General features: G+C 49.2%; 2 protein-coding genes, 1 non-coding gene and 1 pseudogene across 3 annotated transcripts; all 4 read left to right on the top strand.

The window, feature by feature from the left end:
• Window positions 1–13,938: 13,938 nt before the first annotated feature.
• LOC149325012 (uncharacterized) lies at window positions 13,939–21,895 on the top strand. The gene is made up of 3 exons (XM_089564163.1): window positions 13,939–15,187; window positions 21,508–21,693; window positions 21,858–21,895. The coding sequence occupies exons 1-3, from the start codon at window positions 13,939–13,941 to the stop codon at window positions 21,893–21,895; spliced, it is 1,473 nt and encodes a 490-aa protein (XP_089420289.1).
• Window positions 21,896–37,454: 15,559 nt separating this feature from the next.
• On the top strand, window positions 37,455–131,282 carry LOC149325010 (protein 5NUC-like). The gene is made up of 4 exons (XM_089564162.1): window positions 37,455–37,551; window positions 103,252–103,536; window positions 126,145–126,315; window positions 131,236–131,282. The coding sequence occupies exons 1-4, from the start codon at window positions 37,455–37,457 to the stop codon at window positions 131,280–131,282; spliced, it is 600 nt and encodes a 199-aa protein (XP_089420288.1).
• TRNAS-CGA (transfer RNA serine (anticodon CGA)) lies at window positions 81,500–81,571 on the top strand. Its single transcript has one exon. It is a non-coding gene; the product is annotated as a tRNA-Ser (tRNA).
• Window positions 131,283–135,226: 3,944 nt separating the features above from the next.
• Window positions 135,227–136,975, top strand: LOC149325009 (uncharacterized; annotated as a pseudogene).
• Window positions 136,976–144,179: the final 7,204 nt, after the last annotated feature.

Below are 144,179 nucleotides of genomic sequence, written 5' to 3'. Positions count from 1 at the left end.
AGATCTATGTCGCAAGTATGAGGAAATCAGCATATGGGCTATGCCTCTAATACCGTAGTGGTCTAATTTTTTAAGCAGCACAGAGTGATTAACAAGGTGAAACGCCTTTGAAAAATCTAAAAATAAACCAAGTACCATGTTTTTGGCTTCAAAATGTTTTAGTATGAATTCTTTCTGAGCAAGGCGAGCTAACTCAGTCGATCTATTTTTACGAAACCCATATTGAGCGGTAGTGATAATGTTACATCTTTCAGTGAAGGAGGATAGCCGTTTAAGAATAACTTTTTCGAGGCCTTTGGAAAACACAGGTAAGATTGATATCGGGCCATAGTTTCCCATTTCATTTTTGTTTCCTTTTTTATACACTACTGTGACTTTTGCCCTTTGCATAAAACGCGGAAAAACACCGGAAACTTAGGATAGGTTGAAGATATGGGCGAGGGAAGGTGCAAGAATGTCGATAGTAAATTTTATGGGCTGTATCTGAAAACCTGATGCATCTGTAGCTTTACTATTATTAAGCGCTAAAAATTCTGTAATTACTTCATTTACTGTAACCGGTGTTAAAAATATTGTTTCACTATTTCTGGCACTCATATAGGAAAGATTTACGTCGCCGCTTGATGTGTCAGCAAAGGAAAGAAAGTAGTCATTAAAGGCATCTGCTAGATCAGAACCTTTTAATTCAATGCCTTCATGATAAATTTTTGTGGTCAGTTCGGAAGAATTGCTGAAGATAGATTTTAAAACCTTCCAAACTTTTTCAGATTGTCCACCAGTTGAATTAAATCGGTTATAAATATATTGCTTTTTAGCGACGCGAAGTTGCTTTGTGACGAAGTTCCTAAATTTTTTTAATGTTTTCAGCGCTTCAGGACATCTACTTTGTAAAAACACTCTGTAAAGTTTATCGCGTTTTCTTATCAACTGCAACATGTCTTTGTCGACCCATGGTTTCTTACTTTTCTTTTACTGGGAGAATTTCTTAAGTGGAAAGGAAGCAGTATAAATGTCAGTAACAATCTCTAAAAATTTTTCGTATGCTTCATCAAGGTCGCTTTCCTCAAAAACATGTTCCCAGTTAACAATAGATAAGCGTTCCTTGAACTCGCATAACGTGTGATGATTTATAACTCGATAAAATGACATTTGGTCGGGTTGTCGTTGAGACATCGGTGCAAGATTGACAGATATGAATATTGGCATGTGATCACTCAGAGCATAAGCAATGGTGCCTGATTTCAAGCTTTCTGTTTTGGAGTTTGTTATGAAAAGATCTAAAAGTGTTTCTGATTCTGTCGTAATCCGTGTAGGTGACATGATGACATTTTCACAGGAGTGGACGTTAAGTAAAGTATTGAACTCGATTGTTGTGTTATTGTTGGCCAGCATGTCAATGTTAAAATCGCCACCTAAAATTAACTGATATTGGTTCATGTTAACAAATTCTAGGAATGAATCAAGAAATAAAAAGAAGTTTGGAGGAAAGGCCGGGACTTGAGGAAGGAACCCAGAGCCAGACCAAAGAGCCAGGAAGATAAGTGGGAAGTAGTGCAGAGGGATCACGGGTGCTTTTCTGCTGCTGCTGGGAGTGTGAAGTGAAAGACCGGGCAAGCTGGCGGCATTCTTCGGCATAAGTGGCGGCTTGAGAAGGAGTCGTAAATTCAGAAGCATCAGGGCGGTAAGGGAGAATGGTGTCCATTGTGCAAGAAGGCTCACGGCCATAGAGGAGGAAGTATGGAGAGAATCCGGTGGTGGCTTGAGTAGCGGAGTTATAAGCATTGGTGATGAAAGGTAGAACGCGGTCCCAGTTACAGTGATCGGAAGCCACATACATGACCAGCATGTCGCCAAGAGTGCGGTTAAAACGCTCAACCAGGACATTTGTCTGCGGATGGTAGGCAGAGGTGGTGCGGTGAACGATGTTGCGTTCCCGAAGGAGAGCTTCGACAACTTCAGACAGGAAGGCTGGACCTCGATCACTCAGCAACTCTTTGGGAGCACCATGGCGAAGAACGATGCGATGGAGGATGAAGGATGCAATGTCGTGGGCTGTACCAGATGGCAAAGGCGACGTTTCGGCGTACCGGGTAAGGTGATCGATGGCGACGATGATCCAGCGGTTGCCGGCTGATGTGGTGGGAAGAGGGCCGTAGAGGTCGATGCCAACACGCTCGAAGAGCTGCGCTGGGCAAGGCAGCGGTTGCAAAGGAGCGGCAGGTTGGCGAGGTGGGTTTTTTCGGCGCTGGCATGCGGGGCACGACTGGCCGAACTTAAGCACATAACGGTACATCCCACGCCAGTAGTACCGATGTCGTAGGCGGGTGAAGGTCTTCAAGAAGCCGGCATGAGCACGCTGGGGATCATCGTGGTAGGAAGAGCAAATGAAGGAGCGCAGATGGGTCGGAATGACAAGCAGCCACTTGCGACCATCCGGAAGGTAGTTCCGACGGTAAAGAAGCTCGTCTCTGATGGCGAAATGGTGGGACTGACGACGCATAGCACGGGAAGGAGGTCGAGGCGATTGGCCAGATAAGAAATCCAAGAGGCAAGCGATCCATGGGTCTTTGCGTTGCTCGGACGCCATATCAGCGGGCTCAAACATCAGAGAATACAGGGCGCAGGTAGAAGACGCTGCCTCAGATGGCAGAGGGGAACGTGAGAGGGCATCAGCATCCGCATGTTTACGGCCGGAACGATAGACCACGCGGATGTCGTACTCTTGAAGCCGCAGAGCCCAGCGCGCCAGTCGACCAGAGGGATCTTTCAAAGACGACAACCAGCAGAGGGCGTGGTGGTCGGTGACAACGTCAAAAGGGCGCCCGTACAAGTAAGGGCGGAATTTGACTATCGCCCACAGGATAGCTGCACACTCCTTCTCAGTGACAGAATTGTTCGCTTCAGCTTTTGTGAGTGTCCGGCTGGCGTAAGCGACAACATATTCGTCAAAGCCAGACTTGCACTGCGCGAGGACTACACCGAGGCCGACGCCGCTGGCATCGGTGTGGAGTTCCTTCGGAGAACGAGGGTCTAAATGACGCAGAATTGGCGGAGTGGTCCAGAGGCAACGGAGTGTCGTAAAGGCTTCATCACAGGCTGGCGACCAGGCCGAAAGGTCGTGGCCCGAAAGGAGCTTGGTCAGAGGGTCGATGATAGTGGCGAAGTTGCGGACAAAGCGGCGGAAATAGGAGCAGAGGCCCACGAAGCTGCGGAGGTCTTTTACAGAAGTCGGTTTCGGAAAATCTGCTACAGCTCGCAACTTTGCCGGGTCCGGGAGAACGCCATCCTTGGACACATGTCCGAGAATGGTGAGCTGCCGAGCTCCGAAGCGGCACTTTATTTTTAAGGCGAAAGCCTTTAATGTCTCATCGTTGTAAGCAGCAGTTGTCGACAGAAATGTCACGCTTTTCAGTTGGTCGAAACGGTCGTGACGTCACAGTGCGCCAATTTCAAACGGGGCCAATTGTACTTTCGCTAGTAACCATTCGACCACTTAACGCGACCTCTTGCCAAGCTCTTCCCGGCGAATAAAATGTTTTACAATCAATCAATCTAGTAACCATGGAACCAATTGAAGGGATCATACAGTGATGTTCCAAGTAAGTGGGACTGAGCTTAGTGAATTGCTTAATTACCCAATTAGCCTAATTAACTTTTTAGTCAGACCATATAAATAAATAAAACCGAGTAGGAAATTGGTCGAGCTCGGGAATCAAACCCCGGTCTTCGGAGTGCGAGACGAGCATGCTATCCACTCCGCCATGCCAGCTCGATGGTTTGTAATGAACAAACGCGCGTCTAGTGAATACGGTGTCTTCGCTCACTTCCATCCTCCTCCCTTCCCTTCCGGCGAGGTTAAGGTGTCCAGCGAGATATGAGAGACAGATACATTTCCTTTCCTAAAAAACCAATTTACCGACGAGTGAGGCGTACAACCGAATGGGCGATGGCGTTCTATGGACTCCCTGGCAGCGTTGCAAGACGCTGTCGCGTTCCACTCTTAGAGGCGAAGCTTAACATCTTAACCACACTTCAGTGACCGCACTTTAGGTAAAAAAAGTGCACCCCCCCCCCCTAAATTTTGACGGGTGTCCACCGAGATATGTGAGACAGTTACTGCGTAATTTCCTTTCCTCAAACACAATTTTCATTTTCTTCATTACGGACCATCTTTGTCTTTCTTCTTTCACTCCCACTTCCTCTACGGTGCGGTTCAGGTGTCAACCGAGATGACACAGAATTACTGGGCCATTTCCTTTCCTCAAAAAGCGTTGCGTTCAAACGGCAAGGCATCGCGCCGAACGGGTGGTGGCGTTGTTGTTGTTGTTGTGACTGAGAGAAGGATGAAAAGGAAATTGCACGGGCCTGCTACTGGCTCGAGCCAAGCCACCACCGCTGCCACGTGCAGATAGAGGAGAGTTAAAAGATCAGTGGAAGGAGAGAGAGGAAAGGAAAGACGCGCGTCGCAGCAACAACTGCGTCCGCCGGAGCGGACGCTGCTCAAAAAACAGATAAGCGGCCGAAGCCGCGCTCGCCGAAGCGAGATCAGATACTCCGGGTGGTGGCGTTCCGTGGACTCCCTGGCAGCGCTACAACACGCTGTTAAGTTCCACTCCTAAAGGCGAAGCTTAAGCGTCATTAATTAGCATTTAATTCGTATTCAGGCATTAATCAGTAATTAGCCATTAATTAGTGATTTGTCATCACTTAGTAATTAGTACTGAATTACATGTGACGCCACCAGTGCCGCAGAAGCAGTCAAAGTGGTGCGGAAAACGCTTTCGCCTCTGCGCACTTTAGACAGTCAAAGTGCCCCTGAATTTTAAATTGAGTTGGAGGCCAGCGTCGGCCAGGCAGCGAAGAACAGTCCCAAGGCGCTGGAGGTGAGACGAAAGATCCGGCGAAAATATCACAACGTCATCTAAGTAAAAAAGGCATATATGCCACTTAAGCCCGCAGAGTAGGTTGTCCATCATGCGCTCGAATGTGGCGGGGGCATTGCAGAGGCCGAAGGGCATGAAATTAAATTCATATAGCCCGTCGGGTGGGACGAATGCAGTTTTTGGGCGATCGGCCTCTGCCATCGGCACCTACCAGTAACCAGAGCGCAAGTCCAATGAAGAGAAGAACTCAGCGCCCTGCAGGCAGTCGAGGGCGTCGTCGATACGAGGGAGAGGGAACCGAGCACCTCCACCAAGCTGTAGTGTAGTGTAGTCTTCGAAGGCGCTGCGTCGCGAACGGCTAGCGGTACGCCTCGGTTCAGTCCACAGGCAGCGACCAGTCCCAGCGGCAGCGATCAGCGTACACGCACGAGCACCGACGCCGCTGTCTTCGTCCTCTTCTTCCTTACGCCAGCCGCCCAAGGTTCGGGAGCCGAAGGCCTGTCTTACAAAGCTAATGTTCAACAGTCTCGCAAGGGAACAATGCTGAAAGTGGTAAGGAAATACGTCCATTTAGGGCAGGTATTGGTCGCTGATCCGGATCATCAAAGGGAAATAACTAGAAGAGCATGAATGGGGTGGAACGAATATGGCAGGTTCTCTCAGATAATGAATGGCAGTTTATCAGTGTTCCACAAAAGAAAGTATACAGCAGCTGTATCTTACCGGTACTCACCTGTGGGGCAGATACATGGAGGCTAACGAAAAGGGTTTAGCTTAAGTTAAGGACAACGCTGCGACCTATGGAAAGAAAAATGATAGGTGTAACATTAAGAGGCCGAAACCGGATGGAGTGGGGGAGGGGGAAAATGCGGGTGGATGACATACTTGTCCAAATTTGGAGGAAGAAATGGGCTTGGGCAGGGCATGCAATGTGAAGGCAAGAGAACCACTCGTACTTAAGGGTAACGGAGTGGATTCCAAGGGAAGTCAAACGTAGCAGGGGGCTGCAGAAAGTTAGGTGGGTGGTTAAGATTAAGAAGTTTCCGGGCATGCGGTGGCCGCTGCTGGCAAAGAATAGGATTGATTGGAGAGACAGCGAAAAGGCCTTTGCCCTTCTCTGGGCGAAGTCCCTCTGATTATCAAAAACCATGAAAAATCTGTAGATTTATTTCGGCCTACTTATCTAGCAGACATTTACAGCAAATGCGAATCTTGCTTTTCGTTTCTTCACCATTGTGTTATGTACATTTCTCGCGTGAACAGTGCATTCTTGAAAGAAAGGCTTGAAGTAACGGGATGGACATTTTATGTAGTGCACTCCCAGACGCCTCTTCAGGGTTCCGCAACCATTGTTAGAATGCGCCATCAGTCGTTCATTCAGACATAGGCCGGTTGGCCGAACGTAGGCCACACCAACTTTCCATGCAACAAATAGTTACTGGTGCTTGACTGTTGCAAATGGATTTGCCTGGCTAGTTGGTTCAGTTCTGAATTATCTGCAGTTAACTGAAGTTAATCTGAAGTTAACTGCGCGAAAGAGTTAGGACACCAGAGAGACACATTCACGACATATAGAAGCGCAGACTGACAACTTTAATTTTCAGTAAAACGCAAGCCGTATCTAAGCGCTCTCTGTGACAAGCCGGTACATTACACAAGATAAATTCGAGATTATATCTTGAAATTCAACACTAAAACATGGAAAACATAAGTGAAGCTACCACTGGGCCGGCCCTCCCTACCAGACAAGAAAATTTGCTCTGCAATGCATACATGGTTACTAAAAGTGATGCCAAGATACTGGAAACTCACGACGAGGTGAAGAATCGATTTTTGGACAAATGTCAGTGTTCTCTTTTCGGCACCCGACATACTGTCCAAGCTATGTTACACACCCAACGTCCCTGTAGCGTAAAAGCCAGCACCCAAAGGCGCTAACTTTAGCAATATCACTCCCAATGTCTTGTCCGTCTTTGCTTCTGTTCCTTGTGGCCTCAAGACCACGTGTGAGACGCCAACGGATGAGCACCTTGAATTTCTTGACCTCTCCTTGCATCTTACGGAAAAGAAGATAGGCTGGTGCTTCAAGCCTAGAACGTAAAAACGCGCTGCTTCCTTACAGCAGCGCCTTTTCAAAGTTAGTAAATAGAGGGATCAATTCTAAGTGCATTTCATCAGCCCTGAAAAAAGCATGCGAGTACCGAGCTATCTTTCAATGGCAGCTCCAGAAATTGCGCACAGCTGGGTACCCACCTGATGTCATTGCGAGCGTGTGTATGTATGATACAAAAACTATGTGTGTATGTTACAAAAACTAAAGAAATCCAACCAGAAGAAAGAACCAGCACGAAAGAAGAAAATAGTCCTCGTAATGCCCTACATCCACAGGCTGTCACATAGTGTGAAGAAAATTTCCAAGAAGTTTGAAGTCAGTGTAGTATTTTCAGCGCCATGGAAACTGTCAAAGGCGTGCTCAAATATGCAAGAAAGGAAAGAGAAGAGCCAATACGTTATCAACCACGAAAACAAGTATACTGATTGTGTATCAGGTGTGATTTATAGCATTCCGGTGAGTTGCGGTAAGGTATACGTACATTGGACACACTGGAAGATGTTTTAACGAAAGAGCGCAAGAGCACTACTGGCGGAACGTAAACAACAAAACAGATGGATTCCTGGCTGTACACTGCAAGAAACGCGAGCACCGTGCTATGAAAGGACAAAGTTTTTGGCTAGGGCAAAAGATAAATGGGAAGATTAGTTACAGAGGCCTTTTACATAGGCACATCAGAAACATTCTTCAGCAAGACGTCTATATCACTGACCTCGGAAGACCTCATTTTTGAATGGTTTTGTGTAGTTTGCCTGTCGGCAAGTCATTTGTCACTCTTTGTGAGGTTTGCCAGATTTTCAGCCCAGGAAGAAACTATGAGTAAGATTTTCCGGTTTGGTTCGGTTTTCTTTGAGGTTCTTTTCTTCCTATCTAGAAAGCGCTCTTTCTTTTCGTTCTGCCTTAGAAGGTTTTCAAAGTTTTCTAGTAGCTTTAGTTCAGTTTGGAGGTCCTTGGGTATATCAATGTGTATTTATTATTTACATTTTCTTCAGCTTTCTTCACCGTGTTTTTGACAAAGCCTTCTGAGATGAGGCACAAATGCTAGCTGTGGTTTTAGATCATGACGTAGTTTTGTTTGCAGTTTTTATTGTTTTGACGCCGCCTTCTTGTAAGGGTCGCAGAGGTGGTGCGTTCTTTTTGGTTTTGACCTGGCACTTTGTTGTTTTTCACGGTATTTTCGATTGACGCATTGTTCAAGTGCTGTAGAAGGATTTGTGCATTGTTGATTTTAGAAAAATGGATTCTTCATCTCGTCGTGAGTGGTTTTCTTTTTGTTGGTATCACTTTCAGTAGCCATGTATGCATTTGAGAGCATTTTTCACTTGTTTGATAGAGGGGGCGGGCAGAGTGATAGCTTCACTTACGTTTTTCATGTTTTAGTGCTGAATTCCAAGATATAACCTCGAATTTATCTTCTGCAATGTACCGGCTTTTCACACGGAGCGCTTAAATATGGCTTTCATTTTCCTGAAAAACAGTTGTCAGTCTGCACTTCTAAGTGTCGTGAATATGTCTCTCTGGTGTCCTAACCCATGAGCGCAGTTAAATCTTTATTTCGGCTTGTCTAAGTGCGCTACAGGGACGTTGGCTGTATAACACAGCTTGGACAGTATGTCGGGCGCCGGAAACAGAATACTGTCCATTGTCCTATCCTCGTGAGCCGGTGAGAAATAGTGTACCGCTAGGGTACAACAGCAGTTTTTTTTGTCTACAACAAAAGCCTCTCCTCTTCACGAGTCAGCCTGCAACCAAGATGAGCACGCGCTCCGGGAGCCCTGCTTGAGCAAGCGGAGAAATCTGCTCATTAAGGCTGCGTCCCATAGGATGCACTCAGACCTTTAACGCATTAGTGAAACAAAGGTTCAGTTTCTCCCGCTCTACAACTTTGACTGAACGGAACTGTAGTGGGACAGCGACTTGCCCTTTCTCTCATCAAACCGCCGACACAAGTGGCTCACTGCTAGTAGTAGTCTTAAATCGAGAAAGCGCAGAGTCCCACAGGTGTCTGGTGGATCAACACGAGATGCACTGCTGCAAGGTTTGCAGCACTTCAAGCGGTGCTTCTCGTGTCGACAGGTGAGACACTCGAGAGCTGGTCATGCGCTCCCTCTTCTCCTCTACGACTTAAAACGATGCAGTGGTGCCGGGGACGATTCACAGGTGGAGAGAGGAAAACGGCCCTACACGCGAACGAGCAAGTGGAGGAGGCTTCACAGAGATGCCGGCGTCGCCACCCATGCCACCGTGCAGTTTTCCCCTTCTTGGCCCTCCTAACGCTAGCGCACTGAACAATCATACCAAGGTTACGAGTTTCTAAATCAAATCATCGAGCTTAAGCTGGCTTGTGATTGCGTAGAAATAAGGTATAATTAAAGTTAGGGAGGTGCTAAGCAAGTAGGTGGGAGGTGGCTAGGTGGACGCAGAAGCTGACGCCCCAAAACGAGGAAAGTGCATAGGAGAGCACACGCTTTAAAACAAAGTACCGATAGATAAGCCAGACCTTCGTTTCGGCATGGATTTACTGAAGGCGGCTTTTCCTAGGGCACACGCAGTTCACCAACGACGTGGAGTGCGTGCGGCGCGAGGCCCAGCGGCTGAAGCGGCAGGGAGTAAACATCATCGTGGCGCTGGGCCATTCGAGCCTGGAAGAGGACAAACGCATCGCCTACCACGTGCCCCTTGTCGATGTCGTTGTGGGCGGTGGCTCGCACTACTTCATGTCCAGTGCCAGCCCCCTCCAGGACGCCCCCGAACCCGTATATGGGGCATACCCTGTCGCCGTCCAGCGGCCCGACGGCACCCAGGTGAACACAGATGCTTTGCAGCGTGCGCAGATGATTGGATTTCATTAGCATCTGCTTGTAAATCGGGACGGTACTTTACGCCACCCTTCCCCGTTACGTTTGAGCTTTGAAATAATTGATTTCGCAATTCCATGGATGCTTTAGTCGTACTCTTTTTTTCTGCCTACGTTGTCTATGTGAAGCTTACAGCATGCAGAAGCCTTTATACCCCCCCCCCCCCCCCTACTTCACAGACGGACTTCTTAGACTGGAACTCACAGGGAAGCAGAAATACGCTACGGTGAAACCGAATTCGAACTACAGCAAACTTCCCTCATGAAGAACCCTCTACACCCTACCTGCCTTTGCCACCTTCACCTTTCTGAAAAATGCTGTATAGGTGAGAAGCCTCGGGTAAGAGTAAGACCATTCATTAGAGCGAAAGCACCAAAGGTCAAATCTTACTGCTATATGAGCTTCCTCGAATCGAGTTTCACGATCATGAAGTACTTCTTTTCACATTCATGCGTGCGATATCTCCATAGGAATAATTGCAGCCAAATCCAACTGCTATCGGAGCTTCCTCGCATCGAGCTTCACGACCATGCGGTAGCTTTTTTTTTTTTTTTTTGCAGCGAGAGGTGTTAAGCTCCCGTTGCCGGGCTTCGCGCCTTAGTGGTATATTGTTGTCTTTCATTGTCGTAAGCGGTGGGGGTGTCACCATGGGAGCCACTCAGTAATCCACCGGGGAATGAATGTCGATGGGCTATCTTTTCGGGCCTCAAATTCAACACGAGCGGAGGAAGTCGCAATAGCTCTCGCTGCCGCCCATCCAAAATCGAGAACGGTTATCACAGACTGTCGCCGGGCCTGTGAACATTATCTCGCAGGGGAAATATCGCCTCTTGCCTCCCAAATTCTAAGACGCGCTCCCAACGATCCAACTCGCACAAAAGAGATCTGGGCTCCTGGCCACCAGGGTCTACGAGGCAATGTGGCCGCTGATGCGGGCGCCCGAGCGCTCATAAATCGGGCTCCTCATCCTAGCTCTCCTGGCTCAGAAGGTCCTAAGCCGCTTCTGCGGTTCCGCGAAATCCTAATTCATTATTGCGACAGCCACCGTCTCTACCCGGCACCTGCCAAGGGGCTGAGTAAGGCGGAGGAGCGAACTCTGCGGCGCCTGCAGACAGGAACTCTTCTCTGTCCTGCCATAGCAAAACACTTTGATCCGAGCACAGATGGGCGCTGCCCGCACTGTGGAGAGATCTGCGATATCTTTCACATGGTATGGACAGTTACTCAGAATCCTCACCTTCCCCCTTCCCCCACCCCCACCCGAGAGGCATGGGAGACTGCCCTCCTCAATTGCTCCACACTGGAGTCCCAAAGGGCTCTAGTAAAGCGGGCGCGAGATGGGACCTCGTCGTGCGGTGTCCCGGACTAAGGATACCGACCATGCAGCAGGGTTTTTTGACCCTCAGACTCTCTTTGAATATTAAAGTTTTTCACCACCACCACCACTCAGAGGGTATCACCGTGCAAAGGAGATGGTAGTACGGAAGCGTAGTGTAGCGCCACCGTTTTGGCACGCGGAAGAAGACGAAGCGGTGGGCACGCTGAGGAGAACGCTGGCTCGCGCAGAAAGGAATGCTCTGTACCTGGGTCTCGACCGGACGCTGCCGCCGCTGCTCTGCCGCTTTCCGTTCTCCGGCAGCCTTCAAGTAAACGTGGGCGCGGTCGCCTTCTGGGCGACCTCCACATCGACCTCTACAAGTGATGACCCGGAGAGCCGCGCCTTCTATCCCACCGGCATCCCATCATGGCAGGCTGGCAAGACCTATTTATTTATTTATTTATTTATTTATTTATTTATTTATTTATTTATTTATTTATTTATCTGATACCCACAGCGCCTTTCGGCATTACAGTGGGGGGGTTACAAACGCAAGAGTAAATAGCACAATGCAAACTGCAAAAAACACGTCACATACAAGTGATGAGAATAACACAAAAAGTATGCAGCATAATAAGAAAAAAAAGCAGACACGTGGTCATACAGACGAAAATGGGAACGTGCGCATGTGCTCACATACCAAGAGGGACAAGGCTGTCGACACATGTAATCGTGACGTATGCCAGGGAAGCCAAAGAAACTATGAAATGAGAACACACACGCATAGAAGCATAGTAAAATAGTTATCACATCCAGGTGCAACCAGCAAAACCGTATCTGCAGTGAAATGGATTAAAAAAAAAAGCAGAAATGAGTCATTTCAGGGCCGCTAAACCATTTAGTGCAGATGAAAATTCGTCACTGGCCGTGTACGCCATAACAGCCGAGGGCAAGCGGTTCCACTGTCGAATTGTTTTCGGGAAAAAAGAAGAACTGAAAGATTCAGTTTTGCGTTTGTATTTGCGCACTTTTTGTCTTGATCCTGACGTAAGGACACATAATGAGGTGAAAAGATGTAATTTTCAAGTGTGATACCTGTTCGGGAATGATAAATGTCATGAAAGAGCTTTAAGCGAAGCATGGCTCTGCGATGTTCTAGAGATTCCCAGCCTAATGCTTGATTAGAAAGCGTCGCACTAAATAACATATCTTTGTCTGACTTACCAAGAACGTAACGGGCAGATCTGTTTTGAACTTTCTGAAGCTTATCTTTATCGAGTGCAGTGGGAGGGTCCCATACCGCGCAGGCATACTCTAAAACAGAGCGCAGATTTGACTTAAATAAAATTGTTTTGGCCACTTGGGGAAAATTGCTAGTGTTCCTGCGTTAAAAGCCAAGGGATTTAGAGGCTTTAGCAACGATGTAGTCTGCATGCCGGTGCCAACTTAAAGATGGGGTCAGATAAACTCCTAGGTATTTATACTCGCGAACTACTTTTAAGGTTTTTTCGTTAATGGTATAGCGGAAATAATTTGTTTCCTTCTTTGTCGCGAATCTCATACACACAGTTTTTTCTAAGTTTAAGTTCATGTTCTATTTCTTGCACCATGCGTGTATTGAGTCCAGGTCGTTTTGAATTGCCTGGCAGTCGCCATCGCAGATAGTTTTTCTGTATAATATGCAGTCATCCGCGAATAGTCTCATGCATGACGTGACGTTGTCTGAAATATCATTTATGTACATTAAAAAGAGTAAGGGTCCTAAGACGGATCCTTGAGGGACGCCTGATGTAACATCAAGCACATTTGATGCCGCTCCATCTACTATAACAAACTGGCGTCGTGCGTGCAGGTATTCAGAAATCCAGGAAATAATTTTGAAGTTAATGTTATATTGCCACAATTTTTCTATTAATAGTTCATGGGAGACAACATCAAATGCCTTTCTAAAATCTAGAAAAATGCAGGCCACAGTTGCTTGATTGTCGAGTGCTTTGGATAAGTCGAAAGTAAATTCCAGTAGCTGTGTCACGCAGGAGAGTCCCTTTCGTAAGCCATGTTGGTAAGGGTTGAACAAGCCGTGAGTGTCTAGATGTTTTACTATGCACGTATATAATATATGCTCTATTCTTTTGCACCTGGAAGATATCAGCGATATTGGACGGTAGTTGGATACAGCGCTGCGCGAACCAGATTTATGAATAGGTACAACAGACGCAACCTTCCAGTCGTCAGGAAGACAGGAATGATTCAAAGAGTTATCAAAAAGAACTTTCAGGAATGGGGATACAGAGCATGCGGAAGCCTTCACCAAGGCGTTTGGAATACAGTCAGGACCAACAGCTTTTGAAATATTGCCACCTGGTGTTCTCAGGTGGCGCTGAAGTGTCTTCGAAGACGTTGAAGTGTCTCGCGCTGGCTGGCTGGCTGCTTGCTGTATTCTGCCGGTTAGCGACCTGTCGCCCTATTTTCCGTTACAATATCCTTCATTATCTGTTCAGAGTCAAGCAAGGGTTCCCTGCTTTTTATAGCGTCGACCCGTTTCCTTAATTCGGCTATGTCCTTATCTTGGCGGGTAATGTGCTGAAGAATTGTCATACTGATCTGACATTGTTTGCACCGACTGCTCAATGTTCTCCACCGTGCACTTCAATGTCATAAGCTGTTCCAGTTTGTCATTTGTGCTCATGAACAAGCTGACATAATCAGTTTCCTGCTCCGTGTTCGACCTGCCACTTTGGCTGCCCCTTGCGCCTGCATGGCGACATGATGCATGCCCAAGGCCTACCTCCCGAACACGGGCTTTTGGAGTCTGCCAGAGCACCCACCCATCGACCTGCCATGCCAGCTGCAGCCTACTACACCTTGCAGAATCCGCGACTGCCCAAACCATTCCACGGCAGTCAGCTCGAAGACGTAGAAGACTGGCTTCTCGAGTTTGAACGCGTGGCCTCATTCAACCAGTGGGACGACGCCGCCAAGCTTCCAAACGTCTTCTTTAGTCTCGAGGATGGTGCGCGTACCTGGTACGAAAACCGAGAAGACGCTCTAACACCATGGCACGAGTTCCGCCGACGCCTGCTGGAGACCTACACCAGCACGGATCGTCGAGAACGGGCTGAACGGGCTTTGCAGTCTCGCATTCAGATGCCGAATGAGACTGTAAGCATGTACGTGGAGGATATGACTCGGCTCTTCCGGCGAGCTGACCCGGCCATGCCCGAAGATAAAAAGGTGCGCCAACTCATGCGCGGCGTTAAGGAGCCACTTTTCGCTGGCCTCGTGCGCAGTCCACCTGGGACTGTTGCTGAGTTTCTCACGGAAGCGGTCACGATGGAGAAGATGCTCTTGCGGCGGTCTACCACCTACGACCGGCCGGTACTCGCAGCTTCACTTAAAGAGCCGCTTCCTGCCTTCGGGGCTAACCCTGGTCTTCTCTGCGACCTGATCCGCTCCGTTGTGCGCGAAGAGCTCCAGGCGCTTTTCGGTGCTCCCCTGCCGACGGCCGGCTCTCTCGCTAGCCTCGTCCGCGAAGAGGTTCAAGCCTTGAGACCTTCGTTCCCGTCCGTTGACCCGCCGCCTTTACCCACGGAGTGCCGTCGTCTAACGTATGCTGAAGCCTTGCAACGTCCTGCGCCCTCTTCGGCGCAGCTTCCTCCGTCCAATCAAGGCTCACTGTTTTCCGCACACCCCGACACGGACTACATCGACAATCGACGATCACCCCAGCGGAAGACGGACCTGTGGCGTGCTCCAGATCGGCGGCGTCTCTGCTTTCACTGCGGGGAACCCGGTCATCTGTATCGCCAGTGCCCGTATCGACAGCTTGGGCTGCACGGGTTCCCTATCGACATGCCCCGTCCACCAAGAGGTCAACGACCCCGGGAGATCGAGGAATACGTAGCCAAGCAGCGCATGGCGACAATTCCCCAGCGGCAGTCTCGGTCTCCATCACCACGCCGACCTTCGCCACAGCCCCAAAGCTCCTCCTGGATGGCGCAGAGACGGTCGCCAAGTCCCCGCCGGGAAAACTAAAGAGAGCGACCTCAGGGGGCGAGGCCGCTGGCAATCGATGCGAACAAGACCCCCCGACATCGCGAACAGCGACCGACCGCGATTTAAAGGCAACGACTGCAGTACCTGAACTCGGAGATCGATTCTCGTTGGATATACCCGTGCTTCTCGATGGCTATAAGGTTAGTGCTTTGGTGGACACTGGCGCTGATTTCTCGATTTTAAGCGGAAAGCTAGCGGCGCTTCTTAAAAAAGTAATGACGCCATGGTCCGGCACGCAGATTCGCACGGCTGGCGGACATGTCGTAACTCCGCTTGGCCTATGCACAGCAAGAGTCCAAATTCGCAGCTCCACATTTGTTGTCAGCTGCCTAGTTCAACCTGACTGCTCCCGTGACTGTATCCTTGGCGTTGATTTTCTCCGAGAGTATGGAGCTATTATTGACCTCCGAAAGCGCACTGTCACATTTTCTACCGAGAAAGCTGATGTTTACTCCGAGGACTGTCCACGCCGCGCCGCCCTTCGAATATCCGCCGAAAGCGTTTGGATTCCGCCACGCGCCAGTGTTTTTGTGAGTGTTCACTGCGACGGACTACGTGAAGGGACAGCGGTTGCAGAGGGCAACCTGTCCCTTTTGCTCACCCACGGCATCTGCTCAGCGCGAAGTCTCCTCCATCTCCGCGACGGCTGCTCTGGGCTGCTGGTGACTAACTTCTCTAACGAGCCCCGGCACCTTTTTCGTGCTACTGCCATCGCATTCGCCGACCCCTTAGCGGAGGTTTCTGAATGTTTCGCGTTCGAAGCTGTTAGACCTGTGCGCCCATCCCTTGACATCAGCCCGGACCTTTCGGTGACTCAACAGCGAGAACTGCGTGCCCTCCTACTCGAATACGCTACCTGTTTCGCTTCTTCGTCGAAAGTCCGGCAAACGGCTCTTCTCAAGCACCGCATCATTACGCCCGAGGATGCCCGCCCCATCCATCAGCAGCCGTACCGTATCTCACCGAAGGAGCGTGAGGCGATCCAAACGCAGGTGACGGAGATGCTTTCAGATGGAATCATTCAACCTTCCAGCAGCCCCTGGTCTTCACCTGTCGTGTTGGTGAAGAAAAAGGATGGGACACTCCGCTTCTGCGTGGATTATCGAAAACTGAACAACATCACTAAAAAAGACGTCTACCCGCTGCCTCGTATCGACGACTCGCTCGACAGACTTCGTCGCGCCCAGTACTTCTCCTCCATTGATTTAAAGAGTGGGTACTGGCAGATAGAGGTCGACGAGCGGGACCGCGAAAAAACGGCGTTCGTGACACCCGACGGACTGTACGAATTTAAAGTGCTACCTTTTGGGCTATGTTCAGCGCCGGCAACTTTCCAGCGGATGATGGATACCGTTCTCGCTGGACTAAAATGGCAAACTTGTTTGGTTTATCTCGATGATGTCGTCGTATTTTCCGAAACCTTTGCCGAACACCTTGAACGCCTGAGGACAGTATTAGATGCCCTCCGATCGGCCGACTTAACGCTAAAGCCAGAGAAGTGCCACTTTCGGTACAAAGAGTTGAAGTTTCTCGGTCACCTCGTGAGTGCCGATGGCGTTAAGCCCGACCCCGAGAAAACTGCTGCCGTCGCCAACTTTCCTGTTCCTGCAACAAGGAAAAGTGTGCGACGTTTTTTGGGTCTGTGCGCATATTACCGCCGCTTCATCGCCGACTTTTCAAAAATTGCCGCACCCCTGTACCACCTCACGCGCAATGATACACAGTTCGTGTGGGCTGCCGAGCAGCAGGAGGCTTTTGCCGAGCTGCGCAGACGACTGCTAACAACCCCTGTTCTTGCGCACTTTGATGAAGAGGCTGAAACCGAAGTCCACACCGACGCGAGTAACGTCGGCCTCGGCGCCATACTCGTCCAACGTCAAGGTGGCGTGGAAAGGGTCATCGCGTATGCAAGCCGCACGCTTTCTCGCGCTGAAACAAACTATTCGACCACAGAAAAAGAATGTCTTGCGGTTGTGTGGGCAACCATGAAATTTCGTCCGTACCCCTACGGCCGCCCGTTCAAAGTAGTTACCCACCACCATTCGTTGTGCTGGCTTGCCAATCTTCGCGACCCATCGGGGCGCCTAGCCCGACGGAGCCTCCGCCTCCAAGAATTCGACTACACCATTGTGCACAAATCTGGCCAGACGCACGAAGACGCTGACGCACTCTCTCGCGCGCCCGTCGGGCTAGCGGATGATAGCATAGAGGACGAGAGTGGTTTTATTGGAGTTGTCAGCGACTTAGACCTAATGACCCGACAGCGAGCTGACCCAGACCTGCGACCTATCATTGATTATCTGGAGGGCCGAGCTTCTGTCGTACCCCGACAATTTTCTAGAAACCTGCCGGCCTTCTGTCTCCGGAACGGCATTTTGTTTAAGAAAAACTCCAGCACTGTTGACCGAGCGCACCTCCTCGTCGTTCCGGCAGATCTCCGCGCCGATATCCTTCTTGCTTGTCACGATGAGCCGACCTCCGGCCACTTGGGCTTTGACCGCACACTTGCACGCGATCGCCAGGCGTATTATTGGCCCAAACTTTCTCACACCGTCCAGCGTTACGTCTGAGGCTGCCGCGATTGCCAACGTCATAAGGCGCCTCCTCTCAAGCCAGCGGGCTTGCTCCAACCTATTGAACCGCCTCGGACGCCTTTTGATCAAGTCGGCATCGATCTTCTGGGCCCATTCCCTGTGTCATCGGCCGGTCATAAATTGATCATAGTCGCGACCGACTATTTAACAAGGTATGCGGAAACTAAGGCGGTGCAGCGCGGTACGTCATCTGAGATCGCCCAGTTTTTTATGCAACAAATCATGCTGCGTCATGGCGCACCATCCCACGTAATCACTGATCGAGGTACGGCGTTTACGGCACAGCTCATGCGCGACGTGTTCGAGCTCAGTCACACGAACCATCGCAAAACCACTGCCTATCACCCACAGACGAACGGGCTCACAGAGAGACTCAACAGAACGATCGCCGACATGATCGCAATGTACATAGACTCGCATCACAAAACCTGAGACGAGATTCTACCGTACGTCACATACGCTTACAACACGGCCACCCAGGAGACTACCCGATTTACACCATTTCGTCTGGTCTACGGACGTGACATTCAGACGATGCTGGATGCAATGCTTCCATGCTGCACTGATGACCACCCACTCACGCCAGACGCCGAGCAGTTCGCTCGGCGCGCCGAGGAAGCACGTCAACTTGCTCTTATTCACATTCAGCGGCAGCAGAGCACGGATGCGCGCCGCTACAACCTCCGTGATCGGCACGTCGATTACCATCCGGGTGACCAAGTTTGGGTGTGGACCCCGGTACGCCGCCCAGGCTTGTCTGAAAAACTGATGTGCCGCTACTTTCGACCGTACCGAGTTTTGCACCGCGTCACCGAAGTGACCTACGAAGTTCTTCCTGACGGGACTGTGCAGCCTCAGCGTCGTCCACCCCGCTTTGAGGTTGTGCACGTTGTCCGCATGAAACCTAGTTTCCGCATGAAGCTAGTTTTCGCGTGGGACACCTTCGCCCACCTCCCTTGTACATTTTTATGTGCTTGTGCTGTTTTTTTTTCTCTTTCCACTGCCCGTACTGCAACCCCGCTTTTATGTTTGTTTTTTTTGGGGAGGGGGAGTAATGCCACCTGGTGTTCTCAGGTGGCGCAGAAGTGTCTTCGAAGACGTTGAAGTGTCTCGCGCTGGCTGGCTGGCTGCTTGCTGTATTCTGCCGGTTACCGACCTGTCGCCCTATTTTCCGTTACAATATCAATACGCTCAAGCAGCACCTGTATTCCGTGACAGTAAAAAACAACATTTTCCATGGGCGGTACATCAGCAAACATCCTTTCGAAACTGTCGTCACGTGCCACTGACCGAGTGAAAACAGATTTGAAATAGGCATTAAAATACTATGCTTTCGCCGCGGCATCTGTTATGACAGCTTCATCCTCTTCGAGCGGTGGAATAGATATGCTATCACTTTTATTTCTTTTTATGTATTTCCAAAATTCCTTCGGATTTAGTTTGATCCTTGAATCAAAAGTCTCCAAAAAAGTTAACTTGGCACTTTCTATTGCATCCTTCACGGTAGTGGTTATAGCTTTAAGTTCACTGAAATTCTTTGGTGTCTGATTATGTTTGAACCTACTATAAGCTTTCTGCCTCTTTTGTGTTAGTGTGCATAAACGCTTTGTGAACCATGGCTTGCTCCTATTCCGCCTGTTTGTTAAGGTCCAAAATGGGACAAAGCGATCGCGTAGTGCCAGCACTTTATTCTTGAAACAGTTCCAAAGCTCACTTGCAGAACAAGTTTCCGCCAGAGTTTTGAATACAGCAAATGATGAATCGAGTGCAGCATTAATCGCCGGCAGATTGGCTCTACCATAATTGTAAATACGTCGACTACTGTTTCCTATTTTCACATAATCAAGATTCATTTCACAGATAACAGTGTTATGATCACTTATACCGGGAAGAACGGAGGTGAAATGAACACGTTCCGGCTCATTTGTTAGCAAAAGATCCAGTATATGGCTTCCTCTCGTAGGCTGTGACACAGTCTGAGTAAGAGCGAGTGTATTAACAAAATTGGCCATCACATCATTGAGCCCATGACCCGTACTAGAAAAGCCCGCTTCTTGGTTCGGTTAAAGTCAGGGAGGTTGAAGTCCCCACCAATAATAATAAAATCGGACGTTATTGTACCGGGAATAGCCGTGAATTCTGAACATGTAGCCACTGAGCTGCCTGATGGCCAGTAGAAGGAACATACGGATAGCGTTTTACCATTCCGAAGGTGTAATTGACACCATACTGTTTCACACAAAGAGTCACCCACAAGAATTCTGTTTGAAGGAATACTTTCCTCGACCAAAATGAATACCCCTCCGCCATGGGTATTCCTGTCTTTCCTGTACGACCTGAAGTGATCCGGAAAGACTTCCCTATCTGCCACGTCACTGTCCAACCATGATTCCGTACCAATAACAACCGATGGTTTCACCATGTCAACTAGGCTACTGAAACTATCGACTTTATTTTTGATGATGCGGCAGTTTACGACAAGGAATGAAATATTCATAGGTGAATGATCACCGGGTCATTTTAGGGGAACTACTTGGTTGGCGCTATCATCAAAGATGTATTTGTTATCATCCAGATGCAGGACGTCGTATGTGATGGATACTTTTGAGCTATCGTTTTTACGAGCCTTAGCGAAATCCCAAAAATTCCGTCTTTTCTTTCGAATTGCCTCTAATAGTCTTGGGATATGCTGATTTCGGTGCCCTTTAACATTTTCGCGTTGTCCAAAATTGCTTCCTTTTCTTTGAAAGATGCAAAGTTAAAAATTATAGGCCTAGTGCCATCTTGCTTATATTTCCCAATTCTATGTGCTCTTTCTATTGTGGTAGGATTAATGTTGAACTTTGTTTGGCATGTTTCCTGTACAAGACTCTCAGACTCGGACCATGATTCGCGGTCACTAATATCCTTTATGCCGTAAAAAATAAGGTTGCAACGCCTGGCTCGGTTTTCAAGGTCATCGACTTTTGTAAGAAGAGGCTGCACGATAAGTTCCTGTTTACCATAGCTTTTAGTGTACTCAGTTACGTCGGCCTCTAACCGTGTGAGGGCTGATACACGTGTCTCCAAAGAAGAAATGCGGTCTGTTAAATCCTCAAGAACAGTCTTTTGCGCAATCTGGTTTGGTTTGGTTTGGTTTGGTTTATGGGGTTTAACGTCCCAAAGCGACTAAGGCTATGAGAGACGCCGTAGTGGAGGGCTCCGGAAATTTCGACCACCTGGGGTTCTTTAACGTGCACTGACATCGCACAGTACACGGGCCTCTAGAATTTCTCCTCCAAAGAAATTCGACCGCCGCGGCCGGGATCGAACCCGCGTCTTTCGGGGCAGCAGCCGAGCACCATAACCACTGAGCTACCGCGGCGGCTCAATCTGGTTTGTTTCAATAGTTTCGAGTTTAGTTTTGACGGCCTCTTGTCCATCTAAAATCATTTGCAAGGTTGAGGCGCTATCGGGACCGGATTTCAACCCCTACCTTTCAACCCCTACCCCAATGGATTTCAACACCTACCTAGATTTCAACCCCCGCTCCCAGCGTTCCGGCCTGGAGGAGACGGCGGGTGGTTGGCCCAACTGGAGGCTGTGATGTACTTGAACGGCATTACCATCCAGCCGTTTAAACACGCGGTCTTTTGCGCCATTCTCCCGCCCGACCTCCTCTGCCGACTCGCCTGCCCTGCCTCAGGATGTCGGCCCTACGACGAGTTGCGCGCTGCCGTCCTCACCTACTACGGCGCTCACTACTGCACGCTGCCGCTCTATGACAAGGTGGACCCGCTTTCGCCACAGCCAACGCCTGCGCCCGCACCAGCATCGCACTCATCTCAGGCTGCATCCTCGGGAAACAGCACGCCGCACCCGTCACTGGCAAGTACTCTGCCGCTCCAGTCCAGCGTCTCTGGCCCGGCTGCTTTAACACCAACCGCACCCTCGAATTCCTGCCTTCTCACCAAGGACCTGGCTCAAGACGAGTGGGAGACATCCGAAGCTTCACAACCCTTGGCTTCTGCGGCTGTGCCCATTCCGTCTGCACAGCCCCGTCGTTTGCTTTGTGCAAGTGGACACTCAGCTAAACGTGAACGGTGTCCGATCACAGATCTGGCGGTGCCTCCTCGTGAAGAGAGAGTTTCTCGCCGATCTATTTTCCAAGCTGGACTTTCCACCGCTGGGTGAACACCTTTACGACGACTTGAAGGACGCCTTCTTCAAGTTCTTGGCTCAAACCTTCCGCGCCCTACATGCCACACGGCACAACCTGCTTTGGCTACAGACGCCCATCCACCTGCGAGCTACCGTCCCACGGCTCCTCCAGCCCTGCCCTGCCCTGCCTAACAGCTGTGGCGCCTGCCCTTGGACCGTCACCGGAAGAGCTCCCTCTCAACACTTGTCCCATCTCTTTGGAGGGCTCTCTTACTTGCAGCGTAGCCCCGCTTCTCGTCACATGTTCGCTTGCCTCCTCATGCCCCTTCCCGGTGAGCCAATCTGTCATTCCTGTCGCGGGGCACACATGCAGGCCACACCAGGACCCTGTCGCTCTTAATACGCAACCTGCACCACTTATCACGGCTCCCTGGTCATCTGTCGGCTTCGCAAGGGACTCTGCCTCTTCGACAAACGAGACAGCCGCCGAAGGTGGTGGCATGCTTGCGACATGGACGCGTTTGGGTGGGCCCCATACAGCAGCACCTGTGGTCGGAGCACAAGAGCATGCCGTTCCATCCGACGCGCACGTGCCCGACTTGTGCCATTCTCCTCGACCCACAGCGGCCAGTACCGAAGCGACCACGGCTTTCCCATCAGATGAGATCCGCTCCGCCTTCGCCTGCCTTGCCGTTGTCTCGCCACTTCGAGCGCACGCGCCATCGCCTCCGCTACTACCGCTGCAGCTGCCACAGGCGACACCGTCTATCACACCCGTTGGAGCGACGCACTTCATACGCTCGCAAATCTGTACGTCGGTTTATCTCCACACACTGTCAGCACTGTCAGATTCCCTGAAGGCTGGTTTACAACCATCTCGTCGATGCTTCCTGGGTGACTTTTCATGTCTGCTGCCCCTGTCCTCACCTACCCCTTCCTGCTTTCCTCGCCCGTTGCGAAGCAGCCAGGCTCGACCGCCTGAGCTTGGTTCGACCGCCCGGCTGCATTCCTGGACTACCGACCTGAACTGATCGGCTTTTATTCCCTGTTTTTACTTTTCTGTTCGTTCAAAGTTATCTTTTAGAGTTTTCTGTGCTTTTCGCACAAACTGGTCGTTCGCGCTGGGTGGGGGTCTCTGTAGCGCCACCGTTTCGGCACGCGGAAGAAGACGAAGCGGTGGGCACGCGGAGGAGAACGCTGGCTCGCACAGAAGAGAACGCTCCGGAGGATGGGCCTCGGCCGGACGCTGCCGCCGCTGCTCTGCCGCTTTTACTTTTCTGTTCGTTCAAAGTTATCTTTTAGAGTTTTCTGTGCTTTTCGCACAAACTGGTCGTTCGCACTGGGTGGGGGTCTCTGTAGCGCCACCGTTTCGGCACGCGGAAGAAGACGAAGCGGTGGGCACGCGGAGGAGAACGCTGGCTCGCACAGAAGAGAACGCTCCGGAGGATGGGCCTCGGCCGGACGCTGCCGCCGCTGCTCTGCCGCTTTCAGTTCTCCGGCAGCCTTCAAATAAACGTGGCCGCAATCGGCTTCTGGGCGACCTCCACATGGACCTATACAGTAGCAACGCTTCACGGGTACGTGCTTACTTACCACAGGATTCACAAGAGGGTGGTTACCGTGAAAGCGGGAGGGTATGGCGAGAACTTAATAAACAGCAACCGGTCTGCAGTTGCCACGGAAGCAACCCGGCGGGTACTTACTCTGGAAGGACGAGGAGTGTTACCATGGAAGGAGGCTTTACAGCTAGAGCGTTGCGGTACGTGACCTGAAGATGGTGACATCGGTAACGGTCCGAAGGTGGTCACCGTGCAAGGAGAACCATGGGGTGAGAGTGGATAAATCCCGATCAATACCGTGGAAAGTTGATGGTATGGCGAGAGGCTGAGAAGGCGCAACTGGTACCTGCCCGCCATGTGAGGTTGCGTTGTGAGATGTGAGGTCGCTTTCATATTCTCTGCCAGAAAAAATTGTAAAGTACAAATACCTTAACAACTGTCGCTGAATCTCCCGTTAAGCAGTGGTAACCGTTCTGTCAGTTTTCTTTCTTTGCCATTCCAAGCTATATTAACGCTAGAGCGTTAAGGCTCCGGCTCTGCACAAAAGTCGATGTCGTCGTCGATGCCGAATTTGTCAGCGCAAAATAAAGTGGCCACTGACACCTATATCACCTCACCTTGTGACGTCATCGCAACCTGCCCACCCTATCTGGTTGCAGTTAAGTAAATCATTGGTCGCGAGACGTTGCTCGGAAGGAGCAGCCTGGGTCGCAGAAGTAGCCCCATCGGTGGCTGTGTCTGCAGCGGCCACCAGCTGGGACTTTGGCTCATCGCTTCACCGCTGCACCACTAAGCCAAGAATGGTATGAGGACTCTTCGCGATGTATGAACCTAAAGATCTAAATATCAACATGCTGAATATGGACGCGGCAAAGAGATATTTGGAATTTTTAATGAAATTCGACAATTTTTCTAATGCATTCGAGCTGCCTACGCGCATTACGGTTAGGTCAGTGTCATTACTTGACATCTTTATTACAGCAATCGATCGTAACATAGCGAAATCCACTGTCTTTGTAAGCGACATAAATGACCACATTTCTGTATCATTCTGCTTTAAAAAAAAAGAATGCTGACGATTGCGTTCCTTTCTAATGGGAAATTTCAGCGCAGCTCATCATCTATTTCAGCTTTTCGATAGATTCAGGCAAAGAATTCGAGCAAGACATATATGTACAATTATAGACAGCTTGTTATTTTTCGCACATATTCCTTCTTCAAGGAACACTCCAGTAACACTTCTTGATTGTCATGAAGGAAGCTTTGTGGACGGAGAAATAGCTGGATATATGGTCGACTTGCTGCACCAATGCCTGGATCTCAAAGGCGAGGTCTGCGGAAGTATTTCGCGAGGTTTTCGCAGTTTTGGGAGCCGTTACGAGCGACAGGAACGGGATGTTCTCCGGCATAAGTGGTAATAAATTTCCGCTTGTCTTCATATCTAAATTAATCTCCTCACCCACCCTGCCACCCTGGCAGATCGCAGCGTTTTTGGCACGAAATTATCAGTGCGCATGCAGCGTACATCTGAAACTACCACCGCGTAGCTTAAAGCATGGCTGAGGTGTCCACTGTTCCAGGAGGGCAGTTATGCACTTTCCCCCTGGTTCAGGTGTCCACTGAGATGAGTGAGACAGGTACTACCCATTTCCTTTCCACAAAAAAAATACCGAAGACACTTTCGAAATTCTAAAGTGTGCTTGGCGACAGCCTTGTGGCCCACCCACTGCCGCTTCCCCGAACCGCTTGGCGCGGAATCACTGGGCCGCATCGAAGCCATCCGTCTCAGTCGAATGCAACGAGACGTCTGGCGAAGGACCTGGGGTGTAGCATGGTGTAGCTGCCACCGCCGACGCGCGTGCTCATTTTACCGCTACTGTGTGACGTCACGGTTGCTGTGCACAGCTCCTGCCCCAGCGGCGCGCTGGTTGCTACAGAGGGGAGGAGGTTGCGCTTTTACTTTCTCCTTTCCAAGCTCCCGCTTCATTGCTTTCGCAGCTTAAAGAGTGTCCACTGGTGGTTACAACGGGCAACGGCGATGGCAACGCCGCGAAACGCAGAAACGGGTGCCTCAGAGCTGCGCTCTAAAACAATGCATGAAGCGCTACAGCCAAGCATACTCTTTCCATAAGTTAAGTTACCATACCTTATCAGTTGTGACTTTTAATGAGCGATCAAAACAATGCTTAGTACTGGTTATAGCACATTTTAAGCCCAATATACAGAGCTACTTCCTCTATGAAAACAGTGAAACGGAACTGGCTCTGTCACAACCCGTGGCTAACTCCGAAACATATTGCGAAGATAAGTTTAAAAACAAGATCCATCATATTTTTTTAAAGGAAGAGAATCCAGTGACTTTCTCATATTTAAGAATAACCCAAACCGTCGTAGCAAAGAACACATAAAGGTCGGAAATCAGTATCGTGCGATAGAATTTGGTTTAGCTATCGGCCGCTCAGGAATCATCTGGAATGTTGCAACTGTGACGACTGCCCCGCCGCGGTGGCTCAGTGGTTACGGCACTCGGCTGCTGACCCGGAAGATGCGTGTTCGATCCCAACCGCGTGGGCTGAATTTCCATGAAGGCGAAATTCTAGAGGCTCGTGTAATGTGCGATGTCAGCCCACGTTAAGAACCCAAGGTGGTCGAAATTTCTGGAGCCCTTCACTACGGCGTCCCTCATAGCCTTAGTTGCTTCAGGACGTTAAACCCCAATAAACCAAACCAAACCTAACCAGCAACTGTGACGACAAACGATCATGGTCCAGCAGAAAAAGCCCATTTCTTATCGGAATCATCGTGTTCTTACAGCCCACGGTAGCGTGTGATAATCACCTTATCAACGCGCAGGATTACTGGCACGGCGTCCGCTCGCTAGTTACTCCCACTATCACATCGCATCCACCCTTAGGGCAGTTTCCCATGCATGCGATTTTCGCCTGCGACACTGCGAATTTTGTCGGCCTCCGACAGCTGAGGGCCGTCGGTCTAGCCGCAGACCGCTTGCGATCGAGTTCCGTTCGGTTGGAATTCGTTCGCAGCGTCGGTTTGACTGCGCTGCGACTGACCAATGAGAAGCATCGTGACGTCATGTCATGTGCGGTCACGTGTAGCAGAAGCGGATGTAGCGGCAAACACAAAGCGTGTTTCGGTTGCTGCGCGCGCACGTGGGCACACGAGCATGTCGGCTCCTCGAGCTCTTGAAGGCACGCGCTCGTGTTTCAATGAGCTCCTTATCGATGAAGTGGAGAGGCAGCCACTTTTGTGGAATGCGAGATCGAACGAGTACGGGAAGAATATGAAAAAAACTGGACTGTCGGAAGAAGTCAGAGACGCAATGAGATAAATCGACCCCACCGGTGAGTACCACATTGTTTGGTCCATTTTCAGTTTAGTATGTTTTATTTCAGTAACGTCTAGTTGCAGCGATGGCGTATAGGTAGGGCATCCGCCTCGCGTGCAAGAAGACCGGGGTTTGAATCCTGGCGCCACGCGACTCTCCACCGGATTAAAAAAAAAACTCCGCGTGTCGATGGAATTGCATAACAAGGCTCGGAGTGCGGCCTGATTTCGGGGACCAGAACCGACAACGCACTTCCTCACCAGAACAGGATTTGACCACCCTGGTGTAGTACTTCGCTACAACCTTCTATGAACAAACCAATTAACCCTAGGCCCTCAGTCGCCAGCGGCTGCAGAGCAACTGACCACGGCGGCGGTCAGATCTGTGACGCAGCGGAGGGTGCTAAGAATCTGTGGCTCCGGACAGGCCGCCATTGGAAACTGAACCTGGCAACGTTTAACGCAAGAACCTTATCCAGTGAGGCTAGCTTAGCAGTGCTGTTGGAGGAATTAGCTGGTGTTAAATGGGACGTCAGAGGGCTTAGTGAGGTTAGGAGGACAGATGAGGCGTCCAAAGGGCGGGCATGTACTGTGCTATCGTGGATTAGCAGATAAGCGAGAACTAGGTGTGGGATTCCTCATAAATCCGAATATAGCTGGCAACATCGAGGAGTTTTACAGCATTAGCGAGAGAGTGGCAGCTGTCGTAATTAGGCTTAATAAGAGGTACAAGCTGAAGGTGGTGCAGGCCTACGCGCCTACATCAAGCCATGATGACCAGGTAGTTGAAAGCTTCTATGAGGATGTGGAATCGGTAATGACCAAAGTAAAATCACAGTACACTCTACTGATGGGCGACTTTAATGCAAAGGTATGTAAAAAGCAGGCTGGAGACAAGGCGGTAGGTGACTATGGCATAGGTTCTAGCAAGAGTAGGGGAGAGTTATTAGCAGAGTTCGCAGATTTAAATAATTTTCGGATTATGAATACCTTCTTCCGCAAACGAGCAAACAAGAAGTGGACGTGGAAGAGCCCCAGTGGTGAGACTAAAAATAAAATAGACTTCAAACTGTGTGCTCACCCTAGCATCGTAGAGGATGTGGAGGTCCTCGGTAAGGTCCGTTGTAGCGACCACAGAATAGTAAGGTCTCGTATTAGCTTAGATTTGATGAGGGAACGGAGGAAACTGGTGAAGCGAAAGGCTATTAACGAGTTAGCATTAAGAGGGAAGGTAGAGGAATTCAGAATGTCGCTGTCGAACAGATTTTCCGCTTTAACTGAAGAAGACGAACGTAGTGTTGAAACAATTAATGATAATCTCACAGCTATCGTTACAGAGTGCGCCGCAGAAGTGGGTGGTAGGATGGTTCGACAGGATACCAACAAGCTATCTCAGTAGACTAAAGATCTGATTAAGAAACGCCAAAGCATAAGGACGTCTAACTCCACAGACAGGATAGAACTAGCAGAGCTACCGGAGTTAATAAATAAGCGCAAGGTTGCCGACATAAGAAAGTTTAACATGGAGAAAATCGAGCATGCTCTAAGGAACGGAGGTTGCCTAAAATCAGTGAGGAGAAAGCTGGGCATAGGTAAAAACCAGATATATGCGCTAAAAGACAAACAGGGCAATGTCATCAGCAATATGGATAAGATAGTTGAATTAGCCCAAGAGTTCTACACAAATCTATACAGTAGCGAATGTAATCATCAAGTTACTGAGGGAGGCAGTCGAGCACAGCAATGGGACATCCCGCCAGTAACGAAGGAGGAAGTAAAGAAAGTCTTAGGAGCAATGCAAACAGGGAAGGCAGCTAGTGAGGATCAGGTAACAGCAGATTTGTTGAAGGACGGAGGAGAGATTGTGCTACAAAAACTAGCCACTCTGTATACGCAATGCCTTGTGACCTCGAGAGTACCAGAAGCTTGGAAGAACGCTAACATTATCTTAATTCATAAGAAAGGAGATGTGAAGGACTTGAAGAATTGCAGACCGATCAGCTTATTGTCCGTTGCCTACAAGGCATTTACTAAGGTAATCGCTAATAGAGTACGGACAACCTTGGAATTTAGTCAACCAAATGATCAGGTAGGCTTTCGTAAAGGATACTCGACAATGGACCACATTCACACTATCAATCAGATGATAGAGAAATGCGCAGAATATAACCAGCCCCTATATATAGCCTTCATTGATTAAGAGAAAGCATTTGACTCAGTGGAATCCTCAGCTGTCATGCAGGCATTGCGGGATCAGAGTGTGGAAGAGTGTTATGTGAAAATATTGGAAGATATTTATAACGATTGCACAGCTACTATAGTTCTCCATAAAGTTAGCAATAAAATTCCAATACGGAAAGGTGTCAGGCAGGGAGACACGAGCTCGCCAATGCTCTTCACTGCCTGCTTACAGGGGGTATACCGGGGACAGGAATGGGAACAGTTGGGAATAAGAGTTAATGGAGAATACCTGAGTAATTTGCGATTCGCTGATGACATTGCTTTGCTAAGTCACTCAGGACAAGAACTGCAAAGCATGATCAATCAGTTAGACAGGCAGAGCAGAACGGTGGGGCTAAGAATTAACATGCAGAAAACCAAAGTAATGTTCAACAGCCTAGCAAGGGAACAGCAGTTCGAAATTGGTAGCGAGGTTCTGGAAGTAGTAAGAGAATATGTCCACTTAGGGCAGGTAGTGACCGCAGATCCGGATCATGAGAGAGAAATAACTAGAAGAATAAGAATGGGGTGGAGCGCATATGGCTGGTTCTCTCAGATCATGAATGGTAGCTTACCAATATCCCTGAAGATAAAAGTATACAACAGCTGTATCCTACCGGTACTCGCCTATGGAGGCTAACGTGGAGGCTAACAACGTGGGGGATAACAAAGAGGGTTCAGCTTAAGTTAAGAACAACGCAGCGAGCTATGGAAAGGAAAATGATAGATGTAGCGTTAAGAGATGGGAAGAGGGCGGAGTGGGTGAGGGAACAAACGCGGGTTAATGACATCTTAGTTGAAATCAAGAGGAAGAAATGGGCTTTGGCAGGGCATGTAATGCGAAGGCAAGATAACCGCTGGTCCCTAATGGTAACGGAGTGGATTGCAAGAGAAGGCAAACGTAGCAGTGGGCAGCAGAAAGTTAGGTGGGCGGATGAGATTAAGAAGTTTGCGTCGATACGGTGGTCGGCACTGACAAAGGACAGGATTAATTGGAGAGACATGGGAGAGGTCTTTGCCCTGCAGTGGGTGTAGTCAGGCTGATGATGATGATGATGATATTTTTCTTAGCGCTGTTAATTGTTATGTCGATGTTCTGGTCATGAGTGATTATGCCGTCTCTCATTTGGCAATAAACGATAGCCGGCTCGGAAGGTCGACGCAGGCAACATGTTCAGTGCACGCTGTATATCTACGCAGCTGAATATGCGGATTCTCGGCGTTTTAAATAGTGGTACTCTGCACTACTTTGTTTAACGAGAACATAAAGACGCCAATAAACCATAGTGTACTGTGCTCTGCTCAGGAAAAAATTATCGAAAATGTCTTTTCCGCTCATATTTTTTCAGGGCTTATAATTGTTTACACACTGCGACGGCCAACAACGTGCACAATGTGGGCTGTCGTTTTTAGTAAATTTCTTTTCCTCAACCAAAAAACTGAAACTGTAAACTGAAACTGAAAACTGAAATGACGCCCACTCTTGTTCACGAATCGAGACTACACGCCTATGCCCGGTTAAGTACCGTAAATTTAGCCGCTCAGCGCAAGACAAATGCGTCCTAGTTAGTGTTAAGGTTCCCGGTGGCGGCGAAATGGAAAAATAGTCGCGTGCTGTGGACTGTCGGTTCGCTATAAAGGCACTCAAGTGACCAGAATCATTCTGGACCTTTGAATTTACTGCGGCAGCGCCGTTTTATTTGCTAACATTTGTGTGCTCAAATGTCAAAATAGCCTTATCCCGGCACCAACCTCGTCTTTGTTTTCTCTTGTGCTGTCACTGTTTTTGTGCTATGCATTTTCGCTCGCTGAAGTGAAGGCACGTTCAGGGGAATATGACTGAATATTCATTCAAAACATGAAGGAACCCAGCACTCGCCGAAAGTAAGAATAGATATGTGAATGTTTCTTAGTTATACTGGGCTCACTTTGCTGTTTTTAATGGAGTGTAGTTCTGTCAGTTTTGTTTTACACAAACAACTTCGGAACGCCCTAGACAATTGCTGGAGCGTGTTGAAAAGCGTTCATACTTCAATTCACATAATTAGTTTCATTTGTAGCTAACTCTCATACACTTTTCAGTTACAGATGAATGTGCTCAAAACACATGGCGGAATGTGAAGGACACATACCGACGAAAACTCAAGGACCTTGAAAGTGATTCACGGAGAGGCGCTGGAGCTTTAAAAAAGAGTAGGTGCTGGGTGCACCTAGAGAGAATGCGGTTTCTAAAAGACCAGATGGAAGTATGCCAGTAAGTATTACTGCAGTGCAACTTTCCGACCCCGATTTCATTTTACTTGTTTGCGTTAAGCAGAAACATTTAGGCATCATTTTGACAGTAAAAATGGATGGTGCATGTACCTCTTCTCAGGGTGTATTCTTCATCCACCACAATAACTGTTCACCGCGATGCCTCAATATAGTTTGTGGAGTTTCATTGCAGCTGTGATTTCAAAATGCCAGCGGTTGCGACAGAGTGATCAGTAGAGTCACAGGTGTATTCACAGTGCTGCTGTGAAAATCTATCACAACATTCTCTTAGAGATCAATGTTTACGTAATGTGACCATCCTGCAGAGGACACAGCAGCATGGAGGTGGTGGCCGTCCACGAAGGGCTTGACGACCACCCACGACCAGGGTCTCCAGCTACAGAGTCAGCATCAGCAGGCTCATTCGAGGATATTTTTTTGTGCCCCGAACTGCCGCAGACCAGCACCTCTCAGACTGTGGCTGTGGATGAAGATGAAGGCACGGCGAGCCAGTGTGCAGTGAATGGCCCACCGCAGCCCAAAAATCGGAGGAAAGCTCGAGAGGAACTGGATGCTCTAAATCCACAGCTTGCGTTTGTGCGAAGTGCATTACTGGCGCACAGGCCAACCGATGCTGATGAGCATTTCTTGCTCTCCCTGAAACCGTATGTGGCACTGTGTCAAGCAACGTGCGGCATCATATGCAGATGGAACTGCTTAACATTGTAGGGCAGTACAGCCAGGGTGTGTGTCCCACTCACCTTGTGATATCGCCAGAATAACAGAATATATAAGTGTGAAGAGATGCGGTATGTCTGGCATCACATTTATTTCACTGTACTGCAGTTGGGAAAAGAAAAGATGCCGCAAAGAAGCGATGGCAAGTTCTTACCTTGTAGGGCTCGTAGAACAATGTGCTTCACTCGATGCCCTGTGTTCAGGGCGAACAGCTGAAACAGGCTTAATTTTTTTCTTGCACACTATGCCTGTGCTGTCGCCTATTTCAAGACAACATTATCTGCATTGTTAAAAAGAGAAAAACAGATAGTAGCGCTTGCTCTTTTTGGTACAAAAGACGAATGAATGAGACCTGTTGACCACACGTGGCACACTGATGACAAAGGCGAGGAAAACTGAGCTACCAGGACGTTACAGTCACAAATATCTCGTTTCAGTTGCTTAAAAAGAGAAGAGACTGCCCACTGCATTTACGTAGCCTAGCCATGGGTTCTGAATATGCTATTGAGGAGCACAATGAGGTGTTGCTCACATTTAACTAGGTCGTGCTTTTCATCTGCCTGCAGCGCTAGGATTCAGGACATCATTGTTGGCTAGGCAGTGCTCATAACGAGCCCCTTTATGGTCTGCTGCCCAAGAGTGGTTTTGGGTTGTCGACGTGCGAGTTTTGTTAACACATTTACCTCATGGGCGGCTTGACAAGCTCGCATCTGCTTATAGACAGAGGCAATGACAGACTAAACACAAGTGGTACGGAAATACAAGGGATAGGCAAGCTCACAGCAACAAGACAATTAAAATCACTGGATGGATAATAGACACAACTCCGCAAATGTACTAGATATGCATACAAATATTCACAAAGCAAATAAGTAGTCGCTCCCTTCACACATGTAAGACAAATAATGCTAACATGCATAAGTAAACATTATATACACAAGCACATCTACCATACACACACGTAGGCAAAGATGCCAGACCAAGTGAACTACTTGACATGACACAGCCGCTCCAGACAAACTCTGACCCAACTCTGTCTGAGGTTTAAAGTCACAACATGTTTCAGCATCATGGCTAGTCACCTAGAGAATCTGTGAGGGCATATGTGACAGCGCTATGGAAGTTGCCTTTTAGCTGTAACTACTGCAGAAACTACTGCAGAAAACATGCTAGGAGGTATGTTTACAACTACGGCTGCTCCAACCAGTCTCTTGTTACCGCTAGATCTGATCCTCTGTGACAGGCTCCTGCCTGGCTACACAATAATAACCTCCAGCAGTGGCTCTTTGCAAAGCCTGTCTCAACATTTTCTAAGGTTATAGATTGTATTGCTCGCGTGGAAAGCGTTGCACAGCACTCACAGTGAATGAGTACTGAGCGTGCAGATAATAATAATAATAATAATAATAATAATAATAATAATAATAATAATAATAATAATAATAATAATAATAATAATAATCTTTATTCAGCATAATCTGAACATACAAAGAAACTGAAGCGCCGAAGCCACAAGTGGGCTTGTGCGGCGACAACCGGCAGCCGCGGCAATCTTCGCGCTACATCAGAGCGCCATCAGAGGCAAAAGAAAATTAAAAGACGTAAACATGAAGAACACAAAAATTTTGGCACGGAAAGAATGAAAAAGCACTGATAAGATTTTAGTACATGTTAAAGATTCTCTAACGCTTGAACAGCAACACGCAGTTTTTTGCGGGTGGTTAAAGAAAATAAATCATCCGGTAATTCGTTAAAGATAGCTGGCACGTAATATTTTCTAGTTGCTTTGCCGTAGTGAGTGCGCACTCTCGGTTTATGATAGCGCGGAACATGTCTCAACGGTACCGGTTTCGTACTTATGTGTCTGTATGCGCTATTCCAAAAATATTTCAGTACTACAATTTGTTTAAAAAGACTGTCAAAAGAAGGCAAACCGGCTGCGGTAAAGACACTGTTGGGCAGATTTTCCTGCGGCAAGTAGAGAACGCTTGTAGCAATGTTTTTCAAAATCCTATTAACACGACATTTCCATGTGAAAGAGCAGTTAAAAAAACAACACATACCGTATCTCAAGACACTATACCCCAGAGCCTGGGCGACTAATTTTCTCACAGATGTCTACAAAGAAACCAACACAGGTTTAACATGTGACCGCAGAACTCAGACAAAAAAATAGCCATGTTATTGGCATTGATCATAGCCACCGCTTAAAAACATGAAAGTTCCAGAAAGCACCATGGCATTGTTTAATTATTTATTTATTTCAATATCCTAAAGGCCCAATGCGGGCATTACGTAGGGAGGATTCATCAAAGAAACCCTAACAAATATACAACACAGAATACAAACGGCTGAAAAAGGAGTAAACAAGTTAAGAAGGCAGGTACAAGTTAATGAGGGAAAGAAAAAAAGCCTAGGAACAGGTATTTGAAAAGATGCACATGTAGCAAATCCCGCAAAAAAAATCAAGAAAAATCCCGCCTTCAAAAGTTACTAAACACAGCTTCTAACATTTTGCTCCTGATAAAAGGACCATATTGAGAAAGTGTACACCAGTGCTTCTTATTGCACTTGTACAGAGAGGTGATTGCTGTGATGAACTCTACACTTCACAGCGCAGACTGCCGCGGTGGCTCAGTGGTTACGGTGCTCGGCTGCTGACCCGAAAGACGCGGGTTCGATCCTGGCTGCGGCGGTCGAATTTCGATGAAGGCGAAATTCTAGAAGCCGTGTACTGTGCGATATTAGTGCACGTTAAAGAACTGCGGGTGGTCGAAATTTCCAGTGGCCTTCAGTACGCGTCCTTTATAGCCTTATGTTGCTTTGGGACGTTAAACACCACTTTGGCGCTTTTTTTTTAATTTAAGCCTTTTGCTTTTGTAGGTGATGCGACGACAGGAGTCCAATATCACCTACACTTCCTTAAATAATGTTTCTCGCCATATGCTCCTAGTTCCTCCGCCTCGAATTTCTATGCTGATATAGAATCTATTTCAAAGAGGCAATAAAATGCTGCCTGCCGTGTTTATGCCAAAGACTCATTGTCTTCGTAAAGTCTGATGCTTTATTTCAGCTCTGGCAACTAGTTTCTTACTGGCGATGGATGCTGGATGGTGCACTGGCCGTATGGAATACGTGTGAAGTAATAGTCATTGTTTTGGAGTATAAGACATGCGCGCTCCCTGTAACACAATGCTTTCTCCCCGCGTTGCCTTGCTATTTACATTTTTTTTTATTTCATACTGTGAGCCCCATCATGGATTATAGAGCAAGTGCAGTGAATTATACATACAATTCAGTGAATTGGGTGAGTTTAGACATTGATAAGTAAAACAACTTAAACAAGAATATACCCAAAAATGGTTACAAAATCGGTTAGGGAATTGAAGAACTACGTCAACTTTAAGGTACAAATAATAGGCTACAAACAATGTGACAAGGGTCCCAAAAAAGAAAATCGGCAGCACTCAGTGCTGCAATTTCAGTCGAGGCACAAACAGCATGGTACAATAAGATGGTAGAAAAAAAAGTGTGGAAAATGAGAATAATTACTGCAAAATAAATAGCTAATCTATAGTAGAATCGACAAATGAGCTAGTTGGTATTGCGTCACGGAAAAATGGCTCACTCAGTACAACGAACAAGGCAGCGCTTCTGTCGTTTGGTCTTCCTTGTCCATGGTCCTGAGTGCGCTATTTTTTCACTACAGGTGATCTATATTCAGGGCGCTAAACTTATCTAATGATCAGTAGTAATACCTCTGATTAGAGTGTTCCATTCGCGATTAGCCCGTGGTAAAAAATGAAAGTTTGAATATGTTACTACGGAATGGAAACTCGTTTAACTTAAGTGTTTGGTTGTGGCAGGTCGATCTAGTCTTGGTGGTCGACATGTGTTTTGTAACGGGAACTTTTATTGATTGTGTATTACCTGATACGTAATTTTAAGTCATGCAAATTTTGCTCTGTTCTCCAGGAGTTCTGGGCCTTTTAGTAATTCTGCTGGTGAATCTGAAAAATTGTTTATTATACACACATCTTAGTGCCGTTCTATATACACCTTTTTTTAATGAGCTTCTTTCTAATGAGCTTGTGAGTAAAAGGAAACCAAACGGTGTTGCCGCACTCTAGAATCGCTCTGACAAACGGTTTGACGCCTCTGATGTTTCGTACGCACAAGGTCGGCACAGAATCCGTGGTGAGGTTCCCGGCCGCTGTCTCGATTTCGAGTTCGACAAGTGTGCCGTCGAAAATTTGCCTGGGGCATTTAAGGAACTTGCTTGTAATGCGAAGACATTACAATTCTTTCCCAATTCTCTTCAAAGTTTATTCCAAATATATTCTAATTATATTCTATTGTTTTGTAGTTGGTGCAGTTGGGAGTACTAATACTGACGTCATGGTTATTATTTCGTACTTTCCCACCTTTGATGACCTGACACTGCTTTCACCAATCGTGAGTTTAGTAAGGCCTCTTTTTTTTTGACGGATGCCGGCCTTACGCGTCGATGAGCCACCTAGCGATTTGGCATTAATAACCGCTGTGCTGCGTGCAGCTTCAGCTTTCGTGTCTCGGGCTGTGTCCTGAAGATGGCACTTTCGGTGACCCATTCATTGAAATGAACGATGTCACTCATGCGAAAGTATCTTTCACAGACAACGGCAGGCGGCGAGTCCAAAGTGAAACACCCACTTTCCTGCCGCTGTACGGCCGGCTAGCACATTTCGCGCTGGCTTGTATCCGTACGCAGAGAAAACACCTTTTGCACCGCAAAAAATGACGTGCCAGCGCAGCATGATATCGCTGACAACGCAAGCCACCTTTCCTGCCGTCTGCTATGTGATCTTAGGCAGCACTTAGCGAAGCGCCGCGCTCACCTGTGGCATATAGTGCGACGGCGAATTCATAACAGGATGCAGGGCTGCACAAACTGCTTCACTGATATCAGGGCTTACAGGACAAAAGGAAGCGTTCGTCGCCAAGCAAACAAGGAGGTTTTGTGAGGCATTCAGATAGTGCATGTAAGTAAAGAAAGTAGTAGTAATTGAGTTGATAGACTAGCCGTGCATCATTTTTTTTTCGGGGAAGAGGGGGGGGGGGGCGTTCACATGCGTAACCGATCAGTTGGAATCTACCCAGAGAAACTAAATTTCAGGATCATATCCTTCCAAATCAGCAGCTATTCAATGCAAAGTCGATTTAAACTCGATATTTGCAACGCGAACGCTGAAAGAAGCCGTTTGCTGTGATACGTGTAACTCATCTCGGCAGTCTGCTTCGATCGCATGCCCACTTCGCGCGGATCAGCTGGCAAGCAAATTGAAGTGATCAATGCTCGCAGGCGGTAGTGGTAACAGCCTTCTGGTTCGGGAAGTACATGGGCCGCCTGGAGGTGACCTTCAACTCCCTCGGCAGCGTCGTCAACTACCAGGGCGCTCCCGTCCTCATGGATGCATCCATCAAAGTCGACACTGGTAAGCCCACCTCCTGGCCCCTTGAATGAATTAGCCAAACGTTGCATTTGCTTGAAGAACTAGATAAAAGATGGCAACGGAAGACGAAAGAAGAGAAGGACAAACACCAGCGCTGACTAACAACCAAATGGTTTATTGCTATAGGTGAGGCAACATATAAATGAAATGGGACGAGTAAAAACACAATAAAAGCATGAGAAAAAGATACCGCACAACCATATTTCATTTCATTTCATTTCATTTCATTTATTGAAGCCTTAAGGGCCCGTGGGCATTACATAAGGCGGGGGCAAGAACAGTGTGTAACATATGGTACCAGCTCAACAAAAACAAAAACAAAAAAGCAATGAAACGAAACAGCAAAAAAAAAACCATTAAAGGAGACAATGACACAGGATCAGATTATTTGATGAAGCCGAATACATCACGTAAGACACAGGTGATTCGCTAATTCAGTGCGGAAAATTGCTCGATCTGTGCAAGAATCAATATTATCAGGCAGGGCATTCCATCGGGCTATTGCATCTGGAAAGAATGAATCATTCATAGCTGATGTGCGGCCTTTCATGGGAGCTATGGGATGAGTGTGGTTTAGGCGACGGGATATTCTTGATGGCGGCTGCAGCAAAGGGTGCCTGTTAATAGGGCGGTAGAAAAAGGAATGAAGGAGGCATAGGCGTGATACGATGCGACGTGATTGGAGACTTGGGAGGGAAAGGGCTCGTTTTATGGCAGTGACACTACTATCACGCGAGTACTGTTACATGATAAACCGTGCAGCTCGATTTTGAACGGCTTCTAATTCATTTGTAAGGTATGCTTGTGAAGAGTTCCAGATGGATGAGGCGTATTCAAGCTTTGGGCGTACGTATGTCTGATAAGCTAGTTTTCTGATTTCAGGTGGTGCTGATGTTAGGTTCCGTCGCAGATAACCAAGAGTGCGTGAGGCCTGGGAGCATATTGAATTAATATGAGTGACCCATGATAAGGATGATGTCAGGTGAACGCCAAGGTATTTGTAAGAGGAAGTTCGGGCAATGGGAGTTGAATTAATATGGTATGTGCAGTTAATAGAGGTTTTTTTACGAGAAAAGGACATGAGTTGGCATTTGTCTAGGTTAAGTGGCATGTGCCATTTTTCACACCATGATGCAATTGTGTCTATATCATTTTGTAGCTTAATGGTGTCTTCAGGGGCATGGATGATGTTATAAACGACGCAGTCATCCGCAAAAAGTCGAAGTTTGGTTATTGTGTTAGATGGAAGATCATTTATGTAGATTAAGAATAACAACGGTGATAACCCTGCGCCCTGGGGGACACCTGATGGGACGTCAGTATGCGATGAGCTGCAATAGTTGGCGAATGTAAATTGCACGCGCCCTTTAAGAAAGTGCTCGAGCCAGATAAGTAATGTTTGCGGGATTCCAAGTAAAGCAAGTTTAGCTAGCAGATGATTATGCGGAACACGGTCGAATGCCTTAGAAAAGTCGAGAAAGATGGCATCAATTTGTAGGCGATTGTCCATGTACTGAAGGATGTCGTGAGTGAATTCGGCGAGCTGTGTTTCGCATGATAGTAGTTTTCGAAAGCCATGTTGGTGTGGGTAAAAGTAATTTAGTGATTCAAGATGAGCGATTAAATTTGATGCTATAACGTGCTCAAGGAGTTTGGACGGGATGCTGGTGAGCGAAATTGGTCGATAGTTGTTTGGTTTTGACCGATCTCCTGATTTGTAAATAGGAATTATTTTTGCTTTTTTCCAATCGTGAGGAACTTCGCCGGTACTTAGGGACTGTGAGAACAACAGGTATAGTATTTTACTTGATATTGCGGTAGTATTCTTTAATATTTTGGTGCTAATTTGGTCACATCCAGCTGACGACGATAGTTTGAGGGAGTTAATTAAGTTGGCTATTCCATCGGCATTAATTTCTATTTCTGGCATTGAAGTCACTGGAAAGTCATGCATGGAAGGAACAATAGCGTTAGTGGAAGAAAACACTGAAGAAAAATACTTGTTAAGAGCCGTCGCGCATTGTTCTACCTCGACCGGTTGGTCATCATCTCCTGAGAGTTCGAACTGCTTAGTATGGCTTTGGGGGGAAAGAATTCGCCAGAATTTACTTGGGTATGACTGTAATATTGATAGCAGATCAGAAGAAAAAAATTTATTTTTAGACGCCTTCAATTCTTTAACATAATTATTTGCACTAAGACGGTATCGCTCCCATGCCGTGCAGCTATTAACTAGTTTCGCGTGCCTGTAGTGCCGTTTTTTCTTGTTAAGGAGGCTTTTAAGACGGTTGTTGAACCATTGGTTGTTTAAATCAGTCTTTATAAGGACGGTGGGAATGTAAGAAGCTTGTAAATTAAGCATCATGTTTTTATATAATTCCCAATTCGTTTTGACAGAGCGAGATGAGTATATAGTACTAAAGTGTTCATAAAACTGTTCAAGTTCCCGGTTAATTGCTTCGAAGTCCGCTCTCTTATAATCAGTGATAAGCTTAACCGTACTGAAAATAGGCACGTCACTGATTAATGTTCCTTAGGTAGTATATTTATTGATAGGCTGCTGATACAGGCGTTACCTAGCTTTTTTTATATGGCAGGCCTCCGAAATGAGCCTCGTAATCTCATCTTTATAACGGGCGATGATCGTGGTCCGATTGAGATGCGCCTCGCAATCTTCACACTCTGCACATTGCAATGCAAGATGGTTTCTGCGTGACTAGTTCTCTATATATTTTGCGAGTTCACGTTGTCCATCGTCTATGCAGCGTCCCGTCTCCCCAATGTAGAAACTGCCACAAGTATTTGCTGGAAGAATTCACGGTTTCTCCATCTCTAATTAGGTTGGAAGACCGAGGTTATTGCACACCCTCAATAACACTTGGGCATTTCCTGCAAGCACCGCACGCAAACAATAATTGCAACACAAGAAAGAAATCCCGTCATTGCACAAGAAAGTTGTGCTCCGCTCCCTCGTGCAATGATTGCATGCACTGGCGCTTTCAGACGCCTTCCGAGAGGGTCGGAGAACATACGTTTTCGGCCCTCTGCGCAAAATCATTAAGGAGAAGTGGCCAAAAATATAGGATTACCATGGATTCAGCGGATGGTACAAAAATCCCTTTATTGCAACAGTTTGGCATCAAAGCCTCAAAATAACAGCGGTTTTCGCAGATTAATTTCCTCGGATCAGGATCAGTTCAGTCCACCTGAAGTTTCTAACATACAGTGGCATTTCCCCTCCATCAAACCCGGCTGCAGTGACGGTACCGTGATATATGAATATACTGGGGTGCTGACACTACGCCCGTTAGAGTGTCTATGACATGCTCGGCGGCTGCGGGTTGCACCTTGTAGTTCTGCTCCGAGCAAATAGATGGCGCCTATATCTGCGGTCCGGCAGCAGTGGTGAAGCTATGGCTGCAGTTCGAAGCACGGGTAGCTAAGAGTAAATTACTATATGAAGAACGCCTGAGGACATTGCACGATAACAGGTGGGCAGCTAAGGTATTTAAATATTTATATAGGAAGAGCGTTAACTCACAGTGGGGGAAGAGAACTAGAAAACTAACCGGTATGCCGGTCATGAGGACGGAGAAAGAAAGATCATTAAACGAAAGGTTAAAAACGCGGAAGTTAAAAATTGCATGAATTCAGTGTAAAAGAAACATAGTTTAGAACTATATTGCCGCGAATCTTTGTAGCGTTTGTTTGTTGTGTTTATTTTTTCATGCTTCAAGGCTGCCGGCACGCCGCTTTATCGCTTCGTTTGTGACGCAAGACGCGCCTAGAATTATCTCGATTGATCGCATCCAGGCGGACCCGATTCTACTTTGTGCCAGAAAGTTCTAGAACCTTCCACGCGTTATCTGGAAGGTTCGCTACCAGCTTTAAAAAGAGCACGGCCGACAGCCGCTGGCATTCTGTTCGACGACCGCCGAGCACGCTTGTTGCTGCGCCGCCGCCGCCGAGTGATTCAGTTCTTTGCGGGCGCAAGTCAGCCCGAATAAAGCGTTTCGTTTGGAAGGCGTTCTCGCTGTTTCCTGTTCGCCGTACTGCAGTCACCACTACGTGACATCTGGTGGAGGTGCTGGCCTGCTATGCCCCCCAAGATGGAACCTGGTGCACAGCCAACGCCCGTCGTGCTTCGCCAGCCCCGTGAGCCACCGACTTTCCGTGGAGAACCACACGAAGATGGGGAAGACTGGCTGGACATGTACAATCGTGTAGCAGCGCTGAACGCCTGGGAAAACAGCGCTAAGCTTCGTAGCGTTTATTTTGCATTGGACGGCTCCGCCAGAACGTGGTTCGAAAACCACGAATCTTCCCTCACGACCTGGGCGACCTTCAAGAAGCAAATACTGGCTTCGTTCACTAGCGTCGTACGCAAGGAAAGAGCGGAGATCCTGCTGCAGTCGCGATTTCAGCGCCCAAACGAGACCGTAACTGCGTATGTTAAAGATATGAAACGCATTTTCAAGCGCGCCAACCCTGACATGAACGAAGAAAAGAAACTCTCCTTCCTAATGCGAGGCGTGAAGGAGCAACTCTTCGCTGGACTGATCCGGAATCCTCCAACAACCGTCGCCGAGTTTGAAGCTGAAGCTTCAACCATCGAAAAGACCCTGAACGCCCGGACCCGGCACTACAACCGACCACTTGAAGTCCTGTCGGCGAGCCCCCCAGAAGATACCCCTGCAAGTGGAGATAACCTTCGTGATCTCATACGCGAAATTGTTCGCGAATAACTTCGCCGACTGCTGCCATCGCCAACACAGCCGACGCAGCAGACTCAGGTGGCGTCGTTCACGGACATCATCCGCGAAGAAGTACAGCATGCACTTGGCTCCCCGTCACCGACAACACCAACGGAAGTTGTAGCCATGAACTACGCCGCCGCACTACGCAGTTCTGCGCCTCGACGAGACTCCCCAAGCCCTCTTCGACGCGCACCAGCTCTACAAGAAGGACGGCCCCAAGCTCCTGCGCGCCCACATTACGACCGACGCGACAGCTTTAGGAAATGAGACGAGTGGCGGACTCCCGACAACCGCCCACTGTGTTTCCATTGTGGCCACGCCGGGCACATACATCGCCACTGCCCGTACAGACGCATCGGGCTGCGAGGTTTCGCCATCGACGCCCCTCGACCGCTCCCCGGCCAGCGACCACAGGAAATTGACGGCTACCTACGTAGAGGGGAGTACGTGTCTTCAAGCCATTTTTCCCGCTCCCAGTCGCCGTACACCGCATGATTTCCATCACCGGGTCGCAGCTACGCCGCGGCTGTCCGAGAAAGGTCCCCTAGCCCCCGTAGGGGAAACTAAACAAAGCAACTTGCGGAGGTCAGGTTGCTTGCCGACGAAACGACGAAGATCCTCCAGCGACCACGCCGTATGAAGACTCCGCACCTACTACGCCGACGACGCATACAACAACCTCGAACACGACGCAAACCGCCTTCAAAACTACGCCGCCATCAAGAAAAGCTCCTACCAAACGCCCCACCCACGAATCACATACCCGACGAAGCCGTAACCCGACGCCGAGAACGACGTGCAACTCCAGAGCCAGGACATCCGACTTAGAAGTGGTTCTGGACGGCCGGAAAGTCACCGCTCTAGTCGACACGGGAGCCGATTATTCGGTGATGAGCGGACCATTCGCTGCGCAGCTGAGGAAAGTAACGACCGCATGGGACGGCCCACCTATTCGCACCGCTGGGGGCCACCTCATTATGCCATCAGGACTGCACGGGCTCGGGCCGGCCCAAAAGCCCAAGCCCGCGCCCGGCCCGCGGGCCGGGCCGGGCCGGTACATGATTTGTTTTGCCGGGCCTGGGCCGGGCCCGGGCCTGAAGTTGCGGGCCTGGGCCGGGCTCGGGCCTGAAGTTGCGGGCCCAGGCCAGGCTCGGGCTTAAAGCTGCGGACCCGAGCTGGGCTTGGGTTCACATAGAAACGGCTGGTATCGGACTATTCATTCAATATTGCAGAGCGAAGTACACAACTGCGGCATTGGAGTAGCGACACGTATAAGCTAACGGTTATAGTATGCGCTGAGAAAAAAAACTAAGCTTTATTCATTGACTTATTTCCTCATTTGCACGCCGCGGTGGCTTAGTGGTCAAGGCGCTTGATTACTGAGCCGGTGAACCAGGGTATGCTCCTAGCCTCGGCGGCCGCATTTCTATTTAGGCGGCAAGCATGACAGCCATGTACTTTGTAGTATCATTGCTCGTTAAGAAACTCAGGTGGTCGAAATTATCCTGAGCCCTCTGCTTCGGTGTCTCTCACAGCCTGACTCCCCTTGGGCCTTTAAAGAGACTGCGAAACACTGCTTGGGGGATACCGGCTATACTTCAGGTGGATTCTTTATGTCACACAGATACTGACTTAAAAAGAATTACAGGAATCGATGCACAGGTACGGGAGTTATTCAATGAAGAAATTTCAAAATACAAGCAAACAAAACGCTGCCCTCAACTCGATTTTGGCGGGGCTTCCCACTCCTATTTCGCTCTCCCGATGACGGCACCTGGCGCAGCCAATAAAAACAGCTTGCCAGAGCACGTCGCGGAACTTTGCACTCTATGGTTTCCGGCTCTCTGTAACTCGTTTTTGCTGAGACTGGCAGCGTCGTTTGCATGCCAGAGCCCCTGGTGGTGTATTTTTATTTTACTTGCTTTGCAGGGCTTATATCTAAGACGAACAAGTTGTTTTTGTTGATCTAATATAAAACACCAACAGATGACAAAATGTGTCTCTATTTATTCACACAATTTGCAATATATTTACTGTTTGTCCAATCATCAGCTCGCGCCAGGTGATGTCATATCCGCTGCTAAAACCCGCCACTGGGGCGGACACCATCAGTGCCATGAATTTGTTTTTGGGAGGACGTTAAAATATTAAAAAAAATGGAATATACGCGGTATTACCGACGCTAACAGCACCATTGTAACTCACTGTATGCCATCAACAGGCAGAACAGTCAACTAAGATTGTGTTTCTGGGCCCCTTTAAGCCCCAAAAACATAGCATTTATTTTACAGCTATATTTTTCTCATGCAAGAAAATTCACAAACTAATGCGCATTTGGTTTTCTTTTTGATCAGCATACCGAAACGTCTCGTAAATGAAATAGCCACAAAAGCTCGCGAGAGTTTGTAAATCTCAGCTCATAACCACATCTATCCCTCCTCGCTTCTTCAGCCTGGTTGACATGACAAGTGTTTTGCCCTGTAAGGTATCACGTGGTTCGCGCGTTATCTTCTCCTCCACCAACAAGAGTAAAATTTAACCGGTCCTAATTGACCATTGATCGTTCGTCATCCCAAAACATACCTATACACTATTAGAAATGCATTCTGGAAGGACATATTAGTTAAGGACGCTTATAGTCTTCAAAACACAGACCGTGAAATACTCAAGCCTTTTAGCTTTTCTTTTCTGCTGAAAGGCGACCAGTTCGGCTATGAGTTCAACCTGTGAACTCGCGTTCACTAAAAAAGTGTCATCCCACTGCTTGCTAGGCAGCTTTAATGTTTATTCTTCCGGGCGGAAAAATATAACTCATTAAAATCATGGGGGAATGCAAAGTAGTCTATTACGCGCGTATGCAGCCCTTTTTATTTGGCTTTCGGAACTTCCCAGTTTATCTTTGCGCACCTACACGAGATCACTGTCCAAAAGAGGGCCTGGCGTGCACTACTTTTAATCACTTCCTTCTGGGTTAAAAAGAACCAACTTTCTGCAAGCCAGACTGTGGTTTCAGAACCTTTGTCGGCCAGTTTCTATATCGGTCTAGTAGCAGTCTACTTGCTCAGAGTGAGCAGTATACATCAAGCGTTACTGTGAAACGGGCCGGGCCGGGCCTGGGCTGGGCTTCACTCCTGGGTTCACGGGCCGGGCCGGGCTCGCTAGAGCGATAATTTAGCGGGCCTGGGCCGGGCCCGGGCTTGAAACCGCGGGCCTGGGCCGGGCTCGGGCTTCAGGTCTCGGGCCCGGGCCGGGCTTGGGCCTCAGGTTCAGGCCCGTGCAGTGCTCTAATCAGGACAATGCACAGCGCGAGTGACTCTCAAGGGACATACCTATCCGGCGACCTTCGTAGTGCTACGCCAATGTTCCCGCGAAGTGATCTTGGGCATGGATTTCCTTAATGAGCATAAGGCGATCATCGACCTGCGATCCAAGATGCTTGACGGACGCTGTCTAGACTACCCTCAACAGGCGGCGTGTTAGCACTGCAAGCGCTAAAACCAAGCCAATCACCTGTGCTTACCTCCTTCCCTACCTCTTCATTTTCTTCCGTCGGCGTACACTCTCCTAGGTAGATAAATGTTGGCATCGCCTTTGTATGAGGCTGATAACGAAGGCCACCTTGCCCAGGAGATAAAGCGATTGCTTTAATTAGTATTAATTAGAGATGTCTCTCAGAGCGAGACACTAGAGGAGTGGATAGATATACTATGAACATGATACGGCAATAAGTGAGTAAATTAAAGAAAAAAGAAAACAAACGTGGGTACATGTAGGTGTCGGTGGAAAAAATGCATTATAATATATTTTTGCTAATTCAATGCTGAATTGATCATGCGACAGTGCACGAAATGAACCATTATATGAGTTCCAGATTTCTATGGTCTGCGGTCAAAAAATGCTCTAAGAATCTTCTGATACTTGTAGGGCGGGCTGCTGCGTTGCGTGTGTGATTTGGTGCTTGTACAGATGAAGTGCCGTGTACGGATGCAGTCGTGCATGCGCTTCTCAGCAAGGGAACGAAGTGGTCAGATGACGGCATCAGTTTTCTAAGTTCTGAATCCTATTCTGTTCATTTTTCTTTCCCCGCATTTCGAGGTTATTTTTTATGTTGATATTACTTCGATTTCCGTGTCATTTGGTTAAATTTTTCCATTCTGCTTTTGCGCCAACCGGTCTGCTCTTGCTCTTCTCTAGAGCAGATGTGTTAACATTGCTTTTACTATCTCAAAAACTCGCAGAGACTGTAAGGCTAAATATGTCCTGTCTGACACCTGGTTGTATCTCTTTACACTCTACCAGAACATGTTTAATGCTTCCTACACTGCTCCAGCAAGCTGAACAAAATATATCCCTTTTAATCACCATCACATTCAGCCTGACTGCAGCCACAGCAGGGCAGAGGCCTCTTCCATATCTCTTTTGTTAACCCTGTTCACCTTGCTTCTCAGCTGCGCTGTTCTAAGGCAACCTGAAAAAACCTCAAGAATTTACTGCACCTTGAATTATCATACAATGTTCAGTTCCTCATTTTGTTCATAATAAATCTGTATCCACCCAATGACTCTTTTGTTCGCATTTTTTCCCTCCCCTTAGCAGTCTCGGTTTCGAGGCCCTTCTTTCTAATCTTCGTTATTGCCTTAATGTTGCATATCTAGCCTGTCGCAAGCTTACTACTCTTTCTCCTCCATAACGTGTCCGCGTTTTTACTTTACCAACATTTGAAAACACTGTCTGCCAACCTCGTCTCCTTCATTTTTCATACTATCTCCTGAGGCGATATTTTGCGCGGTGCTTCCCTTTCCTCAAAGGGCGACCAACCCATATCTCCCTCTGGATCTTCGCTTGTTGTCTTTCCATATGAAGTCCTTAAGGCTAACCGTTCTTTGGATAATCTCTAGTCTTTGTAGTACATATTGTAACGTGGCAGCCAGCCGAAGAAAGGCGTGTTGAACGATGGATAAGAGATGATTTTAATGGCCGCTGGCGTAGCGCGACCGCTCCGTCCCGCGCCACTGTCAGCGTCGTCTTTTTCACAACATTACCCGGGGCCACCGAGCGATCGTCCCGATCGTAAACTGAAGAAGACATGGACAAAGGGATGCGTGATTCAGCGATGGCGTCCAGGGCAGGAAAGAACTGGCAAGGTGATGAAGTGCTGGCCGCCACTGTCAATGAGAGGATCGAAGGATGAGTCCCGGTCCACGAAGCCTCCAGGCCGTAGGGCGCCAGGAGCTGACGGCCGAGGTCCTTGGACGCACCGGAAGGCAGGGACAGGGGGGCGGTGTCTTCACGTGTCTTGCGTCTTGGGTTGGTCTTGGGTCGCTCGGGTCATTAAGGTCGCTGCAACGTCGTCAGTGCATCGCGTTGTGTGGTCCGGGCGGGGGATGGGGCTGAGGTGAGCGGCGAGGTCGGTTCAGGTCGGGCGGCGCGGACTAAGTACTCACGGCCGACGCCACGGCAGGCGCAGGACACCGAAGCTCCGGGACCAGGATGGCGATGGAGGGTCTCACAGCACCTCCACCAAATGTACATGGCGGCCAGCCGAAGAATGAAATGGAAATCTTTATTTTACATCAAATACAGATGGGGGGATTGTAGAAAAAAAGCTGTCCTTGGACAGCTTGACGGGTCAACGATCCCTTATTTTGGCAGAGTGGCGGCATCACGTAACATATTCTTGATATTTTATTTATTTATTCATACTGTCAGCTGCTGCCAAGACAGGAGTTGAGATCCTTGAAATAATCAAGAACTAGATACAGTACATCAGCAGATCACCGCCTTAGGAGAAATACAAAACAATACAACAATACAAATTTATAGGAAAGACAAAATGACATGTGATATGGGTCAAAAACATACCAGTCAAACCAGTCACAAATACTTCATGAGGGCGTTTTCAAAAGCCTTTAAATCCGAACATTGAATCACTTCTTTTGGTAATTTGTTCCATTCGTCAATAGTGCGAACCAGAAAAGAGTATTTGAAGGAATCTGTTCTAAAATCCAGAGGTGTGATATGTTTGGAGTGTTTTGTTCTGCTGCCAGAAGCATTCAGTGGTTTGATGTATCGGTCTAGATTGACCTTACAGCTACCTGTCAGCACATGAAAAAAGAATATCAGTCTGTTAAGCTGCATTTTCTGCTTCACAGTTGTCATCCCGGCCCTGTTTCTAAGTTCAGACACTGATTGGGTTCTAGAGTACGAGTTGAAAATAAATCTTAGAGCTTTGTTTTTTACCCGTTCACATTTCAATATGTTTTGGTTAGTATATGGCTCCCAAACATGACTAGCGTAAGTCAGCACTGGAAGCGCAGCCATCTTGCAAGCAAGTAGTTTTACCTCTACAGTGGCATCATGAAGTTTTCTTCGCAATAACCAGAGCTTCCGCGTGCCCTTATTGCAAACTTTGTCAATGTGCGTTGTCCAGTTTAGGTCATGTTTAAGGTGAACTCCTAAGTATTTGACATCGGTTACTTGAGTTAATGCTGTACCATTGATACTGTAAGTGAAGGTTAAAGGGTCTCTTTTGCGTGTCATGCACATAAAAGATCTTTTCGTTGCATTCAGTTCCATTTGCCACTCGTCCCACCAGGAACTAATTTTCTCCAAATGGTTGCTAAGTTCTTGCTGGTCAGAAAAGAAATATGTTTCTGAATATAATTTTGAGGAATATATTCTTGATATGCAAACATATACATACATATTTAATATGTGGCGTTGTGAACGATGGACAAGAGATGATTTAATGGCCGCTGGCCTAGCGCGAGCGCTCCGTCCCGCGCCGCTGCCAGATTCGTCTGTTCCGTAACAATATGATTCAAAGCGCATTCCCGCGTTCGAAAAGGTGAGTCCCTAGCTATTGCGCATTTCCACAGTCCTCGTGTCTTACCTACTGGGCGTTTTTTTTTTTCGAACATTCGAATATCGAGTGTCAAAAATACACATCTGAAAGCTAGTTTAGTTGGCAATACCTCTCTGCATATTTATAAAATATGCTCATTATACATACTACATAGGCGCAGTAGATGTATTTGGTGATATGCAATATCGGCGCATATACAACGTACAGCGATGCCAGTAGAAAACAGGTAATTCGGGAAAGCCAACTTAATAAGCTTTCATATGCGTATTTTTACTTTCGATACTTCGAAACCACATTGCCGATTAAGAAACCTTTGACGCAGCGCTCACTTTCGATTTGACGAGTGTGAATTTCTTAATATAACCGTGTCTCTTAAATAAATTATGAGAGTGCATTAGTTAATTTATGTTAATTATTCGTATAACAATTTATTCATTTGAGGTGCACCATTTCGTCCGTGCTGTACCATCCAGCTCAGAAGATCGCATCGACGTATGTTGGAAACTATTTAAAACAAAATCTCTAAATTTAGAAGTCGCCATGTATAGTGTATAAACCTGTATAGGCTTGTTCCTTTTTTTTTCTGGTTTATGTGTTCTTTACAGGTCTTTAAATATTTTCTTTCTTCATCCATCCACACGCCAGATATTTCTACTTCCCTACGCGCGGTATTTCATGCTCCTATATGGATACTCTTCCAGACCTGCTACCATTAAATATCATACCCGAATTTTCAATACGTATATCAAATCCAATTTTTGCTGCTTCGTTTGCACTGTCAGCTCTGAGCAGTTTACACTCACTTTGGCTATCTGCAAAAAGATATCTGCCTCATCCACCTTCACCACCCCTAGCAAAAACTAATACATTTGGAATATACGGTGGGCTATTTAAATTTTATTTTAAACATATTTGTGTTCATGAATGCACTAAAAATATGTAGGAAATGCGTTCCTGAAATTGTATGCTTGGTATTAGAAAGTAGTAGTAGTAGTAAAAGACTTTTATTCGACCAAAATTTATAGGCCAAGCATTTCGACCGCCTGGGCGACCAGAAGCCGCTGTTCTTCTTCCCCTTCAGCGCCAAGCCAGTCGAGCCAGGTTGTGATGGATAGAGAGGGTGGGGGGAAGGAACCCGACTGCTGAGCAGCCGGGCAATAGAAGAGGCAATGGGCCAGGTCCGCATAGATACAGGGGCAGTTGGGACAGGAAGGGTCCGATCGATAGCGATAGAGGAAGAGGCGGGACGGGGTGATAACAGCATTCATCTGAATGTGCCGAAGAAGGCGAGACTCCGGCACCGTGAGTGATGGATGAGGGGGAGGGTAAAGGCGTTTGTCGAGGCGGAGCTCAAGGTAGACCTCTTTTATGGTGCGGCGAAGAGTGAGTCTCCCATCGTCCTCCGAGGGCTTGGGCCAGGGGATCAACGGTGCCCGGAAAAGTGTGTCGCGGGCGAGCTGATGGGCCAGCTCATTGCCGTCAATCCCTGAATGCCCAGGGACCCAGCGGAGGAAAACGATGGAAGGCTGCAGTGCGGAGACCGCTCGTTCGACCTCCTGTTGGAGAGAAGGGGTCAGGGTGCGTTTCTGTATGTGGTGTATAGCGTCTTGTGAGTCTGAATAGACTGTGTACTCTTGGAGAGAGGGAAGGAGGGCAAATGACTGGAGGGCATGCGCAATGGCGAGAACCTCGAGGGACAATGCGTCTGGAGGGTGTAGATACGGCCCGCTGGTGTGGGTTTCAGGAGCAGGGAGGTGTGGATGGTACAGGGCGTAGCCGCAGGAACCTCGAGGAGCCACGAAAGAGGCATCCGTGTAAGCTACACCCTGGGTATCAAAGAGAGGGGAATGGTGCTGTGCGGCCGGATGACGACGTCCGGCGTGCAGGACGGGGGACATGTTGGTCGGGAGGGGAAGGATACGAAGATTGGGAGCGGGGGTGGGAATAGGAGAGGTAAACGGGGAGATTGGAATGGGCGAGATACCCGCTTGAGTCAGTAACCACTGACCCTGACGGGTAAGGGAAAGCCGGACAAGCTGCGAGTCACGATGGAGACTGAGAAGAGAACGAAGAGGATGGAAGAGGCCTGTGGCAAAGAGCTTAGTGGTAGAGGTAGTGATAGGGAGGTTGAGAGCTGCCTTGTAGAGGCCCACAAGGGCAGTCTCGAGAGCGTTAAGTTGAGTCTGAGTGAAGGAAGCGTAGGGTGCAAAGTACAAGACCTTGTTGAGGGCCAGCGCGTGGGCAACTCGGCGCGCGTGAGCCTCGTGGAGACCTGAGCGTCGAGTGACCACGCGCCGCAGGAGGTGAGTTACAGAGTGGCAGGTGGTGACAGCGCGGTGGAGGGCTTGCACATTCTTAGCCGCATGCAAAGGGAAGCCAAGAACTTTGCACTGTGTGACGACAGGAATAGGAGAGCCAGAAAGGTGGAGAGAGACGAAGTGGTTGTGTGAGCGCTGGTAGGAGGAATGGTTGAGAAGGAGAAGCTCGGATTTCTCAGGAGCAGGAGAGAGGCCAGCGGTGGTGAGAAAGGAGTCGATGAGATCTAGGCCACGTTGCAGGGTGTCCTGTACGTGACCGGGAGAGCCAGATGAACACCATAGTGTGATGTCATCGGCGTAAAACATATGATGCAGGTCGGGAATTTCAGCTAGCTGGGAGGCGAGAGGGGCCATAGCGAGATTGTAAAGGGTAGGAGAGAGAACAGCACCTTGAGGAGTGCCACGGGTGAGGTGGTGTGGGTTAGACAAGTGGGTATCTACTCGAAAGCGAGCCACACGTTTAGAGAGGAATGAGCGGATATAGGAGTACATGCGGGAGCCACAATCTAAAGAGGCGAGTTGAGAAAGGATGTGATCGTGGCAAACACCGTCAAAGGCCTTGCGAACATCGACGGTCACAAGTGCGTAAATTTGAGTGGGTGTAGGGGACAGAAACGTTTACTGGAGAATCAGAAACATGTCCTGTGCACAGACGCGGCGTCGGAAGCCAATGAGAGAATGGGGGAAGAACTCCCGTGCCTCAAGAAAATCAGAGAGGCGAGTCAGAGCCATTCGCTCAAGGGTCTTACCAACGCACGACGTCAGGGAGATTGGGCGGAGGTTAGAGATAGAGGGAGGTTTGCCCGGCTTTGGAATCATAGAAATAAGGGAGGATGTCCAGGAGCTCGGCAAGCAGCCGCTCTGCCAGGCCTCATTGTAGGTTTGAAGGAGGAATTCTTTGGCGCAGTCAGGAAGGTTGCGAAGTGTGGTGTATGTAATGGCATCCTCACCGGGAGCCGAGCGTGTAGCATTAGCAGCCAGAGCAGATTCGAGCTCCCGGAGAGTGAAGCATTGGTCCAGATCGGGGTTAGGTCCACCTGAGTACACCGGGTAGGAGGGTGCCAGAGGGGGCGGGAGGTAGAGAGAGGCGAGTTGATCAAAAACTTCGGAGGGAGTCCCCTGAGTGAGGGCTTTAGCTAGAGTGGGAGCAAGGGCAGGCTTAGTGCCAAGGAGGGATTTAAAGAGAGACCATGCGGGCCGCGAGTGCAATGCAGAATCAAGGCCATCACAAAGAGCACTCCAACGGGAGTGCTCGAGGGAGGCGCAGTGGGCGACGATCTCGGCCCGCAGAGCAGTGATCCGGGAGGAAAGTTGGGCATTGTGTGGTTGGGAGCGAAAGGAGCGTTGAAGACGTTTACGGCGACGCCATAAACGGAGAAGGTGAGGATCTGGGTCTTGGATTGGGTAACGAGAGCGAACGCGACGGCTACTGGACGTGAGCGCTGCAGAGATGCGCGACGTCCAGCCGTCGTAGGATTGAAAGGAGTCGGAGGCGAGATTAGTGCGAAAAGCATGCCAGTCAGTGTGAATAACCGGATGACAGCGAGGGATGTGGGAAAGAGAGGCGGTGATGTGGATGAGAAAGTGGTCACTTAGAAGAGTTTCGGCTGTCACCTGCCAGTGAAAGGAAAGTGAACCCCGAGAGAAAGTGAGGTCGGGTGTCGTGGGGCGTTGTGAGGCAGTGCCCGCTCGAGTAGGAGAGCCAGGAGTATTAAGAAGGGTGAGGTGGCGTTCCTGGGACAGACAATGGAGGAGGCGGCCGGGTTTGAGGGCTTGTGGGTAGCCCCAGAGTGTGTGAGGGGCATTAAAGCCACCACCAAAGAGGAGATGGGAGGTAGAAGGAAGAGAGTGAAGGAATTTGCCCAGAGCAGAGAATAAAGAGGAAGTGACAGGGGGGTTGTAAAAAGACAAAAGGACGAGTGAGATGCGGGAAGATGGGTGGTAATAAACCACACCAACTAAATATTTAAGGAGGGTGGAGGGGATATCAATTTGCTCTACGAGCACGTCACTGCGTACATAAATAGACGCAAGTGGTGTGGCCGTAGTGGCATGGTAGGCGCGGTAGCCTGGGACATTGCGGGCCGTCCGGGTCTCCTGGAGAAGGAGAAAATGAGGCAGAGAGGGGCGGGTGAGTAGATACTGGTGGAGGGGGGTCTTATTGTGGCAAAGATTTCGGCAGTTCCACTGCACAATCTCGAGGTCCTCGCCAAACGCCATTATGATAGTGGAGAGGAACGCGATGGTACGCGTTCCTTCTTTTTTGCCGGGGGCAGTGACTCGTGGACGGATTGGAGCATAGATGTGAAGGATTCCAATTGCTTTGATTGTCCTTGGAGGGTGGTAAGAATCTGGAGAACCGAAGTTTCCAGCTGGACCAAGCGAGTGTGATGTGCCTGTGTGGTGATTTCGACAAGGTCAGCCAAAGGGGCGACCTGGGCGCTGGAGGAGGGAGCGGTGAACGTGGCAAGGTGCTCATTTAGCTTGCTAAGCTGGGAGGTAAGAGAGGAGGTGGTTGTCTGGAAGGTTTGAGTCAAGGCATGTATCTGTTGTTGTAGATCGTGGGAAATGCGCTGCTGCTCTCGCTGCTGGCGTTCCAGCATTGCCAGCCGGAGGTCGAAGGAGCGGCTCTCGTCAATCAAGGATGGAGAGGGTGGTTTAGTGGAAGAGAGGGACGCTGGCACCGAGTATCTTTTAACTATGGCGGCGTAGGAGCCTGGTGGTGACGTGATCGGAGATGATGGAGATTCATGATTAGAGGAGGAGGAGGAGGGGGTGGTGGGTTGAGTGGCCCGGCGCAAAGCTAGGCGTCGGAGGTATGCAGTTTTAGCACACTCGCCTTGTTTAGCAAGGAGAAAGGGGCAAGTGGGGTCGAGGGAGGGGTGGGTGTTCACCTTGCAATGAACGCACCAGGGCTGGGCACACACATGAGCGGAAGGGTCAGCGGGTAGAGGAGCAGCACAGCGACGGCACTTGGCCGGAACGCTGTGCTGGGGGCATTGGTGGGCGCGGTGGCCTAGAGTGAGACAACGGGTGCAGGTGGGAGGCTTAGGTTTATTTTATTTATTTTTTTATTTATTTCAATACCCTAAAGGCCCAATGCGGGCATTACATAGGGGGGGATTCATCAAAGAAAACAACAGATATAAAACACAGAATACAAACGGCTGAAAACAGAAGTAAACAAGTTAAGAAGGCAGGTACAAGTTAATATAGGAACAAAAAAAAAGGCTAATATGAGGTATTTGAAAAAAATTCACATGTAGCAAACCGCGCAAAAAATCAAGAAAAATCCCGGCTTCGAAAGTTACTAAACACAGCATCTAACATTTTGCGGAACGTTACGGCCAGCACACACACACACACTAGAGCAACCAAGAAAAAAAAAACAAGAAACAAAAAAAAGAACGCACATCAACATATGTTAGAATTTTCTAAATAGGACCAAAGATCTGTTTGAAATGAGGATGTTTCAGCGATAGTCGCAATGCTAGAAGGAAGCGAATTCCACTCTTCGATAGACAAGACCAATGGTGAGTATTTGTATCGTTCTGTCCGAGCGAAAATAGGTTTAATCTTCTGCTTGTGATCTACACGAGCCGATGTGTGCGGTGCCGGGAGAAGATGAGAGCTTGAAAATGGTGTGTTGCTGTGGTAGATAGTATGGAAAAAGGATAAACGGCTGAATTTTCTGCGCATGACCAGAGGCGAGAGATGAAGCGATAGTTTCAGTGCTGTTACACTTTGATACCGAGAGTAACGGGAAAGGATGAAACGAGCAGCTTTGTTTTGAATAGATTCCAACATGTTGATGAGATAGACGTGATGAGGGTTCCAGATCACCGACGCGTATTCTATCGCAGGCCTGATCAGCATGTTGAATGCGTGTAGTTTTGTGTCCTGGTTGGCTTGGTGCAGTCGGAGTTTAAGAAGACCAAGTTTTTTTAAGGCTTTGTTAGTGATTTGTTCAATATGAGTGCTCCAGGATAAATTAGAGTTAAAATTTACACCGAGGTATTTTACCGACGCTGCAGTTTCAATGGTAGTATTGTTAACTGAGTAGGCATTAGGGCTCATGTTGGCAACGGAAGTAAACTTGAGGTGTTTAGTTTTATCGGCGTTAATTACCATTTGCCACCTGCCGCACCAATTAGTTAGCTCATCAAGATCAGTCTGGAGAGCAACGATGTCGCGAGGGCTAGATATTACTCGGTAAATTACACAGTCATCTGCAAATAATCGTATTGTTGATGTTATGTTCGACGCGATGTCATTAATATATATTAAGAAAAGCAGTGGACCCAGCACCGAACCCTGAGGTACTCCTGAAGCAACACCTGTACGTCTTGATAAGAAGCTCCCTAATTTAACTGACTGAAAGCGGTTTGTTAGAAATGCGTTAATCCACTGCGTAGTATGTTGATCCAGCTGCAAGTTGCGTATTTTTATCATCAGACGGTTATGAGGCACGCGATCGAAGGCTTTAGAGAAATCAATAAAGATGGAGTCAATGTAGAGGGAAGAATCGATTGCTTGATAAAGGTCCGTTGTTAGCTCAAATAACTGTGTCTGGCACGATAAATGTTTGCGGAAGCCATGCTGGTTGTTGTGAAGCAAGTTGTTCTGGTTAAGATGAGTCATAATATTTGTGTATATTATGTGTTCGAATACCTTGCAACATATCGAGGTTAATGAAATTGGCCTGTAATTATTAGGAACGGATCTGTCTCCAGATTTAAATACCGGGATTACATAAGCGGACCTCCAATCTTCTGAGGATGAGGATGGCACCGGAAGGCAACGCGTTTGAAATAAACAAAGCGGGGGATGACGGTACCAGCGAACGTAATGAGCACTGATTTAGTGGATCCCATCATGCGAGCAGCGAGAATATCTGTTTTGAAAGACTCTAGACCATGCATGAGCTCATCAGGAGTGAAGTGGCCACCGACGTTATGGATGACGCCGAGGCATGAGATGGGAGGATGGGGGGAATAAGTTTTGATGCTGACAGGCTTACCGTGAAGGTGAAGGTGCGTGATCGAAAGTAGGAGGTGGGCGGTGAGAGGAGAATGAGTTTTTAAAAACACAAGGCTTTGGGCTGGCTTGGCCTGAAGGGTGATGTCTGCACTGGTCTTGGAGGAAAGTTGTGCAGCTGAGGTGACTGCGGCGAGCACGTCGTAGAGAGGCAGCTTGGGATTGAGGGTACCAGGAGGGAGTTGTATTCCAACAGTGATGAGCTCGGAGCGGGGTCGGGTGGCGGAAGCAGGCTTACGGCTGGCACCGATGGTGCTCCAGCCGATTTCCGGGGATGGAGTGTCGTCTACCGGGGACGCCATGAAGTCCATGTCTGCCGACGAATCGTCAGCCTGAGGCGCAATCTGCGACGCTGGTGCCGGGCTGCAGGTCTTGGTGTCAGCGGGTAATGTGGCAGGTGTAGGCGCGGCGGCACCGGCGGCGTCGACGAAAGCAGGCGGCTGCGACGCGTCTATGGGCCCAAAGGTGTTGGCGTCCCTTAGAGCGTGGAGTTGGCTAGCAGTGGACGCTGCGGCGACGACGAACGCTGCCGGCTGCGCGGCGGCCGTCGATCCGGAGCTCCCAGCGTCACTCACAGTGTTGGTTGCAACAGGATTTTGCGCGGTGACGTGGGCTAGGTGGCGCCGCCCTGGTTAGCTGGCTGCCTACCGTGCTCCGTTTTCACCTGCCCCTGGCCTAGTCCAGGGCTTCGCCCGCCCCTGGATTTCCTCTCCATCGATTCAGGAAGGCTTCCGAAGCACGTGGATACCATCGTGATCACGGCCCGCTGCCGAGCTGGCCCTCCAAGCGCCTCCAAAAGTCTGATGCGGCGCGGCGCCTCGCTAACCCTAACGCGCCGCGCCTGCACCTCTGCAATGCAGCGTCTGACGAAGCCCCTGCAGCCCAGACCCACTGATGCCGCCACCGCGGGTATTCGAAATATGTTCTTAAAATCTGCAAAATATACCTGACTTAAAAGCGTACTCAGAGTACTTTTGAAATACGAGAAAAAATATGTATGCAGCTTTAGCATCTTGTCAATGTATTAAAAGTACACTTTCGTAAATATGAAATTAATTCATCCGAAGTATGCTTCAATTCTAACAAACGGGCAGTCCTTGTAAACGTATATGTACGCAGTTTTTTAGCGTCTTGTCAGGGTATTAAAGGTGTACTTTATTAAATATGAAATTAATTCATTCGAAGTATACCTCAATTCTAACAAACGGGCAGTCCTTTGAAACGTATTTTCAGCACACTTCTAGCTGCCGTCGGATTGTCGAGTGCTCAAAATCGCGTTTAGGGGAATGGCATTTTCATGTTGTCGATGTACTTGAAGTGTACTTCCGTAAATACGCGTAAATAGTGTCACGTACTGGTGACTGCAGTCCGGCGAAAAGGAAAACTACGAGGATGTCTTCTAAACGGAACTCTTTATTCGTGTTGACTTGCGCCCGCAAAGAACTGAATCACTCGGCGGCGGCGTAGCAACAAGCGTGCTCGGCGGTCGTCGAACAGAATGACCGCCGCTGTCGGCCGTGCTCTTTTTAAAGCTGATAGCGAACCTTCAAGATAAAGCTCTAGAAATTACTAGAACATTCTGGCGCAAACTAGAATCGGCTTCGTCCGGATGCGATCAATCCAGATAATTCTAGGCGCGTCTTGCGTCACAAACGAAGCGATAAAGCGGCGTGCCGGCAGCCTTGAAGCATGAACAAATAAACACAACAAACAAACGCTACAAATATTCGCGGCATTACTCCCCTCTCAAAGAAGCATCGACTCGATGCTTTAGAACATAATGCGGCTATCAACAATCAAAAACGGTGTGTGCAAAAATAAACACCGAATGTGGAAACACGGCGTCCTTTAGCGTGCATGATAGGGCTTTAGGCGTACGATATGGACTACTTCGGGTCGTACGCGGCGTCGTTGGGATGCAGTCATTTGGTCAGGGACGACTTCGCAGTCCAATTCACCTTGCAGACGAAGAACCTTGTACGGGCCGAAATGCGTCGCAAAAGCTTTTCGCTCAATCCTCGGCGGCGAATGGGCGTCCAAACCCAGACTCGGTCTCCTGGCTTGTATTCCGCTTTGCGTCTTCGTAGGTTGTAGCGTGTGGCGTCGCTCCGCTGCTGGTCTTTAATCCTTAATCGGGCAAGTCTTCGGGCTTCTGCGCGTTGTAGGTAGGCGGCGACGTCGACGTTATCTTCCTCGGTAACGTTAGGCAGCATGGCGTCCAGCGTGGTCGTGGCCTCTCTGCCATAGACGAGCCTAAAAGGCGCCACCTGGCGCGCAGGTCTCCTGCACTGCAGTGTTGTTGGAGGGGTCTTTCGTCGCTAACAATCTCGGCAGATTTTCACATAATGTGTGACATCGGCAGACAGTCGGGGCCAGTAATACTTGTCTTGAATGCGGCGCAGGGTACGAGAAAACTCGAGATGTCCAGCTGTCGGCTCATCGTGTGAGGCCTGAAGAACTTCTCCGCGCAGACTTACAGGTACAACAAGGAGGTAGGCTGTCTTGTTCGCTCCAAAGTTCTTCTTCACGAGGACATCGTTCTGTAAACAGAACGAAGACAATCCTCGCTTGAACGAGGCGGGGGGTGAATAAGCCTTTCTTCCAAGTATTCGATGAGGCATTTTATGTCGGGGTCCGCGCGTTGCTGTTGTACAAAAGAGCTGGAGCTGATGGGTCCCAGGAAGCCGTCCTCATAGTCGTCCGGCGGCGGTGCATCTACAGGGGCTCGTGACAGGCAGTCGGCGTCAGAGTGCTTGCGTCCGGACTTGTAAACGACGGTTACATCAAACCCCTGGAGGCGTAGGCTCCATCGAGCGAGGCGGCCGGAGGGGTCCTTCAAACTGGCGAGCCAGCACAGTGCGTGGAACGGTCGTCCGTACAGGTAGGGGCGAAATTTCGACGTAGCCCAGATGATGGCAAGGCACTCCTTCTCAGTTGTCGAATAATTAGCTTCGGCTTTGGACAGGGAACGGCTTGCGTACGCGGTGACCTTCTCAACTCCGTCAATTTTCTGAACGAGGATAGCGCCTAGACCCACACTACTTGCGTCGGTATGAATTTCAGTCTCGGTGTTTTCATCAAAGTGCCCAAGGATTGGTGGGGTCTGTAAACGGCGCTGAAGTTCTTTGAAAGCTTCTATTTGCGGCGCTTCCCATTTAAATGGCACATATGCCTTTGTCAGGTGGATAAGTGGCTCGGCGATGCGCGAAAAGGTTTTGACGAAACGTCGGTAATACGCGCACAGTCCGAGAAATCTGCGCACAGCTTTCTTACCGGCCGGTGGCGGAAACATTGAGATAGAAGCAGTTTTCTGCGGGTCTGGGCGTACTCCCTCCTTGCTAACAATGTGGCCTAGAAACAGCAGCTCTTCATAGGCAAAGTCGCACTTCTCTGCTTTCAAGGTTAGCCCGGACGATTTGATTGCGTCTAGTACTGTTCGAAGCCATTACAAGTGCTCCTCAAAGCTCGAGGCGAAGACAACGACGTCATCTAAATATACCAGACAAATCTGCCACTTCGGGCCTGCCAGCACTGTATCCATTACTCGTTGAAATGTCGCTGGTGCGGAACAGAGACAAAACGGCATCACCTTGAACTCGAAGAGGCCATCTGGAGTGATGAATGTGGTCTTCTCGCGATCTCTTTCATCGACCTCGATTTGCCAGTAGCCGCTCTTGAGGTCCATCGATGAGAAATATCTGGCGTTGCAGAGCCAGTCCAGTGTGTCGTAGATGCGAGGGAGAGGGTAGACGTCGTTCTTTGTGATGTTGTTCAAGCGCCGGTAATCAACGCAGAATCGAAGTGCACCGTCTTTCTTTCTCACTAGAACAACAGGTGCCGCCCAAGGGCTCTTTGAAGGCTGGATAACGTCGTCGCGCAGCATTTCTTCCACTTGGTCTCGGATGGCTTGTCGTTTTCGCGGCGACACTCGGTAGGGGCTCTGGCGGAGAGGTCGGGCGTGCTGGTCGGTTATAATGCGATGCTTGGCAATCGGCGTTTGTCGGACTTTCGGCGATGACGAGACGCACTCGCTGTAGCTTCGAAGGAGATTGCGGATCTGGTCTTGTCTGTTCCGCGGCAGGGCTGGGTTTATGTCGAAAGTAGGCGAGTTCTCTTGGTCAGACGAATCTTCTACGGACGGATTTTAGACGGCGAAGAACTCTCGCACGTTCGATATTTCGTCGAGGAATGCAATCGTCGTTCCTCTGTTAACGTGCTGGTATTCGCTGAAGTTCATCCGCAATACTTCGGCTTGTCCTTTGCGGAAATGTGCGATGCCAATTACTCGGTCGAGAAGCAACTGCATGTTCCCCTCGATAATGGCTTCAGTGTTATGCGCTGCCGTGGCGCCTGCGGTGATGGTAACGCTTGAGCGGGGTGGGACACTCACTTGTTCCTCCAGGACACTAAGCGCAACGTGGTGTTCCGGAGTTCTCATCGGTGGGATCGCCTCGTCCGTGGAAAGTGTGATCATCTTGGATCGCAGGTCGATGATCGCCTGATGCTCATTAAGGAAATCCATGCCCAAGTTCACTTCGCGGGAACATTGCCGTAGCACTACGAAGGTCGCGAGATAGGTATGTCCATTGAGAGTCACTCGCGCTGTGCATCGTCCTGATGGCGTAATGAGGTGGCCCCCTGCGGTGAGAATTTGTGGGCCGTCCCAAGCGGTCGTTACTTTCCTCAGCTGAGCAGCGAATGGTCCGCTCATCACCGAATAATCGGCTCCTGTGTCGACTAGAGCGGTGACTTTCCGGCCGTCCAGAACCACTTCTAAGTCGGATGTCCTGGCTCTGGAGTTGCACGTCGTTCTCGGCGTCGGGTTACGGCTTCGTCGGGTATGTCAATCGTGGGTGGGGCGTGTGGTCGGAGCTTTTCTTGATGGCGGCGTAGTTTTGAAGGCGGTTTGCGTCGTGGTCGAGGTTGTTGTATGCGTCGTCGGCATAGTAGGTGCGACGTCTTCATACGGCGTGATCGCTGGAGGATCTTCGGCGTTTCCTCGGCAAGCAAACTGACCTCCACAGGTTGCTTTGTTTAGTTTCCCCTACGTGGGCTAGGGGACCTTCCTCGGACAGCCGCGGCGTAGCTGCGACCCGGCGATGCAAAACGTGCGGTGGACGGCGACGGCGAGCGGGAAGGACGGCTTGTCGACGCGTACTCCCCTCTGTGCAGGTAGTGGTCGATTTCCCGTGGTCGCTGGCCGGGAAATGGTCGTGGGGCGTCGATAGGGAAACCACGCAGGCCGATGCGTCTGTACGGGCAATGGCGAAGTACATGACCGGCTTCGCCGCAATGGAAGCACAGCGGGCGGTTGTTGGAAGTCCTCCAGGCGTCGCACTTCCTGGGGCTTGGGCGTCGGTCGTAGGCTGGGCGGGCGGGGGCAGGGGGACGGCGTTCGGTAACAGCTGGTTCACGTCGAAGAGGCGGAATGCGGCTCTCGCTTTGGGACTGAGGACTGCGTAGTGTAGCAGCGTAGGTTAAGTCTGGAGGTTGAGCTGGAGGCGAAGATGACGGAGTGCCAAGCGCATGCTTCACTTCTTCGCCTACAATTTCCTCAAGGTTGGCTACTTGAGGCTGGTTGGAAGATGCTAGCAGGCGTCGCAGCTCTTCCCGTACAATTTCGCGGATAACATCCCGCAGGTGGCCTCCGAATGCTGTGCCATCCGAGAGGGCAGACGAGGTCACTTGGAGCTGTCGAGGAAAATGACGAGCTCGTGCTTCCAAGGTTTTCTCAATGGCAGCTGCTTCAGTGGTGAATTCCGCGACCGTCGTCGGTGGATTGCGGGTGAGACCGCCGAAAAGTGCCTCTTTAGCACCACGCATCAGAAGCTCCACCTTCTTCTCCTCCGCCATGTCAGGATCGATTCGTCGAAAAAGGCGCTTCATATCTTCTACATGTGCGGTCAATGACTCGTTCGGGTGTTTCGATGCGTGACTGTAGGAGCAGCTGAGCTCTTTCTTTCCTGATGATGCTCGTAAAGGCCTTCAGGAACTCCCGTTTGAATAATTCCCACGACGCTAGAGAAGCTTCGTTGTTTTCGAATCAGATTCTCGCTGGTCCTTCCAAGGCGAAGAAAACATGGCTCAGCTTAGTTTGGTAGTCCCAACTGTTGAACACGGCGACACGCTCAAACTGTTCCAACCATTCCTCGGGATCCTCGCCCGGTGAAGCGTTGAGCGTCGGCGGCAGTCGGGGCTGGTGTAAAATAATGGGAGCTGGTGTCGTAGCCATGGCTGAATTCGAAATTGAGGGGTCCTTCTTCGTTCGCGTGCGGTCCGGTAGCAGTCCGAATTCTGGTGGACACCTCTGGAGACGACGGCTGCTTCGCCCTTCGCCTGCGGGGGGGGGGGGGACGGCTTCTGCGGCTTTCGCGGGATCTTCTTCGAGACGGCTCGGGCTGCTCTGACGGCTCCCAGGGGTGAGGGCGACAGGGACATCCGTTAGCACCTCCACCAGATGTCGCGTAGTGGTGACTGCAGTCCGGCGAAAAGGAAAACTACGAGGATGTCTTCGAAACGGAACTCTTTATTCGGGCTGACTTGCGCCCGCAAAGAACTGAATCACTCGGCGGTGGCGTAGCAACAAGCGTGCTCGGCGGTCGTCGAACAGAATGACCGCCGCTGTCGGCCGTGCTCTTTTTAAAGCTGATAGCGAACCTTCGAGATAAAGCTTTAGAAATTACTCCGTCCGGATGCGATCAATCGAGATAATTCTAGGCGCGTCTTGCGTAACAAACGAAGGGATAAAGCGGCGTGCCGGCAACCTTGAAGCATTTAATTATTTGAAATACTGCGGACCATGCATGGTCCTAGCAGGAGGGGCACATTCAAACATTTTTCAATACAAAAAATGACAAGCATATGCATAGAGAAAAAAAATAATAAGTCAGACAATCAATCAGAATTGAATATATAGACAGGCATCGCAACACAAAACAAACAAAACTCATGAAATAAAGAGATGACGTTCCAACTCTGCTACAAAATTGCTGGACAGAAAAATATGAGAAGGTAATGCATTCCATTCGGATACAGTTCTAGGGAAGTAACTATTTTTAAATGTGTTGGTGCGGGCGAAAATTGGTGCCAGTGAGTGCTCCTGCGTATGTCTGGTTCTTCTCGTACAATGAGATTTGACGCAATTAGGCAACTTCATTTTCATTTTTCCTTGCAGGCAGTGATGAAGCAAGATGAGGCGATTAACTTTCCTTCGGGATTCTAGGGTGTGAATGTTGTGTTGCTTCATAAGCGTAGATGGGGAATCGTGTCTTCAATATTTTCCAAATATAAACAAATAAACGCAAATAAACGCATGAACAAACATCAACAAACAAACGCTACAAAGATTCGCGGCAATACGCAATTAATTCGTGCAAAGAATACTTAAATTCTAGCAAATTGGCAGTCCGCGCCTTAGCATATTTGCAGCACACTTCAAGCTTCCGTTGAATAACCTAATGCTCGAAATCGTGTTTCGAGAAATCGCATTTTGGTGCTGGCAATGTAGTTAAAGGGTACTTCGTAAATACGCAATTAATCTGTCCAAGTATACTTAAATTCTAACAAATGGGCAGTCCGCGTGAACATATTTGTATTACACTTCAAGCTACCGTGCAAAAATCTAGGGCTCGAAATGACGTTTCAGAGAACAGTGAAAACTCTCTCTTTCCTGTAACTTCTTTTATGGTAACTTCTCCCTTTATGGTAACTTCTAGCAGGAGCGTAATCACCACTTGTTTACACTACGTGCGGAGGACATGATAGCATTATACCGGCATAGGCGCCTTGGGCATTTCCGGGCCCGAATATGCCAGCGAAAAGGACCACGACCAGCAAGGCCGACCGGCTCCCCTAGACGCCCGTGTATCTTTTGGTTGGCAGTTCGACTCCTGACCTATTCCTGACGCAAGCTTCGACTAGCAATCCAGTTCTAGATCGCCCCCTGAATGTAACGCGACCAGTAGGACACTTCTGGGATAATTTGGGGGCCCACAGTCTTTGCGCGAAAAACGCCTCACCGGGCAAGATAGTGTGTCGCTGTCGATGGGTATATACTATAAGGCAAGCCAAGTAGGGCGCTTGCGGATCATTTCTTGTTTAAGCGGCACTTTCTTTATGATTTGCCGTGTAGATATCTTTGCTGTTCCTGTTCCATCACGTGACCCTATGATCTTATGCACCTCTTGATTGATAACTACGCATGTACAACTTGTTCTGCAGTTGAAGCCTTAACCCGTCTCATTCTGTGAAGCCGACCCGTAGACCTTTTTTAAGCCGAAGGGAATATATTTTTAATGTATTAAATGTTTATTTTTAGCCTATTTCTAATGTATTTAATGTATATTTTTAGTCTATTTTTATTGTATTTAATGTATACTTTAGTATAGTTTTAATTCATTATAGTATGCTAAGCGGGCAAAAATGAACTATAAAATTTTAAACAACGTTCAAAATATTATTCCTAGTATACTTAAAAAGTATTGCAGTTTAAGCATAGGAACAAAAAAATGCGAAATAAATATGAAATTAATAGAATATGTTTGAAATGCATTTGAAGCTCATCCTCTTTTTCGCTAAGGTTAACACGGAAAACATTGGGCTTTGGTTAGTACTTGTCAACTACACGCTAAATTAAGCCCAGCCCTACTCTTGTGTAGCTTGGGTTCCATCTTTGCTTTATTAATAATGAACTACAATAGCGACAAGGATTTAGCCACTCGCAATCCCTTTCCTATGTTCACCTTCTTTCCACTATTTAACCCTTACCAGTTTATTTGTACTCTAATATCTTTGCATGTCGGTGTTACAATTAAGCTGTACTACTTCAAAATCGAACCCTGTTTTCGCTAGGAAGTCCCGCAATAGTACCCGACTCACCCTGTGATGACGTATGGAATGAGGGGGATTGATTTCACGCTTTCCGGTGCTTTGAAGGAGGGAAACAATATCTCCACAGAATGAAACCACCCCGGAATAAGCGGCTCATCATTCGGCATTCGAGGTACTTTTCGTTCTGAAAGATCAGCTGTGCCTTGTCTGCGTAATGTTTCTGTCTCCAATTCAATTTTGGCCCTCTCTAGCCTCACCTTTTCAATTTCTATGTAAGAAAGAGGGTTGGTGTTTGATGCCCCAGCAGCTAGCACCGACGAAGGCGAGAAAGAAGAAGGAAGGCGAAGCTGACGAATTTCGGGTTTGCGCTTCCGAACGACCGCCTGCTGCGCAGCACTGCTGGAACAAGGACTGTGGCCGTCCATACTAACTGTACTAATCACCACATTACACTTGGTGGAGGTGCTGCTTGTTCTCCCCCTGGATCTACGCCACGATGCCCAGGTTACCAGGCTCTATCACGACGTCCGACACCCCTGCCCAGCCTGCCCAGCCTGCCCAGCCTGTCATCTGTTCCGGTGCTGTCCGTGAGCGCGAACCTACGATCTTCAGCTACACTGACGTAGAAGATTGGCTGACCTCCTACAAACGCGTGAGCGCCTACAGCAAATGGGATCACGTCATTAAGCTCACGAACGTCATCTTCTACTTGACCGACGACGCCAACTTATGGTTCCGCATCCAAGAAGCAGATTTTACTACCTGGGCGGCTCTCAAAACCAGCCTGACTGACGTTTAGAACTTTTTGTTGGGCTAGATGGTGCATGTTGTAAGAAAAAGAACAGTAGCGCAATCAAGACGAACACAAGAGAGGACCACACAGGACTAGCGCTAAACTTCATCTAACTTTATTCACTAACAGCGCAGCAAATATAAGGAAAAACCAGGATACGTGCCGACAGATACCCGTTTCCACACCACACTATCTACTGAACCGTTCAAGATACGCCATCTCCGATTTGGACTTGCGAGTAGCATTACGAACAGTAAAAAGAATGCACTTACAGTGTTTTCTACTGCGAAGACGCATAAACCGTCAGTGCCTTTTAGATCTGTAGTTAGCGAGACGGACACTTGGCAGCTTAATCTAAGCAGATATCTGCAAAAACACCTCAATAATCTTCCTGTAGTTGATCCTTTTCATACCAAGTGTTCAAAAGATGTTATTAGTTTTCTAGAAGCAAATGATTCCATTGGGTATGTGTTTTCCGTCGATGTGGAAGATTTATTTTATTCTGTGCCCCACAGTGAGTTGTTTGCAGCTGTAAGAGAAGCTATAGAAGGGAGCGGTGCTGTTCAATTTCAGAACTCGTCAGGGGTTTCAATAGATAATTTTATGAAGATACTTGAGTTTTACCTTGGTGTGACGTTTGTCGCTTACGACAATAAATTTTATCGCCAAAGACAAGGGATCTGCATCGGATCCTGCGTAGCGCCTGTACTGACTAATATTTTTCTTACATCTATTGACCGCGCCCTTGAACTAAGTTTAACGGGGAAGGGGGTTCTGAAGGTTTTTAGGTATGTTGACGATTTCCTAGTAGTTTTTAAAAAGCAGAATGAATTGACGTACAGAGACGCCGTGAGCTCTGTGTTAAATACCTTTAAAGAAATGGGAGGGGGATTGAGGTTCACGCATGAGCTGCCCGTGGGGGGTTCCTTACACTTTTTAGACATCAACATCACTGTGGGTGAAGGTCATTCTTGTTGGCAATATGCACCGCGAGCACAGAAGGAGCTACTACCGTATGCTTCGGCCCAGTCAAAAACTGTGAAACGCGCCATTGCCAAGCTTTGCATGGAATCGGCTCTCATGAAATCGTGTTGTCATTCCATGCAAGCGAGCTATGACAAGCAGGTGGAAAGATTACGTTCGGCAGGATTTCCGGGCACAATCATCACAGCGGTTGCTGAAGCCCTGTTGAACAAGATGAAAGCCGTCAAGATGCAGCAGCCATGTTACAACAGGGAAGCGGCTGTGAAACCTGAAGTAGTGCCATATGTGCACAAGGTAGCCCACCACTTGAAAAAAGTGGCCAACAAACATGGCGTACCGGTTGTTTTCTCGGCCCCACGCAAGCTGTCAGAGCTCTGCGCGCGCATCGCGAGCAAAGACAAGAGTGGGTGCCGCATCAGACATGCAAAGAAATTCGTGAATTGCTGCATCGGGGTGGTGTACGAAATACCGCTGTCATGCGGGAAGGCCTATGTGGGCCAAACAGGGCGGTGCATTAATGAAAGGGCAGGTGAGCACGCCCGGTCAGTGAAAGACGTAAGTGGTGCACACCTTTCTCAGCACTGCGCTGAGTGTTATGAATGCCCTCGAGCGGCAGAACATTTGCCACAGGCAAGATGCAAGTACTGCAAAAAGTGCCAACCACGGTTTCATGAGATAAAGATTTTAGGTAAAAGCAAAGACACAAGGGCGAGGGAACTATTGGAAGCATATCATATAAGGAAGAGAGGTGTATCGTGTGTTAGCGATACGTCAGTGAACCTCTACAAATCGGAGATGGCGTATCTTGAACGGTTCAGTAGATAGTGTGGTGTGGAAACGGGTATCTGTCGGCACGTATCCTGGTTTTTCCTTATATTTGCTGCGCTGTTAGTGAATAAAGTTAGATGAAGTTTAGCGCTAGTCCTGTGTGGTCCTCTCTTGTGTTCGTCTTGATTGCGCTACTGTTCTTTTTCTTACTGACTGACGTCTTCGGCCGCCCCGCTGTCCGAAAACTTCCTGCCGAACAACGTTTGCGCAGTCGTGCCCAGCAGAATGGCGAGAATTTCACCAGCTATATCGAGGACGTCGTTGACTTGTGTAAGCGGCTCAATGCATCTATGAGCAAGGCTGACAAACTCCGACGCATTCTGAAAGGGATTGACGACGACGCATTTCAAATGTTGGTGTCTAAAGATCCTCAAACCGTTTCCGACGTCGTCTCTTTGTGTCAGAGCTACGACGAGCTCCGAAAACAGCGTCATGTCACCCGGCCTGTCATTTGCCCGGACAACAACCTTTCGAGCTTGGCGGTAGGTGGTTCTGCCCACGATCAGCCGACCCTTCTACAGTCCATCAAGCAGCTTGTATGAGAGGAGGTCGCCCGTCAATTATCGTTGGTTACCTGCCAACTCGCCCCAACGCCATCGCTACGCCTTCTGTTCAGCGTGTCATCCAGGAGCAGGTAGCTGAGGTCCTGCCGCCCACTAATCCACCACCTCTGGTCACTGCACCGTTGACATATGCTGAAGCAGTCATTCGGCCGCGACCTCAGCCGGTTGTTCCGACTTGTGCGCCACCTGTCACAGTGTACCCTCAGCAGCAGCTCGCCCCTGGACTGCCACGCACTCACCGTCCTTTGCCTCGCACCGGACCCCGACCTATGCATCCGTTGCACCCCAGATACCCGCCCCCTGCGGTCTCGCTGGTCATGTGGCCCACTGGTGCCGCACGCGCGGATCCGGTCCTCACGACTACGGGCGCTCGCCGACGTACGACGCTCCATTGCCCTCCGTCCCTGTGTGTTCTCCTCTGCCGCCTCAGAATTCCTCTCCGTCTCGCTCCGACTCCTACAACCGAAGCCATCGGTCGCCGTCTCCTCGACGCCGTTCGCTCTCTCTTAAGCGCCGCCGGTCCCCACCCCTTCAAGCGGAAAACTACGCGCCCCAGTTCCGGAGGCAAGAACGGCGCCGTCAACGACCGTCTCAAGCCCTATCACCGCTCCTATGAACGTTATTGAAGTGCTCGTTGAAGGTGTGTCTGTTGACGCGCTTATTGACACTGGTGCTGCCGTGTCTATCATTAGTCGTGGCCCAGTGGTTTGAGCGCCCGTCTCGGCTGTGGGAGGTGGTTGCTTCAATAGGCACCACCGGTCACCCACCGGCAAAAATGGGTACAAGCGTCCCCCGGCCTGGCGCTCGGCTTTCCTTAGGGGTGCACGTTTTAGGAGAAGTCATAAAAAGAAAGGGCCACAAGTTGCGCTTCTACCGCACAAGGCGGATTTAGGGTTGCTTGGCGGCGGAACTTATCTCTGATCCGTCAAGGCAACTTTGGTCTAAGAGCCATTTCCCAAGCATCTCACCCTAGAAGAGCCGAGTACCAGGCCAGGGGAAATCTTGTACCTATTAAAGAAACCGGTGGGTACCCGGCGGCACTGGGTATCGAACCCAGCACCTCCCGAATGCGAGGCGGATGCTCTACCACAAGGCGACCGCTTCGGTGGCTGCTGCTGATGCTGCTGATGACTCCTGCTGATGATGCGGTGGTGAGCCAGCGGAACAATGCGAGAGTTAAGCGTTATGTGAATAGAATTGCAGGACAGTGTCTGTACACCGTGGTGCTGAGGAAGTTTTCCCTGCGGAGGGGCTTTCTTTCTCCTCACGTAGAGTTGAAGGGCCGTTGCGCTAGGGCGTGCGCGCGCCCAGTGCCAGCGTTAGGGCTTAAATGGCAGACATGCCTCTGCTACTTGGACGATGTTCTCATCTTCTCCCAGAATTTTCCGTCTCATCCTCTCCGCCTGGTGAACGTTCTTCGCTGTCTCAGTGACCCTGGCCTGCAGCTGAACTTGAAAAAGTGTCGTTTTGGCGCTCGACAGCTCACTATCCTACGGCACGTCGTGTCCATGGATGGTGTACTCCCGGACCCTGTCAAGCTCCGCGCAGTTGCTGATTTCCCGAAGCCCACATCCCTGAATGAACTCAGAAGCTTTCTTGGCGGCCTTTGCTCCTACTTTCGCCGGTTCGTCAAGAATTTTGCTGCCATTATCGCCCGGCTGACACAAATTCTCGGTGGCAGCCACGACTTGTCTTCTTGGTCCGCTGCATGCGACGAAGGTTTTGCAACGCTGCGCCAGCTCCTCACCTCTCCTCCGATCTTGCGCCATTTGGACCCTTGCGCGCCTACAGAACTGCACACAGACGCCAGCGGCATTGATCTCGGTGCCGTTCTAGCTCAGAGGAAACCTGGTTTCAATGAGTGTGTCGTTGCATACGCCAGCCGTGCGCTCACAAAAGCGGAGACTAATTATTCCGTCACAGAAGAAGAATGTTTATTTATTTATTTATTTATTTATTTATTTACAGAAGACTGCTGGCTTTATTGCAAAGCCTTAAGCAGGAGTGGGTGTAAAATACACTTTGACAAAAAGAAAAACCTCCTTGAGGCACACGCAACTCAGCACACAATACCGAAAAAAAAAATGAACGACGGAAAGAAACAACATTACACAATATTAGACGAATCTCGCGTCAAAATGAGCACTGGGGGAAAGAAAAAAAAGGAAATGTTGAATGCTGCAAAATTGTTACAAATTCCTAAGCGACGCCGTAAACGACTCCACAGTAGAAGCCTCTACAATATTCGCTTTGAGGACATTCCATTCCCGCACAGTACGGGGGAAGAAAGAATTCTTGTATGTTTCAGTGTGGCATGAGTATTCCTTCACTTTTAAAGAATGGTAGGATCGTGTCGAACGACCCGGGACGAGCTCAATGTACTTGCTGCTGTTAATTCCTAATTTGTTGTGAACAATCATGAACATATATTTAAGCCTCTCGCGGTATCTCCTGAGCTGCAAAGACTCCAAATTTGCTTTCTCAAGTAGCATGGTAGGGGACGTCTGCCAGCTGTATGACTTACAAATAAATCGCACTGACTTTCTTTGAATACTTTCGAGTGTTTTAATGTTTTCTTTTGTATAAGGGTCCCACACAACAGAGGCGTATTCTAAAACAGGTCGGATAAAAGTTTTGTAAGCTAGTAACCTAATTTCCGGCGTGGAGTACCGGAGAGATCTTAAAAAGCCAAGTTTTTTCATAGCTTTATTTTTAATATTAGAAATGTGTTTGTTCCACCGTAGGTCAGAGCTAATCGTTAATCCCAAGTACTTCTAGCTGTCCACGGTAGACAGGGGATGGTTATTAATAGTATAGGCAAAACTTAATGGCTGCTTCTTCCGCGTGATAGACATTGAAACTGTTTTTTTAGTATTAATACTCATCTGCCACGTTAAGCACCAATCATGAATTTTAGCCAAGGCGTCATTAAGAAAAAGCTGGTCAGCAGGAGTTCGTATTTCATGATATAATACACAATCGTCGGCAAACAGCTTGATTTTGACAGGAATTTCTTTAACAATGTCGTTTATAAAAATTAAAAAGAACAATGGCCCAAGTACTGAGCCTTGTGGGATACCGGAGCTTACTAAAGCTGGGCTCGAACATGCATTGCCGATTGATATGTACTGAGATCGAGACGATAGATATGCCTGTACCCACGCCAACAGTAGATCGTTTTTCAAGATAGTCTTTAGCTTTAGCAAGAACTTTCTGTGTGAGACGCGGTCAAATGCTTTTTCAAAATCTAAAAAAATGACATCAATTTGACACCGGTTATCAATGGCTGCGGCAAAATCCTGAATCGTCTCCAGAAGTTGGGTCACTGTAGAGAAGCCTTTGCGAAAACCGTGTTGCCGATCGTCAATTACGTGATTGGTTTCCAGGAAGGCGGATATATGCCCAAAAAGTATATGTTCAAGTATTTTTGAAGAAGTACACAATAAAGATATTGGCCTATATGAGCTAAGTAGAGATGAATTTTCAGTTTTGGGAATGGGAATAATTTTGCCGTGCTTCCAGTCCTCCGGGAGTTCTGCACTTAACAGAGACCTCTTAAATATGAGCGTTAAGTACTTAGAACACCATTCGGCATATCTCACAAGAAACGTATTTGGTATGTCATCAATTCCCGGCGTCTTTTTTGCGTCACAACTGAGAAGCAGAGAGAAAACACCTTCTTCAGTTATAGAAACATCAGTAATAGGCGGACAATCTGAGTTAAAGTGGGGCTTTCTGCCATCATCGTGCGTAAACACAGTACAAAAGAAACGGTTGAAAGACGAAGCAATCTGTGTCGCATCAGTAATCAGTTCGCCGTCAACGACGACGCTGTACACAGGTTTCTTTTTCTTTGATAACTGCCGCCAGAACTTTGCAGGGGACGAAACAAGAAAGTTTTTCATGGATACACTAAAGTGATACTCTTTTGCTTTTTTGATACTTTGTTTTAAGTTCAAGCGCATATCAGATAGTTAAGCTGCATCAACTGCCGACTGGCTTCGTCGAAGTTTTTTGCGAACTCTCTTAATCTTTCGTCCCATGCGTACAAGTTCCCTCGTCATCCAAGGGCTGCTGGCGCGTAGGGTAATTACCCGGGTAGGCACAAAACGTGAAATACAATTCAGAGCAAGGTTCTTAAAGAAAACCCAGAGATTTTCTACTGAGCAGTCGCAGGATTCGTAAAGAACCACAAAATCTGAGAATGAAATATCAAGTAAGTCTAAGACTGCAACATCATCAGCACGCGAGAAGTTTGGCACAACACGTACCTCTTTCTTTTTATTTTTGGGATGAAGTAATGGAATGTTTAAAGATACCATAACATGGTCTGATATGCCTTCGAAATACTGAAGCAGAGGACCGCGACGAAAGACACCGTTACTAACGAAAAAAAGATCAAGAATGGATTTCTTATCGTTTTGTATACGCGTTGCTTGCTTTACTAATTGAGTTAAATCGTGATCAAGTACGATGTCTACCAGAAGTTCGGCTGATGTGCAGAGCGGCTCTGGAAACTGCTTGTCCCAATTGACGAGCGGCACGTTAAAGTCTCCAGCCAGCAGTACATTACTTGATTGTGATTTCGTAGTATATAAGAATTCATTGAGTTTCTCAAAGAAAACACCGTCACTTCGTGGCGGGCGGTAAAACGCGCCGATAACAAGACTAAGTTCATTTAGAATTAGTTTACAAATGACGCATTCAATTCCTTGTACGTCAGGTTGCCTGATTACTTGGAAAGATTCTTGAAAAATAATTGCAACACCACCACCGCGAGAAGTCCTGTCTTTGCGCATAATTCTGTATCCTGGTGGTGTAATTTCTTCGTCCGAGATATCGGAGTGCAGCCAGGTTTCGGTGATTATAATGATATGCGGTTTATGCGCCACTGCTATACTTTCCAAATCCTCAGACTTGTTCACAATGCTCCGGGCGTTAAACTGAATACATTTTAGCGATTTAGTTTGACTGTTCTCGATTCATTGGTCACTTTGTTTTCGATTCCGGCTGCCATGTTCTAGGACTCTTTCTTTGCTAGTGTCATCCCAAACAAACAGATCGTCACCAATTTTTATCTTGTTGTAGATTAGCTTAACCTTCTGACCGGCTTTTCGAATCTCTGCGGTGCTTTCCCAGAGATTCTTCCGTATCTGTCGCGTGGTATACGAAAAGTCTTCTGAAATAGAGTAGTCGGTGTCTTTTAGTTTCGAGCAGTTTTTCATTATGTTAACTTTCTCACGATGATCCATCAGCTTGATAATAACAGGTCGATGCTTGTTAGGTTGCTTGCGACCGATTCTATGAATTCTCTCGGCTGAAACAACTTTCGTGTCCATTTTGTCACAGAACACGCCTTTCAACACACTCTGTGACAGTTCTTCGTAAGTTTCATTCAGTTTTTCAGGAATTCCAAACACGATTACATTATTTCGCCTGCCCCGGTCTTCCAGGTCGACAAGCTTCCTTTCTAAGCCTGCAACTCGTGATTCTAGTTCCCGGCTTAAATCTCTGAATTCATTTATAGCTGATGTGAATTATTCCACTTTGTGCAATTTGGCCTCAATTTCGCCCAGTCTCCGCTGAATATCTTTCTGGCCTTCAAGGAGCTGGGTCAATAGCTGTTCAGTGGGTGGCCCAGGGTTGGACTCAACGTCGCCACACAGCATAAGAAGAGACAGTACGAAGTCACGACCAATAAAATAAACTTCAAGCACTCTACGTGGGCATGTCAGCTGGATAAGGCACACATTATTGGATCTGATTGTAGAAACATTGCTACTAACCTGCATGAAAAACAGGAATGGATTTGACATGGTGTCGACTGCACGCCAGCTGACATGCCCACTGAAGAAGGACGATGGCAGGAGGGCTTTTATATCGCGGTTCGTCGATGACGTCGATGAGGTTGCACGTGGCGATCCCCAGCAGTCGCTCAGATTCGGAAATTCCTTTTCTTTTGCGCAGTCTCCGTGCTGGCGTAGGCGTTCAGCGAGGATGAATTCCGTGTTCACAGCGCCGGCTTCCGCAGTCGAGGCGATTAGGGCAAACTGCATGAAAAACAGGAATGGATTTGACATGGTGTCGACTGGACGCCAGCTGACATGCCCACTGAAGAAGGACGATGGCAGGAGGGCTTTTATATCGCGGTTCGTCGATGACGTCGATGAGGTTGCACGTGGCGATCCCCAGCAGTCGCTCAGATTCGGAAATTCTTTTTCTTTTGCGCAGTCTCCGTGCTGGCGTAGGCGTTCAGCGAGGATGAATTCCGTGTTCACAGCGCCGGCTTCCGCAGTCGAGGCGATTAGGGCAAACTGCATGAAAAACAGGAATGGATTTGACATGGTGTCGACTGGACGCCAGCTGACATGCCCACTGAAGAAGGACGATGGCAGGAGGGCTTTTATATCGCGGTTCGTCGATGACGTCGATGAGGTTGCACGTGGCGATCCCCAGCAGTCGCTCAGATTCGGAAATTCTTTTTCTTTTGCGCAGTCTCCGTGCTGGCGTAGGCGTTCAGCGAGGATGAATTCCGTGTTCACAGCGCCGGCTTCCGCAGTCGAGGCGATTAGGGCAAACTGCATGAAAAACAGGAATGGATTTGACATGGTGTCGACTGGACGCCAGCTGACATGCCCACTCATTGGCGATAATTTTAGCGATCACAAAATTTCGCCCTTACTTATATGGGCGCCCGTTCGATGTCATTACAGATCACCATGCCCTTTGCTGGCTGTCGACACTCAAAGATCCGTCTGGACGCCTGGCTCGTTGGGCTCTCCGTTTACAAGATTACGACGTTCGGGTCATCTATCGTTCCGGTCGTAAACACTCCGATGCCGACGCTCTCTCGCGCTCCCCTGTGACCTCTCATCCTGACCCACCATCTATTACCAGCTTCACACCTTTTTTTCACACTACTTATATGGCTTCTGAGCAGCGCAAGGATCATTGGATTACTTGTCTTCTGCATTTCTTAGCCAACCGCTCAGCGCGCCTCCCTTCTAGAGCACTCCGACGTCAAGCTCATCACTTTGTCTTGCGTGACCAGCTGCTGTACCGTCGGAACTACCTCCCCGATGGTCGCAAATGGCTGCTCGTGATTCCAAGGCATCTCGGCTCCGCCATTTGTGCTAGTTATCACGACGACCCGCAATGTGCTCATGCCGGTCTGCTGAAAATTTTTACTCGCCTGCGCCTTCGGTATTATTGGCGGGATGTGTACCGTGTTGTCCGCCAGTACATACGCTCTTCCCTGGAATGTCAGCGTGGCAAGAACCCACCACCGCACTCACATGCTCCTCTGCAACCGTTGCCGTGTCCAGCCCGGCCATGCGACCGTGTTGGAATTGAACTTTATGGCCCTCTTCGCAGCACTGCCGCAGGGCACCGCTGGATTATCGTCGCCATTGATCATCTCACTCGCTAAGCGGAAACTGCCCCGTTACCAGCTGCGACGGCCTCTGACGTGGCCGGCTTCATACTCCAGAACATCATTCTTCGTCACGGTGTGCCTCAGGAATTACTCAGCGATCGGGGTCGCGTCTTCTTGTCCGGCGTCGTGGAAGCCCTTCTTCGGGAGTGTCATATCGTTCATCGCACGACGTCTTCGTACTATCCGCAGACGAACGGCATGACCGAGCGCTTTAACCGGACCCTCGGCGACGTGATGGCCAAGTACATTTCTGCCGACCACTTCGACTGAGACAGCGTCCTTCCTTTCGTTACCTACTCTTACAACTCTGCAACCCAAGCCACTACTGGTTCTTCCCCGTATTTTCTTCTCTACGGACGCGAGCCTTCCTCCATCATGAACACCATACTTCCTTACCGCCCGGATCCATCCGAATTTACAACCGTCTCTCAGGCCGCTGCGCATGCCGAAGAATGCCGTCAACTCGCCCGTTCTTTTACTTCACACGACCAGCACCGTCAGAAAAGCTCCCACACCGCTTCTCCCGGTCTGCCACCGCCCTATCTTCCTCAATCCTTGGTTTGGCTTTGGGTGCCCTCCTCCATCCCAGGACAGTCTACAAAACTGCTGAGCTGCAGGGCCCCTATCGCGTTGTTTAGCAGACATCCCCAGTTAACTATCTCGTGGAGCCCATCACGCCTTCGTCTGATCATCGCGGCCGCTGCCGTGAAATTGTGCACTTAGACCGCCTCAAGCCCTACTACGACCCAGCTATCGTCTCGTGCCCTTAGGCCGCCAGGCTGGCGCCTTTTCACCCAGGGGGGGGGGGGGGGGGGGGACTGTAAGAAAGAGAGTTGGGGTTTGATGCCCCAGCAGCTCGCGCCGACGAAGGCGAGAAAGAAGAAAGAAGGCCAAGCTGACGAAGTTCTGGTTTGCGCTTCCGAACGCCGGTCTGCTGCGCAGCACCCCTGGAACAAGGACTGTGGCCGTCCATACTAACTGTGCTAGTACCCACATTACATTTAGTTCAATTTGCATTTTTGGGTCCGAGTTGGCCATTTTTTGCTAGCCACGCTCATTCCTCCAGTCGTGCAACTATCCATCTCTGGCGACAGTAGTTTCCCCTTTTTTTCCTCGTAAGCATAAAGAAACAAAAGCTGAGAGCAGTGCTATTCGCACACCGTTTTTCTTTCACCGCCTTCTCTTCAAAGATCGTCAATCAGGCCGAGTTCACAGTTCCCTCGCAATGAACTTCACGCTGACACGCCAACAGTCCTGCTACGTAACGACGCCACACTCTGAAGACCCCTTCAATATATGTCCGTCCTCCTTTCCTCTTTTGGTGTCTGTGATTCCTCTCCGCACCTACACCTACAACCCGCCGCGGTGGCTCAGTGGTTACGGTGCTCGGCTGCTGACCCGAAAGACGCGGGTTAGATCCCGGCCGCGGCGGCCCGAATTTCGATGATGCCGAAATTCTAGATGTCCGTGTGCTGTGCGATGTCAGTGCAGAATAAAGAACCCCAGGAGGTCGAAATTTTCGGACCCCTTCACTACGGCGTCCCTCATAGCCTGAGTTGCTTCGGGACGTTAAACCCCAATAAACCAAACCAAATTAAACCGATCTCACCTCCTGGTGTAGAAGCTGCAATGACCGGTGATGATCGTTGAAGATCCGTCTGCTGTCTATTGTGCCGTCGTTCTTCTTTCTTGATGTCCGGTTTTCCACTCCTCTTCGCCACCCAAGGGCAAACGCTCCTTGTGAGGGGACCAGCTCGACGTCTTCTGAACCTGCGTTGCCTCTGTCTTCCTCGTTCCTTTCGCAAAGCAGTGGTCCCTTGTCTTGAATCCTGTCGGCTAAACCAGTCGCGAATTTTTCACTCTCTCGTCGATGTTCACCTGGTGTTGACGTGGAGTGGTCGAGGGCGAGTCACGTGAGTGATCCTGGGGACGTACTTCGCGACGGGAGAGTTCAGACATGTGTGCAGTTCTTCGGGTAGTGAGGCACTTGGAAGGCTTCCAACAAGAAATTATTTATTACAATATATATGCACAACTGTTTACATATGCCGAAAGACTTCGGCCTCTCCGCTTTAACTAAAAAAATAATACCCAAACCTTCCACGACTCCGGACCACCACTGGCCACCACGCGGCCAACCCTTCCGGCCGCCGCTCAAGTAACTCGCGTCTCCAGCTCCACGCTCGGCCCCAGGACCACCAGCGGCCGAACACACCCAACCTCCGGCGCTCTCCTACGCGCGCACCCATCTCGTCGCATTCCCGCCAGGACTCCGTCCTCAGGTAATAGACAATCCTCCCACCAAAACTTATTCTTTAACTAATACATGACTTTTTCGCCATCGTTTAGACCTAATATACGAGGTCTGTTAGAAAAGTAGCCGACCTTTGGCGGAAGAAAAAAAACTGGCATAACTGGAGCGTTGGAAACCTAATCACCTTCAAAGTAGTCGGTTTGGGACTACACACACTTCTCCCAGCGGTGCTGCTATTGTTGGAAGTATTCCGTAAATGCCCTTTTCGGAATAGAGTTTAGCTCAGCTGTCGCTGCAGCCATAATGTCCTCTCTTGTCTGAAATCGCGCTCTTTTCAATGACCTCTTGATTTTGGGAAACAGCCAGAAGCCGCAGGGGGCCATATACACAACACTTCTCTGTTTTTATGTATGCTGACGACACTGCTCTTCTATGTGCTCATGAATCTACAACGGATCTTATTAGCACCGCAAACCGAGAATTGGAAACTTTGTGTAGCTGGTTTATTTCAAATAAACTTGTTGTAAATGTTAATAAGACAAAATGCATAATATTTAGGGGCTCCAGAAAAACAATACATGAAAACCTGCCTTCCGTGCAATGGCTGGGAACACCTATTGCACTTGTCAATAACATCACTTATCTTGGAATAATTCTAGATGAGAACCTGCACTGGAAGCCATACATTCAGGCGCTTTGTAAAAAGTTAGCTGCAGCATGCTTTGCACTCTACAAATGCCGAGATTATTTTGGTAATGACATACTCAGAACTATTTATTTCTCAATTTTTCAAAGCCAGTTATCATATTGCATTGAATCATGGGGCCACACCTACCAATCTTATTTGGAACCACTTAGGGTCTTGCAAAAAAGGGCAATTCGATTCATTTCACATTCAGGATACAACGCCCACACTGCTCCTCTTTTTAAACAGATGGATATACTGCCACTACAATCATTACTTGAATACAGGACTGTCTTGACAATACACACATGCCTTACAGACAATTACCCGTTACACTCATCGCTATTCTGTATCCCACCACTATGCACTCGCAACGCCACTCATAGAAATTTCCTTCTTCCGAAAACAAAAAATGTCTATGGAGAAAGAAGGATGGCCCATGTTGGTATTAAGCTGTGGAACAAGCTTCCAAGTGAACTCAAACATTGTAAAACTTTTCCTGTGTCACTGAAGAAATATTATAAACAATGAGTGAAGCCACCGCTTTTTTTCTTTTCATGCATCTTTGTGTGTTTGTATCTGTTTGTAAAAGAGGCTTGGTGCTCTGAATATTGTTGCTCTATGTACCCATTTATGTCTTTCTAATTTCATGAGCTTTTATATGAATGTAATTAATTTTTGTTATGCCTGCAATTTTCTTTGAAACTGAATTGCATGGATCCCAACTAGCTTCCAGCTAGGGATCCAGATGTTTTAACAAGCATGCCTTGTATGAATGTTGAGAAATAAAAATTGAATCAATCAATCAATCAATATCAGGAGAGCAAGGAGTCTGTTGAACTTCAGAAGTCTGGTTTTTCGCCAAAAAGTCCGAATCAAGTGCGAGGAATGTGCTGGGGCATGGTCGTGATGGATGCGCCAATATCCTGTTGACCTCAACTCCGGTCTCTTGCGCCACACAGCACCATGTAGGCGACGGAGGACATCCCTGTAGTACTCTTTGGTCATTGTTTGATCCTGTAGAGTGCGTACTCGTGGTGTGCCACACAGGAGTAGTCAAAGAAAGCAGTCAACATCACTGTGACATTGCTGCGCTCTTGGCAGGCCTTCTTTGGTCTTGGCGACGTGGAATGCTTCTACTACGACGACTGGGATTTGGTTTCCGGGTGTCACAAAATTCGGCGCATTTTTGAAGCAAACAAAGAAAAACAGCGCCGCGCGGACGCGTCTCGCCGGCGCGAGACGAACGGGGGAGGAGGAAACCCCTGCGGAGCGCCTAGCCTGTGTGCGTGTGCTCCCTCTCCCCTCCACCACCGCTCACCGACACGGCGTGCACCGAGGGAATGAGTCATCCACGCCGAAGATTTCTCTCGAACATGCGAGTCGGTTCTACTGCTGACCGGGGGAAAAGGGCGTAGCCTTACGTGCACTAAGACACGTCCCCCTCGCCCGTCGGCGGCGGCGCCACGACAGAACTAGCCAGAACCTTCGCGAAACATCTCCTGACTTTAACCAATGAGGACGAGCGGCCGGAGAGAGAAAGAAAGGGAAACTACACTGGAGATGCTGCGTGTATGTGCGCGCCTACTTTGGCGCGTAGAACAAACAGACGTGAGAGCGAGCCTATAAAAGAAGGACGTTAACCGCTGTCAAGCAGTCCGAACCGCCGTCTAAGCTTCGTCGAAGCGCGCCCGTTGGACTCCCGGGGAAAACACCACTCGGCCAGCATCGGACCAACGAGGCAACGTTCGCCAGCCTGCGGGACGGCATCGTCGTGGAACTCTGGTCGTCGGACTGCCGCAGTGCCCGGTGAACAAATTGTGTTTTGTTTGTTTACCTCTCTCTCGTGTTATGAGAAAGAAGCCAACAGCCACAGAAACCAACGGACACAGGGGATTTTTTTTTTTTTGTGGTGTTGACCAATTTAGAATAATACTGAATATGTTACCGCTTAAAGCTAATTGATAAGAAAAGCAGAAGAAAAAACAACCACTGCCGCCGGTGGGATCCGAACCCACGACCTCCGAATTTCGCGTCCGGTGCTCTACCAGAGGTAGAGCACCGGACGCGAAATTCGGTGGTCGTGGGTTCGGATCCCACCGGCGGCAGTGGTTGTTGGTAGAGCACCGGACGCGAAATTCGGAGGTCGTGGGTTCGGATCCCACCGGCGGCAGTGGTTGTTTTTTCTTCTGCTTTTCTTATCAATTAGCTTTAAGCGGTAACATATTCAGTATTATTCTAAATTGGTCAACACCACAAAAAAAAAAAATCCCCTGTGTCCGTTGGTTTCTGTGGCTGTTGGCTTCTTTCTCATATTTATAACGAGCCCCTCATTTCCCTCCCCTTGTTTGCTTAATTGCTTAGCGAGGGTCTCGGTTCTGGCAGCCATGATGCCATAGGAAGCGTAAGAGGGTTCTCACACAGCTTCCACTCTCGCCGTTAGATGACGTTCTACGTCACACCAGCGGTACCTCAGGACGTGCTACGTCCGCCGCTTACGAACGCGGGTGGCGCTGATGAACACTCTCAAGATAGGTTATTTGTAAACATAAATACCCCCGAAAGCAGAAGACTTGACAGCCGTCGCCGTAGCTCAGAGGTAGAGCACCGGACGCGAAATTCGGAGGTCGTGGGTTCGGATCCCACCGGCGGCAGTGGTTGTTTTTTCTTCTGCTTTTCTTATCAATTAGCTTTAAGCGGTAACATATTCAGTATTATTCTAAATTGGTCAACACCACAAAAAAAAAAAAAAAAATCCCCTGTGTCCGTTGGTTTCTGTGGCTGTTGGCTTCTTTCTCATATTTATAACGAGCCCCTCATTTCCCTCCCCCTCTCTCGTGTTAGTGCACTTTAGGTGCAATATTGTCTTTGTACTGTAGTCTCTCTCTCGAGTTTAACTTTGCACGAGTTGCACTTTTCTGTTAATCACTTTGTATGTGTCTGTACTAGTGATTGTGTAATCCTCTTTATCGTCCCATCGCTGTATAAACCTTGTTTTGTTTTGTGCACCTTTGGCTCCGACCCATTCTCTGGCTTGCGACCAGCGAAGGCTGGGCACCGAACGCCCAAAAAACCTGTTGTCACTTGGTAGCTGGTCTCCGCTGAGCTTGCCACGCTGAGTCGAGGCCATCTCCTTTGAGTCCGAGACCGCTACCCCCACACGCTCTAAGGGTGTCTGGGAGCTTCCCACGTAAAAGTGCGCGAAGTGTGGGGGACACCAGGTCGTACCCGCACACCCAAGACTCGTCGCCATTGATTACGGTGTTGATGAAGTCGGGGTCACTGTTTGTGGAATTCAGCATGTTCTGTGAGACTTCAACACGAAGCTGCATAAGTTGTTTTTGGTCCACCGTGAGCAGCTTCGGAGCGAATTTCACCGCAACTCTCTCCATGACCAAATCTTCGGTGATTATGGAATGTGCAGAAAAATTGCTGATGTCCACCTCTCCCGCAGTTTCTCGGAGAGTCACACGACGGTCCCGCATCACCACAGAGTTCATTTCGGCAATGACCTGGTCATTTCGGCATGTTGATGGCCGATCGGAGCGTGGCTCGCTCTCCACCGATGTGCGGCCGTCTTTAAACCAATTGTACCACTTTTTAATTTGTGTGCTTCTCATAGCATCTTCACTGACAGCCGTACTGAATATTCCGAACGGTTTCCACTTGGCTGTCGTTCAGTTTCTGGCAACATTTGATGCAGTAACGTTGCTCCTGTCGCTCCTCCATTTTCCTTGGAATAAAAAACCGACGAGAGCACTGCGCACTGCCTCACCCAAACGCTGCGACCCAGCGACTGACGCTATCGGCGGGCGGGAAAAAATTCGTGCATGCGCACGAATGTTCAAGGTCGGCTGATGCAAGCGCGCTTGTTTCATATCTATCAGGTGTTCGAAAAAAAAAATAAAGTCGGATACTTTTCTAACAATCCACGTATGTCACAACGCAAAAGACAAGTACACAATATGAAACACACGCCTCGCTGTAAGCCGCCGTGGCTAAGTAGAGGATACTACAGCGAGAAGAAACCAACGGAATTTAAAGCACACGCCCCACTGTTAGCTGCTCTGGTTAGCGAGCAAGAACGAAAACAAGCACAGCGCCAGTCCACCCGAGCCACCCTGGCGTCGTCTCGTGTTTCGAACCTACTTCCGAAAAAAAATCATTCCTCACCCCCTTAGGCCGAGAAACACGACCCTCGCACGCGGTGCCGTTTCCAGTCTTTCCCCTTTTGTCGGCGCATTCTCCTCCTCCCCCTCGGCGGCACTCTCACACTCTTTACCACAACGTACGCTAGTTGCATCGTGACAAGGCCCAACAATGACTGCATATTAAATCGAAACGGGGTGGCCTACTACTTGCTTTAGGTCACTTCTAAATGCAATGTCCAGAAATACCTGCAGCAATAGACAACAACTTAGTGAAGATACAAATAACAAACGGCTGAGGGGACAGCCCTGACACACCGAACGCGAAACGTTAATGGGGCCCCTGAACTCTTGTTAACTATCATTCTCGTCGTGCAGCTTCGATGCGCCAAGGCTACACCCTCACGAATAACATTACCAACTGGACTCAAAGTGGAAAAAAAATCGTTGTCCAATCAATGTGCAGAAAGGCCACGCAGCCATTATTGTCGAGTGCAAAATGCTGGGCTAGTTAGTTCATATTAAGGCGGAAGCCTTTAATGCCTCATCATTGTAAGCAGGAGTTGTCGACAGAAAATGTCACGCTTTTCAATTGGTCGAAATGCTCGTGACGTCACAGTGCGCGAATTTCAAATGGGGCCAATTGTACTTTGGCTAGTACCCATGCAACCAATCAAAGGGATCGTATAGTGATGCTCCAACTAAGTTGGACTGAGTTTAGTTAATTGCTTAATTAATCAATTAGCCTAATTAAGATAGAGGAGAATGAAGAGGTCAGAAGAAACAGGAAAAAAAAAAAGACGCGCGCCGCAGCGACAACAGCGTCCGCGGAAGAAGACGCTGCTGAAAAAAACGATTAGAAAAAATTTATTTACATATGTACACATGCCAAGGTTACAAGATACATTCACATTTACAAAAACACATGACATTAAGTATGTAAGGTAAGCCAATTAAAGAGGTACCATAAACATTTCTAAGTAACTAACAGGAATGGGCAATGTAAAATAGGAATGCATATATACCGATTGACAGAAGAGCGAAAAGTCGATAATTAGACATTGAAACATTGAAAAGTTGACCTTAGCGCCAGTTTGGCCTAAAAACCAAGACAAGACGACCGTTATTAACAGAAATAAATTGGCATGACCATTGTCGGAGAAACTCTTCCTCACCCAAGAAAAAGAGTTCCTCGGACAAAAAACTGATTAGCTCCCGTCGGAGACGGCCGAGAATTGGCCACACAGCGCGGCGTCGAAAGCCACTAGCGACCGCGGCGCATCGACTGCGCCATAAACTAAAAAGACCTGCAACTATTAACAGGCGAGCAAAACGGCCGCTGGGGAAGCGGCCGCGGGAGACGAAGCACGAAATGCCCTGCCCACGAAATCCCGCATGAACCGCGCGCCAAAAGACACGCGCTACAACACAGGTGACTGTAGCGTGGCGATTAGATTCCGGGAGCGGGCAATTCGGACAGGTACTGGAGCGTAAAACACCCCATCGCTCTAACCGATCACAAGTAGGGAGCACTGCCCAGCCAAGTTTCCAGACAAAGTCGCGTAGATGGTCTGGGAGAGGTGTCGACGCTAAGCGCGCCCACTGAACGCGGCGAATAAGTGAGCGGCGAGCCGCCGGCACAACAGGCAACAATAGCGAGCCCATAATGTCCACCACATGGTCTGCGACGATGTTGACATCAGGTGCTACTGCTGTTACATGCCTGTAAAAGGCCACTGACGAGGCATAGAAAGCGGAAGGTTGCTCTGACTGAGGTCCATGATTAACAGGGGCCGCGGGATCCAAAAAGCGCAAAGAAGGGCCCAAAAAGTACCGAGTCAGGGTTCGCGCCGGAGACGCGTTTCCTAGCAGGATACGCAAAATACCCTTTAAAGCTAACAGCGAGGACGTAACAGACAAATTTGGAAAGGCAAAACCTCCTCTCTCCCGTGGTTGTCCAAGAACAGCACGAGCCACAAGCTCGGTACCGCCTGACCAAAAAAAAGAAAAAACTGTAGTCTGCACCCGCCTTATGACACGGAGGGGTGGTTTAACAGTATAGCAAAGGTACCAGAAGGCACCGAGAATGACTGACTGAACCAGGTAGCGCCTCTCAAGCAGAGGCAGGTCGAATGTCTGCGCCCTTCGCACACGAGCTGTAATGTCGTTGACGACCGAAGACCACACACCATCCCATATTCCAGCACAGTCGTAGGTCACACCTAAAATGCGCATCTGCGCGCACCACTGCAAAGGTATTGCAGATGAAATACGAGTCTGGGTAGACCCCACAAAAAAGTAACAACTCTTCGAGTAATTAAGAGCAGCTCCAGACAAGGAGGCGTACTCACGAAAAACATTTAGAGTTTCAAGCAAGCTGCGTTCATCAGCTAAGTACAGAGTGATGTCATCTGCATAAGCAGTGACGCGTACCGCTTCGCTCCCTGGCAAAGCCAGACCTCTAATAAGGGAGTGGCGATTCACTGCCAAGAGGAAAGGCTCTAATGCTAAGACAAACAAAAGGGGGGAGAGCGGACAACCTTGACGGACGCCACGGCGAACATCAAACGCGGTACTTTCCCGGCCATCGAGGAACAGAGTGCTTGAAATATCTCTGTACATCTCTTTAATGAGAAGCACGAAAGAAGCTGGGAAACCGAAAGCATCCAGCGTCCCGTAAATATACTCGTGCTCTAAAAAGTCGAACGCCTTCTCTTGATCAAGGGAAACAAGAAGACCCTGTGCGCGCCGCCGTAAAGTATACGTTAGGATGTCTCGCGTTACAGAAGATAAACTATGTATTTCACGGCCTGGGATGGAGCAAACCTGGTGGCAGGAAATAAGCAACGGGAGGAGAGACCGCAGACGACGAACGAGTAATTTTGCTAGTACTTTGTAATCTGAATTTAGTAGGGTGATAGGGCGCCAATCTGCCGGACATGTCGAGAAAGGAGACTTTTTGGGAATTAGGACAATGCGGCCTCTTTTGAATGATTCAGGGAAAACTTGCTGAGTGAAGCATAATTTTAGCACTTCCGAGAAAATGGGGCCTACAATATCCCAGAATTGTAAATAGAACTCCACAGGAAGGCCGTCTGGTCCAGGTGCTGAGCCTCGTTTCATGGAGTCCAACGCCTCCTTGATTTCCCTTGTTGTTGGCAGAGCCATAAGGCCGTCATGGAGTTCAGTGGAAACCTGAGGCAAGCCTGCTAAAAATGGGTTTGCGGAAACTACATTGCGATCAAGTAGAAGGAGCGACTGAGCAATACTCCTGAAATGGTTATAAAACGCACTGAAGTTCCTGCCACCTGGTTGGGACATAGACCCTGCGGTAGGTGTAAAGGCAGGGGCACCTTGAGGGGTCAACAGCTCTTGACGCGCAAAGCGAAGTACCTCGGGATGAGCAGTTGGACTGCGTCGACAACGCCATGCAGAAGCTGTCAAAGAGGAGGCACGTAAAAGGCGCTGTAGGCGCTCCGAAAGCTCCTCTTTCCATGCGCACATAAGCGACGAAGGCGACGGGGTGCGTTGAGCAATACGCAACTTCGCCGTCACCACGCGCACCTCATCTGACACGCGAGCCCTAAGGGCTCGACCAGATGCGGCGCAATGGTGACGCCACTGCTCCTTCAGACGGTCCCAGTCACCAGGTACGGCCCCAACAACCGAAAAACGCAAGACGCGCGTGAGCCCCTCTTTAGTGCTGGCGTCGTGAAGGATGCGTGCATCCAACCTCCATGGTCTCTGAGGAGATCCTGCAGCCGCCGGAACCGCGAGCGATAGAAGAAAAGGGCGGTGGTCTGATATGTGCACCGGCGAGGATGGTAGCATCATTACATTGGCTGCACACACTGTCCGCGAAAGGCTCGTCGGAACATACGCCCTGTCTAACCGACTCGCCGATAACCCGCGACGCCAAGTCCACACAAAGACGTTGCCATAGAGGAGCTCATAAGCGTCCGTGAGCATAAAATGGCTGACTAGGCGGCGCAACTCGCGCGCATTCCAGCCTGGCCTACCCCTACCAGGGCCTTGCACATCGGCGACCGTATCGAGCACGCAGTTGAAATCGCCCAACATCACAACATTACGCCCTCCAAGAAAATACACATCTAAATCTTTAAAGAATGCGTTTACCAAATTAGAATGAGCAGGCGCATAAATGCAAAGAATTCTCAGCTGAAGTGCGTTAAACGTGCAGTCGAACGCCAGCACGCGTCCAAGCGCATCGTAGATAACATGATGATCTCGCAAGAGTGAGCGGTTCAAAACGAGAACGCCAACGCCGCTAGAACGCGTGCTGGCGTACGAAAAGAAGGCATCGACGCCAAACCTACTCTTGAATTTCAACACGTCACTGAGGCGAAAAAAATTGGTTTCCTGCAGACAGACAATATCGCAACCCGAGGAACGAGCGAATGCGACCACCGCTGCCTGCTTCAAAACACTGCGGAACCCCTGTACGTTAAGAGTAATAATTTGAAGATGAGTCATTTTGGAAATGAAAAATTAAACCTGAAAAGTCGTGATGTTTAGGCAATACAAAGCGCGCCGCGAACGGCGCTAAACCACCTCACTTTTTGCGGAGGGTCGGACCAGAGGAGGCACGAGGCCTCCTTGGCCGACCGGCAGAATTGTCCGAGTCCGTAGTTGACGTATGTGGACGCTTTAAGCTTGAACTCAAAGCGACCATCTCAACATCGGAAGACTGTGCGCTGGAAGTGCTGGCGCTGGTCCTCGATGTCGAAGAGGACGGCGATTGCACAGGATCAGCGTCTGGAGATGATCTTGGCTCCTCTCCAAGCGATGTCGGCGACGACGACGGCGGCGTCGGGTCCTCCTCAGGCGTGATGACAGTCTCGTCAATGACGAGGTTGACTGAAGAGGCTGAGGATGGCAAGCTGCTGTCGTCACCGTCAACCTCAGCTATGTCGGTGTCCCTGCTCAAATCCGCAACGCTGGCCGCGGGCTGTAGCACGGGCTCCGAGAGGGGCACGTTCTCAGCATCATGGTTTTCCAGGGCCACAGTAGGCTCGACCCCCGTGGCATCAGGGACGCACGGAGAGACGGAGGCTGACGCAGCACACACATTTACTGTCTGCTCACTTGGTGCAGTATTGGACGCATCAAGAGCAGACTCCGGTTCTTCAACGCAGTGAGGCTGGGACGCAGCGGAAGCAACCGTAACGGCGTCGGTGTTGGATGCGCCGGGCTTCTTGATGGTTTCAGCGGCTCCCTGAGCGGCCTGCGGGGGCGCAGGGCGGGCCGCAGCCTCCGAGTACGAGGGCTTGATGGCGCACGCCACGGTAGCGTGTGGATCGCCACAACGGCGACATGGGAGCACGCAACCTTGGCCTTGGTGCCCAAAGACCCCACAGCGGGCGCAGAAAGGAGCCGTACACTGTGCCCTGAAGTGCGCAGTGGACCCACAACGCCGGCAAACGCGCTGCATTCCCTTGTAGTCACAAGTAACGCGGTGGCCCGCGACCTTGATGTAGTTTGGTACGGGTGACTCCGGCTTCATCTCAATCCGCACATAACGGGTCCCGGTGGTGACAGTGGGACGCGACCCCATGACGCCGCGACTTATGTGCAGCACCTTGCCATAAGGGGAGAGAGCCTTGGCAAGGGCGTCACTAGGTACACGGGCGGGCAGAAAGAGGACAGTCACCTGGGTCACCTGCGGGCTCAGGGGAACGATGGCGACGCGTTCCTTGCCGATGATGAGGCAGGAAGCTTCAACGATTTTAGCCATGGCGGCTTCACTTTTCACAGTGACTTGGTAGTTGCGTCCACCGAAGTGCTGGACGCAATACACTTCTTCCAATCCAACAACGGAGGCTGTCGCATCGACGACATCCTCCGGACTAGCCCCCTCAGGGACGACAACATCAAAGGCAAGAGCCTTTGTAGGTGGCTGGCTCACCATATTGAGGCGCCCGCCAGCCGAAGGACACCTTAACAAAAGCGCACGTCCAAAGGCCGAACACCGGCCACCGACGCAAGCCGGCGGCCGGAACACACACCGCAGCGTCCACCAGCTAGCTAGCCAAGAGGCCGAGAAGCCGCGTTCGCTCCACCACCACGCACTTCCCCACTCAGTTCGACGTTGCTCGTTTCATATACGTTGTGTCGAACATCCTAGACAGTTCCAACAATTGGCAGGTGAATGACAGAACACGATGGATAGAAATACAATAATATAAATATGAAATAGCCTAATTAACCTTTCTAGTTAGACCGCATAAATCAATAAAACCGAGAACGAAATTGGTCGAGTTGGGGAATCGAACCAGGGTCTCCGGAGTGCGATACGAGCACGCTAGCCACTCCGTAATGCCAGCTGAATGGTTTGGAATGAGCAAAGGCGCGTCTAGCTAATACGGCCTCTTCGTTCACTCTAATCTTCCCCCTTTCCCTTACGGCGAGGTGCAGGTGTCCACCCAGATATGCGAGAGAGATACATTTCCTTTCCTCAAAAAATAAATTTGCCTTCCAGCAAGGCGTACAGCCGAATTGGCGATGGCGTTCTGTGGACTCCCTGGCAGCGTTGCAAGACGCTGTCGCGTTCCACTCTTACAGGCGAAGCTTAACATGTTAACCACACATCAGTAACACACGCAGACAGCTAATGGACGCGTCATTCGCTGGCAGCACTTTAATCATCATTCACAACCACATTCGTGGCAGAATGCTGTACTCAGGCTTTCGCCTTGCACCACTTTAGTCGCCAAAGTGACTCCTAATTTTTGTATAGAAAGGGAACCAGAGAAAATAGACGCAGACAAGAACAAAGAAGGCACCCACCACAACGCTGGACTTACAACTGATTTATTGCAATGAAGAATTGCTCATTTTAAAAGAATTTTCTGCCTGCGCACACACCCTACAGACAATGCACTTCGCGCACCACATGGTGAAATGGCTACTATAATGATAAAAACTTGCACTCCTTTTCGGTGATAATCACGGACGGCTCACTGACGCATTTCTGCTTATTCTTTCTGATCAGGAATGACTCCAATAGCTCAAGCTCACGTTTAGATTTCCCCCGCCCGATAATGCTGGTAGTGTGAAAACTAGGAGAACATTTACAGTCCTTTACATGCAAGGCTAGATTGCTGCCTGTGCCAGTGCCCAAAGTTGTGCGATGTTGCCTCAGGCGCTCATTCAAGCATGCTCCGGTTTGGCCTATGTAGATTTTCCCGCATGACAATGGGATTGAATACACCACGCCCAATGCGCATGTGGTGAACATAGTCTGGTGTTTCGTCTTGCAAACACTAGTTCTGCGCCGGTCTGCACAGGTTTGGGCGCACCACCTGTTTGCAAACTGTCCAGTTTGTGCGCCCAAACCGCTGCAGTGAGTGATGTAACCTCTGCAAACCTATGCAGTAGTGATGTTCTCAGAAATGGTAGCATCAAAGGAACGGTTGAATTGACTGAGCATGGTGAGAGGGTCATGCGCAAATAACAATTGTCGCTAAGATGATTAGATATTCTATTAAAGCCAAAAATTAGGATCAAAATGTCAAAATTGAATGCTCAAATATCGCGGACGACAAGCAATAGCAGCCAACTGTGCATAATGAGCGCAAAAACATCAGTTCGAAATGCTTTGAAATATGTTTAGTGAACGAAATGCAAAGTAATCAATTAAAAACAGTTCATTGATTTTGAGTGATTAGTTAATTACTCAACTCAAGCAAAAGCCATAGAAAGGTTTAATCATTTGGATGGGCATATATTATGTGGACAGAAAAGGAATTCAGGCTTCGAATTTGAAAAACGAATTGGGTACTCGATCATCGACTGATAAGGTTAAACAAATCGATCATGAATCAATTGATTTATAATTATTCAGTTGACTTATAATTAATCGTTTGAGCAATAATTAGTCATTTGACTGATATTTAATCAATTGGTCGATAATTAATCAACTCGGTTACCATGACGTCACGTGACGCCACTGTGACGCCAGAGGAGAACGCCCGCCGGGACGCTAAAGTAGTTGCCATACAGACGAATCATTTCAGTCGCACCTTCTTGGAATGTGGCCACGGTGACATCAGAGGCGCGGAGCAACAGCACGGTAAAACACTGCTTGAACATTAGTATACGGCCCCTCCGCTTCGGCGCGCCTCTCGTACGCCACTCGCCCTCTCGCTGTGGTGGTGGTGGAAAACATTTATGTACAGGTATACTACAGCAGGTTATGCATGAGCTGACCCAGAGGGGACCAGCCCTTACAAATACTAGGTGGAGGTCCCTAGTTCGTAACCCCAGTGGCATCGGCCGCCGCCCGGGCTCGCGCGACCAAGGCCCGTTGGGCCTGCAGGTCAGAGCAGCCGAGCAGGGTCGCCTCCCAGTCCTCCCGGGTTGGTTTGGGATGAGGGGGGAGAGCAGGGTTGGAGCGGCAGGCCCACACCATGTGGTAGATGTCCGAAGACTTCTCCGCACAGTGCCGACAGCTGCCCGAGAAAGAATGGTCGAAGTGTTTGAGAGCTGCCGGGCACAGCAAAGTATTAGTATAGAGGTGAAGCAGACGCCACTCCTCCGCCTTTGAGAGACCTTTACACGGGCGGGGATGGCCAGAATGATAGAGTAAAACGATGTCTTTGAAGGTGTAAGCTGGAATAAATTCGAGTTCCTGATCGTCAGGGTCGGAGGGGAATGTCCGGTGAGAGACCGCGCGGGCGGCGGCGTCAGCTGCCTCATTTCCCTCAAGGCCCATGTGAGCGGAAGCCCAAACGATACGCCGGGGCGCGGGGTCACCGGTGTAGACGCTGTTTTGGAGAATGCAGTAGGCTAGATACGGTACCCAGCCCTGCTCGACGTTCCGACATGCCCCTCGCGAGTCGGAAATAATTGTTTTTGAATTGGAATCAGATGCAGCCAACGCAATGGTGACCTCCTCCGCGTGTGTTATGTCACGGACATGTATCCCTAGTCCCGGAGTTGCCTGTACGAGTTGGGTGGACTGGGTCAGTGTGAAGAGTGAGGCGCAGCGTTGACGCAAGCTCCGCCAACTTGCGTCGCCGCTTCTCTTCACGGCAGTAACCCCACATCCGACCGGGAGCGTTGAAATCGCCCACAGTCAGCAGGGGTTCCCGACCCGCAACTCTCAGCGCGCGGCTAAAGAGGTCCGCGAATGATGCATTCGGCAATATCGGATTGCAGTATACATTGAGTAGGTGTAGCGGTCGGTCCTGTTTGCGGAGTGGGAGGAGGGTCACCTTTACATAGGAGTATTCAAGTTGCATGTCTAAGTCGACCTGGTTGGCTGTATAATTTCTATGGACTAATAGACAAGACGAGGGGTCCTGCTGGAACGTCGTATAATTTGTTAGTACGGCGCCTTTCCCTGGCTCTTGGAGGGCAACTACGGCTGGAAAATGCTCAAAGGTTGAAAAGGAAAAGTCGGAGGTCGGCCCGCTTGGAACGGGACCGGAGCCCCCGACAGTTCCATTCAGTAATCGTAATGGGGGAAGCCGATTTGGAAAGGGGGAGCGCCTACACCGGGGGTGTCCCGCCATGCTCAGATTTAGAGGTGAGAGGTGGAAGTGAGGCTGCCCCCGAGCCAGATACCAGGGGCTGAAGCTCAGCACCTAGAAGGGGGCAGCTGTCTTCGTCATTGTCAGGGCCATTTACTCGGCGAGACAATCTGTAGGGCCGACCAGATACGTCCTTAAGAGGACCGGTTCTGCGAGAAAATCGGGTGTTAGTCGCGACGTGTTGAGCGATCATAGTGGGGATGGCCTCCGTGACTCTAGCGATGAGGCGTTCTATCGCTGTTTCCAACAGGGCATAGTGGGGATGGCCTCCATGACTCTAGCGATGAGGCGTTCCATCGCTGTTTCCAACAGGGTGTCAAATTTGGCATTAAGACGGGCTTCGAGCTCGGCAAGGGAAGGTTCCATAGTCGGCGTTGCCGCCGTCTCGCTCTCCATAGCGTCTGTATCGGAGTTACTAGGGGGAGGGGGAGTTGTTTTAGCCTCTAAGGCTTCAATTTTGGCAAGTAGCATCTCGTTTTGTGCCTGGAGAGAAGCTACAAGGTTGTGGAGCTCAGCGCCAGCTGCCGAGCGAGAGGGAGGGGAGAAGGGGTGGGAGGAGGAGGCAACCCTGCCTGAACCGCTCACCTGTTTGCCATTTTTGACGGCGTTGGCCCAGGAACCGGCCCCGGCCGCGCCATTTTTGTCTTGGGAGCGGGCTTGCTTCTCCTGGCCGCCGTGTGGGGGCGGTAGTGGCACTGGACAGCTCTTGACGTCCTTCCCGCTAGTAGGCATCTGTCGTTTTGAAGCATTGCTGCCGAAGCTGGTTGGGTCCCTTAGCAAAAACTAATACGTTTGGAATATATGGTGGGCTATTTAGATTGTACTTTAAACATATTTTGTATTCGTGAATGCACTAAAAATATGTAGGAAATATGTTCCTGAAATTTCATGCTTGGTATTCGAAATATATTCTTAAAATATGCAAAAAATACCTCACTTAAAGCATATTTCGAGCACTTTTCAAATGCATGAAAAAATATGTATGCAGTTTTAGCGTCCCGTCAGTGTATGAAAAGTGTATTTTCGGAAATATGAAATTAATTCATACGAAATATACATCGATTCTACAAAACGGGCAGTCCTTGTAAACGTATATGTATGCAGTTTTAGCATCTTGTCAATGTATTAAAAGTGCACTCTCGTAAATATGAAATTAATTCATCCGAAATAAACTTCAATTCTAACAAACGGGCAGTCCTTTTAAACGTATTTGCAGCACACTTCTAGCGGCCGTTGAACAGTCGTGTGCTCGAAATTGCGTTTCGTGAGATGGCATTTGCGTGTTGTCAACGTATTTGAAGTGTACTTCCGTAAATACGCCATCAATAGACCTCTCCTCGGGTACGTCACGCGAGGCGAGTGACGTCACAGCGATGACGTTTCCGGCTCACGCCGGGAACCCGATGGGCAGAACAGTCCTCCGTTAGCGTGCGATCCCGTACAGTTTTGCTGGGCGAGCAAGGAAGCTATCGCAGTGCGGCCGCCGGAACCCGTGCCTCGACCCTGTCTCGTGATGCCTACGAGCTGCTGTGCCGTGGGATGCACTAACCGTGCCAAGAAAGGCGTCCGCTTTTTTCGTTTTCCGCGGGACGCGAATCTCCCTGAAGGTGCACGCAATGCGTCGAGATAAGCCAAGACCGGCAGAGAGGATATGCGGAGCGCACTTCACCTCTGGTGAGAAGCATTCCTTTCTTTCGCTTGCTGATTTTGAAGAGCTAGCGAGGTGAATGGCACTGTGAACTTTTTTTCTCGTCTTCTCCGCCAACGCAGGCGCCCCGTCCTCGTTACCGGACCACCCGGACCGGGTGTCCAGCGTTTTCTCATTCAAGAAGAGAAATCCCAGCGCAGATATGAAGAAGTGTGGTCGTTTTGAGCGGACAATCTTAGCAACATCTTAGTTGTTGCAAACTGGTAGTATGGGGCAAGAAAGCGTAAAGTAGGTTAGCTGTGCAGGGTTTCAACGCAGGCGACACATGGGATGTAAGGGGCGTCGCGGTGCTCGGAACCGGAGCAGTTTCAGCCGCCTAAGGACCCTTTTAACAGACCCGACACCGCACGGTCATAAGCGTTTTTTTTTTTCGCAATGGCTCTGAGCAGTGACCGCGCAGAGGGCACAACAGTTAGAGCAGATTTTCCCCCAACGAAGCGACAGTCAGCGTTCTCAGCTTCAACCCCGTCGACAAGCGGCCGAGATCGAATCAGCGATGCAATGGCGGCGGCGGTTGCGATATTGAACCGGATAGCACAATCAAAATGCACTAACACAATCAAAATATATGACATCCTACGCACTGCATTATTGTACGCTGACTTCACACGTGAACAGTATTCTGACGTGACGGTTAGCGTGTATTGCATTTCGAATCTACCGCATGCAATTATCTTTCTGCTTAGCGCGTTAAAACGCTGTTGTTCGACATCCCGCCGAACACTTGAACTAACCTGGCCATGCATGTGCAGTGAGCTGCCTGTACGCTTCCTTCTTCTCGCAAAAGCGTCCACGCTTCGTACGGCTCGCCGGTGGTCCTCTGCGACGGGGTCACTTTTGCTTTTAAAAAGCAGCACTGTAAACAAAAGTCGGCTGCCAAAATTTGGCGCACGTGCCCTTCCGCTGCAAGAACGTACGCCTTCAGCGAACGGTAGCACTTCATGCTCTCAGTAGTGTAAGGGCCGGGCGTCTGAACGAGATAAACGTATATGTCGCCAAAACGCACGTTTCGCCACAATTTCGGGTCGTTTCTCTAGTCCTTCAAAATGAATGGGTCAGGGTACTGTTTCCCGTCGACTTTCAACTTTTCAGCATATCGCTGCCGGGCGATTTCAGGCAGTGGTTTCGCGTACTCTGACAGCTCCATCGCTTCCGAGGCACGTACGAGAGCGTTGGATGCCAGCCGAAGAGGGAGCGTTTTGCCCATCGCCGCTAGGAAGGAGAGCGCTGCAGTCGCTGCACGTGCGTTCCGTGACGTCACGTTGTTTACTCGAGGGAGAGGTCTATTCTTCCAAAGAATACTTAAATTCTAGCAAATTGGCAGTCCGCAGTCCGAAAGATCCACTTTTGCACAGGCGCCGCCGCGGTGGCTCAGCGGCTATGGTGCTCGGCTGCTGACCCAAAAGACGCGGGTTCGATTCCGGCCGCGGCGGCTGGAATTTCTTTGGAGGAGAAATTCTAGAGGCCCGTGTACTGTGCGATGTCAGTGCACGTTAAAGAACCCCAGGTGGTCGAAATTTCCGGAGCCCTCCACTACGGCGTCTCTCATAGCCTTAGTCGCTTTGGGACGTTAAACCCCATAAACCAACCATAAACCAACCAACTTTTGCACAGGCATATTGTTCTTGCTCTAATCTAGTAAGCATCCTCTCTGGTATCATGGCTGTTTTGTATTTTCTTGAGCGAACGTGAAGTACGCCGAGCATGCCGGCTGGCCGTCCAGCCTGGATCCCTTCTGCCGGCGTCATAAAAACGAGATAAAGTGTGTTCATGACGTAAATAATAAACCCTGGGTTAAGAAATGTCAAAAATGTGTCATTTTTGAGGATCGCTGACCAATACTGAGCTGTTGGCAAAGGTAACGACTGTGATACGAGCAAACTTCTTGCCACAACCGCCTCTTTGCTGCCGCTGGCTCGGCGTTGGGGCCCGGCTCGCCTGGCGCCCGCTCGCTTCGCTGCTGAAGGCGTCGCGAAAATTTACCATATTATTATTTTATTGTAAGATGATGCTGTTGACAGTAAATCGATGTGTAGAGTAGGCCTTTTATTATAGCGCATGCGACTTCCGAACCGCCGGCCGCTGCGGCTTCGATGCCAAAGAGACTATAGGCCTAGCGACGACCACGGGAACCAGGTAGCAGAAGAGCTGGTCGGCCGGAGCGCCCGCGAGCGATGCCTTTGCCGAAAGCTCGAAACATAAGAAGGCATGCTTTGTCGCTGCTCGTGCAGTCTTTCTGATAACAAGGCGATCTGGTCTTTTCTTGCGATATTTGTACACCATCCCAAGCAGTGCTCAGGCACTGCAGCACGGCGGCGAAGTGTGACGCCGGTTGCGGGCAGAGCTTGGGTAGCGCGGCGCAGCGATGCTCACCACTCCGTGTGTCCCTGCTTGCAGCGGGGCGGCAGTTCGCAAGCGACGATCGGTGCGGCGCGTCGGCCAAGTGGCCATATGGCTTGATGAATTTTGCTGCGCGTGCATTATTTGTCTAAATAATGATTGCACTTCGCGCTCTGGGCTCGGTACTCGCTTTTGGTCGGTGAATGTTTTCGCTCGGCCACCGATCTGCCCAAGACACGTCGGCCGACGGGTCTCGTCGGCAATATTTGGTCGGCGGCGTTGCCACACTAGGACGACGCTTGGTCGTTGGGGGCGTCGTCGTCGTTGTCGGTGCAGTGTGACTGGAGTCGGGGAACGACCAGGTTGGCCGACGTGACCACCGATCGTCGGCGTCGCCGTCGCGTCGCCTAAAGAAACGCATCCTCGAACTCACACAACAGGCAGCGGAATATGCTACTCAGCTAGCCGACACTAACTGGGTGGACCGGTGCAACGCGGCTGCGCGCCAGATGTCTGGCCGCAACACGTGGCGCCTATTCCGCGCTCTCATCGATCCAATACAAACACGCGCGGAAACCCAACGCCACTTACATAGGGCATTGCACAACTTTAAAGGATCGACAACACAGCGAGCGCACACGTTGAGGGATCGATACCTGTGCACCACTAAGGACCCCCGGCCGGCGGCGTACTCCTATGCAGGCGAAGAGAACACGGAGCTGGACACTCCGTTCAAGCTCCACGACCTCCGGGCGGCCTTACGCAAGATGAAGCGGGGCACTGCTCCCGGGCGCGACAAGGTTACGGTCAAGCTCTTGGCCAACCTTCCCGACGCAGCCTACGCCGCGCTCCTCAAATACATCAATAGCTTTTGGGACGGAGAGACTCCTCTCCCTCTCGATTGGAAATCGGCTCTCGTGACCTTCATTCCGAAGGCCGGCAAACCTATTGATGTGGAGAACCTTCGCCCCATCTCCCTCACGTCTTGTGTCGGCAAGCTGATGGAGACGATGGTGCGTGACAGACTCTCCGATTATCTCGAAACACAGCACATTTTCGCGGACACTATGTTCGGTTTTCGTCCTCACAAGTCAGCACAGGATATACTTCTGCAGCTCCACCACGACATTTTAGATCCTGTAGAATGTCCCCACAACGACAAGGTGGTCCTGGCCTTGGATCTTAAAGGCGCATTCGACAACGTCAAACATGAAGTAATCCTGGACCACCTCAGTAACACCAACTGTGGCCACAAAACATTCCATTACATAAGACAATTTCTTACAGACCGTCAAGCCTATATACGCATACAAGATGCGGAACACGGGCCATACACCATCAGCTCGATGGGAACACCTCAAGGCGCGGTCCTGTCTCCCCTGCTCTTCAATTTGGCAATGCTTCGTCTTCCCTCCAAATTGTCTTCTCTGCCCGGGATACATCACGCTCTTTATGCGGATGACATTACAATCTGGGCCACGCAAGGTAACCTGGGCCACATGGAGTCCTGCCTGCAAGCAGCGGCGACCCTAGTCGACGACTACGCGGCCTACTGCGGACTCCAGTGCGCCCCAGCTGAATCAGAATTTGTGCACTTACGTCCCTCCCCTCGGGACACAACACCGCTTCGCATCAGTCTCCCCTCGGGACCGATCCGGGAGGCCAAGGAGATCCGCGTCCTTGGCCTCTTCATACACCACCAACGCAGAGTCGACACCACCCTAGCCAAACTTCGCACGGTGGGAGACCAGGTAGGCCGCATGGTCCGCCGGGTCTCCAACAAGCGGGGCGGATTACGAAGCAAGGATGCACTGCGGCTTGCCCATGCTTTCGTAACGAGTAGAATCCTCTACTCAACTCCCTACTTGCACCTGCGCAAACACGATGATCACCAACTGGAGGTCATCCTGCGGAAAGTCATCAAGCGGGCTCTCGATCTCCCAGTCACCACGTCCAACCAGAGGCTTCTGGCCTTGGGCGTGGTGAACACATTTCGGGAGCTCCCACTTAGTCAACCAATACACGCGTCTTGCACAAACCACGTCCGGTCGCCGCCTCTTGGACCGGCTACACATCAAACATAACTACCAGATTGAGGAAAGGGAGAGATTGCCAGAACCCTGGAGACGCGCCCTCCGGGTCCGATCCCTTCCCCGGAACATGTCCAGAGAAGACCATAGCGGTCGTCGCCAGGCGCGCGCGGAAGCGTTGGCGCGATATACTATGGTAACCAAGAACACGTGTATTACGTGGACGTTGCCGGCCCACACCACGGGCGGTGGTACACGGCCGCAGTCGTACACAACACAAACACAGTTAACGGGCTCACTTTCAAAGCCTACAACGCAACACACGCGGAGGAGATTGCCATTGCTCTGGCTCTCACGAATCCCAAGTCAAAACACATAAACACCGACTCGCGAGGGGCCTGTCGGAACTACGAGTTGGGCTGGGCTCCCCCGCTTGCCTGGCGCATACTGGAATATAGCTGTCGATGCGGAGATCCAACTCCACGCAACCTGATTTGGGCCCCCGGTCACCAGGGACTCCAGGGAAACGAACAGGCCGATCAGGCCGCCCGCGCACTCTCTCCCCGGGCTATCTCCCTGTCCTTGGAAGAGTACTCCCAATCAGACAATCTGGCCCTTACATTCAAACAAATCACCGATTACTACAAGGAGGAGCACCGGCGCTACCCGGCCCCTTGTAAGGGTCTGGATCGCGCTGGCGAGCGCCTCCTCATCAAAATTCTTACTAACACTGTGCTGTGCCCGGCGGTGCTTAAACATTTCAATACATCCTTTGATGGCACGTGCCAGTTCAGTGGGGAGGTGGCTGACACCTTCCACATGGTTTGGGCGTGTCAATCAAACCCATCTATCCCCCCCAACCCCAACCCCACCAGAGAGGACTGGGAGGCGGCCCTGCTCGGCTGTCAAGACCTAAAGAGCCAAAAGGCTTTGGTTCAACGGACGCGGGCGGCGTTGCTTGCCAATGGGGCACCGGAATAGGGGCTCCACCCAGTATTGTAAGGGGAAAGGGCCAATAGGGTCCTAATCACCTTTCTGTAAAAAACTTAATTTTCCATAAATGTTTTTCGCCACCACTGGCATCGGGGTCCCGTCGGCCTGACAGTTCCACTGCTGACCTATTTCTGACGCCAATTTCGGCTAGCAATTCTGTTCTCGATCGCCTCGCGATTCGAACGCGACCAGTAGGGCACTTCTGGGATAATGTTTGAGCCCACAGTCTTTGCGCAAAAAAACGCCTCACCGGGCAAGATAGTGCGTCGCACTCGGTGGGTGTATATAACGCAAGCCAAGAATGGAGATCGTCGGAGCATTTGTTGTTTGCTGAGGCTCTTCCGTCATGATTTGCTGTGTAGGTATCTTTGCGGTTCCCATGCCATCACGTGACCTTGTAATCTCATGTACGTTGTGATTGATGATAACTGCGCTTGTACAGTTTTTCTGCACTTGAAGCATTAACCCGCCTCATTCTGTTAAGCTGACCAGTAGACATATTTGAAGCCGAAGTGGATATATTTTTAATGTATTTAATGTATATATTTAGTGTATTTCTAATGACATCTAATGTATTTATTGCGTATTTTTAGTATATTTTTAATGCATTATAAATATGCTAAGCGGGCAAAAATGTACTTTTCACGCATTTTAAAGAACGTTCAAAATATTATTCGTTGTATACTTAGAAAGCATTCGTATTGCAGTTTAAGCATAGGGACAAAAAATGCGAAATAAATATGAAATTAATACAATATGTTTGAAATACATTTTAAGCACATCGACGTGGCTGCCTACCCGTCCCGCTCGGTTTCCCGCCCTTAGGGGCGGCTGGCTTGGTATGCCGATATTTAGCACTGCAGTCCCGCGAGTTCGTGGTATGGCCACCACCACAAACCGCACATTTTGGCATACACTGGTGAGGGGCGTGCACCCCCTCTTGTATGGGAGCCTGCTGTCTACACAGGCCACACTTGTCTTGGGTTGGGTTGGGACAAGAGTCCGCCCGGTGGCCGACAGTTCCACACAAACTGCAGGCCGGAATAGTGCGCAAATATTGGTGCACTGTGACAATCTCAGAGTTGTAGTGTACGTATCGAGGCCTCACCGTGCCGGCAAAGGTGAGCCGAGCCTTGTTTGAGGTGCCGAACTTGCGGATATCGAATAAAGTGCCGCTCCTCCACTGCAGGCAAGGTTGGAGAGACTCAGATATCTATTGGTTGGCCACCGTAATGACCCCATAGCAGACGTCCTCTTGATGTTATTTCAGATGGCCGGCTAGAGGCACATCTCCTTTGGCCGATTTGATAGAAAAGTCGCCTAGCAGACGGTCTGCGACGTGGGCGTTCCGGGCGCTGGCGAGGATCAAATTTTGTTCCTTGCTTAAAAGGAGGCTCAACTCGGCCGCCTTAGGCGCCCCGAGAAAAGCGCCGAACGCGGCACCGAGCTCGCCGTGTTGAAAGTCGTCCCGGATGGCCAACGATTTCCGGGGCTTGATCACGATGACAAAGTCGTCCTGTTGAAACTTTGGTAAAGGCTTGGGCCTCCACTTGGTCACTAGGTTGCGTCCCTTACGGCCGGAGTCCTTCGCCGCTTGCAAGACGAGAGCTTGGCGGGTAGCATTTTCGGCGGTTGCCGGGTCGTCAGCGGCTATCTTGGCCTCTCGTCTGGAGCGGCGTTCAAGTAGACGGAGGAGAGATTCAATGCGGATCGGGTCCGCGGTTGCCGATTTGGGTTCCACAGTGACGGGAACGGTCGACCAAGACATGGCGTCCGGGTCATAACGGCGTTGAACGTGCGTTTCCGTCATCTTGCAGAAAGCAGCAGCTCCCTCGCAGCCGAACGCCGGCGCAGCCGTTAGGCTTAGCGTCGGCGCCGGAGGCAGGAAGGAAAACCCGCTTTAAAATTTTGAAAACTGGGCCCACCTGAATGAAATTGGTGTCCACGGATGTCGATCAGCTTGCCAAATCCAAAGTGAGCAAAACTGATGAGGTCCGACGACTTGAGTCGTGGCTCCTGTCAAAACATGACGAAGCCGAAGCGCCACAGGTCTGGCAGACGCGATACGCTGCCGCCTCATCCTCTCGCTGCCGGCGCGCGTCTGCTGTAAGACGCCTGCATAGTCAGATAGTGGAGCTTCAAGTTGCAGGATCTGAGAGAGGCAAAGAGAGGTAAATAAGGGCAAAGAGAATCGTAGAGAGGCAAAGAGGAGCGCCGAGTGCCGAGGAGGCGTCAATGCTTTTGCATTCCTCCAGTGCGGGAAGCCACAGTGATCTCTAATTTTTTGCAAAAGTGCATAACTGGCTCCCTGGGTCAGTGGAAACCTAAATCGCCCTTTCAGTTATACGTATCGGTGGTGTCCATCTGAAAAAAAAATATGGGGCAACCTAAGGAATTGTTATCTTGTATGAAGGCGAGAGCATTCCTTTTCGCTGAGTGTGTCACTGCGTTATGCGGCGGAGTTGAGCTCCGCACGACAGCTACGTACCACAATGCACCACTGAGGTGTCCACTGATCCAAGAAGCCAATCATGTGTCGTTCTTTCCTCAAAATCAGCGCAGATTGCAACCTAGTCAACACTAACGCGAATGAGTCCAATGAACGCCGGCGACCTATTGCTCCAGAACGGGTGATGACGTCATTGGCGGGCGGCTTTCCTGCAAGGCGGGCCGGTCTCCGCTTTCTTATGATGGCGGGCTTTTCGCACAATGAGCCATGTAATGCTCTCGCGTTAAAAACCGTGCTTTCACACAACGTTTCGTGCTTAGGGAAGCTAAACACCAGCCATATTTTTACTAGTGCTCTTGAAGTTGAAGTTTATTTGTCGCTCTTAGTGGTACACGTATCACTGGGAGAGAGACGACGCAGGGAAAAAAGCTGCTTGAATGCAGCTTGAGAGTAACCCTGCGCCCACACTGCTGAGGCAACGTATTGCCGCTACAGGTGTTGACAGCTACAGGTGAGGCAGTCGAAAAAAAAAATAATAAATATCAGCATGAATGGAATATCTACAGTGGCATTTCAACATTAACATCAAAACCACAGCAAAAAGCTTCATAAATCCGCGAAACCAAACGCATCACATCATCCAGGTGTACAACATAACACAATCTGGCGGGCTAGTTGGTGGGAATCCATACGATTTCAGCAGCGCAAACAACGCCGCTGTCCTGTCCGCCTTCTGTCTTTTCCTAACCGTGTTCGCGCTGCTGAAATCGTATGTACAACATACGCAGAATTCACCCGTGTTATAGTTTTAGTCACAGTTCAGAACAAGTTCTAGTTAAACGTGTTCAAAAAGGTACAAAATGGTTCTTAGGCTCTTTACTGTGATGCCTCTCAGCGATATGCTGTTATATTCTGAAATGTTCAGGTATTTTGGCAAAATAAAAGATAATGATTGCATACCGTATTTGGTCCGACAAAGAGGCAGTGACCAAAAAAAAAATGAGAGCGGGTATCGTAGACGGTTGAACTGCGGGACATTTTTAGAAGCGAGAAAATGGCTTGCCGGCGTGAGCGCGCAAGAGAGCCAAAGCAGTCCACCGACGTGTGCGCAGACGACAAGGCGCAGGGTGCCCAGCTCGCCGACAGCCTCGTCAAGGCTCGCGCCAAGGCGGACACGGACCGCAACCAGCCCATCGGATCCACCAAGGTGCTGCTGGAGGGCAGCCGCCAGAAGTGCCGCCTCGAGGAATGCTCCATGGGGAACCTGCTCACAGACGCCCTCTTCAACTGGTTCGCGGGCCTCCTGTCGGAGGAGGACAGCCGCTGGGGACCTGTCAACGGCGCCATCATGCCCGCCCGAGACATACATGCGTCCATCGACGAGCGCCTTACGCACGGTACTGTACCTTCAAGGTCACCGGGCGCTGTTTCCAGAAAAACACGATAAGGATACACTGTCCCGCTGTGAGGAAGAAAACGCAGGTTCAAGTCGTAGCCGTGACATGGTAATTTTACCTTAACAACCATGTCACACACATTAGGGCGGCCCAAACCCACTTCTCACTGCACTGGAAAATATCTGTTTAGCAAGCGGAATTATTTCGTCGTCTAAAACTCCTTCACTGGCTGAAAAAATGGTTACTAGCGCTAAACAACACGAGAGCGAAAAGATACCGATGAGAAGCGATACCGTAATCCCTTGTGTTTTTGACACGGTAGTAACAATGTTTCAGACAGTCAACCAAAGCACCAATTAAGCCGTCTTCGATCTCTAAAACTTACTCAGGTCATTTTCCAACAAGCAACTATAATACTTTGCCGTTCTCTTTCCTTTTTTCCGCTCCCAACGCCCAGGGTAGCCTGCTGGGCTTCGCCTGGCTAACCTCGCTGCCTTTCCTTCTGTTTTGCTCGCTCCCTTGAAAACGCTTTGAGAGGTCTAATCGCAGACGTGGAATTATAAGGTTCTAAAAATATTGTTTCCTTTCTGTATTGAACCGGCACTTGGGATAACTTAGACCCGTATTCCAAGGTTACGCCCCAAGGAAGCCCATTCGGTGTGAATTCATTGTCTAGTGCAATGCCTAAGGTTAAGACATCTATATAAGGGAGTAAGTGCTCATGAGCGTCCACCCAAGCGCAGCCACACCGCTGCAATGGAAAGCTGCGCTACTTTCATTGAAACTTCTTAATTCAAGCAAATTCGTCCTGTTACGCGGTCAAGCTCTCCTTGGTAGCCATATAGCAGTGCTTGACTGGATTCCAGTGATAAATTCCGGTTTTATACAGGCCCATTCGGCGAGACCAAACTGCGGCTACAGTCACTACAAAAGAAAAACATTAACACTGCACATCACTTACAAATGCATTTTGTGCAACGAAAAGTAAGCACGGGTTGTTGTTTTTCACCGGTGACGTTTCCCCAAAAACGCATTAATTTGCCTGAAACATAAGTATTTATCTGGGAAATTATTTCCTGCTCGGCACAGTCTACATGGCGTCATTTAAGTTGTGCAGGAACGCAGTGAGAAATCCCTCCGACAGTTATTTTTCTTGAGCTGTTACATGGGGTGGATGCAAGACGGCAAAGCCAGTCTATTGTCAGTGTTCCCCTCAACTGTTCGAGCCAGTATTGCTTAAGCGACGTCACTGTTTGGCTGCGTTTCGCTTGCCTTAATGTATAGTTTCACTATGCAGGAAGCTTCACAATCAGGGCAGGAATATCCGTGACGACTCCTGGATAGATGTATCTTGCTCAATGAGGTCCTTAACACCCACATAACACTGTTGCGTCCATGAAGGAAATGGAGCACGGTGAGATCGTACTCCCATGACATTACACGAGGACTTTATTTCCATCGCGGCATTGTGAGAAATATGCTAGCTGTCGTTTCAATATTTGGTTTTTCTGAGGCAGAAGCTTGCAGATTCTGTGACCGGTGTCCGCACGCTTGAATAGAGCGCTCGAAAGGCGACCTCTCGCGAAAATGAGGTGAAATTTGTAAAGAAGTACTGAGTTGCAGAGACAGCGCTAGCACTAAAGCGAAGGCTAGAAATCCCCAAGGAAATGTACTGCACCAGTATAGAGCAGCTGAGCCTAAATGTCAATTTCTTGCTTCCCTATCGCACCGTTCCAGCTCCCTAGACAGGCGTTCATGCAAGCGGTTTATCGGACTAGTTGATAATTCATCACCATCATCAGCCTGACTACGCTCACTGCAAGGCAATGGCCTTCAATGAATCCGGCCCTTTGCCGGCTGCGACCACCATCCGCCAATTTCTTGATCTCATCTACCCACCTTTCTGCCGCCCCCTGCTGCTCTTGCCTCCTCTTGGAATCCATTCCGTACTCCTTAAGGACTAGCGATTATCTTGCCTTCGCATTACATGTCTTCCCAAGCCCACTTCCTCCTCTTGATTTCTACTATGATGCAATTTACACGCCTTTGTTGCCTCACCAACTCTGCCCGCTTCCGGTTTCTTACGTTACAACTATCATTTTTCCCTCCGTATCCCGCTGCGTTGTCTTTAACTTGCTTTCTTCGTTACCCTTCAAGATTCTGCACCGTAGGTGAGTACCGGTAACATACAGCTGTTGTATGCTTTTCTCTTCAGGGGTATTGGTAAAATGCCATTGGGGATCTTGGTGAACCTCTCATATGTTCTTGTCCGCTTTCCTCCAACTTCATTACATGCCAGACATCTACTGGTGTGTCGGGCTCTTACGTGCCTTTGGGTTTCCGTCGCGCCATTATTGATAGCATCCACCACATCAGCGACCCTGGTATTTGTGCTGCGCAGAAGATGGCCAAATATCGCTACCTTTGGCCAGGCTTCAATGCCAACGTGCGTCGCTTAGCACGAACCCACCTTCAATGCCAGCGCGTAAAACTTCACCGGCATACCGTTAAGCCAGCCTGTGCTTGCCGGGCTCCCGACATGAGGTTTTCCCACGTCCACATAGACCTTGTCGGACCGCTACCGTCATCACGTGGGGCCTCTTACCTACTGACATCTGTGGATCGCTTCATCCGCTGGCCCGAGGCGTTGCCCATTGGTCGCACTACGGCAGAGACAGTTTCTTCGCCCTTCATGGTCGGCAAGGTGTTTCGTTTTGGCTGCCCGCCTCTCGTCACCACCGGCCACGGCCGCCATTTTCAATCGGCCCTGTTCGCCGCCCTTGCCAACATACTGGGCGTCCGCCACATTTATACGACCACCTACCAGGTGCAGCGATGGCGTAGAGGTAGAGCATCCGCCTCGCGTGCAAGAGGACCGGGGTTCGAATCCCAGTGCCACGCAATTCTCCACCTGATTAAAAAAAAACTCCGCGTATCGATGGAATTGCATACCCAGGCTTGGAGTGCGGCCTGATTTCGGTGACCAGAACCAACAACGCACTTCCTCACCAGAACAGGATTTGGCCACCCTGGTGTAGTACATGGGCATAACCTTCTATGAACAAACCAATTAACCCTCGGCCCTCAGTCCCCAGCAGCTGCGGAGCAACTGACCAAGGCGGCGGTCAGATCTGTGACGCAGCGGAGGGTGCTAAGAATCTCTGGCTCCGGACAGGCCGCCGTTGGAAACTGAACCTCGGAACGTTTAACGCAAGAACCTTATCAAGTGAGGCTAGCTTAGCAGTGCTATTGGAGGAATTAGCCGGTATTAAATTGGATGTCAGAGGGCTTAGTGAGGCTAGGAGGACAGATGAGGCGTATACACTACTAAAGGCCGGGCACATACTGTGCTATCGTGGATTAGCAGATAGGCGAGAACTAGGTGTGGGATTCCTCATTAATCAGGATATAGCTGGCAACATCGAGGAGTTTTACAGTATTAACGAGAGAGTGGCAGCTATCGTAATTAGGCTTAATAAGAGGTACAAGCTGAAGGTGGTGCACGCCTACGCGCCTACATCAAGCCGTGATGACCAGATAGTTGAAAGCTTCTATGAGGATGTGGAATCGGCAATGACCAAAGTAAAATCACAGTACACTGCACTGATGGGCGACTTCAATGCAAAGGTAGGTAAAAATCAGGCTGGAGACAAGGCGGTAGGTGACTATGGCATAGGTTCTAGGAACAGTAGGGGAGAGTTATTAGTAGAGTTCGCAGATAGAAATAATTTACGGATTATGAATACCTTCTTCCGTAAAACGAGCAAACAGGAAGTGGACGTGGAAGAGCCCCCCCCCAATGGTGAGACTAAAAATGAAATAGACTTCATACTGTGTGCACACCCTGGCATCGTAGAGGATGTGGAGGTCCTCAGTAAGGTCCGTTGTAGCGACCACAGAATGGTAAGGTTTCGTGTTAGCTTAGATTTGAAGAGGGAACGGAGGAAACTGGTGAAGAGAAAGGCTATTAACGAGTTAGCATTAAGAGGGAAGGTAGAGGAATTCATAATGTCGCTGTCGAACAGATGTTCCGCTTTAGCTCAAGAAGACGACTGTAGTGTTGAAACAATAAATGATAATATCACAGCTATCGTTACAGAATGCGCCACAGAAGTAGTTGGTAGGATGGTTCGACAGGATACCAGCAAACTATCTCAGGAGAAGATCTTATTAAGAAACGCCAAAGCATGATGACGTCTAACTCCACAGACAGGATAGAACTAGCAGAGCTATCGAAGTTAATAAATAAGCGCAAGGTAGCCGACATAAGAAAGTTTAACATAGAGAAAATCGAGCATGCTCTAAGGAACGGAGGTAGCCTAAAATCAGTGAGGAGAAAACTGGGCATAGGTAAAAACCAGATGTATGCGCTAAAAGACAAACAGGGCAATGTCATCAGCAATATGGATAAGATAGTTGAATTAGCCGAAGAGTTCTACAAAAATCTATACAGTAGCGAATCTAATCATCAAGTTACTGAAGGAGGCAGTCGAGCACAGCAATGGGACATCCTGCCAGTAACGAAGGAGGAAGTAATGAAAGCCTTAGAGCAATGCAAAGAGGGAAAGCAGCTGGTGAGGATCAGGTAACAGCAGATTTGTTGAAGGACGGAGGAGAGATTGTGCTACAAAAACTAGCCACCCTATATACGCAATGCCTTCTGACCTCAAGAGTACCAGAAGCTTGGAAGAACGCTAACATTATGTTAATTCATAAGAAAGGAGACGTCAAGGACTTGAAGAATTACAGACCAATCAGCTTATTGTCCGTTGCCTACAAGGTATTTACTAAGGTAATCGCTAATAGAGTCAGGACAACCTTGGACTTTAGTCAAACAAATGATCAGGCAGGCTTTCGTAAAGGATACTCGACAATAGATCACATTCACACTATCAATCAGGTGATAGAGAAATGCGCAGAATATAACCAACCCCTATATATAGCCTTCATTGATTACGAGAAAGCATTTGACTCAGTGGAAACCTCAGCTGTCATGCAGGCATTGCGGAATCAGGGTGCAGAAGAGTGCTCTGTGAAAATATTGGAAGATATTGATGCGGGTAGACGACGACGACAAAGAGCGATGGCACGAGTGCGAAGAGTAGAAGACGACAACGAAGTTCGGACTGTGTTCTCGGTGCCGCTCGCAGCTGTTCTTGTCTATTTGTAAATATCTGTAAATATATTCTTTTCCGCAACATATTTGGTGGAGGTGCGGATTTCCCCTACGTCTACCGACGACGGAGCTCCGCAGCGGCCGCCAGTTGCCTTCACTCATCATGACCCACGACGCCGCCCAGCAAACCTCAGCCCCGGCCATGACATCACTCGTTCTTTCTCCCCCTCGTGACCCTGGGACATTTTCTGGTACCGACAACACTGACGTCGACGACTGGATCAACATGTACGAGCGAGTGAGTACCTACAACCGCTGGGATCCGACCCTTATGCTCGCAAATGTAATATTCTATCTAAAAGACACCGCCCGGGTCTGGTATGAGACACACTAAGACCATCTGACCAGCTGGGACGTGTGCAAAGAGAAACTCCGCGAATTGTTTGGACGGCCGCTCGGCCGAACGCTTGCCGCTAAGAAGGACCTCGCCTCCCGAGCTCAAACATCTACGGAGTCCTATGTGTCGTACATTCAAGATGTGCTGGCCCTCTGTCACAAAGTTGACGCCAACATGCCCGAGTCTGACAAAGTCGGCCACGTGTTGAAGGGAATCGCCGACGATGCCTTCAACTTGCTCGTATACAAGAGCTGCACTACAGTCGACGGAATTATTAAGGAATGTCGACGCTTCGAGGAAGCCAAAAGCAGGTGTATTAGCCAGCCGTACACACGCCTCCCCAACACGGCTGCGTCTTGTGACCCGCATCATCCGACTTCTTCATGTGAAGACCTGCGCCACCGGGCAACTCCAGCGCCCCCAGAAAATGTGACCCGCATCATCCGACGCGAGCTCGAAGCTATGTCCCCTGCCCCCCAGCATCTACATGATGGCGACACCCGCTTACCTACCATCTCTCTGGTACAAGCTGTCGTCCGCCAAGAGCTTGCAAACCTTGGTTTCCAGCCCGTCAGCCCTGTACGGTCTTCACCACCACCCGAAATCACTGCGATTGCTCCTGGACGACCTTCGTACTTCACTCCACGTCGCCGAAACCCTAACGACTGGCGGACAACCGACGACAAGCCCATTTGTTTCCATTGCCACCGCATTGGCCACATCTCCCGCCACTGTCGAAATTATTGGTCCCGTCGCAGCACATACAATCCTCTCAGCTCCCACCGCGACGACGAACAGCCCAGCCACTACACGCCCCCTCCAGCCCAGCACAGTGCTACAGTCGACGGCCAGATTCCCCGCTCCAGCCGCTCCCCGTCCCCCCTGCGTCGCCAGTCTCGTTCGCCCCAACGCCGTCGCTCCTCTCCTGGCCCCTACGGACGCTCGCAAGCGGAAAACTAGACGCTGCAGTGTCTGCAGGTGATGCTGCAGTACAGCCCCAGTCCCAAAATCCTCGATTAGCCCTTCGCGCACACCATAATTTGCTCGCTATTCATGTCGATGGAGTGCCTGTGAGAGCCCTGATCGATACAGGCGCGCAGGTATCCGTCATGAGTTCAGCCCTACGACGCCGCCTCCGAAAAGTACTGACCCCTGCACCCAAAGCCGTTCTCCGCGTTGCCGACGGCGGAACTGCTTATGTTGTTGGACTATGCACAGCCCGTGTGACCATATCCGGCCGCCATACATCCGTTCTGTTCTCTGTTCTGGACCAGTGCCCTCATGAAGTCATTCTTGGCCTCGACTTCCTGTCTGAGCATTCAGCCCTCATTGACTGCGCCACTAATGTTGTTCAGCTTGACCTTCCTCTTTCTGCTGAGTCGCCGTCCCCAGTTATACACCGTCTTTGTGCTGTCGACTTTGTCCGTCTACCGCCTCAAGCCGCAACTTACATTTCTTTCTCATCTGTTCCCCCTGTACCTGATGGTCACTACGTAGTCACTCCGGAACTTGACGTCGCCCTGACGCGCAGCATTGCGCTTCCACATATTGTATTTACAATTTCGGCCAACCGAGCGTGCCTTCCGGTCCTGAACTTCGGTTCATCCATCCAACCGCTCCCGCAAGGCATCTCACTCGCCACGCTGTGCCCTGCTGCCGAATGTGTGATATCAGTGGTGGACAGCTGCTTACCTTCCACTCAGCAATGCCGGTTGCCTGCGGCCCCATCAACAGCGAACCCAATGGACGACTACGCCGACATGATCGCTTCTGACCTACCGCCGATGCAAGCTCGCGATCTTAGGTGCCTCTTATCATCTTTCCGCCACATCTTCGACTTTGATAGCCGTGTTTTGGCTCGGACCTCTGTGGTGACGCATCACATAAACACCGGTGATTCCGCTCCTCTCCGCAGACGTCCGTACCGAGTGTCCAGCGCCGAACGCACCGTCATAAATCAAGAGGTGGACAAGATGCTCGCAAAAGACATCATCGAGCCCTCGTCAAGTCCTTGGGCTTCACCAGTCGTCCTGGTGAAAAAGAAGGATGGCAGCTGGCGCTTCTGCGTTGATTATCGGCACCTCAACCGCATCATAAAAAAAGACGTATATCCACTCCCAAGGATCGATGATGCCTTAGATTGCCTCCACGGCGCCAAATATTTCTCTTCAATTGATCTTCGATCGGGGTACTGGCAAATTGCCGTTGATGAAAAGGACCGCGAGAAGACCGCCTTCGTGACGCCTGATGGCTTATACCAGTTTAAAGTCATGCCGTTCGGCCTCTGTAACGCCCCGGCTACCTTCGAACGAATGATGGACTCCGTTCTTCGTGGCTTTAAATGGTCCACCTGCCTCTGTTACCTAGACGATGTTGTGGTTTTCTCGCCTACTTTTGCCACGCACCTCGAGCGCCTCTCTAATATTCTGACTGTGTTTCGTAACGCCGGACTTCAGCTCAACTCATCGAAATGCAAGTTCGGTCGTCGCCAACTCACTATTCTCGGACACCTCGTTGACGCTTCTGGTGTACGCCCAGATCCCATCAAAATTCAAGCTGTGAAGGACTTTCCTCTTCCAAGGTCGTCGAAAGATGTGCGCAGCTTTGTCGGCTTGTGCTCATATTTTCGCCGTTTTATCAAAGATTTCGCCGGCATCGCTCGTCCCCTCACCGATCTTCTGAAGAACGACACCCCCTTTACCTGGGGCCCTGCTCAAGAGAACTCATTTTCATCTCTCGTCCATTTGCTGACCACTCCGCCCATCTTAGCACATTTTGACCCGTCGTCTCCCACAGAGGTTCGCACCGACGCCTCCGGATATGGCATCGGCGCCGTCCTAGCCCAACGTCAACAGGGTCAAGATCGAGTCATCGCTTATGCCAGCCGCCTACTTTCAGCCGCAGAGCAAAATTACACTATTACTGAGCGCGAGTGTCTTGCCCTTGTCTGGGCAGTAGCTAAATTCAGACCCTACCTGTTCGGCCGTTCATTCGCTGTTGTCACTGATCACCACGCTCTCTGTTGGTTGTCTTCACTAAAAGATCCCACCGGTCGCCTTGGTCGCTGGGCATTGCGCCTCCAAGAATACTCATACTCCGTCGTGTACAAGTCAGGGCGCCATCACCAGGACGCTGACTGCTTATCCCGATACCCTGTGAAACCACCTGACCTAGGGGACGCTGAGACCCTGCCCTGCCTCTTAGCTATCTCCGATCTTGCTGATATTGCCAACGAACAGCGTCACGACTCATCTTTACGACCTATCTTTGATGGCATCCGTTCTGCAAACCGATCTCCGTCTCTGAACCTTTATGTGCTCCAGAACGGCATTTTGTATCGCCGAAACCTACGCTCCGATGGCCCTCCGCTCCTGCTCGTGATACCCCAACGTCTACGCTCTTCTGTCCTTGCAGAACTGCACGATCTTCCGACAGCCGGTCACCTTGGCGTGTCCCGCACGTACGCTCGGGTGCGGCATCGCTTCTTTTGGCCTGGTCTCTATCGTTCCGTCAAGCGTTACGTGGCCTCTTGCGACCTGTGTCAACGTCGGAAAAGGCCCTCCACTCTGCCTGCCGGTCTTCTGCAACCCATCGACATACCTCCTGAACCTTTTCACCGTGTTGGCCTCGACCTTCTTGGCCCTTTTCCGACGTCCCTCTCCGGCAACAAGTGGATCGCTGTCGCAACTGATTATACGACTCGGTACGCCATCACGTGTGCTTTGCCGTCCAGCTGCGCTACCGATGTTGCCGATTTTCTTCTGCAAGACGTCATCCTTCACCACGGCGCCCCTCGTCAACTGCTCACCGACCGCGGTCGTTATTTTCTATACAGAGTAGTTCACGACATTCTTCGTTCGTGTGACACGCAGCACCAGCTCGCGACAGCTTACCACCCACAAACCAATGGGCTTACGGAAAGGTTCAACCGCACGCTCACCGACATGTTAGCCATGTACGTATCGCCAGACCATCGAGATTGGGACGCAGCCTTGCCTTATGTGACATTTGCATATAACTCTTCCATTCATGACAGAACAGGCTATTCTCCTTTCTACCTTTTGTTTGGTAGGCATCCCACCTTGCCTTTGGACACACTAATGCCGCCTTCTTCAGCCCCCACCACTGCTTACGCTCGGGACGCCATCTCCCAGGCCACGCTGGCGCGCCAAATAGCACGTAGTAGGCTCCAAGCCTCTCAAGTTTCCCAGAAGTCAGCCTACGACCGCCGTCACCAGGCCGTCGAATATACCCCAGGATCACTCGTCCTTCTCTGGACGCCGTCTCGCAGCGTCGGTCTCTCCGAGAAGCTCCTTTCGCACTACCGTGGCCCTTACCGTGTCGTGCGCCGTGTTACCGACGTGAACTATGAAATCGCTCCCCTTGAAACCTCGCCCTCGTCATCTGGTGCCACCACCGACATCGTCCACGTCTGTCGCCTTAAACCTTACCACGACGCTCATACGTCGCCGCCCTAACGCCGAGACGGCGTTTCAGCAGCCGGGGGTCCTGATGCGGGTAGACGACGACGACAAAGAGCGATGGCACGAGTGCGAAGAGTAGAAGACGACAACGAAGTTCGGACTGTGTTCTCGGTGCCGCTCGCAGCTGTTCTTGTCTATTTGTAAATATCTGTAAATATATTCTTTTCCGCAACAATATTTATAACGATTGCACAGCTACTATAGTTCTTCATAAAGTCAGCAATAAAATTCCAATACGGAAAGGTGTCAGGCAGGGAGACACGATCTCGCCAATGCTCTTCACTGCCTGCTTACAGGAGGTATTCCGGGGTCTGTAATGGAAACAGTTGGGGATTAGAGTTAATGGAGAATACCTGAGTAATTTGCGATTTGCTGATGACATTGCCTTGCTAAGCCACTCAGGACAAGAACTGCAAAGCATGATCAATCAGTTAGACAGGAAGAGCAGAACGGTGGGGCTAAGAATTAAAATGCAGAAAACCAAAGTAATGTTCAACACACTAGCAAGGGAACAGCAGTTCGCCATTGGTAGCGAGGTGCTGGAAGTAGTAAGAGAATATGTCTACTTAGGGCAGGTAGTGACCGCAGATCCGGATCATGAGAGGGAAATAACTAGAAGAATAAGAATGGGGTGGAGCGCATATGGCAGCTTCTCTCAGATCATGAATGGTAGCTTACCAATATCCCTGAAGAGAAAAGTATAGAAAAGCTGTATCCTACCGGTACTCACCTATGGGGCAGAAACGTGGAGGCTAACAAAGAGTGTTCAGCTTAAGTTAAGAACAACGCAGCGAGCTATGGAGAGGAAAATGATAGGTGTAACGTTAAGAGATCGAAAGCGGGCGGAGTGGGTGAGAGAACAAACGCGGGTTAATGACATCTTAGTTGAAATCAAGAGGAAGAAATGGGCTTGGGCAGGGCATGTAATGCGAAGGCAAGATAACCGCTGTTGCTTAAGGTTAACGGAGTGGATTCCAAGAGAAAGCAAACGTAGCAGGGGACGGCAGAAAGTTAGGTGGACGGATGAGATTAAGAAGTTTGCGGGGATACAGTGGCGGCAACTGACAAAGGACAGGGTTAATTGGAGAGACATGGGAGAGGCCTTTGCCCTGCAGTGGGTGTAGTCAGGCTGATGATGATGATGATGACCATCCTTCGGTGAACTGCACAGTGGAACGTCTTCATCGCCAACAGAAGGCGGCTCTTACCACTTATCAGCCATTGAAACGCTGGTCTACCCACTTTCCCCTCGTCCTCCTGGGCATTCGTTCAGCACTGAAGGTTGCCTAGGCTGCCCTTCTGCTGAGCTAGTCTGCGGTGTTTCATTGCGCCTCTCTGGGGAATTCTTCCCTCCTATGTCCTCTCCGTTCATCTGTATGATCCTTCCATCGACGTCCGAGACCTGCGTAGCACATTCCAACACGTTACTCCTGTCATCCCTGCTGCCCATTACCCTAAGTTCTTGTTTGTCAGCCAGGATCTGGACTCCTGCAGCCATGCCCTCGCCCGCTGTGATCACGTCCGTTCACCTCTAACGCTGGCTACAATGGATCGTTCCGCGTGCTCACTAGTGCAACGAAGATCTTCACGGTCGACATCAACGGCAGTGAAGACGATGTGTTTGCTGACGGAATAACACCGTCCTACATTGCCGCTCCTACGCCTGTGGTTCTTCCATCCACTCTGGCTTCTACTGTGCCTCCATTATGTGCGGCCCCCTCTAGACATGTCCGCTGGGCACACCCTGTCGCGTACGCTCTACGAGGTGGAATCCCTGTAGCGCCCTTTGCGCTGCGCTCTGGTCGCAGACCACGGCACGGCGCCAAACGAGGAAGAAGAGGCTGGCGCTAGGCCGCCGCAGCACGAGCAGCACGATAAAAAACAGCTCGAACCTCAACGCTGTCGGGGCAGGTTCTTCCTCGCCTTAGCTCTGACAAGGTTTACTCCAACACGATCGAAAGGTCGTGTCGGACATGGGAGTAGTTGCAAAGGGCCGGTGGCACGGGGCGCGGATGATTCGCGACAGGTGATATAGTAGCGGATGTATTTACAAATGTAGGCGTCTATGCCACGCCAATAGTAACGTTGAGAAATTTTTTAAAACTTTTTCAGCAAACAAGTATTGGACACTCAAGGTCTCCGTGGGAAGAGGTGCACATTTCAGATCTTAAATGGCAAGGAATCGCAAGAAGTCACCCCCGACTACTAGGCATGTAGTTGCGTAGGTAGAAGCGGGCGCCCCGGACGGAAAAATTGCGGTGCTTGTCCGCGTAAAGCTCGCGAAGGCGTAACGTTGTAAGATGTGAACAGGACGTCGATCAAGGACACAAGCAAAGGGTCTCTCCACTGCCCCGCAGGCATATCAGCGAATCTAGCAGAAGAGTGGACGAGGTCTTCCCGCCGAGGAGCAGACTGAGACAAAGCATCGTTGTTCAGGTGCTTGCGACCAGATTGGTAGGCGACGTTGACGTCAAACTCCTCAAGGCGGAGAGTCCATCCAGCGAGGCGGCCGGGCAGATCTTTAAGAGTGAACAGTAACCAGAGAGCATGATGGCCCGTGACAACGTCAAACTGCCGACCGTACAGATAGGGCAGGAATTTCGTTAATGCCCATACTATGGCTAAGCACTCTTTCTCCGTAACGAAGTAGCTGCTTTCAGCTTTGGTAAGCATGCGACTCGCACACGCAACGCCGCATTCTTTGAAGACATCTTTTCTTCGCTGAGCCAAGACTGCTCCCGAGGCCAACGCCACTCGCATCCGTATGGGCCACGGTAGGTACTATTCGGTAGTAGTTATGAAGAATAGGTGGCGAAATCAAACGATGGGGCAGCGTACTGAACGCTTCGTCGCACTCGACCGACCAGCCAGACATGTCAGTGTGTCCAGGTAGCTTCACCAGGGGGGGGGGGGGGGGCAGTTATCAACAGGAAATTGTGTACGAAGTGCCGAAAATAACAATACACACCTATGAACCTTCGTAGTTCCTTGAGCGAGACCGGTTTAGGGTACTCCACCACAGCATGAAGATGGCAGAATCAGGCCGGGTGCCTTCCTTAGAAACGACGTGCCCCAAAACGCTCAAATTCTATGCCCCGAAGTTAAACGTCTTGAGATTCAGTTGAAGGCCGGCTTCGGTCAGGCAAGTCAAATCTCGCTGCAAGCTTTCGAGATGCGTGAAAAAAAAAATGCCGAGGATTACGTTACTTTCTAACCCGAAATTTAAGCGCTGCTGATCAGCTGTTTCAGCTTTTCACTAGATTGGCACAAAGAATTTGAGCAAGGCATGCGTGTACAATTAGAGACAACTTGTTATTTTTCACACATTTTCCTTCGTCAAGAAACACTCCACTAACATTTCTTCATTGTCATGAGGGAAGCTTTGTGCTCGGAGAAAAAGATGGATATATGCTCTACTTGCTACCCCGATGCCCGGTTCTCAAAAGCGAGATCCGTGCAAGTATTTCGCGAGGTAGTCACAGCCGTGTCAGGCGTTAGAAAAACCAGATGTGCTCCCGCATAAGTGGTAAGAAATTCCAATGTACACTAATGTCCCCACCCACCCTGCGGCACAACCCTGGCAGGCGGCAGTTAACGGTTGATCGCGAGAGTTCGCTTACCGTTATCAGCGCTAACGCATACAGCCCACATCTCTCTCTCATCAATCCACGTACCTATAAGCGCGATTCAGGCGACCGCTGACCCAGGGAGCCAGTTAGGTGCACTTACTTTCTTTAAAATGATCGGAGTGTAAAACGTCAACGCCGACGCCACTGAACACAATGAACGCCGACGGCCTATGGCTTCAGCGCCGCATTTCTGACAAAAAGTTGTCAATGCCTGCAGCCCACATTTATCTCATCACCCCACCTACCTATAAGCGGGATGCAGGCATCCACTCACCCAAGGAGCCAGTTATGCGCACTTCCTTTCCTTGAAATTGCTCATCTTTGTCAATGCGAACGCGTGCAGCGCACGTCTGCCGCTACCGCCTCGTGGCTTAAAGCAGGATTCAGGAGTACACTGTTCCACGAGGGCAGTTGTGCGCCTATGCTTTGCACGCTCCCGCTCCTTTGGTCTCGCAGCTTAAAGCACGACTGAGGTGTCCACTTCTGGTTACAACGGACAACGGCGACGGCGTCACCGACGGCGCTCTAAAATTGGCAGCGGCTTAGCTCGGCTATACCAGGATATACGCAGCGAAAGCAGGACTCAGGTCTCTCCTTCGGCTGCTGTCGCTCCTGCTGGCGGTAGAGTCATCGGACGTTAAACGTGCCCGTCTAGCGGGAGCATATTCACGAGGTTTAGCCAGTCGTTCGGCGCGCTGTTCCTGTTTCCTGGGCCATTCCTTTCCTCTTCATCTAGTTGCGATTGCGATTCCAGGCCTCCTTCTGCTTAGCAGACTTGGCGCCGTCCATGCTGCAGTCTCAGCTGTGGTTGTTGCGCACGCGAGCTCTCCTTTTCAATCGTCGACATTCGACACAGCTAGCGAAGCGATCGAAGACGGGCGCAACGAAGAGGCAAGCGGGGTGACGTCATACCAAACGGCGGGGGCTGCTCCGCGGCGAGGCGCGCGGTGTGACGTCATGCTAGATGGGGCGGCGAGCGCACGGCGTCCGCAGCTGCGGCGGTTGCTGGGCAAAGGCTCAAGGTCGGTCTCTGTGCCTCCTCGGAGCACCGCCAGAGCGAAATCGCAAGTTCGCGGCCAATAATGTAGCTTTCGCTACAAAATCGGTAGAAATGGCAACAACATCGTCCAAGTAGCAAAGGCAATCTGCCACTTGACCTTCCGCAACATGTTATCCACCATCCTTTCGAATTTTGCCGGCGCCTTGCACAGACCGAACGGCATCACATTGCATTCGTAGAGGCCGTCGAGCGAGACAAATGCTGTATTTTCACTGTTAGAGGCGGCCATCGGCACTAGCCGGACCGTAAATCAAGGGACAGACAATTGCTCGGCGCCTTGGAGGGAATCTAGAGCGGCGTCAATGCGCGGAAGAGAGTAATTTCCTTTCTGCACAATTTTGTGGAGGCGGCGTTAATCAGCAAAAAGTCGGATAGAATCATCTTTCTTCAGTACGAGTACCACCGGCAAAGATCAAGGGCTATGAGAAGGACGGATTACACCACGTTACAGCTTATGCGCAACCTGTTCGCTGATGACGCGACGCTCTGCCGCTAACACACGATAACGCCGCTGTCAAAAAGGCGGCTGAGAACCAGTCTCAATGTGATAGGCGATGGTGGACATCCGGCCTTGAAGGGTGCGGGTGTCGTGGAAAGCGTGCCGACAGGTCTAGGAGGGCCAACAGCCGCGCCTAGTGGGTGGAAGGAAGATCGTCGTCAACAGCGGCCCGGAAGAAGGCATCTGGCAATGAATGAGGCTCCTAATCTCAATGCAGAGCGTTGATACAGGAACTGCGTGATGCCTCGGGAGAATCTCGGTCGAAGGGAAGGTGGGCGGATTGAATGAATCCAGGATACTCCCCACGTAGCAGCGTAAGCCGGCACGGAGACTGATTGCGGAGGAGCATCGTCGTGAGACATCCGTGAACAGCGAACAGCCGAAGGCTGCGGCAGGCGGTTGCGGTGGACAAAGGAAGGAGACGGCGTAAATAAAACGTTGACGGCCGACGTAGTAGGGCATGACAGAGACGCAAAGGAGGAACGCTCCGGTGCAACGTCGACGTCGTCAGCAACGGTGAGCTTCTGAGGACACAGGGAATGGGTGCCGTCGGTCAGTTCGTCACACAGTGCAGAAAATTCCACCTCACCGCAGGCGCAATCGATCACAACATTCTTTTTAGACAATACGATCAGAGAATGACCTCTTGGCAACAAGACACCAAGACCAAGAACTGTACGCTGTACAAAATGTCTGCAATGACGACCCGCAATGTGCATGCGGCCATAGGTGCGATCCTCTAAGTAGGAGTGCGGGTGACAAACCATAAAATGCTGTCGTCAATTTGCGTAAATGGCGGCAGAGCACGGTAGCGCCCGTGTCGATCAGAGCGCACACAGACAGGCCATCGACAGAGACCGCTGTGATGATTGTGAGGCAAAGATAATGTCTTCAGCTGTTCGCAACCAAGGCAGTTCTTGCTTCGGGAACTGCGATACGTAGTGTCCATCGTCAGCGGATGTAGGGCGACGGCGCATTAGAGACAGTGAATGGCGACGTGGAAACGGAGAACAATGGGTCGTATACAGACATTGGTCTTTGGCGTACGCATTGGCAGAGGAAGCAGAACGAAGCAGCTGAGATGAGCGGGCCAAACACGCAGCCTAGGGAGTGGCGACCATGCGACGACGACAGAGGCGGGCCACATTTCAGGGGAAACCACAGGAGTAGCATATAGGTCGATTTTCCGGTGTACGCCAAGGTTTTAATGTTGTGGTGGGCGAGGATGACAACGAGCTGCTTAAAAAAGCGTTGCCTGGTGCAGGACAAGCTGAATGGGTGGCAGCCCCAGTCCGAGGCCTCGCAGCTACTGTGGCATAGGTAAAGGCTGCGCAACAAGAGTAGATTGGCTATACCGTTCCGGCGCTCCCCGGTACGTCTAAGGGGCAACGGAGGGAAATTCAGAGGGGGGGAGGGGGGCTGCAAGGCCTTTTGCGACGTCGTCGCAGATGACGTGTTGCAACGTTCGCAGCAGACGGGAGGCAGCGTCGCCAGTCATGTGGACGATAGAGAGTTGACGCTCAACTTCTTCCCGAACAAACTGCTTGATCTGTGGTAGCAGTGGCGACTGCTCTTAGTCAAGCGGAAAGCATTGGAAGCCCCCTGGTGCGAGAGCGGAGAACGGGAATACGGAGCTGACGTAATTCGTCGTACTTCAGGCATTCGGCGATGGCATCCACGACTGTTGCTTGATTTTGGGCCCGAGGCATCTGGAACGCGTCGTCGTCGATGCCCTTCTGAATGAGGTCGATCTTAGTGCGCTCGCATATCGAAGCGCCCATGTGCTTGCGCAGGTCGACAGCATCTTTGATATAATTGGTGAAATTTTCACCAGGCCAGGCGGCCACGCAGGAGTTTCTGAGCGCGCCGCTTGCGCACCGCGGGCTGGCGGAAGAAATTGGTGGAACTGCTCTTGAAGGCTGATCACGATGTGATGCTGGCCTTGTCGTTCCGGAACCACAGCTTCGCAACGTTCGCCAACCGGTATTCAACGTCGTGGTTTCCGGTTCCACTGAAGACAGCACGATCCCGCTGACGCAGAGCTCCAGCGCAGACGACGGTCTGCGGCGAGGTGGCAGGAATAAAGCTGGAATCTACGGCCATGGTTGTGATCAGGAGTGCACGGCTGCGAAGCCCCACTGCGTGAGTAAATCCGCAGCTCCACCAAGTGAAAGGCGGGAAACTGAACGGCGAGCAACGCAAAACGCTGCCAGTCTAACCACCGTAGCGATCTCGAGCAGTGCGGCCGCGCTTCCTCCTCGTTCCCATCTTTCTGAGCGGTGTCAAGTGTGGACGATTTGATTCGCTACACAGGTGATTTTTCATTCTTCCGACTCGTAGCAAAATTTGTCTTTTAAATTGAGTGCGTCGACTTATTTTGAACGTTTTTGATGGTAGCAGAAACATTAATAGCACGCAACGCTGCAGTTTGGCAGTGTTGCAATGCCCTGACTTAATAGTTAAGCGCGCAACCAGACGAGGGCGCTGAAGAGAGACAGGTGACACACTAGCGCTAACTTCCAGAAATTCATTATGAAGCGCACAGGGTAATATATCAGCGTTGACACTTTCATGTTACTAGCAAAAAAGATGCAAGCCTGCCGAGGGGAGATCCGCGGTTATTTTGATTGCTGGAGTGAAATCTGGCTACATATGAAAAAGCCACGTTCATAAACTACTTCCTGTTGAAAGTGCGCTTACCCAGAATTTCACGACGTGAATGGTTTCATTGGTCTTCAGTGTTAGGCTTTGTTTAATCTTCCCTTAACAGGTATGTCCTAAAGCAAGCGCGGCCTTTCCGGTCAAAGTTTGTACAGTGTGGCGCATTTTCGTAGTCATCAGAAGGGTGGCCTTTTGAAGCAGGTTTTGCGTACCTCTCATGTTCGCGGCACTCTGCGAGCCAAGGCCGTATCAGTGGCTCTAGAAACCCCGCCTATGTTTCAGTATTCAGGGCGGCTATTTTTATCTTTTAGGGCTAGTCTTATAAACACGCTCAAAGGGCTACAAGCAGTAGTCGCTTTCTAGCACCAGAGTGCCAGCCCTAACGGCCAGAGCTGTGACCCCCACCCAGCGGTGCAGTAAGTCGCTACCACGGTGGGTTCGGGCCAGAAGAAACAAACACGAATCGTCTACTCGGAAGAGCGTTTATTGCCGTCCAGCGATACACGCAGCAACAACCAAACAACTGCCGTTGGGAGGGAACGTACCGCTCGCGAAAGCATGCGCTAACGTGGAGGAATGTTCCGCTTACGTCGCGTGGCTCCTCGCTCACCGCCGCTGCAGTCAAGTCGCGCACGGTGTCCTGGCGATACAGGGACGGGAGCGGTCTCCTTGGCAAACCTGTGATCCGTGCACTTGCACTGCTGCCGCCGGAAAAGATAGAGAGAGAGAATGCGATTTGGCAAGGAAAGGGAAAATCGACTGGCGCACGTAACTATTCACCGAGCTAAGTGGTATCGCCGCAAATGCGCCAGGCTGCAGGGGTAGGAGAGATGGGAATTGAAAGAGCAGAAAGGGCAGGTACGAGCGAGCCTCGGGAGAAACTCGCCTCCTCCTGGTATCTCTGGTGAAACAGTGCCTAAAACGCAGCTTCGAGCCTCCGAGTGTCTGCCACGCCACGGTGTGGCTGTTGCGCATCTGTGTGCTTTCACCTTGTGAGGTCCAAATCAAAATCAAATGAAATCAAATCAAATTTATTTTCAACAAGTGGATGGTCGCCTGGGCTAAAAGCTGTACAGACGGCTTGACAAAGGCACAGGAAGTGATGACGCCGCGGGCCGGTTACGGCACATAAAGTACTTTGAAGAGCTAATATTGCAAGTTTCTGGGCAATATTTTCTGCCTTAAATCCGGTTAGTACCCTGGCAGGTCTTCAATCTCCGGTGTAGATTTTGTGTGTATTTAGTGAGCGCCCGGAAGGTGACACGAGAATGTTTTTGACAGGGACGTTTACTGTGTTTTGTTTGGTTTTGTCCCCGCAAGGGGGCGTCTGCAGCATGCAGACGTTGGTGAGTGGCGACACCACGGGGTATCCCGAGCATCCGCAGGGACATCCCCGCAGGGGGATGATGGTGAGAAATGCTTCACCACGGACCCGAGCATCCGCGCTTAGCCGTGCGTGGCATCGCCATGTCCGGGGAAAAGGGGATCCTGGTGGTTGAGCTGATGCCGAGCATTGCTGATGGCGACCATTCACAATTTCTCTTCTGACAACACCTGGCACACAAACAAGCATAGGGGAACAGGCAGATATATTGGGGGAACATTTCGCTACAGTATCAGGTTCATCACACTATACGCAGTCTTTGTTTAAATACAAAAACACAGCCGAGAAAAAAAGACTTCCAACAAGTGGCGGTGCTAACGAAAAGTACAATAATGTAATTACCCTTCAAGAAATAAATAAAGTACTGTCTGCCGGGAAAAAAACTGCACCGGGACCCGACCAGATACACTACGAAATGCTTGCTCATCTTTCCCAGCATGCCGTAGAGACGCTCTTACATTTCTTTAACAAAATATTAATAGAAGGTAAAATACCTAAGGAGTGGAAGAGAACTGTTATAGTACCATTCCTTAAATCTGGGAAACCGCCAACCGCTCCTATAGACCCATAGCCTTGACCAGTTGCCTCGCCAAATCCTTCGAAAGTGTCCTTAACATAAGATTAACTTTTGACCTTCATTCGTCTAAACTTCTCGACAGCCATCAGTGTAGTTTTAAAAAGGGATGCTCGACTACTGATCACTTGGTTCGTCTCGAAAACACTGTTCGAGAGGCTTTTGTCCACAAGCAGCAATGTGTTGCTGTATGTTTTGATTTGGAGAGGGCATATGACACGACCTGGAGGTTCGGGATTCTTCAAGACCTTGCAGAGCTTGGCATCCGAGGCAGAATGTTGAACTCCCTAAAAGACTTCTTATGTAACCGTTCATTCCATGTACGCCTAGGTGCAACCCTTTCGAAGAACTTCGTTCAGGAGAATGGGGTACCACAGGGGTGTATTTTAAGCACTACACTCTTCGTTGTAAAAATTAACTCTCTTAGTAAAATAATCCCAAGATCCGTTACGTATTCGGTGTATGTAGATGACCTCCAGATAGCCTGCACATCCTCCAACATATTAACGTGTGAAAGATAAATACAATTAACAGTAAATAAACTGGCAACATGGGCAGACGAAACGGTTTCCGGTTTTCTCCACAGAAAACAGTGGCCATTTTTTGCTCGCTAAAACGAGGTTTACAGGCAGATCCTACCCTACACCTGAATGAAATAGAGTTACCTGTAAAAAACGAGCATAAATTTCTAGGCATAGCATTTGACAGAAAACTCACTTTCCTGCCTCAAATAAACACATTAAAAAAGAAAGCCTCCCGATCCCTTAACGTACTTAAGTACTCTCCCGAAAGCACTGGGGTTCCGATAGGTCATGTCTTTTGCAAATATATGCTCTGTAGTGCGCTCCTCCCTGGATTACGGGTGTATAGTATATGGGTCAGCGAGACCATCGTACTTGAAACGACTGGACCCGGTACATAATTTAGGTTTGCGTCTTTCCAATGGAGCATACAGGACATCGCCCATAAATAGTCTTTATGTAGAAACTAATGAACCATCGCTTACAGACAGAACAACGATGCTCACCTGTTCATATATTTTAAAAATCCGTTCACTACCTAAACACATCTGTTACCAAATAGTCACAAAGTGCCCATCAAGAACACTATTTAATATCAAACCGCAGACTACTAGGCCACTTCCCTTGCGTTTCTAAGAGATGTGCGAAAACCTCGGCATACTAGACACATTAACTGGCATTGCTCCAAGACTAGTTCCATGGTACCTTTTTCCTTCAATCTGCGATTTCAGCCTTACAATGTTCCGTAAAAAAGAAACCCCACAGCAGCATATAAAACAAGAATTTTTGGCACTCGAGGAGAAATACAGTACTTTTACACCTTTTTATACAGATGGCTCAAAAACAGATGTTTACGTTGGAAGCGCAGTGCTGCAGGAGAATCGGAATCAAATAGTAAGGCTTCCGCATTGTGCATCAATCTTCACTGCCGAATGCTACGCCGTCTGTATAGCCACTCAGCAAATAGTAAAGAAGAAACTCACAAACAGTATTATTTACACAGACTCACTAAGTTTACTTACTGCGCTCCACTCAAGAAATTCGATCACTCCACTACTTGGTAACATCATACATAACATAGTAATAGCCACAGGTCAAGGACAGAACATTAAACTCTGCTGGGTCCTGAGTCATGTCGGAATAAAAAGAAACGAGAGAGCAGATTTCTGCGCTTCTCAAGCTAAGCTCGGGGCAAAGAAATAAAAAAGTAAATTTGCCCTTTTTTGATTGCGCGAACTTAATACAGTGTAAATTAAAAGGAAAATGGCAGTCATCTTGGAACAATGAGGTAAATAACAAACTACACTTAGTAAAGCCAGTTTTAGGTGAGTGGCAGTCCTGCACCCACCAGGAACGTGCCAAAGAAGTGGTTATCTGTCGTCTTCGTATAGGCCACACACATCTCACACATAATTTCCTACTAACAAAAGCAGACAAGCCACAATGTGAATTATGCCAAGACGAGTTAACAATAAACCATGTTTTCTTTTCATGCAGAAAACTTGAAAGACTAAGAAAAGAGTATTTTAAAGTTTTTTATAGCGAACACATACCATTCCATCCAACATTGCTTTTAGGCGAACATGGACTTGTCGACATTTCACAGGTTTTTAAGTTTTGAAAAGTGCAGGTGTTTTAAACAAATTGTAAATGTAATAAATAATAGTCAGTTTTTTTACAACTTGCAAATTTTTTCGAACCCCACCTCAGCCACCCTTTCGTCGTGAGAAGACGGCTGGGGTCACTATTCCATCGGTTGGGGACCTCGAGATCCTTGCACAGCCAAGGATGGCTGCTGAGCTTGCCGACCCTCTTTAAAGCTTTTACCATAAATCACTTCTCAAATTTTGTCTTATATTTTGACTACGTTGCACGAATTAAACTTCTTAGGCCCTTTACACCGCCGTTCATTTAGACTTCTGTATAACATCTATATAAAACAATTTTTTATACCCTGAGCTTGGCGCATGATAGCCTCAGTCGCTAATGCGCCATTAAACTCAACTCAACGCAACTCAACTGTTTGGTTTTGTGGCGTTGAATTCTGTACCTTGAAAGCGTAAAATGCAGGTCAAATTTGTTCATAATACACACAAGGTGGAACCAAAGAAAACGGACGCAGGACAAGAGAGAGAAACCATACAGCCGAGGAGGACAGCCTTGTTGTGTCTCTGCCTCCTGTGTCTAGTCCTGCGCCCGTTTTCGCTGGCTCTGCCTGTGCACTTGAGTGACCAGCAATGTTCTTGTCAATTTCTCGTTATTCGCGCCGTTCCCTATGCGCAGGTCGGATCCTGCTGCAGCACGTGATAGAAGTGCTGGCCTTCAATGACGACGTCAACCACGCCTTCGTGATTAGCATGCCCGGAAGAATCCTCGCGGACCTCTTGGAGGGATCTATGCGGGAGTACGACGTCAGCAAGACAGCGCCGGTTGCCGACTTTCTCCAGGTGTCGGGCAAGTCACCCTTCTTTTGTCTTCCCAAACTAGTTTGTCGGCGAAGAGAGCTCGGTGTACTTTAAAACACGCGATCTGGTTTTTCTTTTATTGTGCTAGTCCCCCTAAACGTTGGCAGAGGTTTCAACCACGGGAGTGAGTGCTCATATATACCGAAATAAATAATGAATAAGAGGGCGCAAACGTTAGGAAGACACAGAAAAAGGACTCGTACTGGTGGTAATTAGAAGCATCTCCTTTTCATCCGGGCGCTGATATTTCTCACTCAGCTACTAAACCGTATTATTAAAGATAGGACTGCGCGAGTAAGACAACGGCAGGAGACATGGGAACGAAAACGCCACCATGAGCGCAAACTTCCAACAGTTTATTGATGAATGCAGGCACATGCTATATGAGCGCGGAACGCAGACCTGCAACCACTTCTCTCAGTTTTATATCTGCTCATATCTGATAGCACACACGCGACAGCGTTAATAGGTGACACAGTAGACGGCGGAATATAAAACAACAATCAACAAACATAAAGGCCACGGGGAAATCATGAAAGCATGGTAAGGATAAATACCTGACCTGACAGAAATAACAAGGAATAAGTGTTAGGGTGAAGGCTAAAACCGTATAAACGAAATACATTTTCGGGCCTGAAAACGGTTTCCAGTTATGCAAGGGACATGAAACACATCAAAAAATTTTAACTGGCCTCTTAAAAAAACTGCTTTCTGTGAAAGTGAAATAGATGGGTTTCTGACCCAGTTTTGAGATATTGAAAAGCTTCAAATACCTACCTTTCGGTCTTGTCTTTGGATATGAACTAAAACATCGTGTTTTTATAACCAGGGTGCAATGCACTTTTTTCTTGGCATTGGTGTTATCCGTGCCTTCACATCTCTTGCAATGATGGGCTAGATGGCCTTCAAGAGTTGTTCTTGACACTACGGCCTGAATCGCGAAAACCTGAAATTTCGTGAAATTTTTCTCTTGATTTGGGGTACACTGTAGCCTGCTTTTCTTTTCTTTGAATACGAAAGGGCACATTCTACTCAGTTGGCATGGTGTCGAGAAAACCATTCTGACACCATATCACTTCGCGAATTTTTTTATGTTATGTGACACACGCGCCCGCATGCTCGAACGTGAGCCTCTAAGTCGGGAGTTAAATCCAAGTCTCATCTTATTCTAACCTAAGTCTGGACTTCCCTGCAGACGTAGTGCGCTTGCACGAGCCGATAACTCTGAACTACAGTCCCGACTTATTGAAGACAGCAGGTAGTTCTGGTACCTGGGCGGGAAACTTAGCCGCCGAAAGGGAATGAAATAAATGGCAGTGTGCCGTAAGTAGGTTGCTGCTGCGACAGGCGTTCGCTTTGTCCAATCGAAGACCGTGGTTAAATGTCGACATCCGGCCACCCTCCCGCGCTGCCCACGCTTTTCGAACAGCAGCTCCCACATAACTTTGAGCACTGAGGCATGGGCTCCCAACCGTCCGGCAAGCGACCCATGTACTAGCATTGGAGTGAAGACTAAACACTGTAATTGGCTGACATAATTCAAATTATTGCCTTATTTAGTACATTCAATTTGGCTGTCACTAGGAAAAATACGCGAACAGGCATGGCCAGGGGTTGCCGAAAAACTCATTTTGTTCTACGCAACAAAGAGGGAAGCAAAAAAAACTGAAATAAAAAGTCGCAGAACATAAAGCAGCAGCGGAAAGCGGCCATTCAGCGTGGTTGTCGCCAGGAAAGGCAAAGCCGTAAGTGCTCTTGTCATCTGTTCTGTTTGTATTGAAACTACCGCTGCATTATCGATCACCACAGCCCACTTTGTGGAAGTATTAAGTTATCGCGGCACTACTTTGGATCGAGTACAGAACTTGTGGTTTGCTGAACCAGCATCCAGGCCAGAAAGCGAGCGTATGGTCAAGTGGCGTTCGCGGGATTCATTCAGAAAATTGGTTGGGTTCGATCATTTAATCACTGCTCTATTTTGAATGCACCCGCAGCTTCCACCTTGTTCCCGCGATTGGGACTAGAGCTCCAGGCACTCGTATCCGAAAGAAATACGATGCGCATGCATCAATCAAGCGTTTCGACACCACGCTTACACGGGAGCCGTGACGTACGCGCCAATGGCGCCGAGTTTTCAATCTGTGCAGGGGGGTGCGGCCTTTAGCACCTACACTCTTTTTCATTCGCCCTCCCCCATCCTTTTACTCTCAGGACGCAGAATACATTACAGAGGGCAACGGAATTCATCGTTGAGGAACCCCAGAACCAAGTTGTATAGGACGGAGTCAGCGTCATTAATGCTGAAAAGGTCAACACGACAAGAAGGAAATCCACAAATCCATTTAACTGCCGGGTCAATGTTCAGCCCACTTAGGTTATGTAATAGCAGTCAGTTATTAACTTGTTCGAATGCTTTAGCAAAGTCAAGAAATATGCAGTGCGAAGAAAAAGCGGATTCCACATAGAGTCGAAGTCGTAAGTAAAGGAAAATAGTTTAACGCCACAAGAGAAACCTTCTGGAAGCAACGCTCTGTTAGAGAGAAGAAATCGTTATCCCCCAGAAAATTAACAATATGTGTAAATAATCGCACCATTATGTTGAATGCTATTAATCTCAAAGATATGGTCAGTGCTTAGACGGATTCTGTTCATCTCCGGTTTTATGTACTGTTATGACCGCAGCAGTCTTCCAGCCATCAGTAGTACACCATGATGATACGATTGTGAGAATATGCCTTTCATGTTGATAGAACTAAACTCATCAGCACTGGGTATAAATTTCCCATTAATACCTTCAATTTCGCTAGAAGGTGTTAGTTTCAAATTGATAATCGGTATGATGCCTTTCAAGTACAACATGGTAGAATCCATCGCGAAATAATCGCACAGTTGGACATCGGGACGTTAGATAACATTGGATGAGGAAAGAAATGACTTAAAGGAAATAGGATTTAGTACAGTAGCGCAGATGTGGCCGGGAGCAGGTTCGCCGATGAGTGCAATAACGACACTTCATTGGTGTTTCCAGGTTTTATTATGCTCCAGAAGCGTTTCGGATTAGTCTCTACAATGTTCAGGAGGGTTACTTAAAAGAAGGTGCATTTAGTTGACTCTAGTGCTTGTTAATATGCTCAAGAAGCTCGCTTCTATGCTGTCCAATGGCCAGGTTTTAATGAATGCTTAGGAGTTCGAAAAATCTTTTCTTTTTGTTAGACAATCATTTTAGATATCTGTTATACCATGGAGCATGGCTATTGGAGTGCACACGCCGAAGAGGGATAAGACGATGAATCAGTTAAGACACTTTTTTCGGCACAAGTGCCAGTTTGTTTCTACTGAGCGCTCGAGAAAACCTGGCAAAGAATTATCTAAATTAAGAAGCCCAGTTATTAATGGCTACAAAATGAACTCCTTTGTAGTCGCTACTGGTCTTGGAGCGTTCTGACTATGGTGCATGCGATAAATCGAACCTGAAGTTTGGCAGCAGCGCGCACTTCGAACGCATCGTTTTAAATGTCCGCTGCCTTTGAAGGGTAAGTGATTTACTTCTATATATCGTCTTTAGACCCTACTCTGCGTGCTGCTGCCAAACTCGAACGTGATTTCACCCCTGTTCGGTAAAACTGTAACCTTCTGGTAATCTTCAACCAGGACGAAGGAAGTCATGAAAGCACATGAGGACTTTAAGCGAGAAATGAGGCACGAACTGCGCTCCGTGAAGGACAGCGTCAAGTTTTGTATTGACTCATGTGACTAAACAAAAGTGATTAGTTCCGAAGTGAAAGCGCCCAGAGAAGAGGTCTGAGAAAGGAAAATAGGCGACTGATGCAATGAATGGAGGGACTTGAGCTGTACACTCATCTGAATAATTTAGAGATAAAAGGTGTGAATTCCGCAGAATGCCCCAAGGACATAGTGATGAAAATTGGTGAGCTAATCTAGAAGTCTGTCTCTGAGGACGATATTGATACGAGTCACAGGGTTCCCACTGAGAAGTCTGCTGAGACAAATATCACAGTTGGATTTGTTAGAAGGGAGAAGGATCATGCTTTTATTTCTAAGGCCAGGAAACACAGGATTAAAAATGACAAACTCGGTTGCGATGAGAAAGATCCTGCGTTTGTTAATTAGCGCTCACGCTGACTAACAATAAGTTGCTCAAGGCTGCTGTTGCACGCAAAAAGCAAGTTGGTTGGAAGTTTGTGAGGACCTCCGGGTGCCAAACGCTTGCGCGCAAGAATGAGACAGGTGATGTTCTAAAGATCCCAGACCTGTCTCATTTAGACAAGACGACTGCTTAAGGTATGTTTTGCTGATGATAAAACTGTTGTTCTTTCGTTTTTCGTCATGTATTCTTCACCAAAGTGCCATTATTATTACAATTATAGTTTCACCATACCTTATTGCACAGAGAGCTAGATTTTTTGCAGTTCATCTCAGTGTTCGTGGAATGAAAAATAAGGGCGACTCTGTCAATTTGTTTCAATCTTTAAAAGTAAAATTTGATGCAATCTTGTTTACAGCGACTTCGTTCATCACTAACAACGATCGCGTTTCGCTTCCTGGTTACAATTATAGTGGTCTTGTTAGGCGAAGTGCAACGGGTGACTTACGTCAAAAGTTGCTGCCCACACAAAATAATTGAAGAGTTTTCGATCATGACTGAAAATGTCACAGCTCACAGTTCACAGCTACGCCCCATACTCTGGTTGCTACAGTATACAGACCACCTCCTGGTAACAGACTGCAATTTTCCCGGTTCTTAGAAAATATTTTGGAATTCCTGACAACCACCAAGTTGGTTAGACATTATCGTTGGAGCGCGTACGGCGAACACACGAAGAGACACAGACAGAACGCTGAAATTACAACTAGCGTTTATTGAGGCTCTTCCTCTGTTTACATACAGTGGCGGACAGTCTCACGGGGGATGTTCTTACGGGGATGTCAACATAAACCAGATGTCTGATGACAATATCACACCTGAAATAAATAGTATTATTCATACATATGCATCCTCTAACAGTATAACTCTACCTCTTTGGTAGACATTAGCGTCACAAATGTATTCTTTCCTAAAACGGTGTTTAGTGTGGTGATAAATGATCATTCGCCAGTTTTCTTTTCATCCTGCCAGATTATATAAACCTAAATTTTCTGTGATAACATAAAAGTCTGGAGGTATTTATGAAGAATCTTTAGCTAGATTCAAATCACAGGTTGACGAAGTTCTGTGGGACAGAATATATTAGATGACCGATATAAAAGATGCCTACGAAGCTTTTCTGCATTAATTTTTGGCATGCTATGATGAAGATTTCCGCTGAAGGAAAGGAAGATTAAAAGTAAGAAGTTTAGAAAAACCATGGATAAATAAAGCGTTGGATGATAACAATAAAACCAGGAATAAAATTTACGACAAATTTATTGAAACTAAAAATCCTGATCTATTTCCTGAATACAAAAAATATAGGAACAAAATAAAGAAAGAACTGAAGACTGCCTAAACCGTTTACTAAGGGCAGCACTTTTTGGCAATACGCAGTGACTCCAAGAAAGTTTGGAGGCAACAAAATAATTTGCTCAATACAAAAACTCAGTCTGATTTGTGAGAAATACTTACAGCCAATGAAGTAATAACTGACTCTGATCTAGCAACACAAATGAATCAGTTCTTTGTTAGTATGGGCAATGCTGATTGCAATGACCAAATCTCGTGTAAAACGTACTCAAACCTAACGAGACCATTACCAAACTCTGTCACCCTTTAGTCTGTAACTTCCACTGAAGGAGCTGGTTTAATCGGAAACGTAAAAGGCAACGCATCCGCAGGGCATGACGATATTAAAGCCTCCCCCGTAAAACACGTGACAATGCCCGCACGTGATGTCTTAACGTACAGTAGTTTTCAAAAAATACACGGCCCACGGCTTCAGTGCGCCGAGCGGCCGCGGGGCCGCACCGCGGCGCTGCTGTCTCCGACCGGCGCTTGCTGCGAGAGTGCCCCTCGTGACGACAGCCATCCCCTTCACTCTCGAGCTGTTAGGCCGGTGGGGCTCGCTTCGAAAGAGGGCACCTGGATATTCGCGGGTGTCTGCGCGCGCCGTGTAGGCACAAAAATCGAGTGTCATGGAAATGTGCTCCCGCGTTGCCGCGCTCACTTGCCGCTGCTTTTCAACAAGTATTGGCTCGCGCAGCGCTGAGATACTGCGGTTTGCAGTGGCGAGGCTTTGCTTCTCTTTTCTAATTGCACTTCGCATGTATAGCTGTGCGAAAAGCGCGGTTTAAATTTTTTCATTTTGTTTTAAGGCGAAAGCTTTAATGGCAGAAGGGTATATGCTTGGGCTTGTTGGTTCATATTTGGAACGTAAAAACCGTAGCGCAAAGAGACGAGGACACAGAAAGAACGACACCACACGGCGCTAACTTCCAACAATGGTTTATTTCAGATAGAAAAGTGGTTTTATATAGACATCACGACCAACACGCCATCAACCATGTGCTAGCAAAGCGTATCAGCCAGATATGCGAGCTCTTTTGCCAGCAGTGATACAGAGGGGGTACTAACACAATCATCTTTCAAAAGTGATATCCATACCGCTTCTATGATTTCTCGTATCAACCGGTTATTGTGCACTTTTAAAACCTATTCCTAGTGTCTGTGGCGGAAGGTGTTTTGTAGAAAGTCTGCAACAAAAAAGGCCAGGATAACCAGGCAGCCATGAGTAAGAAAGGAAAATTTAACAAAACTTCTGTTTGGGCTAGATGGTGCATAGCTTATAAATGAAAGCAAATTTAAGCGCACACGAAAAACGCACACAAGAGGAGGATACACACAGGACAGGCGCTAACTTCATCTGATTTATTCGCAGGTAGGATTCGCTCTCCTACCTGCGAATAAATCAGATGAAGTTAGCGCCTGTCCCGTGTGCATCCTCCTCTTGTGTGCGTTTTTCGTGTGCGCTTAAATTTCATTTCATTTATAAGAAAGGAAAAGTTGCCGTCATTCCTTATTGTCATAAGCTTTCTCATAATCTAAAAAAAATAGCGCAACGTTCGGGAGCCAGAGTGGTTTTTTCGGCACCTAAGAAGTTGAGTCATCTGTGTACGAAACGTTTCAAAAAATCTAAAAAGGGTGTTGGTTGTACGAAAAAACATAGGAAAAAGTGTGTCAATTGTATTTAAAATGTCATTTATCAGATTCCTCTTTCCTGTGGCAAGCAGTATGTAGGGAAAACCGGCAGATGCCTGAATGATAGGCTTCGAGAGCATGGGCGTGACGCAGATGATATGCGTGGAAAAGGGTTGTCAGCCCACTGTCGTTTGTGTCACTGCATACGCTTCTTGAACAATACATGGTTTTAAAAGTGCACAATAACTGGTTGACACGAGAAATCATAGAAGCGGAATGGATATCACTTTTGAAAGATGATTGTGTTAGTACCCCCTCTATATCACTGCTGGCAAAAGAGCTCGCATATCTGGTTGATACGCTTTGCTAGCACATGGTTGATGGCGTGTTGGTCGTGATGTCTATATAAAACCACTTTTCTTTCTGAAATAAACCATTGTTGGAAGTTGGCGCTGTGTGGTGTCGTTCTTTCTGTGTCCTCGTCTCTTTGCGCTACGGTTTTTATGTTTAATGGCACATTACGAGAAAAGCCGGTGGCATCTGTATAGGGAGATGATACAAAAAGGAGGGTGCCCTCATCGGCAATGCCTACATCATCAGGAAAGTAAAGCTCCATTAGGGTGCGCTGTGGCGTATTGCTCTGGAACAGGGGCGGATTCTACTGGATGGCAGTGAATTACGTAGGATTCATTTGTACAAAGCGGTAAATGGGCAAAGCGGGAGCACCTTGCCATGACACTCGATTTTCGCGCCCACCCGGCACGCACAGACACCCGCGAATATCCAGGCGCCCTCTTTCGAAGCGAGCCCCAGCGGGGAAACAGGCGAACCCCGCACGTAGACTTTATCAGGCGCGTTACGTAACAGCTCGAGAGTGAAGGCGAAGGCTTTCGTCACGCGGGGCACTCTCGCAGCAAGCGCCGGTCGGAGACAGCAGCGCCGCGGTGCGGCCCTGCGGCCGCTCGGCGCACTGAAGCCATGGGCGGTGTATTTTTGAAAACGACTGCACTTTGCTAACCTGGTGCTTACAACCGGTACGTTCCCAAATCACTTAAAATTAGCTCGTGTGTGTCCCGTACGGAAGGATGGAAACATAAATGAAATCTGAAACTACCGGCCGATCTATATATTGCCAGTGTTATCTAAAGTTTTTGAGGGAGTAATAAATATTAGGCTTGAAAATGTCTTTCATAAAAGCATTACCACTAGCTCGGAATATTGATTCAGGAAGCAAAAGCCTACAGAACAAGCATTGTTAACCATTGAAGAGAAAATAATTGATAATAATGAACGTCGGAAATATACACCTTCTTTATTTCATGACTTTCGAAAGGCCTTCGACTGTGTTCAACATATTTATTACAAAAACTGCCTCAGTATGGAGTCCGTGGTATACCTCTGGACTTATTAAGAAGTTATCTCTGCAACAGGCTTTAGTATGTGCAAGTTCATCATTGCTCTTCCACTAGTGTGGTTATAAAACGAGGTGTTCCCCAAGGGTAAATTCTGGAACCACTGTTATTCATAATAGGTATTAATGACATAACTAATATTCCTGCTTCACCCCATCTAATTATGTATGCTGAAGATACTAATAGCTTTTCTACAGAATGCACCTTGCCTAAATTAGCAATGGGGGTCAATAATTATTTAAATAGGTTAGAGAATTGGTTGATAGCAGATTAACTTGGCCTGAATCTCACGAGAACCATATACATAATGTAGCGATCCACTCGACAAGCAGTGGCGGAATCCCAAAAAGGACGAAATGGCTGGCACGCGCTGGGGAGGACGCTTGGACCTCAACCTGGGCCGGACGCTGCCGTCGCTGCTGCCCCGCTATCTACTCTCCGGCAAACCCTCAAGAAAACGTGGCAGCACTCGCCTCCTGGGTGACCTCCATATCGACCTCTACAATGTTGTGACCCGGCCAATCGCCCTTTTTCACCAGCGGCGTTCCAGGATGGCGTACTGGCAGGACCCAGGTTTCGACCCGCCGCTTCCCGGCGTTCCGTCCCCATGGCGTTGGCGAGGGTTCACTCAGTTAGAGGCTGCGCTATACATGAACGGCGTCACTATCCAGCCGTTCAAACACGCTGTTATCAGCGATATCCTCCCGCCCACTCTTGAGCGCCGGCTCACCTTCTCTGCCTTTGGTAGAGAGAGGGTGTGGTAGATGGTCCTTTGCGATCACAAAATGAACAAGGGAGGGGAAAACCTCAGGTTGCTTGAGCCAACGTTTCGACAAGGGGACTTGTCTTCGTCTGGGCAAAGCGTTCATCATTGGCAGGGATTAAATAGGGCTTTCGCTCCGAGGAGGAAGGCCCCGGGGGTGGGGAAGGAAAGTGGTGTGAGAGGGGATGCGTGTCAGGAAGGGGAGGGAGGTGAATCTTGATTCGTTAAGCTGAAATAGTGAAAAAACATATATCCCCGGGGGTGTGTAATGAACAAAGGCTTTGAAGGGCCTGCGACGGGGGGTTGGCGCTGGATGGACCTGAAAAACTCAGATAAGAGGATTAGTCAGCGTGGTACAGGGAAATGAGAACAAGGCAAACAAAATAGGCTGACCCTGGCAGGAGAAAGAAAAGGGGGTGGGGGGCATTTCCAAGGAAGGAAAAGGCAGGGGGGGGGGAATGGCTCGAGTTCAGAGAAAGCCAAAAGTTGGGGGCAGAGGGGGTAACAGGAATGTCATGGTTTCCGAGAACTGGTAGTAGGGGATTAGGAGAAAGAAAAAAAAATCGTATGGCTTCCGGCCATACGATGAGCTGCGTGCGGCCGTCTTGGCGGACTTCAGCGTCTACTATGTCCCGCTGCCGCGCTACGACACAGCGGATCCGCTCTCGCCGCCCCCAGCCGCTGGCCCTACACCGTCCTCACTCGCACCCACGCAGCTTTCATCAGACCCAGGCCCACCTCAGCAGCACCTCGCCACCTCGCCGCCACTCCTGCCCAGAATCTCCGGCCCGGCGGTCCCTCTCTATGCCAGACCAGGTGGAATCAGTATGAGCTTCACCTCAGCCCCTGGTCCCACTACTGTCCTACCCGCGTCTTTGACCCTGCCTCCTCGCTCTTCATTGACGTTGTCGCCACCGCCTCCTGACTACAAGGCAGGCTCTGCAGCAGCACCCATGTCGCGGTTTTTGCCATCCACGTGCGTCTGCCCCGTCAAAACAGCCAACAACTCTCCAGGCCACTGCTGCGATGTTGAAGCGCGGCAAGCTGATGCTAAAGAGCTCTCGGCAAAAACCAATCCTGCTCGTCACCACGGCCCCTCAAAATGTCCGCAAAACAATAAACGTCATCCAGAGCAGGATGAGAAGGCCAAATCGGTGACAGCAGTAACAAGCATGGCGGTTCACACGAGTCCTACTACGCCAGAAAAGGATCCGGAACCAGTGCCACCACCTGCTCTCAAGCAGACCAGACCACTGATGTTGGCTCTTGTCGCTCACCATCGGTGCTAACATCTTCAAAGAAGCCTGACACCAGTACCTCGGCCGCCACTAAACGAAAGTAGAAATAAAGACCACCACTCCGCTCCTCTCGCCCACAGCAGATTAAATTTCTCAACCCGTTGCAGCTTCTTCAGCCGCCGTCTAGCAGATGCATACGCTGACTGGGCCCGCGGACGTGTCGCCGTTTGCTGCAGCGGTGGCGCGGCCGCCTCCGATTGGCGCTACTTCGCCGGTGTCCACCTTTATGAACGGCCCGACGCCAGTAGCCGCCCACCTGGTTCCCGGCAAGCTCGGACCGGCAGCAGTTGCGCGACCTTTGGGACCCCCGGCACACCTCGCTATCTCTGCTGCGCCGTCAGCTCCTGCACCAGAACCACCGGCGCTGAGTCCGCATCGCGCGCCTCCACACATCCCTTCACTGCCACTACGCGTCCCTCGCCGCCCTCGGAAAGCTCGGCCGCAACGCCACAGCTAGTGTAGCCCGTCTGAGCCTCGCCTTGGGATCCCGGACGGCCTGCACGACTCTCGACAAGCATCGACTAATCGTCTTGGTGGGGAACACTGCAGCGACCCGCGCGGCCACTGGCGACCGCGGCCACGCTTATTTCAAAGCTTCCGGAGAGATGATAACGGCAGAGCAGTGGCGGCAGCGTCCGGCCGAGGTCAAGCGCGTGCCGGCCACTTCATCATATTCAGGATTCCGCCACTCCCGGCCGCGCGGCTTGCTACAATAATATTTAGGCCCAACAACTCTGCTGAACAATGTGCTGTAGTTATAAAATATAAAAGCAATATTAAAAATATTATATTAAACCGCGAATTTCTGGGTGTTTGCTTAATAAAAGCTTTCACCGAATGTGCATGTTTCAAATTTAGTGAAAGATCGTGTCGCCCCTGTGCTATGTGAATTTTTTTTTGCCAAGTTTGGACGCTTGCTTCAGTCTCAGTTGAACGATGAGCGCGTTGTACGTGTCTTTAGATATGTAGATGATTTCCTTGTTCTTCTCAGCCTTTCGTCTAGAGATGACTTGAGTGTAGTTACAGACTCGATTTTAACCCGATTCATGAAGGTATCATGAAGTCACTGAATTTTTCCATAGAACTTCCGGCTCACGATTCCATTCAGTTTTTAGATATTCACCTGTATTTTAATTCTGTTGGTCATTTTTGCTGGGCTTACGACCCACGGTCCAAGAAAGCGCTACTACCTTACGACTCTTCTCATTCGAAGCTCATTAAGCGAGGCATAGCAGCCACATGTCTCAGGTCGGCGCTCCTCAAGTCATGTCCGTACAAAGTTGGTAGTAGTTTTGACAACCAGGTTCAAAGACTTAAAGAAGCAGGCTTTCCTGGCGATGTTCTTGTGGCTGTCGCAGAAACTCTAAAGAAAAAGTTACACAAAGAAAGAGAACACATCCAGTTATCTAATATAAATGCACCGGGACAACAGAAAAGGAAGTTTGAAGTTATGCCCTATGTACACAGGCTCTCGCACAACTTGAAGAGAGTGGCAACAAAATTTGGTATGGATGTGGTATTTTCAGCTCCCCTCAAGCTTGCACAGCTTTGCGCTCTGGCAGATCATGAGAGCGTCAAGAATTCAGGGTGTAGCACAAAACACAAGAAGCCACACGTCTCATGCGCCACAGATATTATCAGATCCCTCGACGCTGCGAAAGTATGTACAGTCGGGGACAAAAGTCTCCGGACCACGTGTTCCTCTAACGAAGCCGATAGCTCTGCTATTAGTCGGCGGCTGGAGACCAGACCCATGGATGTGAAAGTTAAATTTTTGTTCTTTCATCTCCACAAGTGCGGTCTCCAGCCGCTGCCTGATAGCAGAGCTATAAGCTTCGTTTGAGGAACACGTGGTCCGGAGACTTTTGTCCCTGACTGTACATTGGGCAGAAGGGCAGATGCCTAAACGTGAGGCTGAGTGAACACGCATCTTCGCTTCGTCAGCAAACTGATGAGCACTTGCCAAAGCATTGCAAGACTTGCACAGGTTGCTTTCCCTCTTTGAACCGCACGAAGATTTTAGGAAGGGGTAAAGATCAATTGGGGAGGGAAATCTTGGAAGCTCATGAAATATCACAATGCGGTAGTGACACGTGCATTAGCGCACCATCTATTTATCTAATGGAAAATGAAAGAAACTTTCTAAGACGCACTTAATGTTTGTAAACAGTCTTCATGACCGGTGGCTATTCCTCGCCTTTTCGTCTCTTTTTCTTTTATCGGATTTTTCTAGATTATCACAGTTTTGTCATTCTTTCAAGTTTGCGCATGCGTGTCTTTCTCGAGAAGGAATGTGTCTTTCGTTTATCGATTTCATTCAGTTGTAAGTTGTAGCCCCGTCCTGTCCTCATCTTTCTGTGTCCTGTTTAAACGCTACGTTTGTTCGTTAAGATTATGTATGACCAACTGGCCCCACAATGTACTCTGTTAAATCTCAGTAAAATTGTAGGATGTCTTCATAAATTGCTAACTTGTTAGCCACTTGCCTCAAGATTTCATTTTATTATGCTCTTTTTTTATTCCAAACTATACAGTGTATGCTTGTTTGGGGAACCACTGGATCTGGTAATTTTAATAGGTTGCTTGTTCTGCAAAAGAAAACTCTAAGAGCCATTGAAAGATATTATGGAAGACCGCGAGATTTGTCTACAAATTCCTTATATAAAAAATATGCTATTCTACCAATAGAACAAATTAAGTATTATCGTTTACTGTAGTTTATTCACCGTAACAGATAGTATGCCACTCTACCTGAAAGGCCTGCCGTAATGTACCATCTGAGAGCACGAAGAAAGCTTGTACCCATCACTCGGATTAGCTATGGAAAACAGAAATCAACTTCCCGGCTGCCATTTGTCATCGAGCAAACTTCACTAGACGGCGAATTCTTGACATCAACTAAGGTACTTAACAAATGTATAAAAACATATTTAAAAGAGAATCCTGTATAGCTTCGTGGCCTGTACTCGCTATTGTATATGTTTTTGACTAGTGGCTTTGCTTCCGTGTAAACGTCCTGTGGTATAAAATTTGTCATTGATGCATATGCATTGTTGTCTTCCCTCTAACAAGTATATGTACTGCTACTTTATTTGTATTTTCTGATTGGTTTTTATAGGTATCACTTGATATATTCAATTCATGCTTGTTTGTATAATATTGTTACATTATTTGGTATCATTGTTTGTACCGTATTTGTGATATAGGTGTGTGTTTCTGCCTCTACAAGGGAGCCAAGGCCTAGTCAGGCCTACCGCATTTCGCCTTCGCTTGCCTTTCGTTTTGAAAGAAATAAACACCAAACCAAACCAAATGCAAGATATCATGATCGCTCAGGCCGAGCATATGTATTACGTGTGACAAGGTACCTTCAGATCACATTACAAGATGTAGACAGTCGGAAACACAGAGAGATGAGACAGGCAGAGAGGCTATAAAGGTACCGCATTCTAAAAACGGGTCCGCCAGCCATGGTCTCGCCCGACTTTGCACAGACAGAACATTGGACCACAACATTAAAACCCCAATATAAACGTATTTTAAACTCTTCATGTCTAAGAAGCAGTGGATCATACAAACATTCTTACAGCAAGCTAACAATGTCAAATTTAAAGAAGAAATAAGAACTGTTCATGCATCTTTCAAAAATGTTATTGAAATCGCAAAGAGCAGCCAAACAGCAGCTGTAATGGCGAAGTGGCAACACAAGGAATTGAGGGCCAACTTTATGGGAGGGAATAATTTGAGCTCATGGACAATGGCAGCTTGAACAAAGATGGAATATTTTTCTGTGATTAACTTCATTGTCGTTCACATTATGCAAACGCTACCTCCCAATCCAGAATGTATTTCTTTGCACAGTAGACATCTGAATAAAATCGTCCGCGATGTCACTGAGATTTGTTTTGCGGGTGAGTTCATTGTGCCCATGGAGAAGCGCTATATAATTTAATCCAGCTTATCCCATTTTTGACCAGAGACACGTTTCGACCCAATATAGGCACGCGAATAATCTCTCAGATGTGCATGACCTGACTGGAATAACCAAGGCAATTTTGACAAGCTTAATAACCTCGGTAAATGCAACTCACCGCTGCTCACCGTTACCGCCAGAAATCATCTAAACAACGTCCTGAAAAGTCTTCATGTGTGTATTGCATTGGCTTGCAATAGCAGTGAGCATATATACTACAGTGAAGGGCGAGCCGTTCAGCCTCAAAATCTTTCCCGTAGTGTTTCAACAGGTACGTGCTATTACATTTCCTATGGAAACCTGCTCAATCTCTTCAATATGCTGCCACATAACTGGTGTATGGATGTCGTTTAGCAAGGAATGTACTGGGTTCAGCACCTCGTAGAATCGCTAACGGTACATGTCCTCGAGCGAAGGCAATACTTGCGGCAAGGATCCGTCGTTATCGCCTAGGTAAAGAGAGCCTTCCTTTACCTAGGCGCAGCACCTTCTTTTTCTTTAACATGCGATTCCAATTCACGCGCCTCTGCTCGAGTCTCTTTCAAACATCAACTAAATCCTTGCTTCCTAACATCACTGAGGCTGTCCCTGACAGCCTTTACCATTTTTTTCTGCTGTGTCAAATCTCTGCTGCTTTTGCAAAGCCGTGCTTACTGCTTCTAATTGGGAAAATACGGGTCTCAGGAGCTTGAGCATGAAGTATGTGTCGAATTCTGACAGCGCTTTCAAAAGTCCACTGGTTTTGGCTCCGGCATCGCTCTGTTTTTTTTGATGCATGAAAACACGACATCATGTGGCTATAATTCTGAACAACCTACCTCCGTGAAGTGGCCCTGAGCGTACATCTCTTGGGACGAAACTTTTGCTAGTTTACGCTTTAATCTTCTTTCCGAAATGCTTCGAACAAATTAAGACGTTTTGGGGAGCACGTAACGAGGTTTACGGTTTCTGATACCATGCCCAGGAAAGCTCGATATATTTCCATTTTCTGACACTTCTGCTGCAGCAATACATTCAGTATGTGCGCAAGGCAGTGTACCCAGAGAACTCGCGGGTCCTCCTTCTGTATTAGGGCTTGGAGCCCACCGTGCTGTCCTCTCATGCTTCCAGCGCCATCATAACATTACCTACGACAGCTGCCAATGTTCAGATTAAAACGATAGAGGACGTCGTTAAGGACAGCGAAAAGACTGGTCGCTCTGGTGTCAGCTATGCTATAAAATCCACAAAGCAGCACATGTGTTCGAAGTTCTTTTCAACACTAAGAGAGCATATCGACACTTGTTCCTTGGCAGATATGTCCGCTGTTTTGTCTATTCTCCCGGCATAGTGCTCTACTTCACGAAACTCATTTTTGGGTGGCCGGAGGACATCATGAGCCATTATTTCCAACATTTCGCTTAATATGTCATGGAAAAGCCCCCTGTACTTTATTCGAGAAATCCATGATGGCAGTTGTGAAATGTCATTGGCGCGAAGTTCCAGAAGCTGTCTTAGATTACCTTGTGCACCATCATGACCACGCACTGCCAGTCCTTGGTTCGCTAAGTACTGCAATGAACATAATGTCGCTATCAGTGTTTCCCTTGCGTCTTTCAGTTCATTTTGATGCTCAATTACACAAGCAGATGCTACGTTCACCACCGTTTTAAGCATGAAATGCTTTTAGCTCCCGTTGCCGGCAGTGTGGTGACGTCACGCCGAGATCGAGAGTCAACATCCGGGCACTGAATTCCACTCATCCGGGCACTGAAACAAGAACATCCGGGCACCTACAAGATTTAACGAGACTCATACGTGATCTGTTAGGGGCGTTGAGAGAGGGCCACTTAGAGCAAGAGGGGATGGTGATGATGATGGAGAAACCTTATTTCCGCCAGAAGACCCGTGCCCCTCCGTGTCCGCACGCAGGCGTCCGGGGAGGGGCACGGTCGCAGCTGGATGACTAGCAACGATATAGTCGCGCAGCTTCTGCTGCCAGGCGGGTAGCGTATCGTTGTATGCTAAGGTCGGCACTTTTGAGGGGAGGGCTTCCAAGAGGGGAGCTCCAGGGCGAGATGGGCCTTGGGGCTGAAAAACTGCTTCCGCGCCGTCCCCAAGGATGGCGCTGCGGTCCCCCACTCACGCGTCTTGCGGAAAGCGATCACTTTGCGAGTGATACGCCACAGAAGAAGACTGCTCGCCCTTGCTGACAACGCCATGATTATGCGGCCGCTCCCGAAAGCGACAAGGCCGCCACGGTTCGCGGCTGCCTACCTAAGCCCGTACTATTGCAGGCGATCGCTTCGACGCCACAAGAAGAGTGTGGTGTGGTGTGGTGTGTTGAACACGGGATTCATTTCAAGATTTTGACTAGTACCATCTGCAACCAATGTGTTATGCCCGTAAACATTTCATGCTTACTGTACTCTCGGTGACGGGAGAAGCAGAGATTTTTGACACCTGCGGTTCCGCTCATGGCCGCACGATGCAGGTTCGAGACCTCATGACTCTTAAATCTTATAGAGCTTTCTTCCAGTCAGAAAAACCATTCGTCACAAATGTCAATTGAGAGTCCTTATCCCCGGAAGTATTTGGCAGAAGTATGTGCGTAGCATAAGCAGCGCGAGAAGTTTCACAAAATACCTTGTCTACTGACGCGTCACAGGACAAGGTCAGGTCAGTGGACAAGGACTTGCGAAAGCCAAAAGATCGGCTGCAGAAGAGGCATGGCCAGCATTTCGTGAAGTGTGCCAGCAACGTTGTCTGCGAAATTCCATTACCCTGCGGAAAATCCTATATTGGACGGACGGGACGATGCGTGAATGACTGACTTAGGGAACACGCAAGGGATATTGAAAATAATGAAGGCCAGTGACTTGTTGAGCCCTGTAGGACTTGCACCAATTGTAAACCACGGTTCTGCGAGGTGAGGATTTTGGACAGAGGTAGACATCAGACGGCTCGTGTAATTCTGGAAGCCTTTCATATAAAAAATGCGGGTCTGAGCTGTGTTAGTGACACTTCTGTTTTTCGATATGAAACTGAGCAAACATTTTTGTCGCGCCTACTGTGATAAGATTGATGCATGGTGCGTCTGGGTGCCTTGTACGAGTGCGCATACGCTGGGAGGGCTATACATTTCGTATGCTGTCTCTTGATTAAACAGTTGGAGTAAGCGCCCGTGTTGCCGTCTTTCTTGTGTTGTCTCCCCGTTGCGCTAAAAATCATTTCTTATGTCTTTTTGCCCTTTGTTTAGTAACGTCCTCCTGCTGCATCCTCGCGAACAATTTGCA

Source organism: Amblyomma mixtum, chromosome 10 (genome assembly GCF_055824585.1).
Source record: "Amblyomma mixtum isolate Tamu chromosome 10, ASM5582458v1, whole genome shotgun sequence".
NCBI classification, from domain to species: domain Eukaryota; kingdom Metazoa; phylum Arthropoda; class Arachnida; order Ixodida; family Ixodidae; genus Amblyomma; species Amblyomma mixtum.
This window is presented reverse-complemented; position numbering and strand designations above follow the sequence as displayed.

What these genes read in the sequence shown, in the direction of transcription:
- LOC149325012 (XM_089564163.1), top strand. Translation starts at nt 13,939, where the DNA reads ATGATGCATGCCCAAGGCCTACCTCCCGAACACGGGCTTTTGGAGTCT. An exon ending in GGCGCAGAGACGGTCGCCAA is followed by an intron (nt 15,188 to 21,507) that starts GTCCCCGCCGGG and finishes GCCCTGCCTCAG; the next exon opens with GATGTCGGCCCTACGACGAG. An exon ending in GCCGCACCCGTCACTGGCAA is followed by an intron (nt 21,694 to 21,857) that starts GTACTCTGCCGC and finishes CCGTCTGCACAG; the next exon opens with CCCCGTCGTTTGCTTTGTGC.
- LOC149325010 (XM_089564162.1), top strand. Translation starts at nt 37,455, where the DNA reads ATGGGCCGCCTGGAGGTGACCTTCAACTCCCTCGGCAGCGTCGTCAAC. An exon ending in ATCCATCAAAGTCGACACTG is followed by an intron (nt 37,552 to 103,251) that starts GTAAGCCCACCT and finishes ACGTGTGCGCAG; the next exon opens with ACGACAAGGCGCAGGGTGCC. An exon ending in CGACGAGCGCCTTACGCACG is followed by an intron (nt 103,537 to 126,144) that starts GTACTGTACCTT and finishes CCCTATGCGCAG; the next exon opens with GTCGGATCCTGCTGCAGCAC.